The sequence below is a fragment of the Tyto alba genome, unplaced genomic scaffold (assembly GCF_018691265.1).
Source record: "Tyto alba isolate M040663 unplaced genomic scaffold, T.alba_DEE_v4.0 Super-Scaffold_5, whole genome shotgun sequence".
Taxonomy (NCBI): Eukaryota; Metazoa; Chordata; class Aves; order Strigiformes; family Tytonidae; genus Tyto; species Tyto alba.
Window position 1 is genome coordinate 15,260,886 of NW_024881326.1, and position 130,119 is coordinate 15,391,004.

The window sequence follows — 130,119 nt, forward strand, 5'->3', positions numbered from 1 at the left end:
TTATTTTTTTTTTTATTTAAGCTGTTTGGCCATACACAACTTTGAAACCCTGTACATACCTCTGCTGCCATTAACATTGTGATATAAGTACAAGCCTGCAGCCAGTGGCATTCCTCTTTGTTACCATCCATCCTCTTTTTTAGCTGAGCACTCAGAGCTCAGTAGATATGAGCTCCAAAATGATTAAACACTTCTTGGTTACAAATGTGCAAGTTTTCTGTGACTGAATGCAAGGAGCAGGCAGCAATATGCATCAGGTTTATGTTATGAGTGGGAGATATTTAGCAAGAGCAGTTGACTCTGAGTTTTGAATAAACAATTCTCTTCATCCTTACTTGCAAACTGATTGATTTAACAGATTTTTATATGCTTCTGTTGATTGGCAACAGATATAAAACATCCATAAGGAAGCAACATTTCCCTTTGAATGAAGAACCACAGTCAGACCTCAGCAGACAGTGCCAGCCTGCAACAAAGCAGCACCTTTCCATAATGCCCAGGCTACACTGACTTACCCCCCCCAGCAAACCCCAATGCCACCAGCAGCCTGCCCCCATTAGATCCAGTAAAACTATTCAAACACAGTGGTAAAAGCATGCACTACAGCAGAGTATTTCAAGGACCATTTACTACCTGTTACCAACATAGTGGTTGTTTTCAAGCATCCCCAAGTAATCAAGCCTCGCACATCAGAAGATGAGGAAGTGCAAGCAATCCAACAGCCCAACTGGTATATTTACACGAGCTAAGGATGAAAGCAAGAAACACTACAATACTTGAATTCAACAATAACAAAACAGCATTCAGGCATAACAGCCAGCATAAAAATCACCATTGTACTTTTAGTTTCCAATCATTTGAACTCTGAGCTACTAAAAAAATACAGTATATACTATTCTGTAACATTCAGCTATACTAAAGCCTACCTTCTCATTTCTGTTTTAATTCAAAGACATATTAATTGTTGTGAACTCACAGAGTATTACCTGGAATAACACTTGAAATGCAAATTAAGGGCTCTATAAAATTATTGTAATGCAAGAGTACCATGGTTTATTAACAGCAGATTTGCAAGGTTAATTTTCAATTATGTATTTCTTATTAGTTTCCTAGCTGTCTTGCTATTATTAAATTTAAAGAGGAAGACACTTTCAATGTGTCCAGCTTCTGTGGCATTATTACTGATAATTATTCCTATTTTCCAATTTGTGTTACTCTCTGTCTTGCAAAATTTGTAATTAATGAGCAAATAATTATAGCAGCACTTACTAGAGCTGCTTTAGTTAAAGCTGTGTCAGCTTTTGCATTAGGATCCCCATTTTTCAAGGGTTTATAACTCAAGCATAAAAATTCACTCTGGGCAGAAGCTTGTCACGAGAGCTGTCTGCTGAGCAAGATTTTTTTTGTTGTTTTTAAGTGTTTCTAAGCAGCATTATTTGGTTCCTTTTTAGAGTTACGGACATTTAAAAAAAAAAATCTTAAACTTCCAAGGGCATTAAGTTTACAGCTCTCCATTTTTCTATGCTCCAATGTCTCTGAAATAAAGACATTTTATTTTAAGGTGAAGGCATTCACCTTTAAAAATATGAAATAAGATGCCTCAGCATCTCCAAAGACTAGAACCAGGTTTTTAATGCCTGGTGGTCATTAGCTTTACAAAATAGACACAGAAGAGAGCTTGACATTCAAGGATGTTTATGCTGATCCCAACCAGCTAAGCATTCATACACATACTCAATTAAGGCACATGAGTGGTCCTTAGGAGTCAACAGGCCTGTCCACACTCCCCGAGATGCACTTGCATTCACTGCCCCAATTCAGCAAAACAAAGCATTTCTTTTGATGCAAGTTTTAGGCTGTCCCTATTCACAGCAAACTGTTGTCCACATGCTGAGGAAAACTGAGCATCACAGGGTTCAGTTCTTCAGGATGCTGAGGACCAGCGGCCCTTAAACCCACAGAGCTTAAAAGGCTCAGCACCTTCCTGGTGAGGTGCTCAGCATTGTGCAGTGTCCTGTCTGGTGGCAGAATAAAACATACCACAAAATTTTTGCTTCTCTTTTGTCTGGGAAAGGAAACCCAAAGGAGAAAAGCAACAGATCAAAAAACACAAGGCTTGCTATACACTCCATACGCTTAGCCACAAAATAAAGTTTGGTAGTGACAGCTCTAGAGCAAACAGATTCTTCAAAATTTAAGCAGTACAGAAGAAGCAGCTGCTTCCTCTAAACATCCTACATGGTTAGTCACCCAGAAAACATTGAATGCACCCCTTATCACTGCCTGGTCTTCTGTGTACCTCCTCTTGCAAAGAGCCTTGGAGCAGTCACCTAGATCCTGGGAAGCCACTCTTGGAGCTGTTTGACCTCCATACTGAGTTTAATTAAAACAAGACCACTGCAATTGAGTAAACAGGGGACAGCAGCAAACCAACGGTGCTGCCCATGTCAGCTTTAGTTAGTTTTATGTAAACTTTGAAGAGAAGGGTGGGTTAAGACACTTCCAGCACCAAACAAACAAGCATTATCGGAAAACATAGAGACAACACAAAAGCAGAGAACAATGAGACCTACCTGCATCAGTCACAGAAAACTCTAAAAAGCAAGGTTTGTCCTCTTGAAAATCCTGGCAAGTTATCCCTTAAGCCACCTCACCAGGAGAGAGGCAGGTGGACTTGGTGCACCTTTTATTTACTTTCCCTTTGACTACCATCAGCTGAGGCTCTTTACACCCTCATTTGGTATAATTATCTCCTCATGTTTGAGTTAATTTCTAATGAGGGAAACCCATTTCTTAATCTATTAGTCAATCCATAGCCATGGCACTGGAGCCTTTTACCACAATGACTAAGAGAGTGAAAATATACCTTCTCACGGGTGCCATCCTCATGACCAAGCTGCGTTTCATAAATTCATCCTATTGTTAGGAAACCCACCAATAATTTGCAAACCTTGTCATGTTACAGGAATGCTGATATCTTTATTTCTGCAAAGCACATATGCAGAGCCTGGCCCAACTACAGCTGATGTTTTTAATCTATAATAAACCCTTGCCATACAAACCAACTCTTCCTCCTCATTTTAGGTGCCTGTCTATCTTTCAGGTAAATATTTCCTCGTGCTGACTAGTCTCATGAGCTTCCCTAGTTAAGACTGGTTTGTTAAATCTGGTCAGAGGAATCTATATGTGCTGATATTGCCTAGTTGCTGATGGCCTCACATTTTGACTGTAACCATGGTGCTGCTGGATTTATCATGGCTGCATGGCACAATGTGTATCTCATTATTCTTTCCTGGCAGCTTTGTATAGCTTTTATTTAGCTGTAAAAATAATTTACATTTCTTGAGCATCTGAATTAAAGATAAAATAGAACTATGACATTGAGAGCTGGAGATTTTATGCAAATTTATTTATAAATATAAATCACATTTAGAATGTAAAATTACATAAATGTCTTCTACAAATCTCCCATCTCTTAAAGAAATTAATTCTTTACTTTTTTTTAAGAATAATGCCTTAATATCTTATCTACATAGTTGCAACATGAATGGAAACTTGGTAGAAAATCTAAACTGAAATTTGGGTACCCTGGGTTGCCGATAAGTTATGTGACAAGGTATTTTTTTGCACTTCTACATCACTGACTTGAAGTTGCTCAGGGTCACCAGCCCGTGGCACTCTCTGTCAGCTGCTCCTGCCCTGGGATGAAATTCCAGCTCCACTGAAGTCACTGACAAATTCTTGGATGGCATTACCGAGGCCGTGATGTTCAGCTGTGCTAAGTGATGTACAGGAAATGCAGCGACATCATGTACCCACCTCACAGTGCTCCCGCTCCCACGTGACACACATCGCCCAAGCATCTGGTCCAAAAGTTATGTTATTCAAGTATTCCAGAATAACATTTCTGGGGAAACCCAGCTACTTGCATCTAATTCCAATACACCCAAGCATCATAAGTCCAGGTGATTTTTATTGTCTTTAAGGATTTCAGAACGAAGAGATATAGAATATATTTCTTGAAGTAGGATACAAATGATGAGGGGGTTTCTGACTATAAAGCTACTTTCAGCAAATAATCTAACAGTAGTGAACTGTATAACAGTCAAAATTATCATAGATTTTTAATACAAATATGGGTTAATAACACTTCTTTTAAAACTTTTGACAGTTTCTCTCTAACCTCAGGCTTTTCCTTTCAGACTCTTCTGGTATTTTGTTGATTTAATATTGTCTCCTCTTACGCAAGATCTCTGCTTCATATTTATGGGAAAAAAAAAAACCACAGTGGTTATTTTCTTGACTTTCCAATAAAATAATCAATAAGAGGTCTCAGTTTTGATGAATAATTTGAGTATAACATCTCTTCTGCTCGGTGGAAGAGCATTCAAGCAACATCCAAGTTATCTCAGAAATCTTCATGCTTCCCATCCTTCTGCCACACTGAATTCTCTGCTGTGCAGTCCTATTCCCACTGTATCCCAAAAAAAGGGTTGGAGAAGTGTTTCCTAAAGGAAAGAAAAAAACAAAAAAAAAAGCATAAAAATATGAACTACTAAAGCCCTGCTCTTAATTTAGCTCTGCTTTCACTTTGAGGCCAAATACAACTCTTGAATCAAAAGTAACACAGAAAATGACTTCTTTAGTCAGAAAGCAGTTCTGCAGGGTGTTTGTCACACTGGACCTGTGTAATTCATAGGTTTACCACCCAAATTTCTGAGCCTCTGCTCATTATACTACATATAAAAGGAGCCAGCTGCATTTTGCTATGTCTTGCAGATCACCTGTAGACAAAGACTGTTATCATCTCAGACATATTAAAATAGTTATTTAAGCATTTCATACTAACTGACATGCAATTTAACTTTGCCTCTTGCCTGCCACTCAGATCTGCTTGGCTTTCTGTGCATACAGCAAAGGTGAACCACAGGAAAAAATCCTTCCCAATTTACATTTCTCCTGCCTGCATCTTGCCTGCCAGCTTGGGGGGAGCCCAGGCAGTGAAAGTCTGCCTACAGAGCACCTCAGGACCCCTTTGAGTTTCAAAGATTATTTTTAATCATAGATTTGGGCATTCAGCAGCTGACAGGATGATCTGGCTACCCACACCTCTAGGGACGAGGAAAGACGTAAGACTGAAAAACTCAAGTCCCCCCAGGGCTGTTATCACGTGTTACTTCTTTAGAGGCATCTCTACTTGCTTGTAAAAATGGTACTCAGTACCACAGCCAGTGATAGAGTTGGGACCACAAGGAACACAGGCTCAGATAAATTTTGTTTTTCAAATTCTAATAAATAACATATGTTTTAAATTTGTTTTTTTGAATTTCACCTTCTGAGGAACTGCACAGGGAAGAAACTCCATGATAACAATAGAAAATATTCATAAAATGATCCTCTGGAATTTACCAGGTTAAAAACTTTCTGTCAGTGTTTTTAACCATCCCACAAAGTTCCTTAAAAGAAACATAACTTTTGGTTAAGTCTCATGGAACAACCTAAAACACAAGTGAAATGGATATTCTGGTGGATTAACACTGAGGACATGTTTCTAATTTTATACATTTAATTTATCAGAAGTACAATACCTTTGCTAGCCAATTATTGCTTCATCAGCATACTCAGAAGGTGACACAGTATTGTGGGCAGAATGCAGTCACATGGCCCAGCACCATATTAATCTTGATATTTACAGAACAGAAACATCTGCTGTGAGAAGCAGAAGAGCAGTGGCTATGGATGTTCAGTTTTGCATCCTGGCTGGTACTGGACCAAATGATGAAGAAGAAATGAAGAAATGAAAAAAAAAAAAAAAAAAAGAAGGCATATGAATGAGAAATGTCATAATTAAGAAGAGCCAAGTTAACTGGAGACTGGTTTAACGAATATAGGATAGTTCTACATCTCAGGAGGGAATAATACTGTTACAACCTCAGACAGGGCCCGAGGCCCCAGTCACAAGGAGTTTATGTGCTTCAGTCCCATCGCAGACAATTGGATTTAAGCACATGTTTCAGTACGTGGCTGAGCAGGGATGGTTTGTGAGATCTCTATAAAAGCACAACCTTCCATTCTCCCAAACCATATGGGTTTGGCTTCCCATATGGAGTGACAAAATAAAAATATATTCTAAAAATAGCACTCAAAAATGCACTGGCTGAAGGCTGCTTCCTGTGCTACAATTTGATTAGCCTTGTGTTTTATTTCTTCAGCAGCGATTTCAATTTATCTCTGATTTGGAGCATGAAAAGCTGCTTTTATAGTTGTAAGCAGAGGAGAAAAAGGCATCCGGGAAGCAAATATAGAGAGCTCTTCTGGCTTTATAGTAGCTGCAGGAACAAGTAAAATGATTTTAGAGCAGTAGAAAACAAAGTGATGCTGGGAGATGATCTATCTTTGCAATCTGTATTTAAGTTCCCTGTCAGCCCCTCCACGAGTGGAGAACATTACAAATTCTGTGCAGCTCCAAAGTAATCTAAAGGAGCCAAAAATTGTCAGTGCAGAAATCCCCTCTGCGGAAGGGATCTCTGCCAGCATGGCTCCCGCCCTGCTTGGTGCAGTGGCCGCACGTGGCTCCTGACAGCTCCTTCTGTTTACTGCAACAAGAGAAGCTGGAGGAGCCGTTCCCTTGGTGTCACAGAGTTAATGGATAGTATCAAATGCAAACATTTCCATTTGGGATCAGCTGTAAGGTGCCTTCTTAAAAATCATAAACTTTTTTTTTTTTTTTTTTTAAGAAAAGAAACACTAGAAATTTTAAATTTCTTCCCACTTCTGCTGGGTCAAGGTGTAAACCATCACCCAAGCACCCAGGGAGCTACTGGTGGCATCTAAGACCTGAAACTGCTGGCTTTGGAGGAGCGGAAGGAGGGAAGATCCATCCTGGTAGGAGACTCCTACCACCAAGTTCTTACTCAAAGACTCAAGAAATCTTACATCTGGGCTTATCAGGAATTAATTTCCCTCCCTTGGCATTGGAGGAGAGCTGAGGAATGGCACCATGACACAAACACACCAACATCCCTCAACAGCAGCTAGATCTTGACTAGATGAAGGGATGATGAGCCCTGCATTGGCCACAGGTTTTTTGTGTGCTTGGTTTGAGACTGACACTACAAGGCATTTCATCAAGGATCCTTCCTCTGTGATCCACTATGAAACTCCTGTGACTCCAGAAGTTGCCCATGGATGCCTAAGCTTTGATGGTCCCTGGTTTAGGTTGCTGCCTTAGGCTGAAGATTGGGATTTAACATCCTCCCCTGCTGCAGTGGAAACATGAGCACAGGCAGCTGTCATTTATTTTTCTGGGATATACAGGTCTGCCCAAACCATACCCATCCTTGTCACCTCTGAGAACTCAAGGTGAGGTAGCTGCTCTGGGTAGAGGCATACATTTCTCATTATTTGTGTCTTTTGTCAAAATAAGTAAACAAATAGATGGATAGCAGATAGACATGTAAGTAAAAACATTCATGTTCAACTTTCCAGGATGATGGAGTAAGCCATGTCTTTCTTATCCAGCATTTCAGTTTTCCCACATCCATGAGTTCGCTTGGTTTTATGCAAATAATAAGCATGGATTTCCTGTAGGTCTCTGACACTGGTTTAATAATGCACACTCTGGGAGAGCTTTCTGTCTTGTTTCTGGGTTAATACTTGTTGCTGTGGTTGCAAAAGTGAAGTAAAACTGAGAAAAATTGTGTTTGCAAGAAAACCATGCCCCTCTCTTTGACACAGGAGTGGTTAGAGAGCACCAGTGGTGTAGGGTGGAGGGAGAAGAGAAGCTCCTGGCTCCCTTTCAGCCCAGGGGGAATGAACAACCAGCAAAAGGCCAACCCCTCTGCCAGCTGTTTGCACCAGCCAGGTATCTAGAGTGAGAAAAACCAGCCAGAGCGATAGCCAGGACCCCTGCTCTGGGCACTGGTCAGGCTCTCAGCACTTGTCTCCAAGCCACAGCCATAGCATGTACAACAATTCAAAATAAAGTTCTTTTATTTATTGTATTTTACTCTCTTTCCAGTTTATTAAAGCCTTGGGAATGACTTTTCCTATCTGAGCAAAAGCTCTAGATTTACCCTTAAAAGCTACCTTTGTAATATCTAAGAAATATTGAAACCTAAAAAGGGAAAATAAAAGATATCTAGAGTGGGGAGAAGCTGGACTGTAAAAGCTTTGGAAGATAAAGGATTAGAAGCCAGCTTTTCTCTAAAGAATTTATAGAAATTAAAACCAAAACACTTTGGAAACAATTATTTACAAAGTTTGAAGTGTTTAGTACCCTTTGCTTTGGTAAGATAAGGGGCAACAAATAACAACCATAGTCACAAGGAGTTAGCCCACTTATTTCTGTCAGCAAAACTAATTTTACAAAATATGTATTTCTTCTAGGAAGAATACTTCTCTTTCTTCAAATTCATTTTTACATTGCTAATAAGTCTCTTAGCAATAGACTATAAGTGCCTCTTAAGCCAGGAACAGGAGGATCGCCCTGAGCGCAGCCAGCGGTCTCTTCTCCAGAAAAAAATGATTGAAGCTGAGGAGAATTTTGCCTGAGGAGGTTCACTGCAGGTGTTTGGTCCTGTGTCTGTAACCTGCACCATTACAGAAACTGTTAATAATTATTATACACTGCCAATCTTCAGAAATATGATCTAGGTCTATTCTGACCTTTTTACCTCACCTTACATCTAGAAATGAGAGGGATTTTTCAGGGCTACATGCTCAGAGAGTAGAAAAGGGTCCACCTGCCTGACAACCTGTATAAGGCCTTCAGGCCTTAAAGATTCGTCCAAAATGACCTAAAAACTATCTGAAACAGCCTAAACCCGGCACCTGTTGAGCCAGGTAAACCCTTTAAGGCAATGTAAGTTTAGAAGAATTTAAGTTCAGTGAAAAAGCGGTGGATGAGAGATGCAAAGACAGCTCTCTCCAGCCAGCACTGATGGGTGTCGCTTTCCTGAGCTCTGAGATGTGGCCCATTTCCCGAGGAGATGCTGAAAAGCAGCTGTCTGTGCTCTCTGGAGGTGAACAAATGGGAGCCAGATTGAAGCAGAGAGGTGAGTAGTGGGTACGGGAGAAAAATGGAGAACTAAAGCTTTTTGGTACATCACCAGAATGATCTAAAAAAAAATTTACTGTCTCTCTGTGGATAAATACAGTTATATCAACTCTACTTGAAGGTGGTAAGAAGCCCCAGGCTGCCCTTGACACCTCAACTGCATGGTGCAGAAGCAGCTGTCCTCTCCAGCTGCATATCAGGACTGGACTGGGAATTCACCACTCAGACACCAAAGGAGCCTGTTGGTGCCCTCTCCTGTGACAGGATGGGCAGAAAGGGTAAAAAGCGATTTTAGAGCTAATAAGAATTACAACTGCTAACACCCATATGGAACAATAAACTGTTTTCAGGGAGATTATTGTCAAGAATTGCCTGCTCTGCAGTGCTTTGCATGGAAAAGCATAAGAAACAACACCTCAGGAAGCTGTCTGGAAAATAAATGCAGTAGCTTAATTCACACAGACAAATGCTCACTTGGGCAAAGAAAATATATAGATGCTGAAAAACGAGGACCAGCTCCCAGCTTTGAATATTCTGCGCAACTCTCTGATTTGTGTGTAGGCATTTCACTGAAGAACAGACATCATAGTTGTCTATGGCCAGTCTGGACATTCCAAGAAAGCATCTGACAATGTTACAAATCTAAATCCTGCACCCAGAAAAGGGGCTAGATTACTTAAAGCAAGTTATTCCATTTTAATTCCTCGTTTTCCTCAACTTTTTGTTCCAGAGGCTTTGTGGCAATTCATGTCAAAGAGCGAAGTAAATATTTTCTTGCACTGTGTAGAAGATGATGTCAGGCAGTGATGGAAGTGAAATACTGACTTTGTATAACTTTGTACCTTAGATAGAATTGACTCATTTTGTGAGATTATAGAAAATGCATTCTGTGATTATATATGCCCCTAGAGGCCTTGTGGAGGTGAGATTATGCATCTCACAATGTTACTTTACCAGGAAAAAAATGGACCAAATAAACAAAAAATCTGCAGGATGTGACTTCATCATGCACTGTTGACATCTGCTTATATGATTTAAAGGATGTTACTATGAATATCATAGTTGCTAATGTAAATGATGAAGAAATCGTAGGTCAATCATACAATAATAAATATTAGCATAGGTTTCCCAAGGCCAGAAACGGCTGAAATGGTAATTGGAATTATGATTTTATTCTTGAATTATGTGATACTGAAACCACTTTGGTCGCTGTTGCTTTCCTGGAACTGCTCCATTAAAGCCAAGAAGATACACTCGCCAATCTTTCTTATTCCAAGAAATAATGTCACCTTTTCATAAGGATTATTTTTCTTTCGTGTAGGCACCCACCTCAGCCATATGCTGCATTAAGTTGCCATGTCAGAGGGATGTATTGAGCTGCAGTTATGTGGTCCCTATCACTCAGGGTGCTGTTCTGAGGATGCAGCATGCCACCTCTGGAATCTGTGGTAGATACCTTGGGGTAAGGTAGAAAAAGAGGAAAAAAAACCTCATAACTGTGCTGTGGCCACAAAGCAAGCATCTAGCCTTGTCCTCAACCATGAGCCACTTCCGTCTTAAACACCAGAACAAAGTGCTCTCAAAACGCATTAATTCAATAGCCAATATATTAAATTTGATGAAAGACTGGTCCAAACAATATGGTTTAAATTGACAAAATACCTGAAACTCATGGCACTATTTATGACACCGCTGAATTACCCTGGACATACAGAAGGCACAAAAAAATGTAGCTTCAGCTTTAGTGTAATTCATTTAGGAGTTATCTGGCAACACCATCTGCAGCAAAAAATCACCCCCGCCAGCCTGGTGCTGCAGAGCAAATGCTTTCTTCCAAAGGGTGAGGGGACTGATAGTCACTTTAAAGCACTGTCATTCTTCACCTGCTTTCCCAGCTCTGTACATCCCTCTCTGCAATGAAGGTTGCATGACTTTGTACCAGAGCTGTCTGAAAGTCAGAAGCTGCTACAATAAAATATTTTAATAGGAGTTTCTGGGTGATTACTGTATTACTTGGGGATTCCTGCCAACCACTGCACACGGCGGGCTTTGGAAATGCTGCTAAATCATATTTTTACAGGAAAAAAACCAAACCCACAATCTAATCTTGTAATTCTATCTGAATATTGTTGGCCTGTTTTCCTTTAATGCTTGTAACTCCTTACTGATGGGAAGCTCATGGCTGAGCAGTCATGTTCTAGCTGGTGTCTAATACTGAAACACCCTGTACAAAGAAATCCAGATATGCCACAAGTATTTTAGAGCAGTTACACAAAAGTCTAAAATTAGGTCATAAATTATATAATCTTGCAAGGAAACAACAAATTTAATGACTATGCCAAACCAGAGATAAAAGCTGAGGAAGGAAATAGCATCTTGCTCATTAAATATTAAGGATCAGATCCTTCAAACATTTTCCAGTGATGAACTCTGTGGGAGTTTGGCATCTGTATTTGTGTGTATTCTATAGAATATGCTTATACATCATATACAAGTGCTGAATGTGATTTATGAAGCACACACACATAGCAAGTATATTTATAATGCATAAATATATTCCATCAAGAGCAAAGGTGATTAGTGACAGTTTCCTAAGAGGTTTAATCAGATATTTTGATGGCTTATTTCCAGTGTTGCTCCAAAAGTGTTTTTCATTACAGGGCACTGAGAAGGAGCAGGTAGGGGCATCTCTTTTTCACACTTACAGCAGCAGCAGATATCACAGTTTAAAGATCAGCTCTGTGCATCCTCGGTGGGATTGGAGAACCCTGTAAAAGAAGAAAGATTACCAAGTTATAACAATGGATTTTAAAATTCTCTGCAACCTTTGTATCTCTCCCTTAATGCTACCATGCCCTAGCCTTTCTTCTAGCCTCACACAAGACAAATCTGGTTTGATCTATTTAAAATAATGCAGTGGTGAGGTTTTGTGCATATTTGCTTAAAAGTTTTATGCAATTCTCCTGGGACTAGTGGCTAGTGCTGATGTCCTGAGTATGTTAATGAGAGGGAATGAGAATCTCTGATGGAATAAACCAGATAGCGCTGCTGTCCTTGCTGTCGTCAAAGCCTCTCTGATAACCATGTCCATTTTTTTCAAAGATTTGAGTCATTTGTGGATTGACTATATAATCCTTGTGCTGAAGCCTAGGAAAACTGCTGTTGATGCCCTTGGCAAATTCTTATCCTAAAAAAAGCATGAAAAAGAGTACCAAGTAATTTCAATTCCATAAAATATATTAAATGCAGCACACAGGTATGTAAATGGGAAACTCCATAACTGTAATTTGCCCATTTAGAGCCTGATCTAAAGGCTATAAAAGTTAATTTGAAATCTTTTCATTGATTTTAATGGCCTTTAGATCGGGCCCATATTATTCACTGCATATCAAGTTTGTTTCAGTGCAATAGTGTATTTATGTGAAACCTGAATTATGTGGATCATAGCACATGCAGATCCACTACTTATTGTCCAAAGGCAAAGCTTGTGAAATTTATTGACTTTAGCAACACACGTAAAATCTAAAAATCAAAAGAAAGTTCCAAATAATGACTACACTTTTTAAAAGTGAGATAAAAAATGAGGAGGCCTTCTTTTCATTATATACTAATACAATCTAAATGTATTTTAAGCATCATGAAATCCAAATGGAATTTCTCACAATTCCTCATTTCTGACTGCTGCAGTTCAACAAAAAATTACATGTAAATGATTCAAAACCTCTTGAAGAAACAGCATTTTTTTATAATTTGAGGAGAAGAAAAAAAAATGTTTCAACTCAAGCTCAGCAAGGGATAACAATATTACAGTTGTTGCATGGAGAATTTAGCCACTCATAATTCTAAATCCTTCTCAAACGCTTTATTGCTATAAGGTGGCTAATACCAGCCTCTACACAACAGGGCTCCCATAGCATTAACCATGAGAGACAGGCTTCCAGAAAGAAACTATAGCAAAGTAATTGTAAATCTCTAATGATGCATAAAACCAAGCTGAATTGGTCCTGAATTCTCAGCATAAAAGAAATGAACCATCAGAAGAACCAATTCTGGTGGCAGTATAACATACCCTAGTGTGGAGGCTGTTTATGGTGTTTGCTGCAGTGGAAATATTCCTACTAATATGCAAGCAATACAAATTCATTAAAAATGCCCGAATGCTGCAACTTCTCATGATACCATGTGTGACATTAAAAACAAATCGTTAGCCAAAAAGAAAACCTCATCTGTACCAAACCAATTCACCATCTTTCTCAGTCGTAGCCAGTTTTCCGTATGATAAATTCAGTGGGTTCTGCATGTTTTTAAAGCCATCTTGCAAGACTTTCAGGATGGTTTTGTGCACCATGGCAGGTACTGCCTCACCAGGCACTGCTGTGTTGGAGCTGTGCCCCACCAAGACTGCACGTCCCCAGGTGTTCAGCTGAACCTGACAGATTACATGGGCAGGAGGCCCCCCTGAAGCCTCATCCTCCTCCCCTGCTCTGCTCAAGAGAACTGTGCTGGAGCTGGACCTCCAGCAGTGTCCTCCAAGGTGCAGAGCTATGGCCAAATCATGGCAGGGCAGGGCTGTCCCTGCTGGTGTGACAACACAAACCCAAAGCCTCCCACTTTCTTAGAAAGTTTAGTCAATTCCCACTGGATAAGCATCCAATAAAACATTTAAATCCACAATTAACAATACCATTTAATTAACTAATGATGCAATCCACAAACTCTAACAATGAACCTAGCTCATTCAAGAAACCTCAATGCACAAACCTGGACATTCACCCATTAATCCATCCCTATCCGGGGGCAACTTGCTCCAGAAGCAGATTGGATTGATTATCTGAGAGACCAGAAATCACTTACTCATGCACAAAGGAGGCCCAGCACGCAGAGGTTGTGTATGCTTTCCCATGCAGCCTTACCCAGGAGCTTCAGCGTATCCTTAAACACAATTTCTTTTGAGATGAGAAGCTAGTCTTACTTGTGCATCTAGAAGATCTCTGGCTTTTTTTAGACACTGCCAAGAGGTATTGCATAGGATGGTGCTTTTCTAGCACCAGGGCATCTGTCCACTGAGAACTAGATTGACAAGGCTGAAATGGTTGGGTTTGTTTGTTTTATTATTTCACAACTCTAAGAGCCAGACATCTGAAAGCTCAGATACATCATTGCACAGTGTCAAAATCAGCAAAGGCACAGATTTGAAATCTGCATACATGGACTAAAATAAGACATATCTGAAATTAATGAAAATTTCTAGGCACCACCTAGAGAACAATATTTATCCATAATAAGCATGCATCAATGTATATCACATTTAGTACATGTTTTTAGTGAAGCTGCAGTTTTTAAGTCTTGTATGTAGGACTCTAAGGCTTAACAATGACTTTTCATTTTATAAAAGCATTTTAAAGAATTCTTTTATTAAAAAAAAACAAAAAAACAAAAAACAAAAACAAACAAAACCAAACAAACCCACGAAACAAATGTCACTTATTTAAAGTCAAACTAAAATGAAATTAAATGCAAGTGACCTACTGGGGCTTTCTAAGCCTGCAGTTGCAACTATCCGTACCACATACAACCTAGGCAGTATAAAACATACTATAACTATGTATAGGTGTTACAGTCTTTTCTATAATACCCATAGAAGTTATGGGGAAAAAATGTAAACAAATTTGTGAAGGATTTAAAAAAAAAAAAAAGAGCATTGATCTGACTCTGTTCCTACTGCAGTTAATGAAACTTTTAACACTGACAGCAGTAGAAAAAGTTAGGATAAGGACAAAAAGTGAAGAAATTAAGTTTCCTTATTAAATACTATCCTTGTACATATATATAACAACAAAGGAATGGAGAAAGTGATGAAAGAGGGGAAAACTGCTGCAGGCACCAGAGAGAAATGAACTAATTGATACTGTTACAAACTTCATTCACGTTGGCTAGGTGCTAGCACCATGAGCATCTTTTTTATTCACTTGTGAGTGAGTGGCCTTACCCTGTAAGTAATTTTTATGGTTGTTCATTCTGGAAAAAAGTCCAAACTACTTGACCCATTGCCCAGAGGATCTCATATCAGTAAGTGCTATCCAAGATACTCCATCTGACACCTCTATATTCAAAGGTGCCTCCATTTTTTACAATCAAATCAGAACAACACTAATTAAATTTAAACAAGAAGCTAAAGTGAGATGAATGGTTTATAGGTGCTTCATGCTTCCTTAGATTGATTAATAGATAAAGAATTCATACCTCCACCAAATTAGTTGACAAACCCTGCCGTAATTTATTCCTTGTACATGATGATCTGTAAGCACAGCGCACTCTAGTTGGGACTGAGCTCCAGCTCCTTATAAATATATTTTGTGCTGGTTGGTTGCACCCACCAGGTATTTACATTCCACAAATCTTGTCTTCGTATTCAAAGTTTCTCAATATGGTTTTCATTTTAAATTAAAGTAGCAGTGGTCATTCTTGCATAGAATGCCATTATTTGTGAATCGGGTTTGCAATGTGGGCAGTTGCATTGGATCGTGCTATTTCTCAGTTCCCAAAGAACTGCTTGGTCGAGTTTTATTTTTCTTTTTATTTTTTCCTGATGTTGTCCTGCATATTACCCTGCTCTGTAAGTGAGCAGCAAATGCAATTTTCTTTCACATATAGATGGAATTTTGCTAGAGCTGTGCATTTGCTACTTCAAAATCAGTCTCTTTAACCCCACAGCTGATCTGGAAGATGCCTGTCTACCTCTAAAGCAGAGCATTACAAGAAGATGACACACTGGGGCTGTGCCAGGGGCTGCCTGTCTGCCCCAGTCAGTAGAAAGCCCTGGCCACCATGGACCAGGCTGGAGCCATCCAGAGGTGGGCTCCAACTTTTGGAGATGGTACTGAGCTTATTCTTAAGGAGTTTACTTTTTAGAATAATGCAGTTCAAGTTAGGATGAGAACCAGAAGCTGGAAAGAAACGTATACAGGATTTAATCTGATTCACTGATTATTTTGCAGTTCGAATTTTGCAAGGTGCATCCAGACCTTGAGATGGATATCCCTGTGTCAGAAAAATGGAAATCAATAAATCTATTCAGAAAAACATAATTTCATTTTCCTTCTTAACCAGAAATTGAGATACACACATTTCTCCCTTCCCAGTCCTCCCTGACTCAAATATATCCTGTGTTATATAAGTAATTGCTTTGAACCCACTCTAGGACACAGTCAGAGACATGACTCCAATAACACATTATCAGTAAAACAAAGCAAAACAGTTTCATGTCCCTGCTGGGTTTGTATATACACTCTTAAATGAGCAGATTCTCTCATTATTCACCCTGATCTGGTCATTGTATGTTTAGTCACAGCTGTCACAACAGGTGCTCGAGCATCTTCCCCTTTCATGGCACTGTGTTTTCTCTAGAGTTTGTTGTCAAATTCCTCTGCTGCCTTTACTGTTCCTTCTCCAGCTCTTCCCCAATTCAACTTCATAATTACTTCCAAAATCATCCAAGGCTGGCTGATTCCAGATGCAACAACCCTTCATCTTAAACATCAGTTCTTCTTTACAAGTTGATGTTCTTCCTCCCATCACACAAAACCAATTTATCCAACTTTGGCCAAGCTTTTCTTGACTAGACCTTCTTCCACCTTTCTTGATACCTCCAGTGACCATTTCTCCTAACTGCAATGCAAAACAGTGTGCTGCAGAATATACATTGGGACCGTGCAGCTGGTTCCTCCACCAGAACAGATTATCTCCCCCTATGCCAAAATGACAGCAGGAGTCTCCAGTGAGTTGAGGATTTCCAGATTGGGTCTTGCCCAACATTACATTTAACATGAAAATTCTTTGAAATTAGCATTTATGCCCCAAAATATCATCTCTTCACTTTTGTTTCTCTCTAAGGTCCTTCAATGGCAGTTTGGAGTTCTCAAAATTGAGTGCAGAATTGCTCCCCTCCTGTTCCACTCGTCTCACTGCAGATTTATGTACTGCATTTTCCCACTGAGCTTAGCAGTCATTGGAGATCTTTTACTGCTGAAAATCCTGTGAGTTCTTAAATTATCAGCACTGTACTACTGTGCACTAACAAAGTTTATCTGATATATAACAGCATATCAAACATTTTTAGTTCTGTAACAAATGTTTTCTTAGCTGGAAGCAAGTCTCCTCTGATATTAAAGTACCTCCAAATAAAGAGACAATTTTTTTTTTTTTTTTTTTTTTTTTTTGCTATTGTCTTCAAGGAATATAGTTTAGGTTGAGGGCAAAATATACACAATTCAACCTCTTTTATGTTTTGTAGACATGAGAATTTAGGGCCTGATTTCTAAAGAGCTATAATCTATCAGTCCCACTGCATTGCAAAGGCTGGTGAGGGAGAAACTAGACTGAAAGCCAGCTATCTAACCTATATCAATCCCCTGAAGCACTGACAAGATTGAACCAAAACATTAAGGTAAAAGCTTTCTATAATTTTCCTTCAATAAAATTACAAAGGAGCAAGGAAAATACACAGCATTTGATTCACAGAACAAACAGATACAGTACTAATACCATGGTCATGGTTGGAGCTCAGAGGACAACTGAGCACCACATAGCCACTCACTTCACCTTCCCACCCAGTTCTGGGAAGGAGAAAATGAAGCAAAAGTCTCAGGAATTGAGATTAGAACAGGGAGGGATGGCTCACCCATTGCGGTCATAGGCGAAAGACAGACTCATTAAGGGAAGAAAAAAATACCATAAAATTAATACAGACACTAACAACAACAATTAACAGACAGAGTAGGACAGTGAGAAGCATTACCACATCTTAAAACCACCTTCCCCCCACCCCTCCCTTCCTCCCGGGCCCAGCTCTACTCCCCATCTCTACCTCCTCCCCCCAGCAGCGCAGGGGGTTAGGGGATGGGGGGCACAGTCAGTCCTGCCGCTTCTTTCTCCTTGGGGTGGCAGGAACTCTTCTCACTTTTCCCCTGTTCCAGAGTGGTCCCTCTCTCACAGGAGACACTCCTCTGAAAACTTTCTCCAACGTGAGTCCCTCTCACGGGCTGCAGCCCTTCCCGAGCTGCTCCGGCGTGGGACACCCCCACATGCTGCAATCCTCCCAGCAGCGGGGGCTGCTTCTCCCCACAGAGTCCCAGCTGACTTTGGGTGCGATCACCTGCTCCGGTGTGGGCTCCTCCGCAGGCTGCAGGCTGGCAACTGCTCCACCAGTGACCTCCGTGGGTGGCGGGCAGGGACAGCCCTGCTGTCTCACCATGGGCTGCAGGGGGGTGCACCTCCCCCCTTCTCCTCCTTTCTTCCACTGACCTCAGTGTTCGAACAGATGTCCTCCTCGCAAGTCCTCCTCACAACCACAACTCCTCCTCTCAGGTTCCCCTTCTTAAATACATTATCACAGAGGCACAACCACCATCTCTGACTGGCTCAGCCCTGGCCAGATGTGGGTCTGACTTGGAGCCGAGGGAGCTTTGAGAAGCTTCTCACAGCGGCCACCACTGTAGCCCCCTCCCCTGCTACCAAAAACACCACCATTCACACAAATCCAGCACAACCATTTAGTTTGTTTATTTTTTCCCTAGAAACCCATAGTTAGGGGTTAATACATGCATTTATGTCTCAAGTTTCGTCCATTTGGGCTTGAAATCTTTTTTTCCTAACTTACCCTTACAGTACCATCTTCCCTGTTCTACAACACAGTATAACATCACTACAGCAATTACAACCATTTGCAGTTAAGAGCAAAATATTACAAAAATCTTTATTGAATTGCATTTTTAATGCAATTTATTAGCTGACAACCAAAAGCAGAGTCAGTGTCATATATTAATCCAGATTTCTGTTGGTCATCTACAATTTAAAGAATTCATCCTCTATATTATTACACTTTACAGCTCTTCGGACATATTAATTAGCATGTTGATCTAAATTGACTTAAATTCTTGCTGTCATAAAACTGAATAGAGAATTTATTCCTCGCTTTCTTATTCTCCCTCTTTTCCCAGGTTACTTTAAAAGTAAAGTAATTATTGCTGGTGTGTGTGGCTTGACCCTTCCCAGGATGGGAAATCTCCCAGGCTTACATTTGATCCCTTGCTAAACTAGAATAGGAGCAGCTCATCTGCTCTGCTGTGGTGCAAGTCTGCCTGAATGAAGGTACATACTGATCTTAAAGAAAACATAAATCTACAAAAGATACAAGGAAATTAATAGAGGTGAACAGTGATTCAGGGAGGAACAAACCAGAACTGAAAGCTGGTGTACTGCAAAACCATCAGTGTGAAGAATGTCAAGGACATTAGCTTAGGCATAGGTTTGGGGGTTTGGGGTTTTTTTGTTGTTGTTTTGTTTTGTTGTTTTGGTTTGGTTTTTACCTTCTTCTAATTGCTTTAATTTATGGATTTATTTAACTTAATTTCTCCAAAAAATATTGGCCAGAATAAAAGAAAAGAAACCTTGATTGCTGTCTGCTGAGCTGCAGCTGACTGTCAGGCATCACTTCTCCAAAGGTAACAGGACGCAACCACTCCCGTGGGGCAGAAAGCCAGAGTTTTGAACTGACTCTCAGTTTTATACAGCATTTCTAGAGCTGTAAAAGCTCCATGTTCCTTATTATTAACCTCTTTCTATTCAAGGATCCAGAAAAGGTGACTGTGTCAGCTACCCAACCTGAAGTTCAAAACCTTTATGGTTGAGGTGACATTTTAGAGCATAATAACTACACAAAATCCTTATCAAAGATTGTCAGAGAGTTGGAATTACCAGTGGTTATCAGTCAATAATTGTTAGAGTAACTGATGGGTAAGTAGTAACCCTTCACATGCAATTCTTCTGTGGGAATGAGAAAAGCAGCTGGAAGGAATTCATAACAAGAACCTCGCAGAGCTCAGAGAAATGTGATGTATAAACAGATTATTATTTCCTGTGGATACTGATGATAAATGAACTGGATTTGGTATGTCTGGGAAATATCACCATACTCTAAGGCATCTGAATTCCCTGTGGCTCAAGGTAAAAACCTCTCTTGTAACTTCTGAGAACTCGGCATAAAGAAAGCACTAAATATCTGGGTCACTAGAAATACAAAAGTTGAACATTCCTCTTGCACACTTTTCATTTAATTAATCTTTCCTGCAGGTTTTCAGTGTAATGAGTCATTGATTATTGCAAGGAGTGCTTTATAGGGAAAATTAATTCATATAAGAGAAACAGTAAGAAGTACTAAGTAACCAGATGAATAAATAAAATACCAAGTGTGTTGGTCATCTGGCTGCAAGTCAGCCCCAGGGGACTCCCATACCTGTAAATCAGATACTCAGTAAATACTACCAATACCTGTGGTGTTCTTTCCTCATCTTTACCTATACCAGCAGCTTTTATAAAATATGAAAAACCACCATAGAAAAAGCAAAGATAACCAAAACTCTGTTCCCCTGTCATAAATTAGATAATCTATAACAATATAATAGCTAATTACATGAGAAAATACATGCAAAAGATGGCTTTTCCATTTAATTTGGAGAAAAAGTCTATTCAGTGCATAGTGACTCAGTTCAGTGTAATAAACAAAGTTTCTAAAAAGAAAACAAAGCAGAAGGAGTAGAATACCTACATTCATGGTTAAAAGCAGAAAAGGCTGAATTTTGGAGAAGCTGGTTGTACCTGTGAAATTAATCTTAAAATACTTTTATGGGCATTGGACAGGTCTAAATATATTACCTGGCTTTACACAGTGCTTCCAGTAAGATTAGATGCTAATGAAAAAGACACTGAAACAAGAAACACGTTCAATGCAAAGATGAAAAAGGAGCCATCTTCCTCCTTGGCACGTCTCTGGTTCTTCTTTAGCTGAAGTCATATCGGGTATATATCAGTATATTTATACAGAACATGGTTTACCAAGTCAGTCAGCAAAGAGTAAGTTTGCAGCTGCCCTTCAAGAATTACACACAAGGGAAAACTACACTAAAGAAACAATATAATTCCTCATGACTTTACCTTGAGACTAGTCACACTGCGAACTAGCTTGGATCACAAAAGATTTTGCACCACTAAAAATATTTAGGAGATGGTGGGGTTATAGCTTATGAAGGTCCCAAACTCCCTGCAGTGTTAAACTGTATAAATCCAGAGTAAATGTTGCCTCGTATTTTGACTGTACATGGAGCTACAGCATACATTCATATCTTAGCTCCTTTGATGGTTTTCAACATTGAGAAGGGTTCCCATCATGCTGTGAGGATATTTATTTGCATTGGTCTCATTTTATCTCTGCGCAACATGCCCTTTGCTGTCCACAGCCTTGGAAACTGAATTTTAGATGTTTGCCAGAAACATGCCACGAACATCCAAGCAAGGAAAGGTAACAACCACCTCAGTTTGCAAATATATATTTCTTCCATTTATACTAGATAGAAAGAGGAAAAAAAAAAAAAAAAATACCTTTATGCAGGAAAATATTCACAAAAATCACAATCTAAGCAAGGAGAAATGCTAAATTCAAGAAATAAATTAGCCATTTATAATATGCACTCAGATCTAGCCTGAAATGTGTTACTAACTCATTTTACACTGCAGACCTCTAGGGGCAAGAGCCACATCTTTCACTATGGGACTTGTACAGTAAAATTAAAGCACATTAATAGTACCCACCAAGCACAAGTGCTATAAGGTGGGCTTATCCAGCAACCTCCAAGCCCATGACACTGATGCTCTTAGATAGAATAACTTCAATTTGTGTGAGATTCTTCTCACAGTAATGAACAGTTATCAGGCTAAAGCTGAATTAGAAACCCCAATTTGAAATACAGTATTTAAGAAGTAGCACGGAGTGCTTTCCTTCCCTGGGGATCACTGGTTTCCCAAGCAAACGGGTGGATTATAACAAGCCATTGTGCATTATTTTCTGTTTGTCAATGACCTAGTTCCCATGCTGTTTGTGATACTGAAACGGGAAACTAAAGCTTGGGGGTAGATCTTCAGCTGGAGTAATTCAGCCCAGCTCACTGTGTCAGTACACAGCAGGCGGAGAGCATCTCCCAGTCCACACAAAACTCAGAAAGTTTCATTTCTTGGCTTGAATAAAATGGGAAGGAAAGATGACTTTCCAACATCAACAGGTAAGTAGGAACATATTTACAAGCCTGAATTTTGGGTGACTTCAGTGACAGAAATTTGCTTGTTTGACAACTCACAAAGTTGGGGTGCATTTCTGAGATGAATGCATATATTTTAATTTTTGACCTGCGACTGAATATATAATGAAGTTCGAATGGCTGTTGATATAGGGCTTTTTTCCATGTTTGTTTGATTATTACAATTAACATAAGCATGCAGTGAGAATATTCACAAAAGACCTGCATTCTGCCATCTTATTATCTTGGTAAAATATTTTTTATTTTTTTAAAATTGCATATGTTGCACACTGATGATCCTTGCAATGCCTTACAAATAATGCATTTATACATCGTTTAAATCATACATTATAATTTATAGGTTATTTTATTTTTGTGTCAATCAAAATCAGAAGCTGAAAGAGTTTAGATTAGGAGAAAGATTTTTCATGGTAAACTTTAATAAACTAATAAACTAATGATAATGATATAAGAGCTATCACAGAAAAACCTTGTCATAAACTTGTTCCTCTTTGTTTAAATGTTTCATCTTGAGCTTGTTTGTAAAAAGTTAATAATTAGAGCATAGTTAAACTTCTGTAAATCGGTGAGTCTGCTCTGGATAAAACCTCCAACCCTGAGCTGTAGCTCTAACTAATCAGTGAAGAGCGGATACCAAGATTTCAGCTTTTTTTATTGGAGCATAAAACATCCTTCTGAAGAGGTGTTTGAGGTTTGCCCAGATAATTCCTGTAGGATTGTCAGGGTGAAGACAACCACCCAAGCCCCATCCCAGTACAGCCACAGGGATGGTTTTGAAGCAGCGCTGCCTTTGCAGATGCTTCAGTACCGATGTTGCTGGGTCAACACAGACAACAGCACACACAGCAGCTGAATGGGAATGCAGAAAATCACTGTAAAGTAATTTCCTCCTCAGTCTGTCTTGCCCTTACCCCACCAGGCTGGAAGCTCCAGTGGCTTCCAGTGGTCCCCAGAGCACATGTGAGATGGTGGTGGTCCTGCTAGGCAGACACCAGCTCTCTTGTCATCCACAAGCTAAAATACACTAAAAATTCTTTTAATTAAACATTTTAATTTACTTTTCCTTTCCTGTATTTGCCACCAAGGTCTTATCAAACCCCAGAGGGTGAGAAATGAGCTGCTGTCAAGCAGCTATGTGGTCCCCATATAAAAGCTATTCTTGAGGAACTAACACTCCCAACATCGTGAACTCCAAAACGTAACCATGTGCTCCGAAACCCAGTGAACTATGGTCGTCCTGCCTGCTCCTCTTGAAAGCCTCCCAGCAGAGACTGGGGCAAAGCACATGTCCCTGGCTCCTGGTGACTGCAGAAACTCAACAGTTACTCCCTGCTTGCTGCCCATGCCACAGTGGTTAAACACTGACACCACTCACTGCCGCCCTCGCGCATGGCAAGCCTCTGCCAGCTGTTGACAAAGGCAGTTCCAGGATGGGCTGTGTTAGATAACAGATATTTGTGCTTGTAAAGCCACCTCCTGCTGTGACGCATCCAACCACGGCCATAGGGACCCGTGGGAGCACCGCTGGTTACACATGCAGGTGGCCCTTCGGTCACATTTGGCAGCAGCACTACCCTCCAGGCTGTGCAGTCCCTTCCATAAATCATGCGCTACCATGCATCTCTTCAGCAACCTGGGGGCTGTCCAGCTGAACCAGGGGCACAGACCATCCACCTCTTGACATTGCGGTGGTGGGCAATGGTAGTGACCCAGTTTGGGCAGCACAGGGTGCTAAATGCTCTCCATGGTAAAGGGATGCTCTCAGGGCAATGCAGGGCACCAGCTCAAATTATCTCAAGCCCTAAATGAGGCCTGGTCTTTCCACCACCCTTAGAGGAAGCATAGGGGAATGGGTCTATCTTGTCTGACATCAGCCTTTCTGCACAGAGAAACCCAGGTGCTTGGAAAACAAACTTTCCTCTTACAAAGGAAAAAACACCTCTCACACTTGCCCCTTCCAGCATTTTTGCTGCCTAGAGTAAATTGTTGTTGCTGCTTTCCTGCAGAAAGGAGTAGCTTAGTCTATACGATTTAGAAATATCATTTGCCTTCTTCCCCACAGATGGCAAACTCTTCGGTTTCTGCCACCACTAAACATACAAATAAATCATCAAGATATGATCTGCTAACATATTCAAAATGATGTTTGGCCTGAAATTTTTTTTTTTTTTTTAGCTTCAAACATCAATTTCATTTCGTAATGAATACATGCTTCATCTCATAACATTTCATTTTTCATACATTTAGCAAAATTGCTTAACTGATACATTTTTTTCCAAAACAGCTTTATTCCTACCCTAAAAACATACAAATCAAAGACTGACACGCTTATATAATGTGCAGAATTCCCTACTGCTGGTTCCATTGCTAAATTATAAAATATTCATAATATCTACATTTTTTTACAAAATGAGTTTGGTATCTCAACTTTTTTTATGCAAATCACATTAAGATACCCAGACAAAATTTTACAGGCCCTTCCATGCAGCTATTTCCATTTTTATGTGCTCCCCTCTCTGAAGGACAACCTCCCCAGCACCCACCCACGTGCTCTGCACACCGGCAGCCTTATCGGAAACACGGGCGAGGCACATCCAGTCCTCATTTCCTAAGCTTAATGCCCTTTGCAATACTTGTCTGAGCAGTTGTTCGCTGAAGACAAGAAGACTTATTTCTATTCATTCCCTGCATAATCCACCTTATGAATTTACACCTCACCTAGCCGCTCATTCAAGGACCCAGAAATACAAAATATTTCCTACTGTGTTTTAAACCCACATCCTCCTGGATACAAGATAAGAGCTTAATAGCTTTGACACTGCACTGTTTTCATATTCATGCATAAGTTATGGATACAGCAACAGATCAGCACTTCTTTGTGCTTCTCATTGGCTCTGGTTCGCTGCCTTAAACTGTCTGAGTCAAGGCCACGTTTTAATGCCATAGACGCTCTATTCAAATACCAGTATGACCACATTTTAAAAGCCACCCTGTACCACTTCATTGCCGCAGATGTCCTTTACATCTGGCAAGGGCCGTTTCTCTGCATGTCAACAGTAATTCAGTTTAACAGCTGTCTCTTTTGACAAGCTTAGTGTCAGACTCTAAAATGACAGGGTGACAGTTTTCCTTTTCTTTAACAGAACATAGTGCAAATTAACCATTTGAATGCAGGATCACTGAACGCCTCCCGAATACAGTTTTCAGAGTCAACTGAATAAGATTTAGGAATTGTTGGTATTAACAACCAAGGCTGAAAAGCTGTACAGTCTGACAAATCAAGGCACTTCTCCTGTAATTGAGATTCTTACCTGAAATCTAAGTGTTCAGCACCCAGAAAACCTTAAAATGAGTTGAAATAGATGTCGGAGGTAAACACTGGGAATTTGTAAACTGGCATAAGTACTTTTCCTGTATTGCATAAATACACTGGAGAATTTTCTGTATATTTAGCTAAAGTGCTTGTTAATACAGCAGCTAATGGTACCGTGTGTATCAGATTTTAAATGGCATGCCATGCACACACATTTTCCACAAATGCCAGATGTATAAAAGCACCTCAGCATAATTTCTCTAGGACTAAAACTATGCCTGAGATAATACTGTACATCATAATGATTGAAACCTTTAGCATGAAAACCAGCCTGTGGACAGTAACAAAGTGCCACTGTGATTTACGAACAACCAGTAAATGCTACAAAGACACCGCTATAATCTGGTGCAAGAGCAAGCTTTACGATGTTGGCTGTATTAGGCTCACATAAAAGTGAATTAAAAAAAAATATAAACATTACTCTACACATACTTAAACCGCATACTGATGTAAGTTGTACAGTGAGCCACTGTGTTGTGTTAATGTTATACTATGGCTGCCACAACAAGGAGGAAAGATGCCTCCCTGATTTGGTTCTTGTTCTATTGAAACCAATGGCAAGCCTCAAAATAACTGCAGTCGGACTAGACTCCAGCTCACACAATTTATGTTATTTTAAAGAACTATGAAAGTGTCTCTGCTGTTTGCTCCTGAGTAAACAGTTACATCTAAAGCACTACAAAAAAAAACCTGGGTTGGTACAGAGAGCATAACATTTAAATGCCTTTAGTAATTGCTTTTGTTTGCTTATTTATATTTTGCTGTAAGTATTTGTATGTGTTACCCATTTCCACAACATCTGGGCATCTCATAATATTTAGAAAGATTTACAGTCAAATGCCTAGCTGAAATGGACATTTCTCATTTTTCAGTTTCATAATACAGCCAACTCCTTCCTCTTTTATTCAGCTCTTTTTAACACAAAATTGGTCATGACTTGCAGAAGTCACTTATTCTCAACCACTCTATAGCCAGGTCTCTCATACAGTAAAACCTCCATGTCCCTGCTCTGCAGGAGCTGGGACAGAGATGTTGATGGTGCTGACCTCCCTACTGACTCCTTTCTTACCAACATACCCCGTCTGTTTGTTTCCACAGCCTAGGAATTCATACTTTCATAGCCAGAGGTGAGCCTCTGTAAAGGGAACATATTTCTAGTATTTTATTAATATATCATGAAGCCAAGTCAGCTGCAAACACATATTTTTAGCGCAACATCAGCCCCATGGGAGTGTGCAGGTTGCTGGGTTTGGAGGGTTAGGCTGTTATTAGTATTGCACACTTATAGCTCAGCTACACAAAGCATATACAATCATTTAAAATACTTAACCTTCCTAAAATCTATCACATGCCTGAAACACTAATAATTCTATAACTTAAGCTAAACAGAGTACTATTCAGCTGTAAATTTTATGGCTACTCTCTTCACCTCTTATGAAGTGTGAAAAGAGGCTTCATATCTGTCAGTCTTTTCTCAGAAATGACTTTCGCTGATTACTTAAACTTTCGTTAAATAAGCTTTCCACAAGCTGTAAAAACAGAACACAGTAGGGAAAAAATTGGCTCTCTTTTAAAAGTGCTGTAAAGTCTCTTTTTGAATGAGTAATTAGAAATGTGTAAACTCTTTTATGGATATGTGAGAAGCACACACAAAAAATTTGACATTCCATGCAAGTATTTCTGTGTGCTATCAAATTTCATTGTATTTCGCAGAGACCAAAACTATACAGACCCAAAATACACATACATTAGTGGACATGGGTTATTTGCCAAGAAGGAATTTACATACAGTACAAGTAAAACATCCTAATTTAAATCTACGACAATGGATACTCACATTCTTAAAGAGAAATCAGAGTTGTTTGTCTTTCCGCTCGTATTTATACAGATTGCAAAGCTGTTGACAGAGCATGATTTGAGCTGGGCCTTTCCAACTGCTTACTGTTATTTTTATTACCATTGTCAGCTATCTTTTCTGTATCAAGACTTGAGCTTAGATGAAGACGTTCTGATTTCCCAAACCCATACATGAACACAAATAGATTCCCTGTGACCCAGCAGTCAGGCAGGGTGCAGGCAGCGAGGAAACCAAAGTCCCGCTGCTGGCACTCGGCCTCTTGAAAACTCACAAAAACCCTTAGTTAAACCAATGTATTTTCTGTCTTCATTTCCCCCCGCACACCCAAGTAATCCATCCCCAAATCAGATTCTGCAGATGATCTGAAACCCCCTTGTACCTTCATTGCTTTGTGTTCCTCTCCCTCCCCTTAAAATGCATGTTATTTGTGCTAAAGACTCACTTTCACTTCAAACCTCATGATCAGCTCCACGGCAGGGGGACATCAAAAAATAACTGAAAGAAACCTAGAGACAAGGGTAGATGGGTGCTTACCCCTGTGTGATTTCCCGCCTCCCCAGGAGAGGGGACAGGGCATCTCGGGGACACCGAGATGGAAAGCCTCCCCCCTCCAAACTGGTAGGATGTTTGCTTGAAAAGCCGGTGGATGTCACGCTGTGTACACGTACTGTGCACTATAAATAGTAATGTCTTCTATGCTCCTCTCCGTGGAAAAATCTGCAGGAGGGGAAATAGTCTCAAATCTGTGTAGTTTTCAAGCCAAAGAGAGCCAGCCTCATTCTCTCCTCGGCGGGGAAGCCATAGATAGGGGGTATGCCCCTCCAACCCCAAGGAGTTGAAGGAGCCAGAGGAAAAAGCAGGTCCTAGCTAACGAGTCTGGGGGTGAAGAGCTGTCCCCCACCCACTCCCCAGCATCCCATCCCTAGCGGCTGCCACAGCCATTTGCCTTCCCCCCCATGAGCAAACCCAGCCCCTCTCCGAGGAAGGTTAAGCAGGCGGCATTAACTGCCACACGGCTCCTCGCCCCCCCGAGGCATCCCTGTTGGAGGGGAACGTGCCCCGAAGAGCAGCTGCTGCCAGACACTGCCCCCCCTCCGAAGCCCATGGATTTCCAGCACAGGAATGGTGCCGAGGACTCCTGAGGAGAGCAAAGAGCATCACACTGTGCTCTCCTTTCTCCCAGTAAAGATATTAGTGACATTATTTTGTTTTTGGTTTTGTTTTTTTATCCCCACGAGAGTGATTTGGACCCACCTGCAAAGTTCAGTACTCCTGTAGATAACAGGGAAATGCCATCACCCATGATCTCTACAATGCTGCTATGAGCAAGTTCTCTGGCAAAGCATTCACAGACGCAGTTTGGTGCCAAGTCTGTTATAAAACCAACCATGGTGCAAATGTTTTTGAGCAGAAGAGAAGTATGAGTAAGGGAAAAGTTTTGTACATCTTTAATGTGGAGAATGTATTTAGTAGTCCCAGAAGCTATTAGATGGGGTGATACAGGCAATTTATTGTTTTGTCAATACCTTTTATTTTGATTTAATAACTTACAAAACCTACGGTCTATCTGTAGCGCAGCCTCAACTTTCTTTACACAACCCCACTTAACTTTCAAACACTTTAACTTTCAGGTCAAATCTCTGTCATATTGATAAATGGGTCTATTTAAATTTTTATCGCTGAAGAATTCTCTCTGGTGTCTTTTTCACTATCAGATTTCATGCACAAAATAACAGGATACTTATTATTTTTTGTTATCCACCACACACAAAAAAAGAGTCATTACTGAAAGCACAGATGTCATGGTGAAATGAAACGTCTGTAATTTTTCTGCAGTAGTATCATTCCTACAGACATTTCATATGGAGAGAGGTACAATATATTCAGGAACAATGTGTAAAAACACAAGGCAGAAAAACCTACTATAGGATATATACCTTAACTGCAGTCTACCCCTGTCCTAACAAACAAACGAGTCAAAGTATTTTACACTCACCCTCACGAGGCATTACTATTCACGATATAGAGGCCCCAAGTGAAGTTTAATCTTATTTGGCTATCTGACTATTGCTTCATTAAGCAAACTAAGAAAAGCTGCTGAAAAGTCAACAAATTTTTAGATATTATTGTAAATAATCACCTGGTTTTCCTGCCAATAATCAGGACCAAAAATATAATCCTTATAGCTCTAAGTACGCTATATATGTTTAACCTTTACTTTAAAATGGTATTAAATGCTGAACACTGTGGCTACTGTAAAGATAGTAAAAACAGATACTGTAGGAATATAACAGTGTTTAATGACAAGTTACAAAGAGTTCTACTGAAAGAAAAGCAAGAGCAAGAAAGGTTAAATAAACAGAAATCACAGTCCTTCCCATGTTTCTTACATTAACTTTCAATAACTATAAAAGTAAAATTTCTGCTATATATGAGTTGATTTCCCAGATCTGTGCATTAAATATTTACTTCTAACTATAAACTTGAGACCCAAACAAAAACTAATTTGCATTATTAATGATGCAAGAAATGTGATGTTCAGTCCCTTAGGATTCATAATAAAGAGGAAAATGTTAGAGATTTACTTTCTTTTTCATTTTAAAAGGCATGTTAAAACGATAAAATTTATTTAATTAACAGAGACTCTATTTATGAATTAGTTGTTTCTGCCAGCAAGAATGTTTAAAAAAAAAAAAAAAAAAAAAAAAAAACTGTCTGAAATGAGGCTGAGACTACAAAGAGTCCATTTTCAGCTTGGGAGTCTCAAGGGAAAAATCAAAGGGTTTCTTTCTTTCAACAGTTTGGGTGAGATGATATTTTGAGATGTTGACAGCTGCCAAACTGCAGAACCAGTGAAGAACTACCAAATTGAAATCGTTTTTATCTTTTTGAATTTTTCTCAACGTTCAGTTCAACTTCCTTTTACAGCTCACGACTGGAATTTCTATTTGGTTAAAAGGTTTTTCCCCTCCTTCAATGTTCATGTCTTCCTCTTTGGGCCAAAAATGAACTCCCTCTCTGCTAAATTAACCATAAATAATAGAGAATCTGTATTACTACCTATTAGTAATGTTTCTACTATAGTAATATATTAATTGCCATCCTTTTCTTCCTTCTTATGTGCTCAGTGTGGAACCAAATTTCAATGGCTAATCATCTTAATCATCTCTATCACACTGAATGTTCTATGTTTACTTACAAGATATTAGTAAAACAGAATTAACAGTCTTTGCTCTAACAGAGATAAAAGTCAACATTTAAAACTTTTCTGACAGAAGCTATTTATAAGATTGAAAACAAGCCAGCCTTTAGTAAATAATAATGATGATGATAATAATAATGATAATAATAATAATAGTAACAACAAGGTTTTCCATACAGCTCATACTATTTTTCATTTTCCATTTTCTTGCTAAATCCTGTTTCCGCTGCTAAAGCCATCCCTCCTTTTCTAATTCCTACATCTCCACTTGTCCCATGACCAATCTTGTGGTGGCTTCTCATCTGCTTCAGACATCTGCCCCACGGTTCCTCTTAAAGCCTCTTCCCCCGCAGACAATCAGCCCATGCATTTCTATCTTCATCACATATTCATTAACCAAATCAAAGCCAAGCAAGCCCTTTCCTCTTATTGTTCAAGCTGTCAGCCTCAGCAACAACCTCTGGTTTGTCTTCCTCCACCAGCTTCTGCCTTCTTCCAAGCCTTCCTTCATGGCTTTCCTCTTGCTGTCACATTTGTGTCTTGAAGAAGACCTCTTTAATCTTCCTCCAAGCAACCATTTCTTTCTAAACTTGTTCTTTAAGACTCTGCCCCAAGCACCTCTCTGTTCTGTCCCCTGCTTAACCCCTGTGAACACTCGCCTGCCTGAATTCTGGTGGTACCCATCTCCTTTTGTTTTGCTCCCACCAAAACCAGCTCACACAACACCAGACTGAAGAAAGCCAAGAATTATCCTCCAGGGGGGGAAGGGCAGAGCCCTGCCAGGAGTGAGTCCCAACGCTGCTTTAGCAGATCCGATTTCTGCTGTGTTTTGCTGTTACAGCACTGAGCATGAATGAGCATCTTCTGAGCTTGTGACCCTCACCAATGTGATACAGAGGACCTTCTGGATTCCTGTAACAAGGCAACTCCACACTCTTCTTCATGAGACCTGATGCAAATATCATTTGGAAATAGCAAGACTGACTTCTGCTGGCACAAACTCCTCAGAATTTGGATTAACTGCACTTTGAGGCACTTCTTTATAAATAAAATCTTTATGTTTAATTAAAAAATAATTCAAAAACAGAGGTTCGAATATCAGCCATTGCAAGACATTGAATATCTTTAAGAAATACATTTTTCTTCTGAATTATCATGAGATCTTAATGGCCAGCAAAGATAATCATGTGAGAGAGATGATAATGTCCCCAACTATACTCACAGGCCTCGTATGATCAGTGATTCAAGGACTAACTCAAAGTTACATGATGAATTAGAATTGATTTATATAACTTTATTTATTTTTTTCAAGTTTGTAAGTGCAGAAGGCAGCACATAACTGTTTTGGGAGAGTTCCTGTCAACATTGAAAGGAAAAAATCTAAAACTCTCCCTTTTCAAGGAGACCTATCCGCATCCTTAAGTTCCTAAACTAGTAAGTCAAAATATTACAAAGACTTCCTTACCTCTGAAAATAAAACAGATATATATACAAAGATTACTAATTCAATAATTTTAAGATTAACAAAACATATGATGACACTCAAAATGATGCCTCTGATTCGGTAAACACAGATCTAACTGGGCAACCCACACAAGCAAAGCTGATGTTCAGAGAACACAGCCTTGCTCCCTCCACACACTGATTAAGAATTTTAATATCCTCAGAGGATGACCCTCCTACTAGCACAGATTTGATGCTGAGAACACTGCCTGCATCCTCTCCCCGGGGCCAGGAGAAACATTGCCATGGGCAGCAGCAGGGCAGATCATGGCCATCAGGTCCCAGTGATGCTGCTCCCCCAGAACCAACACTCAGTGTCAACAGGAGCCAAACAGGAGCTGTGTTTGCCTCCTGTAACTCCCCTGCTCTAACTCTAGACATTTACATTTGAAAATAATATCTGTCACTCCCACAGACCAGGTAGTTTTCTTTTCTGTTTGAACCTGAATGAAAAAAATCCAAATCCCTGGGTGTCTGACATCAAAGCATGGTAGAAGGAAACTATTGGGATGGTGTTCTGGCATTAACACAACACTAGAAAGGAAGAGCAGATGGGCAATGAGGAAGCAAATCCTGTTGAAATATGATTAAGTGACACTGAAGATAAGGAAAACCATGAAAACTAAAGTGCAGGTAAGGGGATTTTAAGTGCAATATAAAAGGGGATTTGTGGCACATGCAATTCTTCCCTTAAATGTTGATTAAACATAAATTGTTTTTTGCCTCTCAAATACAGTTACAGATCATTTTGGTTCTGTCTGTGCTCTCTGCAAGCATCAGTGAAAGCTGAAGGTGCTTGGCACTTTTGTATCTACTGTATGTTTATGTTTTATTCTCACTCACTAAGTACATTTACAACTAAAGATTAAAAAGAATGCATAAAGAGAAGAATGTGCCATAAATTATCTCCAGCATTCTAGGAAAAAAGCTCATGATTTTCTGGAAGATGATGGTTTCATTGTAACCATGTTCCATAGCAAGCTTTATCAATAGCCATTTATGACTAGGCAAGCCTAGCTTCTGATCATATTGTTTCTTACATGTCATTTGCCAAAGTAGAAAGTCTGTTTTAAGGATTATAGCATGGAGGACTTTGATTATTTTTTATTATTATTTGTGCTGATGCAATCAGTTGCGTATTTCAATAAATTACTGATTGTGAGTGAATCACCATTCTTAACATTAACAGAAATAGGTTTTAGTCTCACATTGCTGTACATGCCCACCTCCACCAAATCCAGCCCTCGCTATGCCATTTTTCTTTGAAGCACATTTACAGACCTAAGCAGACTAGAACAACCAGTCCTCCTGTTTCCTGATGGGAAAACCTCCTCAAGAGGTGGCTTTTCAAAGTGTTACATCTCATCATTTCTATTCTTTCCTCCGCTTCCCAGAGAAGAAGATCTAATTCAGTCTTTAGATTCAACAAGATCCCTGGTGGAGGGGGAAGACAGGGAGGGAGTGAGGGATGGATGAAGAGACAGAGGAAATACCTCTTGTCTCTTTTTGGGCCATTCTCATGCATTTGACTGAAATTTTTTGCAATCATAAGTTCAAAGGGTTCCTCAAACACTTCTCCAAGCTGTACTGCTCACTGTGCTCCAGCATGAATTTGGGACGGAGAGGGAGAAGGAAAGGCAGGTGTGTGCAGACAGGGCTGTTTGCCCCAGCACTCCAGAAGAGGAGACCTCCAGACTAACCCTGCAAAACTGACATTATACTCAGATAAATATGTACCATTCTCTGGATATCAAATCTGCATTTATTTTTCCTTCACATGGGAAATCCTGACTCATGCCTGTGGTTGGGATTGTGCATGTGTGATGTATGCTCATCTAGTATTGCTTTTGGCCAGTTAGAAAATTCATAAAATCCACCACAGGTTTAAAACATAATTTAAACCTGCCAAGTCTCATAACTTCCAAGAAAGCAAATTTACCATAAAGAGAATGGTTTCCACTTGCTAGGTTTTATATTCAGATCTCTGGCACACAAGCTTGCCACCAAAGAAATCTTTAGTGCAAGCACATAATCAACGGAAACCTTCATTTTCTCTGCGGTTAGATTTAATGTGATAATGAATATTCCAGTGTCAGCTCCAGGTAAACTGATGGGGTTTCACCTCAGATTCCCTCCTTTAAATATCTCATGCAGGCACACACTTGCTGAGTGGTAAATAATTTAGCAGCACCAGCAGAAGGACACCTGAGATGTGTTCAAAATGCAGGCAAACCTGCCTCGCTCATGTACCGTCCCGTGTTCCTGCTCTTGTAAACAGCAGCAGTAGTGCAGCAAAGAGTGTAAAGGCTTTATTACCGATTTATATCTACCCCTTGCAATGGAGAGCACATGGAAAAATGCACAGATTCAGTAGGCTTCCTGTGGCAAAATCCCCCCCGGGTGCACCATGGTCACCCATGAAGGTCCCGCTAAGCTCCCCACCGCTCAGCTGGTGCAGGTGGGACACAGAAGATCTGGGCAGGGAAGCTCCATGGTGCTGTCCCAGAGCAGCATCAGAGCTGTGAGAAATCCACATTCCCTAACTGGCAGCCTTTATTTTTGTTATAATTTGCAGAACTACAGATGATATTTCACATTCATTTGAGAGTCTCTCTGCAGTTTGCAAACATTTACCCGCCCCAGATGAGGTGAATTCTTTCATGCTCATTTTACGGACATGGAATGCAGCTGAATTAGTATTACTGTGAAAACCTTTGCTGCCAGATTTCCCCGCCTGTGTCACCATATTTTACCCTCATTACCTAGATAAGGCTGCCTGGGGGAGCAGCTTTCCAACATAATTGTTAGGGATCTGCTATTTCTTTGGGTTTTTCACCTATTTTGCAGTTATTGGCTGATGTTTTTCCTCTCCTTCTGCTTTTTGCCAGTTTCAGGTTTCCTCTCCGACACCAAATGCTTTCCTCTTTTTCTACCGCTGTTAACACTAGGCAGATCAAACAAACACAAAAGTGTTTTCTCAAAAAATAATCATTAAGCATATCATGTAGTTTAGCTCAAGTGACAGCTGAATATTTGTTTCATTAATAAGTAATTTGCAATTAATTCATGGAGTCATTTCTAAAAGAACATTGTGATGTTTCCATGGTTTTAAAGTGGCAAAACACTAGTCATTTCTTGACAAAATTTCAGTACAAATTACTCATATGCATCCACTGGAAGAATCCAACCTCTAATGAGGACTGTCCCTGTGATGTGGGAACATGGCTCCCATTAGTGTCAGTGGTGAGACACCTGCAACATACAATATGAAAATAGCTGCAGCATTTAGGATTGGAATTTCAGGTTCACAGGTGCTCATGCCGCTCCATTCAAATGATTAGTAATGAAATTACTAAAGTTAAGATTTTTTCCATTTAAGGCTCATAAACAGCTCTTCTCCATGCTGGAAGAATAGCAAAAAATCCAACTGTTCAATTGATCTATTTTCAGTCAAAAGGCTGGACAAACAAATTATTTTTATCCTGCCCTCTGAAATGAAGATGCTCCAGCTCCCAAAGGATCCTGAGGCTCTAAAATCATGCCAGGAGTTATGGATCACCCCTCCAACAGCTGACCATTTCTCCTTGGAGGTCCAAGGGTCTCCATCCTAAAACCTATGGAGATCACTTTCTGCCTAGGATGGAATAGGCACCATTTGCATTTATACTTTATTAAGAATTAAATTGCAGTTTACCACCTTTCACAATGTTCTTTCTAACCTTACTAACTGGCATGATTTGGGAATAAATAACACAGGAGAGTGTCTTTAATCGTGGATACCAGCACCACTTCCACTCTAAACCCCAGGACTTGATACCCGGCCAGCAAAGACTAAGGACATTTCTAAGCTACAGGAACAATTATAATTGTTTCCATATCACCTTCTCAATAACCTTCCCCCAAAATTATAGGTTAGAGAGTTGTCTGTAATCATTAACTGCCTGAAGGAGAGAGACACATTACCAAAGCAACAAACCTCTAATCAAGAGAGTGGGAGCAGTGCAGAAGAGAAAAATAACTCCTTAACAAGCAAGTTGCAATAATGTCAAAAAAAAAAAAAAAAATCTGGTTTGGCACATTTATTTAGCACCCCACAGTTGCAAAATTAAAATGTTGGGAAAAGTGAACATCATAAATTTGTGCCTCCTTGGGAATGTAATTTGCTAGAATTACACTTTTAGATGGAAGTGCTCACAGGTTTTCATATTCAGCAGCAAGAGGACCAATTATATTAACAAACTGACACAGCTCTAAAGTGACACAACAGAGAGCTGATAAAAAAAAGTTTTCAAATATCTGTTTTTCAATTTAAAATTAAAAAAAACATTTTTTTTAATATGGAAAAAATGCCCAATTTCAAATTAGCCTAATTGAGATGAATAGATAGTTAACTTGGTGTCTGGAAAAACAAAATTCTAGACCCTTTTATAAAAATCTCTAACAGAAAGGGGTTTTTAATTTGCCTGAAGGGTCAGGTTAAAATTAATACTTTAAAAATTGTTGTAATGCCATAAATTATGAGCTAAAAATTAATAAATTTGGATAAGAGAATCTATAAATTATCTAGCAAGAAAATCTGGAAACAATCAGCTATTTTGTATCTTCCATCAATACACCATGCTTTGCTACACAATGATTTCCATGATAACATGTGACTTTGCCTTGAACACAATTTGCAACCAATCAGCTTGATCCAGTTTCCACTGAAGTAAATGAAAAGATTACCATTGACTTCAATGAAAGCTGGATTAGACTCTGTTCGCATTCACAGTGGAGGAAAAAAAAATAATTAATGATTATTTATGCCAGAAATTCCAGTGTAAAAAGCAAAATTGGTGCAAATGTGTTAAAGAATTTGAAGAGAAAAATGAGCACAGAAAATATAAAATATGATTCCACTAAAAATTATAAGATTACTAATTACTCTGAACAAGTTTATAGAAATGCTATAGATGTAATTAAATGGCAGAAATATACTTCAAAATCCAATTATAGCAATGGAGCAATGATTATACAGTTGCATTAAGAGTTAAAATAAAATATTATACCAGATAAATGGGTATATTAGAATAGCATTATTCGATTTTCTTGCATTTATCCAGCATCAAGTGCCACCAACCCTTCAAGCTACGGACAAATAGAAGAAAACAGATAGAGGAGAAAGATTGAGTTCGCTTGCTAAATATAATCAGTAACAACTGAGGTATTTCTACAAAAAAAGATAAAAGGAGAGATACCATCTACCGATACATGACTTGTACAACAAATCAAAATACCGAGTCTTAGTCACAGTCCTACAGTTCCACTGGAATTAGCAACTTTTGTAAGTACCAGACCATAAAAGAAGTGAAACTTGAAAAGGATTTACTGCAGAAAGTTGAAACATTCCAGAGAAAACACAATATACCAATAAAGAGCCAATTATTGCAACCATCGATATTCAGCAGTGGACTATCAGAGGAAAAGATATGCAGATTCAATTAGGAAAAAATACAGTCATGCCTATCATTTGGCAGAAGAGCATTTCTTACAGATAGGAAAAGGGAAGCTCACTTTATTTCTATGTTTAAATAATAATTTGATACTTTACCCATTATGTCAAGAAATTAACATGTAGAAGAAACAAATGCATGCACAGTGTCATTGTGAATCCCTTTCTGATTTAAAAGTAAGTTATCTCTTGCTTTGTTCTCTCTTGTCCTTGAAATTCAAGTTGACTTAAAATACCTATATGTATAGCAAGTATCAGGTTTGCCAACTTTTGAAACCCAAGGGAAATATTCACCAATTGCCAGAATCTTACTTAAATCACTTAAGACCTTACCTGTTTTTAAAATTCAAACATAAACCAGGCACAACTTGTATGGGGCTTTTGTGAGAATTCCTCTGGTGAATTGGTAAGTACTTCTTTGGGAGGTGCCCCATTAATAAACACCTGCAGTTTATCACTGTTTTGCAGTCCCAGGGAGAGGGCTGGTAAGGGTTTCAGTTTAAAGGTCACACAGACTGTATCTGCCCCCCCAGGTACATGTTTGGCCATTAGCATAATAAAAATATTGGGGTGGGGGGAGGGGGGGGGGGAAGAATGGAAAAAAAAAAAAAAAAACCTGACCAAAAAAACTGACAAAAAAAAAAAACAAACACAAACACAAAAAACCCCCACCAAAAAACACTAAACTGAGTCTTTTATTCTGATTTTACTATAATATTATGAAGACAAACAGAAACATCCAAATGCTCAGCTATGCTTTGACTAAGCAAATCTCATAAATGTCTGAATTTCCCATTATGGCCATGATTTCTAGAGGGAGATGAAATCTTTACCTCTCTCTAAATTGATGGGAGTCTCCCTCCTCCCTTCAGATGCCAGAATATGGAAGTAGAAGACTATCCCTCTGAAGGCTATATTTTATAATACTCTGATGAGATGCCTTTTGATTTAGGGTTTGCACGAAGGAAGAAAAAAATCCATGTAGTCTGCCAGCTCATCTAACCCAACTTTAATCACTTACTGTGTAGACAGCTATAGCTGAGCTAGTCATCTAAATTCCCTTTAAAGTCAATGGTGAGAAATAGATGTTTTTAGGTTGCAATTAATTGATTGGAAGGAAGAGGGACCTATCATATATAGAAAAGAATTGTGGCCCAGAGGGTTCTGCTTTTCCTCATTTACTTTATAAGAAGTTCACATATCTACTTTGTAGTAGTCCTCCAAAATAGTATCACCAATCTCTATTAACCAATCTCCCTTTATTTTTGTAATCTCTTTTACTATTCCTCTTCCCTTCTTTTTCACCACCTAGTCTCTTCTGGGACATCAATTCAATTTTTTACATTATAAACCCATTAACCCCACAAGGAAAAGGGTTCATTCATCTGATGGTAATGAAAACTTTTGGATTATACATGACCACTCACCTGGGCCAGAAGAACTGATCCACCGGGTTTAAAAAACACATTAACAGATAGTTTCATGTCAATTGTCACAGAAATATTCAGAATAGGACAGATAAGAGAAAACTTCCTACCAATTTACCACTCTCCCAAGGACCCACGGGCCTGTCAGCTCTGAGGACTCTAGGTCACATCCAAAATATACCAGAAAATTATGCTGGTTACATATAGCCTAAGGAACTGGGCTGTGATGATTTTCATGGAGACAGAGAAAAATATTTCCCCTCAAGAAGACATAGAAAATCTGTTGACTTGGAAATATAGCAGACTTCAGGGGGAAGAAAAATTAATAAATTTGTCTTCATCGAGTAAGATCCAATGAAGTCAACTTGAAATAAGTTTTGCCAGACTTCAATATTGTGGAGACCCCCAAAAGCCTTACTTTTGCCTGATCTACCACCCAATGGATAGCCCTATGCAATTTTGTTCTGCTTTTACAAGCTGGTGAGCCAGCCTATTTCCTCTCACCCACCAAAGAGCAACCATTGTACTGAAGATCTTTGAGAAATCTGCTGCACACTCTGACATAAGGGAGTAAGTTTTGTTTCATGTTTTCCTTATGCTGGGGCATTCATCTTCAAAGTGCCTTGCACACAACCAGGGAGCCTTAGAAGCATATCAGGGGCAATTCAAAGAGCTTTGCATGGAGCAGGAGGGGGTTCCTGTTCAAAGCTACAGCCTTGCATCTGCCAGAGAAGAGCAGATTCAAAACCGAAGAGGTCACTTCACCTACCTGTAGTGGGATCTCATATTCAGAAGACTCCAGCTAAAAATAAGGGATATTTAGACAGTGTGATAACTGAAACCCTCTAGGCAATGCTCTTTCTCTCTCTCCCTCACACAGACACATATAGAGCAATGTCTCCTTTAGAAAAAAAAATAAAACTGTAGGAGACATAATGGCCTCCAGAAAACTTACTCACAGATTAGCTCCATCTATAGTATCCTCCTGGTTTGAGCACAAAAGTTTCCAATGAGCTGGACCACCACAGACCTCTGTTCAAACCATCTGAAACAAGGAAACTCAAATAAGCAGTTGTTTAATATATGATAGAGTGGTAAAAACACTGATTTCTTTCAATTACCCAACTTAATGCCACATAGAGGAAATATTCTGCTTGGTTCAGAAATTACAATTACTTGTTCTGTGGTCAGACCTGGAAGACCCTGGATAACATAAGGGCTCTACTAGGGTGGGAACTGTTTAAACACAGAGTAATACAGAGCTGCTTTCCCCAGAATTTATCATTTACACGGGAAATACAGAAAAATACAGAAGAATGTATTGTTGTCCTCATTTTATACACGAAGAACTGAGACAAGGAAAGATGCAGGTTCATGTACAAGCAGATCAACAGATGTTTAATGTCACTGATGATGTTAAGGAAATCAGAAGTAGATCTTTAAATGAAGCAGAAGTATAATAGTCTTGTAGATTATCTGTGGAAGCTTTGTATCAGGCACTTGACTTTTTAAAAAACAATTTAGATTAAATCTTTGTAACACCTGCTTTCTGATAAGATGTAAGTAGCTCTACATCTGCAAGGAAGTCTCATATTTGCTACTGAGAGAGAGGAGTTTCATCTATGGGATTTAATCCCACTGCCCCAAGTTAGCAGGCTCTATCCCTGCTCCCACTGCCACCCCACATCTGATGCTAGCCACCTCCCTCTTCCTTCAGACATTCACTGCTGCAGATACAAACCCCATCTCTGTATACAGTTGCTATTATCTGTAACAGTTCTTCAGCATTTACTGTCTTCAAGGAGTTATTTTTCCTTTTTTTAAATAGTAGATTAAACTGCACAGCATTCTACACTGCTTTCTCAGATTCCTCTTATTTATGTTGTAGTTGTCTTATTAAAAGCTGTAAAGCCTTTGGGACAGTCTTTGTCTGAATGGCACTTCACATATACAGTTACATTACTCCCTGTATCAATTTTTCTTTTTTTTTTTTTTCGTTAGAAGTACCCGGGTTTGTTTTAATTTTAAACTCAATTTAAACATTGCCTCCATTGCCACATGCTTCCTTTTGCTGCACTGCTGACTGCAGTATTTCAGCATGCTTACTCCAAGTTCAGTTTATAACAGCAGGCCAAGATGGATCATAAACTTTATGCCTGATCCAGCTTCTTATGTATCATTTGTGTTTTTTCAGATTTTCCTACTTAGCAAATGTATTATTCCTTTAAACCACTTAATCATATATACTAGGATCTGGGAGATAATTCCAAAATATAATTTAATTGTACAATTATACATTTACTACATATACTTACGTATATCATAATTTGCTACAAGACATCCTTCAAGAAGATCTAGCCATTTTTAGATCCATTCAGTGTGAGGCAGCTAGAATGCACACTATGCTGTACAACCTGCTTTCAGATGATTTCAAAGACTGTATTTGCAATGTGTTTCCTTTTTCCATATTTTATTCTCACTTTTGTTGCTCTTGCAGTGATCTCACCTGGAGCAATGAGGCTGCAAGCCCTCCATAGGTCTTCACAGAAAGACCAATTGGTTTATGCCCTGTATGTTTCCCAGGTTGTAAAACAGCATAAAAGTACAAATGAAGAGCCTTATACTATTTTTCTTCCTGCTGTGTGCAGTCAGGCCAGAAAGTATCCCTTACTCAGAAGGAACCTGCAAATTACCTCAGCGTATCTGACCCACCAGCAGTAATGCAACATTAGAACAGTTTTCTGCCACTCACTCACATCACCGGTGCAGCCCTGGCTCTTCTCCTGCTGAGCTCCTCCAGCAGATCTGTGATGATGCCTGTCTCCACAATGCCTGGTTTGAAGGAAAAATCCTGAATGTGAATGAAATACAAACCTTTGCCATCAAAATGTATGAATTATTTTTGAAGAAGTTTATATCACTTTAGGTATTGCAAAATTGACCCCATATATCTGGAAATCTGAAACTGAAGTAGATTTAGCCTCCCCTACGGGGCCAGGCTGAGAGAGTTGGGGGGGTTCAGCCTGGAGAAGAGAAGGCTCCGGGGAGACCTTCGAGCGGCCTCCCAGGGCTTAAAGGGGGGACTGGGAAGGTGGGGAGGGACTCTGGATCAGGGGGTGTGGGGATAGAGGTAACGTTTTTAAACTGAAAGAGTAAATTTAGATTAGATATAAGGAAGAAATTCTTCCCTGTGCGGGTGGTGAGGCGCTGGCCCAGGGTGCCCAGAGCAGCTGTGGCTGCCCCCTCCCTGGGAGGGTTCAAGGCCAGGTTGGACGGGGCTGGGAGCACCCTGGGCTGGGGGAAGAGGGCCCTGGCCTTGGCAGAGGGGTTGGGACTGGATGGTCTTTAAGGTGCCTTCCAGCCCAAACGAGTCTATGATTCTATGATTAATGCAGCTAAGAAATAATCATGGAAAAGCATTTCAGATCCAGCCATGTATGAAGTCAGGCAGTCTATTTTCTTCAAAGAAAGCTGAGACTACCTTTCATTACATTCAACTACATCAATTATATAGAGCTTTAATGGAAAAGGATTAAAAAGTACAAAGGTAAAACAAACAGCGTTACTGCAAGGTCCAGCAGAATGAAATGACTTCCTTACATGGTAGTTAAGATTACAAAATTACTAAAAAAAGGAAGAGGAATGGAAGGAAGGATTTCATGTACCTTGACTAGAATTACTGTGACAGTGACGTAAACCCAGGAGACTGCAGCACATACATTTTAGAAATTAGGCCCCACGCCCCCAACCTCATCATCAGAGCACAAATCTGAATTCTCTATTTCTGTATTTCCTATTTACTTCTGGACAGAGAAGTACATTATTTCATAAATGCAAATTTTTAAATAATGTTGTGTTTCTTTAAGTCTATTCAAATTGTGTTTGTACTGCTCCAGCTCATTGCAAACTATTTACTTCACTCTACTTTTACCTCCATTTTCATTTGCAGGATGTGTGTCATTCAGCTCTATATTCCTTAGAAGTTTGATATCAGGTTTCATATGCTTAATATGGGCTTAATTTGAGGATGGGGTAAATCATTACAACTTAGATGAAGTCAATAGGAACACAGCGACTTACATAAGCTTTGTGTCAGTAAACACTGACAAGATTGATCTCAAACTTTTTCAGAACAAAAGATTTTTGAAGATGGATTAAACAACATAAATGTTGAGCTGTTTTGCTAGACTGTAAATGGCATAACACATGCTTTGTGTGACATCTCTGAATTATCCCTTCGTGGTAATGTTGACATTACATGGTATTGACTCATGGAAGAAGCTTAAATACCCTTTTAAGTTTTCAAGACTCTTTGACAAAGCACTATTTCATTAACAAAATGTTAATGGAATCTAGGAAGTTTGAATATACAGTATAGCCTGCTGGTTTCAAGAATCTCTGTTCACTGATCGAGAGATGTGACTGGAACAGAGCAATTTAATTCTTCCCTTTAGGCCAACAGAAAAGGGAGCATCTCAAGCAGGGCACTCATTGGCTGAGAAAGGAAGACCCAAGGCTACTTCCACAGTGCTCCACTAAAGGGCTACCACACCTTCTGCTGGAGAAGGTCAAAATAGCACAGATGAGAAAATACATCATACAAGGCAAACTAGTAGAAACAGCAGGGTTGACATTCGCTTGGGGCTAAGGCTTCTTGCTTGTGAAAAGGAGGAAGACCTAGAGAGCATTGCCATGCAGAGAACATGCTCTGGGGTCATGTTTGGGGAAAAAAAAAGGGTAATTATGTGCCTACAGCTAAAATTGTTGGCTCTAAGTATCCTGCTAATGACACAAATGGCTCTCAAACAAGTACAGGGTTTTGTATTTCATGGGTTTACTGCTAGGAACAGATCTTGGTTTTCAGATTCTTGATTGACCCAGAGCAGGGACTTGATGGTGAGAGCAGGGCAGTGCGGGCAGAGAAGATGGCCTCACCAGATGTCCTGTGTTACTCGCCAGGATGATGGTGAGAAATGCCACCGCGGTGAGGCAGCGGCACATGAGGAATTGGTTCTCACCCCAGCCAGAAGCTTCCATCTGTGAACAGCAGAGAGCAGGTTCCCCTCCCAATGACGGGTGCTTGCTGTCTGCTAGGAGTGATTTTCATCACAGCACACAGCCCACAGCTGAGCAGTGAAGACCTGGTCACCACTGAGCAGTGTCCAGCCATCACAGATGAAAGTGTTGAACGTTGGAAAAAAAGACACCTTTTTTTCTTGTCTTTTCTGAGATCAACTTTTCTGAGTTGATAAAATCCACAGCAGTAATGTTGCCTGACTCCCCAGTAGAAAGCATGATGAGAAGTTGTCTGGGAAAGGGGGAAGTTCTCTGAGATACTTTTCTATGCATCCATGCAATATATTAAAAAATAAAAACAAACATACAAAAAACCCTAAAAAAAATTGCAGTGGTACAGCTGCATATACAAATAACAGAATCAATCAAAAATGGCAAAGCTGTGAAACATGTCTGTGCTCAGGTACCAATGACTGGATTAAAGGGTGAAGTAATTCAGGTGTTAACAAGACGAAAGTCAGGGAGCCTCATGGGACTGTGCTCCATGCCTGCCATCACCTACGCCATCAACAGTTTTGCTGCCAGCATGGATGGGAATGGGACCAAGGATTATAAAGTAAGAGGGAGATCCTCAGTTGTCATGTTTGACTGATGGACAAAGGGCTTGTTCTCTGGATGAACAGGCATTTTGGTGAAATAGCAAAGCTTCATACACATCTACCCAATTCCTACGTAACCAAGTGCAAAGTGATGCTGATGGTCACTACTGTCACATGTTTATTACTCTCCTTAACAGCATCTTACCCTCTTGTTTCTGCTTTGTTTTGTTTTTTAATTCAAGTCAAATTACCTTTGCCTCAAGAAGCATACAACAACTATAGTATTAACTGCAGTCAGATGCCCCAAAGATAAGAAAAATACTCCCATAGAAAGGTGCAAAAGATTTTGTGCCAGGCTGAACACAAAGCGATTCATCTTTCCAAACACCTCGCTTGCTCTCAAAAAGAGCAAAGCTGCACTGCCTGAAGAGCGCTTGGCTGCACTGTGCTGATGCAAAGGATCCCTCCAAATCCTCTGCTCAGGGTTTGTTCCAGCACAGGGCAATTCCACCTTTCAATTCACCACCAAAACACAAGAGGAAAGTGCTCAGAGCACATCCTTGGCAGGCAAAGTAGTCCCCCAGTCTGTCCTCCAGACAGGGCTGTTTGAGAGCACTCCTTCAGCTAAGAGTTTCCTCAAAATCCTGATGTAACTAAATTAAAATAAATGATTGAGGCTTTTAAAGAATAAGGAAATAAAGTCCTGAACGGTTGCTACGGTAATAATGGCCATACCAGAATCAGTGGAATTTAACCTCTGCACACAATAAATACAGCCTATGAGCAAAGGATCCAGGTGAGCTTTCAGGGCTCAGTATTCCTGCTCCTATGGAAATGCAATAACCTAATAAAAGAGAAAGGAAGAACACACAGTTTCTTGGAGAATACTGCAGTTTTTGGTATAAAATAATTTAAAGGACTTATAAAAAAATCAAATTCAAGGGAATTATAAGAAGAAAGACATTTCAATTTTGACTGCAAAATATTACACTCAGTCAAGGACACTGAACTTTGTGATCTAACTGGGGTCGCAAATTTTCCACATGAATTAACAGTTGTCCATTGAGCTGCAGTGACCAAGCAGAATTTTTATCCTGGCTGAAGATCTGCCCCACAGTGTTTGCATCCCATTTCCAGGAAAGCATCTCCCACCCTCCAGATAATATTGGTCAAATCTCTCTGTGAATAACCACTTTATAATGTGAGATACTTACTATGCAGTGGGTCACTGGTAGCAGGGTTGAAAAAGGGACATTCAGATCTAAAAATCACAAGCCTCTATAGTCAATGCTGAAAAAAAATTAACTCTCTCTCAAAGGCTCTTATAGACCTAGGAGGATCAACATGTTCAAAGAACAGATTGCTGAAGTATGTTAGCAAAGGTTAGGGAAAGCTGAAAACCTTAAGGTCTTGCAAATCAATCTGTGTATTGCACAAAAGTTTCTCCTCTTCCAAGCCTGAGACAAATGCAGATTGTACTCATCATACTTTTAGAAAAACCTTTTATCAAAATCTCTTACTCTCTTTTGAACAAGACTAAAACACTCCAGAGATACAAAGACAACTAGAAGGTAAAAGCTCTGCAGAAGGGGCATTTTACTTCTAAAACTCCATGTTCTCCCCTTTGTGATTACAGATTTCTAGTATCCTGTCAACTCAGTATAGTTACATCCATATTTTTCTTCAGCTGCCACATTTAGCCACAAGTGCTGTGACCATAAATTAAAAAAACACTTTTTAAAAAAAAATCCTCAACTACATCTGTAATTGCATTAATATAAAACTCACTAGATGCAATTGGCACTACATGGTAGGATTTTTCTTTCCCATTCAGAGGAAGGAGCTGAGTTGAGCTGAGCTGATCTGAGTTGTAGCCCATCCTCCTTCCTGTGCCTCTCTCACCAGCTGTTCCTCAAGGAGGACATTCATTACACCTGAAGAAAAACACCTGTGTAGTATCAGGCACTTCTTATTTTCTTGAGGTAAAAAGGTATTTACTACTGCTGTAGTACAATTATAGAAATCAGCCTTTTTTTTCTATTATTATTTATTTAATCTCTGGATGGGACTTTAAGGCAAAAGATTAAAGAACTGAGAAAAGACATACAAAAATTGATAATCTCAACACAGACACCTTCCAATCATAAATACTTGTAATTCTTAGGATAATATGCAATCCACAATATACTGTTCTGTTTCAGGCACATTTTGGTGCCCTATGGAAATTACTTTATATTGCTATTATTCACAAAGAACTTCAGATGAGTTTGAATCCATCATCATTCATTATGTCAACCACTCTATGGATAGTTACACACACTTTGCTTAGTTTTATCAAATAGCTAGCCCTAGGTTTTATTAATTTTTACTGGTTTGCAGAAATTACAGAGGTGTTAAGCTTATTTATAAATTATAACCTAACTTTTTCTGTTAATTATATCCTAATTCATTTTCTATGAAAACCAACCAGTGCTTTAAATATACATTAGGTCTTCTGGTGCTGGTACTTGCATAAGAAGGGCATTCCAAATCTTGCCTTGTTACTTGTAGCTTAGATTTCTCTGCTGTTTCTATTTGCTTGGATTTAAACTTAAGGAGAAGCATTTTTTTATTGTTGCTGATAACTACATTCCCAAAGGCAAACAATTGATTTGTATGGTGGGTCTTTCTCTTTAAGATGTTCAGCAGCCTGAGTTGACTTTAAACCTTTTACTCTTCAAACAATTTTATATCTGCGGGATTAGTAAGCATCCCTATGTAATCAAAGATAGAGAAAATCTGAAATTCCCTTGTCATGATAGAGGAGAGAAAACCAGTGGCCAGCGTATTGCTGTCACCATCCAGTGTGGGGTTCTTTTCCCTTTTCCATAAATCACAAAAATTTTTGAAGATCCAACAGAATTGGCCATTACAGAAAACAGCACACTCCAGAAAATCCGCTCAGCAGCAAACTATCCAAACTTGATCTGTAGGGTTGTTAGTGAACAGAAAATATGATGTTCACAGGAATTTGATTCCAAAACTTTACTCAAAGTGAGGTAGAGAAAATTACGGTATTTTAATAGGATAATGTAGCAGGTCAACAAAGTTTTAGCTATCACCACAGGCTGAATAGCTTTGTGCAGACAAATTAGTATTTGGTGGGAAGAGTATCAAAGGTCCAAGAAGACACATTAGAGCTCACGTACACGAGGTTTCTGAGAGGAACAGGCTAAAATTTTAAAGGGAGGATGGGTCCATGGGACATCTGATGTCAGCAAAAGACTTCCCGACAGCAGCCAGCAAGCACATCCCATCATGCAGTGTAGCTACAAAACTGAGCAAGAATCCCCAAAACATCTGCAGCCATATTCCTCTTCTCAACTAGGGAGAATTGTCTTTATCAGGGATATAATGGGCCTCTCCTGAGGGTTCGTAACAACCTCCTGGCACCATCAGGGCATGAAATAACTGTAATCCATGACAGTTTTCCAACATGCTCTCTTTTGCCATGAATTATGTTATGTACTATGTATATAATTATATATATGAAAGTATACAAAATATCCATTTATCTAGCATTCATAAATCACATTTTAAATATACATATGTAAGCACACATGTGTGAAAACATTATTTTAGTTTTTGTACTTTCAATGATAATCCCCCCCACATTGTCAAATTCACAACTGTTAATTTAACAGTTCTACTGCAAATAAAAAAAAAGGAAAAGTATAACAAATATTTAGCATATTTATTATATATTCAAAATATTGTATATGTTTCCTCTAAAATGTTACTCTATTAGATTTTATATAGCATTTCTCTCCTCCTTGATGACTTTTTGTTCTGTGAAAGCTGTGTAAGAGGCACAGTGTAAATCAGAGCAAGCCCTGCTGCAGGGAAGAAAGGCTCCCATTGCATTCAGAGCCCTGGCCATGCAGCACAGCCACCCCGAGGCCCCTCAAGCCCCATGTGGCATCCACGGCACTAGTCCCACAAGCCCACACTTCACATAAACAGCAAAATGGGGAAGCACCTGCTCAGGATGTGGACCCCACTGGGGTGGCTCGGGGTCTGCAGCTACTGCAAGCCTCCCTGCCACATGGCCACCCCCTGGCCCAGCTGGAGTGTTCCTGGAGCTGGAGCTCCTCTCCACCCTGGCGTGGGTACAGAGTCCTAGATGTGGTTCCCATCTTCAAACACTTCCCTTTGGAGCACTTCAGCCACCTGTTCATCATAGTAAAATATCCAATCCATTTAATGAGGCTTCCTGTAAAATAATTCCTTTGAAGTCCCTCAGACCATGACAGCAATTAACTCAAGACCCATCTTCACTTCTGTTGTTTTACCTACTCTTATTCAAGATCAACAACATCACTCATGGTGCAAATTATTTCCTTGCATAAGCAGTAAGGGAACGTGTCTCACATCCAGTGGTTACAGTCAGCTGGCAAAGTGACCTGACTGCAATTACAGCCACAATGTGTGGTTTCTTCAATGTCCCTGGGCTCATCTGGATTTTTTTAATAACCTCCATTTTGCAGACATAAAGCTGAAAGGCAATTTATTGTGTTTACTACTGCCAGCATTTAGATATCTAACCTACTGTATGTATAGATGAGGCAAGTAAGGATGGCATCACAGGAGAACAATATACACAAATGGGGTCAGGAACCATGGTGTCTCTTAATAAAACAGTTCCCATGCATATCCCACTTCAGTGTTACATACACATGTATATATCAAAAAACTTTTACCCAAATGTATGCAATGTATATTATTTGCATTGCAAATTGTTTATAACAATCCACACATAAAATATTATATCAAGCGGAGTATAAATAAATACAATTTTTAAAAAGCAAAAAAATCTAACTGAAATGTAAGTTTCTACATATTAGAAAATGAGAGAAATGAGAAACATGGAAGAAAGCAAGCAATAGATACACAGCCAGAGATTGTTAGTCTAAAAATGCCCTTGGAAGAAACTTTTTCAAGGTTTTCTGTTTTATTTCTGTTTCTGTTTTTTTATTTGTTTTTTTGTTTTGTTTTTAAAGTGAGCAAAAATAAGGATAAAAGGAAACTAATTCCCCACTAAAGGGCCTCCTACGGACCAAGCGGGATGGCCTGCTGACTCCAGCCACAACGCTATAACCTCGGTGAGGGGGAAGGCATGTAAGCACACACATCTCATTGCACGAGGTTCAAAACAACAATTCTCACTGATGGCAATACAGATGTCACAGGGAAAACAAAAGACAATCCAAATCCTTCTCCTTGTGTACGTCTGATGACACCACCTGCATCCTATACATTAATCTGTTGGCCAAGACTGCATCTCCAGACCCCTGGGGGCAAAACAACACACCACCCCGAAGTAAAAAAGACAGGAGAAATAGTTGCAACCTGAAATTTCTATTCTGTGAGAAATTCCAATATTTTTATGTGTGCAGAAGGGAAATAAAATCTTAAAAGATTACTGCAAAATTGAAATTATGAAAAGATTTTATGGAAATGTAACATTTTATTAATATGCAGTGGTAGTATTAAAATGTTAAAATTACCCAAATGTTACAAAATATAAGACAAAGCATACAGTAAACATAACAACTACACTATAAATAAAGTAAATAAAAGAAATTTAAAATTAAAAAAAAAAAAAAAACAGAAAACTAAATTAATTAAAACATTTCAGCATCATCAAAATAAAGCACTTCAACATTATACCAACAGAAATGAAAGTCAAATGATGCATTGCAACACACTGTCTCTCAAAACTGCCTATAATCAACAAAATTCCTGTAGAAAATTTCATTTTTATTCAAACTGGATTTTGAATTCAGAGCTGTTTGAACATGTTTTGACTACCTATGCCCAAGAAAATTGCTTCCATCTCAACCTCCTCTGCAAAGGTGATGCAGGCAAATGGAAGTGTGTTACTCATTCTTGCCGATGGAAAGCCTAAGACCTATGTTTTCTATAAAATTGGTAGTCTCGGCTTATTTCTCAGAAAAAATGCTTTAAGGAGAGGTAAAGCAAAGCTATTGTTACTAAGACTTTCTTACTGTAAGAAACCATACTACAGTGCATTTACTGGTATGCTATGAAATACCATAAATCATTCTGACAACATGATACTTGTCAAAATAAAGGCATAAAATACGTCTTGGAATAAAATATCCTCAATCTTATTTATTTGTTTGCTCACTCATGCCATTTGGCTTTTCTCAGTGGGTTTCCCAATCGTTAGGGTGAATTAGTGAGATTCTGCTGTAAAAACATAACCATGTGCATATTCACAGGCTTATACACACTGAATATCTGCATATAGCCCTGTACAGTCATTCATGAGAACTAAAAATAAAGCTTTCAAAGGACACTTCAGTTTTCCTGCAATATTTTTTCCCTTTTCCAGCATTTTTCCCCCTCCCCCCCAAAAAAATATTTCACTAATGCTCAACAGTGGCATGGTTTAAGGGAGTCCTGCATGGAAAGCTCCTTCAGCTGCTTAGCCCAATAGCATAAATTTGATCTCGTAATTAGTATTCAGCTCAGCATCTTGGATAGAAACCAATGTTACAGCCAAGAGGTGGTTTAAATCACATAAATCATAGATCAATGACAGAACTCTAAGCACTGGATAGATTACAAAAGTAAGCTTTAGTTAAAAATAGATTAACCATTTCCCTGCAGGAATTCCTTCAAAAAACCCCTGAATATAAAACAAATAAATTTAAATCTGATATTTTTTTTCTAATGTATGCATATACTAGATGAATTGTTCTTTCCCTTGACAGTTACACACTGATTAAAGAAATGTGTTAACATGCTATTTCAATGGAAAATATTGTAAATTGTGGAGACTTTAATTTTTTTAATGAGCCTTTAATAGCCAGAAAGAACGTACCAGCAATGTTCTGTACAACTAGGTTTATAGCAAATGTCACAGGAACTAACAGATACTTCTTTAGTGGCTGTTTTTATAAAAAGGGTAAAAATCCTTCCCAAGCCAAGAAAAATGTTTTTGAGGAGTGTTTTTAAAGTATTTTATGGTTTCAATTTTAGTTAATGAAGCACCCAGTCCTAAGAAGTATCACAAACCATCTGCTATCCTGATTTAAGTGCTCATGAGGGTACTGAGCATCTTGAAGAATTGTGCCCAAGATAACCAAATTGTTAAAAGTTCAGTGGAAGAGGAAATACAGGGCTGAATCTCTTCCCCTGGACTAAGGAAAGGAGGGTTTGGCTCCTGCAATCAAATTCTCCACAGGTGTAAACCAGGATTACACCAAATGGGCGTATGCCAATGGATGCAGATCATGTCAAATAGGAATCCAGCCTGTAAACTGAGAAGTGCAAAATACAGATTAAAAGTATGTGCTTGCTCCTGTGTATTTTACTGTATTTTCCTCCTGTGAGGTCAGACATTATTTAAAAAACAAACAAACAAACAAACAAAAAAAAAACACAAACAAACAAACAAACAAAAACAACAAAACAACAAAAAAAAACACATAAATCCAAAAACTTTTCAGCATCTGAAGGAAAAATTGCTTGTCTATTTTCTTAGTGGCAGAATTGAAAGTGCAAAATGCCTTAGCAGCACCTCAGCCATTCCTCAGGCCAGAGAATCACACAGTTCCAAGCCATCGCAGCTGGAATAATGCATTTGAATTCCTCCCAGTGACTGGCAGGCACACAGGAGGGAGACAGCCCTTTAAACCCACACAGTCTGAGGCAGCTCAAGTGACACCAAACAGATGAAAAGCATCCTGAGCATCAGGCAGCCAGTCCTGCCACCTCGTATGCCCTTTAGAGTCTTTAAATGCAGCTTAAAATTAGTTAGCAAATAATCAAACTAAGAGAAACACAAAACTTCCTATCCCTGAATCAATAAATTTTGATCAAACGGAGAACTGAAAATAAGGGAATACACCCCAATAAAAAGTTTCACAGTTCTTGAATTGGTAAATAACTCTTATAGCCACAGTATAGTGAAACCAAACTTCCTGAACACCAATACCTGGTTGCATATTTAACTTTCCACTGATCACAAAAAAGTGAATATAATTCTTGTTGCCATATCTAGAATTTTAAGAATAAATGATACCACTTTTCTGGGCATTTATATTTGTTTTCAAATACTCTAGCTCCATCAAAAAGAACATTTTAAAACTTTTAGTGCTTTATGGAAATTATTACTTTTTATTTCCAAGGACTTATTTCACCAAAAGGAGAAATAAAAAAGCAAGATGCTCAATGGTTATTTGAGAAACAACATTCAGATTTCAAAACTGGCACCCCATATGATAGAAGACTGCAATATATGCAAACAAGAGATAGATTCAAACAATAATAACTAGCACAGGCTCCAGGGCATAGCAGAATGTGTCATTTACTTCAGACCCAGTCCTTTAAACATTGGTCCTACGAGTAGTTCTGCAGAAAATAGGTGGGACTGCTCATGTAGATATAGACTGCTCATACAAGGAAGTTTTCAAAGGCTCTACATTTTCTAAGGTGCTGAAAAATGCATACCAAGTTTAGTAAAACTGGAAAAAAAAAAAAAAAAAAAAAAAAGAGGAAAAAAGAAAGGAATCTCTTGTAATAAGCCAAATTGTCAGAGAGATGTCAGGGTTAATTTTTAAAGGCACATTTCCCTCCAGCAACAATTCTCTTTAATTATTTCAATGTGAAACACATTATCAGACATGTTCATTCCCTGATCTCAGCTCACAGTGGCTGACACAAGATAGGTACAAGATGTTAAATCTTTTCCGTGGATGCTCACACACATAGGTGCTGGGTACCCTGGTCCTGGCTGGCTCCAGTGGTAGGAGAGGGTGCGCAGCATCTGCTGCACCTACAGCCTCCAGCTCCTTGTACCAGACTTCTGGGGCCACCACCTCGTAGTCATGACACCAAAACGCAGGAGTGTACGGTTGAGAAAAGGCTGCAGGATTTCAGAGTATGGCCCTTGACATGTGAACAGGCACCGAGCACAGCACAGCCTGCAGTCACGCTGGTTTAAGGGTTATCAGGCAACCATAACATACATGACAGCCTTCCAGCATATTTGCATGGGAATTTCTCCAGATATATTTTTTTTTTACTTTGAAGTTTAATAGTCATGTGGAATAGATAGCACAAATCAGGCAAAGTCCAGAGAGGAGGCTGCTGGTACACTGCAGCACACAGAGCTGCTGAGGGATATGGTCACATAGGATACTTCTTCAGTAGTTTATGAGAAACACTTTATGTTCCTCCCAAGTAGTAAGGGGCACTGTTCAGAGACAAAAAATAAAATATCAGCTCAAAAATGCAAGTGACAGTAGTTTCAAATTCAGATAAGTAGAATAAACCTTGATCCAATGATCGCTTCAGTATTGCAAAGCAGCATGACTGATCAAGTATTTCAGATGGTGAAGGTGGGTTTTTTATTTTCTAACATAATTTCAAACTTGGGAGACATGTATTTGAAGTTCTTAAATATGCCAGAAGTCACATCGATCTATTCAACCCTCATTTTGGTGCAAGGAAATTCTAATCCTTTCATTGAGAAGGAAGGCTGGAAGGGAAGAGGCTTTAGACCAACTCTACCAGATCAGCTGTAATCCAATGTTTTTTTTTTATACCACCTACAGTAAAACTCACTATATAGCTAGCCGTAAGATTAAAAGCTTTTCAAGTTGCTATCTTGGGAAATTTCTTTCAAGGAAATTACTACAAAGCCTTGTTTTAGTGTGTTCCCCTACTGTGCGTCCTACTGTGTTTTTTTAATAAGGAAAGCTATCCATCCATAGAGGTGTATCCTGTTCTCCATGCTTGAGTGTCTAACAGCAGGCACATACAGTAGACACTCTGATGTTTTGCCTCTTTAATTTTCACTCCATAATGTTGGTGCCTTGTTTTTCTGACTGTACCTTCAGAGTGGTTTAATTATGGGCGTGCAGAGAATTTTGAGAGGGGATTTTCAGCAACAAAATTCAGATGTTATGAACAAGTTTAATACATCAAGATATTCAGAATTTTTCACCATAAAATAAAATCCTACTATGCAGTTATCACAGGATGAAAAGTGTGATAAGATTACCAAGAGAAAAAATACAAATACATCATGACTAAAACAGAAAAGGGTATAGAGATGCTTCGTTTAGTCTTTAAAAGATGCTTCATATAGATATAAAGATGCTTCATACAGAAATATTTCATACAGATTTAGAGATGCTTCATTTTAGTCTTTAAAAAGACAACTGTATGATAAATATGAAAGTATGGCAAGTAGGCCACCATGCTTTCAGGCAAATAGGACAGAGTCATAGGTTTCTACACTCAAACTCCCAACCAAATAAAAATAGCTCATGACACTGAATTTATTAGCCAAGGAAATTTACCACTTATTTTGATGAAATTTTTAAAATTAAGCCAAGCAGCTCCCTGCTAAAATGTTACCGGACCACTCAAATATCAGAGTTGAAACATTTTTTTTTCATAATAATGGGCCAGGTATTGGGTTATAAATGAACACTGCTCCATTGACTTCAGACAGGGTATGAAAATTGATTCAATGGAGCACCATCAGTTCTCACCAGCTGAGTATCTGTCCCTCTAATCACAACTAAAAAGATTTTCTTAGTCAATTAAAGGCTTGAAGCCTTTACTCACTCACACAAAATCCCTGTTGAAGTCAGTGCTAACAATGCATTCATTTAAATCTTAACAAACTGCAGTACACACACTGCCTAGTGGCAGTTAGTGCTAGATATTGAAATACACGCTCCCACCATCCTAAGGCATTGATAGAGCAATACGTACCGTTCCATACTGTCTCACGTGGCCCAGAATAATACCTGACTACCCTCTGATTCTGACACGTTTCTTTAATAACTGACAAAAAAATTAGCACATTCATTATTTTTGCTAACAGGAGTATGAGCTATATGAAGAAAACATGTACCTATGCTGACAGAATGGGAGTACTTTAATTTCCAAATTACATACATAAATAAATCAAGCCATATAACCTGATAAATGAAAGATTATGAAAATAGTAATATCCTGCAAAATCTTGAAAGGCATCATAATTCCTCAAACAATTATCTTCTGTCATATTTGTGAGTAGCCCATGTAGTTCAAGAACAGAAAATACAAATGTGCTCCTTTAAAATTCATGAAACCACTCATTCTGTCATAAAAGCAGGCATCTTTCATGGCTACTTATTTCACACAGTCTCATAACTAATACTGACAGATACTTGGAATGCAAAGAAAAAATGAGCAATGGACAAAGAACATGAGCTGCTCAATTCTTACATTTTAATGCTTAAAACAGAAAATAAAATCATATATTATATACCCTTACAGAATTTCTGGTATAATTAAATTAAAATTTGTAGATAAAAATGAGATTGTACAAAGACTGGTGGTATACTGCTACCAGGATTGGGCTGTGCTGCATCCATGACAACAGGATGGAAGGTTGCTTTTAATACTATTATCTTACATACCCACAGCTGAATGCTAATGCAGCTATACTGAGGAAATCAAGTTTCAGATCTGTATCCACTGAACTTACATCCACTAGGCAGGGAGTTTAAAAGCCAGGCTAGCATACAAAGACTAATATTATAGCTCTGTCAACTCCCCAAAGGTCAGATATTTCAAAAGGTATACACAAATATTAATTGTCAGGTAGTTCTGTATTGAAGACAGAACTGAGGCAAAAATCAGGTTTTGTGGTCATAATTTTATTCCAATTTTATTTTGTAAAATGGAGGTGCAGACGAAAACAGAGAAGATTAACTCGGATCAGTTTATGTCCTGTACACTGTCACACGATGATGTTGTTTCTTATGAACACTGCCTCAGAAGGAATTTTACCTGTTTTCCTTCGTGAAGGAGACAGGTAGAAAACGTGTAGGAAAGCATCTGTGCAGCCTTATTTTCCAGTGGATACCAACAGTTCAGTTGGCCCACTCTTATCCTGGCTGGGGGACACAGCTCCCGCTCCCGGTCCCAGCCTGGCCTGTGCCTGCACAGGGAACCTCTGCTCTACCCTGAGGAACAGCAAGCTCCCCCAAGACAGCTCCGTATCCGCTCAAGCTCCTTCCACAGACATTGTCTCCAACTCCTCAATGCATTGTATTCTGGATTTTAAAATACCGTTTGCTATAAAATCATAAAAAATCCCAAAGTTACTATTTTGGGGGGGCAACTAGCTTAGTATTTCCCAAATAGAAGAATTCTGAGCTGTCCTGTAAAATCAATGCCTCTATTCCTTGTTGATGTCAACATCAAACGGTTCAGTAAGTCCCCAGGCAAAGAAGCCCTCTAAAGCCTTGTTCTCCCAGAAGTGATATTGTGTGACTGGCAACACTGATCCATCTTCCACAAGGTGAAAAAAGCCTCACAAACACTTCAGACTCTCCTTAGTGCACAGGTACTGTTCAGACATCTTATGCTATCCATTTTTGCTTCTCCAACCTCCTACACTTCTAGATGGGGAACTAAGAACTATTTGAGCTACTGACCACTTTCCTATGATAGGCTGTAACCCATTGTTACCTAAATCCAACTTATTTATAAAACATTCGGTCATATGCTGTCATACCCTGAACAATTCATTTTTCTGTACAGTATAAGGCTGGTGCAGGAAACTACTGCTCTGCCATGCTCTGGCTCTGTCTCCTGTCATAGTCAAGTGTGTGGACACTGTGGCAGGTAAAAGTGCCCCATTTTTTTATGAATGCATTCTTAGAGTTACTATATATGAAATAAACATCCTAAAATAAATAACATGTACATTAATATAATACAATAAATATAATAACATACTATGAACCAACAGAAGAAAAATAATGAGAATAGGCATTTCTGGTGAAGGCTTTTCAAGCCTATAAATTACACTTTCAGGAGACCAAGTCAGCTATCATGGAAACGAGGGTTCCCTAAAAAACTACTTCAGAAGTACAGTTCGCAAGGTTCATTTTCTTTTTTTTTTTTTCATGTGCAGAGTATCCTTTCTCTTCAAAAACATGGCTTCAGTGGGGCAGCAGAGAGAAGTTTCATTTAAGGAAAAGTAAAAGGTGGCAACAATGGTCACAACGATGAAAACATTTGGCCTCTAAGTGGCAGAAGGACAGAAAGTTGTAGCATTTTATGATACTGTAATTGAAAAAAAAGTATTAAGTTGTTAGTGAAAGTGTATTTAAGAAAAGCCCCACACGTGGATGTAATAGAAAATTAATCCTCAGAGCCCAGAAAGTCCCTGAGGATGTAGAATCCATCATGAAGTTACCTCCTGTCCCAGATTTTCTTGTTGCTTGGCTCTGCTGACAACAGTTGTCTTTTCATTAGAGTATTTGATATCAATTTACTCAGACACCAGGGGCAAAAAAGGATTTCACTTTCTTCATCTGAAAGACACTGATCCACAGAATTAGTACTTTGAACAGATGCCAGAGTAAAATAGTGACACATTTTCTAAACTAATAACCACAGGTGGCCACAGTAAATTGTCCAAAGCCTCTCACGGATGTCCAGGCAGCCACAATTCCCCTGAATTTCTGATGATTCTCATATAGCCAACATCCCTGATTGTAAAGGTATCTCCTTCCAGCCAGCTCTTGCTGTGGTTCATGTTTCTAAACTAACCCTATAAAGAAATGTCTCCATTTTTAATGCCCTCTTTCAGATAATACCCATCCTTCTGTAGCAAAGAATACAAGGGAATAACTGCTCGAAGGATATTTTCAGATTAAAATCTCTCAAAAAACGTTAGCCTCCATTTTGGCATGTATTAAGCACTAAATTTACTTCACGTGATAGAACAAATAACCTTGGGAAGGGTGTCTACCTTACCTAATTTGACAAAAGAGATGGCTACCTTGTGCTTCTGAGTGTTTTTAGTGTTGCGAGAACCAATAGTGCAAAACACCTGGAGAAGCAATGACCCAGCTGGCAGCAGGTTATCACATAGCTAATTCCCAACTGACTTGGCATCTGGTGAAACCTATGGTTCACCCCAAAGACAGTGTGAAACTTTGCCCGCTTAGAAATGCTTTCACTGGCTTTGGCTTATTTATTTTTTAAACCTTGATTATATTGAGGATTTATCACAGGAACTCTTACAAAAAAATGAACAGCCCTGAAATGACTGGTTCTGTACTCACAAGGGATCTGATTTAGGTGCTCAGGTCAGAGCCCAGTTGCCCAACAGAAGCCCTGGCAGGGGAACAGCCTTGACTGAGATGTCGCAGAGCTGTGCTCCTCACTGTGCTTTCTTGCACGCCCAGAGATAGGCTTCAGCAAGAAGCTGACTCTGCAATTGAAGAAACGTTTCTGGATTTGCAGCAAGCAGAGCTGGTGCTTTGCTACAGCCAGAAGCAACCTAAATTGGATATCTAAAATTAGACAGCATGAATTTTCTCCTAAGCATCACTGCATCTTGGTGAAAGAGTGGAAAATGCATGTGGAAACATGCAAGCAGCAGAAACAAACCCCTTGGTTTATCATCAGGACAGCTACACCACAGGTACAGGATCCTCTGTACTCAGTACATCATTGACCTACGATGATCCCTCACACGCAGCAAAGATCTGTCAGGGTTTGGACTCAATGAGGCTTCTAATAAGGTACAAAAAAAAATATTGTTTTTATCAGAAGACTTGGAGATCAAACTGAGACAACCAATTTATTCCAACAGAAACCAGTACATTACCTGAGAATACTTTCATAGGAGGTTTCTCTCCACAAACAGAGAGCAAAAAGAAATGCAAAAGCATGTTATTGCTGTTCCGCTATCGTTATTTATTATATTACTTATATGCTTAAATGAGCTTCCTGAATCTGAACCCCCCTCTCAGGGTGGGTGAGCTGTTAATCCAGGACAAGAGGCAAAAACCAGCCTACAAGACTGCAAGACATTGAGCAGAGCTTCCCCTCTGATCTTCAGCTACTTCATTGCCTTCGCCGCAGCTTCAGCCAAGACTGAACACAAAACCCCGCTCTCTGCCCACAGGGGAAACTGTAAACACTCATATTTTATCCCACAGTCATTTTGCAACATGGAAAACACCCAAAATCATTAATCCAGCTTCATTCAGAGGGAAAGCTCTTGTCCTCACAAGCAGTCCTGGGATGGGATCCAGGGGCAGGAGATGGAGCGATGATCCCAGTGGTCCTCCCAGCCCACCAGCACAGGATGCTCCCTGGGGTGTTCAGACCAGGGGTGTGGGGCTGAATCCATTCCCATCCCCCACTATTTTGACTGTCAACTCAGGCAGGAAAAATGCACATCAATTAAATGTGTTCGAACACCGCATTTGGGAGATTTCAGCCTCAGTTTCTTCCACTGACTGGTAGACTCAGTACTTTCTCCAGTCAACTCTGCTTTTTTTGGAAAAAAATTAAAGTCTAAAGAAATTCAGCCACTTTTAAAAAGAAACCTTTAAAGAAATTTACTAATTATGTTTTGGAAGCTGATCTGAATGGTTGGAACAAAAATGCTCAAACGAACTTAATACTTCCTGTATTTGAATAATTTGGGTATACGGGCATAATAGACTATTTTTATAGGATACTTTAAAAATAAATATATAATTATCTATGATTCTTTAGTATTTACTTTAGAAAAATTCTGAAGTCAAATCGTTGCTTATGAAAAAAAGATCACATTCTTTCAGTCCAATAGTTTTCCAGTTGTCAGAAGTTAATGTTGTCTTCAACTCAGGTATTCAGTTTGCAGTTAAAATGATCTCTCTCACATTTTACTCTTTTCCTTAAACAGATATTCCTATTTTGCCGAAGACACATCAAAAATTATTTATATTTCTATTACTAGTACAGAAGTTTTACAAGACAGGGAAGTTATGGGTGAGATAGTCAGCTGCTTGGGCTGATGCTGAGTATCTTTGAAAAATTCCCTCCATGAACACAACACTGACATTGTTACAGCATCATAAAATCACAGAGCCAAATCCTGTAAATGTGAAAATACTCAAGTTACTCATCTATCTGTGTCTGCAAAGTCAGTCACTTGTTGCTGTGTGGCACTATGCTCCAATTACCGGAGCTCAGCCTTCCCAGCCGTGTTTCTCTTCCCTTCCCTGCATGGCTGAGGAACCTTGGGGTAAACTCAACTCAACCTCCACCCAATGACTTTTGATACATCTTTTCCATTTTTGACCAATTTTCTGTTTTTCCAATAATTGCCTGGCAGGCTTTTTCCCAACGGCATTTGCAGGGTAGAACAGGGCTTTCCCTCCTCCTCCAGCTCCCTGGCAAACAGCCCATCTGGCACCCATGTGGCAGCGTTTGCTATGTGGGATCTGGCAGAAAAGTGCCACAATACCAGTAGCAGTCACAGCCATAAACAGCACAACGACACACAAAGAAATGACTTCCAGATTATTTTTTTTCTCCCCCAAGATGTAAAAGATGGTGTTTTGTTTTGTTTTGGTTTTTTTTTTACTGCAACTCACAGTGGTGATAATATAGCATGGGTCTGCAGTAATATGTTTTCTTTAAGCCACCCATTCCTCTCCAAAGGCTTAACACTGCAAGGTCTCGCCTAAGCTTGGCTCCCAGCTGCATTGCTGAAGGTACTTGATGCATAACGTTTCATAGCATATGATCTAAAGAGCAGGGAGAATACATTTGTTATAGCCAAGTTACCCCAGCTGAGAGCTGTTTGGGTTTAATATATATCCGTTAAGATTCTCTGCATTACAGGGGGAAGGGAACTATATAAACAGACTTGGAAAAAAAAGAAAATGCATTGCTCACATTTTTTAAAAGTTGCCTCAGGCAGTTATAAGTTACATAAAGTTGCTCCTGTTCCTGTTGTAGTTATGCCAAAGTTATCTAAGGTGACTAGCATAAAGTGACAACATGAAGCTTGGAAAATAAATGTTCCTAAATGGGGCCTTTTCACATACATAAAATCAGAATATAACCAACAGCCCACAAACTAAGACGTGACTTTAAAATTTCATTGTAATCATTAAGGTTGTTCTAAGATTTTTTTTAAAAAATATATAAAACATCTATACTTAAAACCAGAGTAATTACCTGTAGATTAGCAGAGTCTGAAAGAAACTATTCTTGTTTGCAGTAGTTGCATTCATGGACTTCATTTAGCCTGACACTTGTGTAATAATGTGAATATTTAGCTTTTCTGAGTATTTATTCCCTACACTCATGACTTCCAGAAATCCTTCAAAATCTATCACATTAGAAAGAGAAGATAAAATGAGAGATATTCTGGGGAAAATTACTCCCTATTCTTAACATTCTTCTTCCCCCCACACACAGATTCTCAATTTCCCACACACATTTTTAAGTCACTGCAATGCAAGCTTTCAGGATCTAAATCTATGAGAGAAATGTAAAAGAAATGATATTTTAAAATAATCAAGACAAAAATAAGAATCATCCCTAACTAAATAAAGTGGTAAAAAGTTGCACATCTTTTGTGTCTTTTATGAGAGAGGAATGATTAAAAATGTACCAAGAGCCATGAATGCCATTTTACTGTCATTTCCTTTGATTAACCTTCACCTGACCTCAATCCCTAAGGCAATTTCAGTTTCTTTTTGTTCTTCTATTTAAATTCTTCAGTGCACCAGGTGAGTACATCTCTGTCACTACAGAACATTCACGGAGAGCAGATTGGTTTTGGAGAGGATTTCATAGAAAAAGTTTTCTCTGGAGAATCATTTGCAAAAAACTTAATAGGGACAATAACAGGTCACATTTACTCCAAAACTGGGATTTTTACAATCCCTGTGGAATTCTATGATGACTTTTTCTAGGTATTAGTTGAAACATTGCTCAGCAAACCACACCGGAGCAGAACCTCGGTGCTGCTGGCCGGTACAGACTTACCAACCCTGTCATGTTGGCAGTTCTCACAAACATCTCCGCTCTGCATCTGTAACCATGTCTGCTTCCACATGTTATAAAATGTAACTTGCTCACTAGAATGGGAAAAAAGCCAGCATGAATAAAAGCTTAAAATATAGATTATAAACTCTCTGCAGAGGAATGGATCCAGCATTCAACATTTGCACAGAAAATCTTACGGTACGGTTCTTATTTTAAAACTCACTATTTTTCAGTGAGACTCACAATCTTGGGGGATGAGTAGAAATCATGAAATGTTGCATACTTAGACTCTGTTCTTCAAACTTCAAACCATAATTTAAAAAGGACAAGCCCGGAAAGGGGAAAAATGTATCTACAAAAATCATGTAAGATCTGTAAATTGTGCCTGATAATGAAATGTTAAGGAAGTCCAACCTATTTAATTCATCAGAGACTGACTTTAGGAATGATTCAATCCTCATCCATAAGAATTGATATGATGCTGATGCTTCTGATAGCACATTTTTAATCTATTAGGAAAAGATATGAGATTCAATAGTCAAATTAAACCTAGAATCAAGGTGCATAGTTTTAGCTCTTAGGAACCACCACGAGACACTACACCAGCTTGCTTTGGGATACTTCATCACACATGGCCTTTATTATAATTCAAAAAAATATTCTATTACATAAGCAGAAGCTACAGATTCGATGTAGGCTTTGCTCTTCATTGCTGTCAGCCAAATGTGTTATCTGGCTGGATTCATAATATCTCAGTTCCATATTATTTATCCTAGATGAATTTTCAGGATTAAAAAAGAAATAAATAAAATTTTAAAATTGTCCCAAGCTGTGACTTAAAGCATTAACATTTCTTTCAAACTGCCGCCCAAAAAAATTTCTGTTTGAAACGGGTGAAATTTATAGGCGTGAATAACTTTGAAATGTTTTATTGCTTCTGGACTTTTTCATTTTCATTTTCTTGCTATCTGTAGATTTTAAATAAAAATGAGATGGAACACAAACCTGCTGGGTTTAAAAATGCTAAAATCAACTACCATGGCAATTTCCAAACTCTACCATTGTAAAGGTGGTGATTCATTAACTCTGATCCTCCCCTGTCAGTAATTTTGTTCTCCACAGACTAGCACTTCCTGACATGAAGGAGTTGCAACAAAAAAGTCCTGACGATCTCAGTCATGATCCTTTTCTGATCTTAAGTATTTTATGATATTCATAAAACAATTAATATACACTCTTAAAATTCAGCTATCTTCAGCTTCATTTATGCAAGCTCTTCTTCCTTTACAGTTCTAGATACATCCAGCGAATGATACCAGCTCTGCACGTTAGACTGGGTTGCCTAGTCTGTGACAGATCCTGAATAACTTTCCCTTACAACATCTCCACCGAGTTCTCTAGTAAAATGGCCAGCTCTTGAATGACAGATGTACTCACCTGATAGAGTGCAATACTTAAATGGAGGAACAAAAGGATCTGAAACTGCCTTAGGGAGGGAGGTCAGGTGAAGGTTAATCAAAGGAAATGACAGTTCGATGGTATGCATGGCCCTTGAGATTACATATGTGTATTTTGTTGGGAAATATTTAACTGTTTTACCTCTATTTAAGAAGAAACCAAAATAAAGTGCATATATTAAAAAAACACAGAAGAATGCATAGATGCCTCTTAGCCCGATAGACCTCGCACTGGTGGGATGCAAACTTGCCAGCTGAGAGGAGAAGAAAGACAAAATATGACAACTCTTCATGTGGTTTCACTATTATAAAAAGTTTCACTATTATAAAAAGTTTCACTGTTATAAAATACAACACAGTAGCTGGGGAGCTAGGGAAATTCAATAAAGCCCTCATTTACATGCTCCCATATTTATCCCCAGCATTTAGTAGACTTCTCCCAAAATGGGTGCTGGAGTTAAGGGAAAACTACAGCTGGAAAATACTGCAGAAGCCTACAGAAACTCATTTGTGTCTTGTAATGAACTTGGTTTGGCCATTTTCCTGATTCATTTGCATTTCCTTTCCAACAATTTTCATGTACTTGGATTCTTACTTTCAATAGCACTTTCAAAAACGGATTTCAAGCTTGCATGCATGTAGAAAGGGATTTTTAAATACACTTTTATAAAACATGGAATCATGGAATTTATTCTAGTATTTGTCCTCAGTTAATTCGGGAATTAAACCAATACCATATGACTTATCAATTAGAAATAAGTAACACACCTTGAATTCTGATTTCTAGTTTTTATTAAAAAAAAAACCAGCTAGTCAATAGAACTCAAGAAAAATTTTGACAACTTTTTTTTTATTCTTCCCACAGAGTAAGAGGCAAAATTCACTGAATTAATAATTAATTATGAGTTATTCATCCAGCTCTACTAAAAACTTATCTGTTTCTTTTTTTAAGCATCAAAAAGGTCTTTCACATATAAGTTGCAATAATGAAATATGGCAGCAGATCTTGAAATGTGCTCTTACCCAGTCTGCAGATACATAAAAGGTTACAGTACCAGAGTTATTAATCCCCCATCACTCTGACAATTGATTTTGAACACAGTCTGTTGCAGTCTTTATAATGCAAGATCCTAGATGTTCAAAACTAATTTATTGCTCTTTGTTCCACCTGGCAAAAATATACTGTCAAATTGAGTTGTGCTGACGCAAAGATGCAGATGAGTATTTAAGTCTTACTCTTTTCCACATTTGTAAATTTGTTTGGAATACCTGTGTGTGGTTAGAAATATTCACAAGGGAACAAAGAAAGAGGAAGAGATTATGCTGTCTTTAATCAACAGGAAATATTTGCACAAATAACAATAGCTATTTATTTTAAAATTAATGGAGAAGAGTCATTATTTAAATTTGTCAGTACTGATATTTTTGGCTTGAGCTCTGCTCCCTGGTATCTGTCAGCTTTTCAAAAGTACACATGTAAAAGCACTTGTTCTATATGCATATTGACATACATACCAGGCAGGGATTATTCACAAACCAATGAGAGATATGCAAAAACTTTCATCCTACATGCCTTTTTTTTAATTAGTAATTTTGAAGCCTGAACCAATTCCATTCATACTGAAAATTCCTGAACTTGTATTTTCTGCATGCAGCAGTTGCCACCACTCCTGCCCATACCAGAGAGTACAAACCTCCAAAGAGGGACAAATGAGAAGAGGAGGGCAAAAAGGGAGAAAAGGATCCACTTTACACTGACGTAACACATCCATTTGTAAAAATGAGGGGTTGTTTTAAATGATCAAAAAGAATATATTACAAGGAAGTTTATTTTAAGAATTAAATCCTGTCCCATAGACCAAGCATTCCATAATGAATGAATTACAAGTTTTCTAAAGACTATTGCTGAAGCAGGGAACTGTAACACAAAAAATAGAGACAGGGAAGAAAGACAGAAGAGCGTTTCAACATCAAAAATTGCCTGTCCAGAAGTCTCAGTTTCTCACAGTCTCTGAAGTATTTTTTTTTCAGTAGAAAAATGAACCCGTAAAATTACCGTTCTTTTCAAAATAACCACATAATACTTCTTTAATAACACTTTTAAATCATACATATTTTACAGTTCAGGAATATAAACTTCGTCTTTCCATTATCTTGAGGCGGAATCATTTAATTGTCCTGGCAAGTTTACTCCTTTTGAATGATTATTTTTACCACGATTATGAAGTAGGAGAGCTATCTGACTGCCTGCTAGAACTGCTGCATTCATGACTTGTAGACATCTGTATGATATTGAAATTAATTTCCAGTATAAAACAGTTAACAGAATAACCCTAGATAAAGGCAAGTATAATATTAATTTCATTCTTTTTGTTGGCAATGTTGTAAAGTCCATTGCTCAAGTAAAGAGCACTTTTCTGAGCCAGATACAAATTAATTTTACCATTCTTCTTCAAATACGAATTTTAAAAGTCAACTAAAGCCTACAAGAGCTTTGAAACATTTCAGTGATTGTTTTAATTACCTATCATACAGCTGTGAGGCACTGCAAAAGGGAGGGGCTGAGAGAGAAGGGAGAACAACACCTGGTGCATTAGCAGTTGTCTCTTCCAACATAAAGAAGAAAAAATAGTTTCCAAGCACTCAGACCAACAAAAAGCTCAGCAAATTCAACACAGATTTCTTTTTTTTTTGTCAGTACACTAATATGGTATTTTTATTCTGGACTATGTGTTTTTATTCTGTCAGTAACTACTTTCACTGTTAAATAAAACCACCAAATCTCTAAACATTTAATATATGAATTCTGACAGCTTTTAAACCTTGCTCTTCAACCCAAAGTTGCCAAACATGCTACAATAAGTTGCTAAAGGCACACATGGGGCTCCTTTCTAGTGTCTCATTCTCTAACAAACAAGCTCGCTGTACTTTTACCACAACTACACAAAAAGGCATATTTTTTGTCATTCCGACCCTTAATAGAATTGGAATCTAGAGGCTATTAGGACTTCTGATGGCCTTTGACACCCTGGCTTCCAGCACCTCAGCAATCAGTCAGTGCTGGGGTAACAAAAGACCACTCAAATGTACAGTTGTCATCCCCACACTACATCTGTTGGCCATGCTGTTAGGAAGTGTTGACCCCATCATTTCACTGTAAACACTGCTGAAATCAACAACAACAAAAACAGAAATGAAAAAGGAAACTGGATGTCAGAAGTCAGGTCAGCACATTTTATTTGCACATGTGTCAGTAAAGATAGAAGGAATCACTGAATTAAATTAAATCAAAGCAAACCTGCTAATTAAAACAGCTAAAATTACGTTTGTGAAGATGTGTGACTGGTTTCCTGCTCATCTGCAAATAAGCTTCCCCATAATATAAACATGTTTCTATCTCCACTTCATTTATAATAAGTCTATAGGCAGATTGTAATTAGTATTTTGAGTTCCTGATAGAAGATCTATTGCGTTACTGGAGAAATGTTTTTCCTGACCATCAAAATACTTATTATTTCAGTTTCACTCTCAAGGATTCTCACCTGTTCTTCTCATGCTGGTCAACATCTTGTATCCAATTTATCTGAATCAAATTGTTTGGGTATGTCTCTGAATACCATCATCTTCATAACATATTGCTTGTAGTTAACCACAAATGCAGCCATTATATTCAACTCCACCTACAAGCCAAACCAGAATTTATTACCAGTTTTGCTTGGATTTTATTCTGTAGTTTGCTTTTTGTTCAGTGTTCAAAGAACGATCAAAATGATCATGTTAGGGAGTAGAAGAATGAGGTCAAAACAGAAGTTTTGCACGGGAATGATACTATTTACAAAAATCAAGTTTTTGGTTTTGTTTTACTTATTCCCAAGTTTACAATGCATAATTTTATAGAAACCCAATTACATAGCTCAGTGATTTACTGGCAAAGCTGGCCAGAAGAAATTATCTGGCTTTAGCTAGTGTGTATGCCTGTTTACAATCAAAACAAATCCATAGAAAATTGCAAAATGGCCACCAAAAAAAAAAAAAAAAAAAAAAAAAAGTCAAGTCAGAAGTGCACCAGAAGTGATACAGTATGCAAGCCAAAAAAAGTTCACCTTATATTATGATTTTACTGGATAACCAATAAACCATGGTTACAAGTATGGATTCAGTCTTTCAAATCATGCACTATTTATTTATTCCAGTATTTTATTTTAAGCATGTATGGAGTTTCATTGGGTTGGAAAGCATGGTGTTTTCTTTTTACCCTTTTCATAATTTTTTTAAGGATTAGTTTGCGCAGTTAACAGATGCATGGACTGACTTCAACGGGCTTATTCTGATGTTTACAGTTACCCATGGGTTTGAACGTTTTTTTTAGATTCAGGGCTATAAGGCATTAGGCCAGAGCTGCATGTGCATCACATTAAAAAACAGCAACGCAAATGGAATATGATTTGATACTGGTATCGTGAACATGAAAATTATAACCAGTAACACTGCAGTAATGTCTGTGGATTACTTATGTTGACAAATATCTTTTGTTTTAGTTGAAACATTTCTGAAACAATACAGAATGCCTCTGGAGGAGCATAGGCTCTTTTTGTAGTTTGTGTAAAGTGAAATTTCTAAGTCAAAAATATAAACAAAACATTTATGATTTTTTTAATTGCACAACAAATAACTTCAGATTATTGTATATATTTTCCTTGGATAAGCACAGGACATAACTCTCAGTCAGAGATTTTCTTGGACGTGGACCAGAGTTCATTTACTCACTTACCTCAGAACAACCGCTTCCTAAAAATACATCAAATTACAAATATGCTAAACCCCAAATTTTGCTGTAATTGCATGTGCCAGCACTAAGTCCTACATCAATACGAAACCCCACTGATGTCAGCATGGTTTGTGATAACATAAGTTTTCTCTCCCCTCAGTACAGCTATAAAACTGGATCCTTGGTGACTATATTTGAATTATGTGGATTATATACGATTAAACAGATTTGGATTAAATCATGGCAATAGACCGTCTTATCAAAAACATACTGTCAGGACCACACTGATGCACAGTAATCAAGGTGACCTTGTATACTTATTACAACCCAAAGCAAACTGTGATCAACTTCAGTGGGCGAGGATTTGGTTTTTTACTCTGCAAAGATCAGGCTGCAAGATGTAAGGAGTTAAAATGCTGCTTTCCTGATGAATAGTTTTCATGCCTTCAGATTATGATTCAGGCAACAGAGAGCAATCTTTCTTGCAGGGGAAGCAGTCGCAGCTAAACTCCTTGAGATCTGTTTCATTCATCAGGATGGAAAATATGTCTGGCTGTGCCTGGTTCTAGCATGCAAGAAAATCTAAATAAAGGAAAGCAATATTTGAATAAAGAAATTCACCAAAATCCCACCCAATCCAAGTTTTCCCTTCATTACATCACAACATTATCTCAACTAACTTTTAAAAAAATACTCTGAATATTGCTATGAAACCTTACTTTTTATTACTATGGTTAATCTTCATTTAACCCACAAATATAGACTATCATTTATTGTATAAGTGTACAGTAGGGTTAACCATAAACGACAGAAACAAATTTCTTCCCCACTGGAGTAGCAAGGATACAGCTGAGAAAAGAATTTGGTGACATGATGCTACAATAACTTTCAGATAACCAAACCTAAAGTGTTAACTCCAAAAGCTTCAGTCAATTCACAGGCTGCTGCTCCAGTAGAAGAGATTTAACAGCTCAGGACCATGTGTCTTGTGGATGCTGATACATATCCTCATATTTAATATGGGTAACATTTGGCAGCCATTGCTACAAAGGTCATTCTAAGGGTAGGGAGGAAAAAGACCTAACAGATATAAAAAGGCAAAAAAGGCCCAGGCTGCCAAACTCTGGGGGTTTGGCAGAGTAACAGAGATAAACTAGTCAGCAGCACAGCTTTCCTGCACTGAGGCTTTCAGATTTCCATGCAGAACCCTGTGCCTCTCTCCTTTCGATTAAGCAGCCCAGAAGTTCCTGGATCCATATATAACATTGAAGAGAAAGAGGGAGAAAAGGAGGAAGTAACGGTAACAGGAATACTTTCCTGAAGTTTACTGCAAGTTGTACATCAGCTCAAAAAGATTTTTAGCCCAAGATACTGTATAAAAATTTCAAAAGGCTTGCTGGGGGAGGAAAGCTGTTACATAATCTATTAACACTTCAAATAGTTTGTGCTGCATTATATTCCTTACAGACATGTGTAGTAAACATTATGCTCTGAACCTCTGGATTCACATTTGCATTGAAGGACCTGTGTTGTGCAGACAAGTTGTGGTGAATCCCACAGGTCTGGAAACTTCCTCCCCTTTAACATCCATCCTCTAAATGAGTCCCCCACCCTGTCCCCTCCTTCACCAAGGACATTTTTAGTAAGATCGCTGTGCAACTAATTACATTACCATGGCATCCAAGTACCACACAGTCATGAGACCTACTTCTTTTAACACCCCTTGGGTTTGTAAAGAGGAGTTAGAGAAACATCCTTACATTTGGAAAGCTGAGGCACAAGGTCAAGTTGTTTGTCCAACATTACTGCAGATGCGCTGGGCAGGAAATTGCTCAGTGCAGAGTAGCTGCTAGAATGGACTAGGTGCCAAAGCAGCTGCCTGACCACCCACTTAACCAACCACCATGTCCTCAGAGCTGCTCTCAGGAGACCGTGCTGGCACGCCAAGAGGAAATCTTGAGCAAATAGAGCGAAATACCTGCTTGCCACCTGCACTCTGCAGTTTCCAGCTACGCCATCAGCCCTCGCAGTAGCATCAGGCCGAACGGGTGGCCCCAGGGCCTTGCCAGCTTCCCAGAGTCCTTCCTTGTATCCTTCTAGTGCCTTTTTCTGCAAAGGTGAATGAGATGTTCGGGCAGCCTGCCCCTAGATGAGCTTGGCCCTGTAGATGGGAGAGGTGCAGATACCCATGCCGAGCATCACAGACCGTGTGTCCATTCGCTCCACAACAAACAAATGTCTGTGGCAAACATCAGGGACAACTTCATCATCCCTCTTGTCCAATCTTGGGGCTGGACCTGTACTGCGTGTTATTCAGGCTGTATTCCCTGACTATGAGCTTCCTATAGATGATGCTCTGAAATGAGCTACCACTTGCATGGATTTTCCATGTGTCCTAACTCACGTGACCTTGTCTGAAACTTGACTTGTCCAAGACAGCTACTCTTATCCTTTTCAGCTCTTCAAGAGTAGAGCACTAACTTGAAGAGCTATTTTCTCCATGCTATTCCTCCACGCAGAACAGAATTACTCTTTATTTCTAATTCCTCTTACTGAATTCTCTCATCTATTTCCATTTGCTTCCTCTAACAGACTCTTTAGTCATGTCTGTGCTACTGGAAGAGTTTGGTCATTACTTACTCCAGCCTGTTGTTTATTTGCCTACTACTGTTATTAGGTCAGTTTAAACCCTGACGAATTGTGTGTTATCTTTGGTGTTGACATCGCTCACTGTTCTGATGCTGAAACCTTTCTTCCTAAATACTTGTGCAGCATTTACACCAAATGATTATTAAAAAGCAACCACAGCAAAACTTGGACTGGAGGGCTTAAGCCCCTCTTGTGGAAAGCTCACCCTGCCCAGTCCCATTTTCAATCACGCCGCCAGATCAACAAGCTTTATGATGGAAACAGGTTCAACTGCAGCTGTTTGACAGGCTCATAATTTATGAGATTAACATAAACTTACAATACTGCTTCCTGAACCTGTCATCCAGGTGAACTAAGACAACCAGCTGAATACTAAGATATATTCTGCCTCTGAAGTATCTTGCTGTATTAAGATGAGGTCTGTTAAAATTGAGAGGGGACTTCAAACAGTCAGGAGTGAAGGACTTTGGCCAAAGGTGTAACCCATTACAGAGCTCGCTTCCATGATAAAACTTGTTCAAATCTTTGCCAAAAAAACATGGACATCATGTTGCCAGTCTACTCTAGGTTGCTCAACATGCAATACTTGTGGTAGCAGACAGATTAATTAATATAGATAACAGAAACAATGGCATACAATCATAAAAGAGAAAGGTGAAACCACAAAGGACTACAGTTTCAATATGGCACAGAGTTGGGTTTTTTAAGTTTCCAGTCCCTTTTCAACATTATTTTTAGAGGAATAGCAGTTGGACAGATACAGCCATGGATAGCCAGTCATGGAGAGAGGGAGAGAGTAAAGAAAATCCTACTCCTGACAATCAGCATCTACACTTCAAGCTGCAGAAGAAACAGCTGACTAGCTATTCATTAAATAGGAGATTTGCCAAACACACTCCCTGATGCTGTTATGCAAGGTAGCACTACGTGTATTCTCTCCTTCCACAGAAATGTAGTCTAAAAGCATTTGTATTTAGTTCTCCCATCCCCCTAAATCTTCTTCACAAAGGACACTGTCACCACCAAAGCTCTGCAACAAGGATCGTTTATATATCTGACAACCTTTAAACCCCCAAAGAAAGGGAAAGGGAAGCAGTAAAGCTCTCTGAAGAGCTCTTTGGTGGAACAAGCAGAATTATGAGCAGCAGGAGAAATATGAGTAATTAAGACAACAGTATATCTATATCTTACAGCTGACAGAGTGAAGCTGCAAGTTAGCTCTGGGCAAGATGTTAGCAGAGGAAAGAACTGAGCAGACTGTTTCTAACGTTCTTGTTGAAAAGCCAGCCCAGGAAAGGCTAAAGGGACAATTTCATTAAAAAGAAGGAAGTAGGTTGGCTTGAGAGAGCGGTTAGATGCAGACTTGTAACATTAAAGGAACAGGTCAACAGCTATCTGTAACAAGACAAGCAATCGTTTGGGGAGTCAGCCAATGTGGCACTCTTCTTCTTCTTAAAAGAAAATGCTCTTAAATTATCGGTGGGTTATACAGAAACTTAAAGCTACAGAACTGCACCGTGGCACAAAACAAAGCACTGGGGTGGATCAAGGCTGCAGGAGAGCAAGCCACAATGTTTTCCAATGGGCAGTCCAAAACAGTGTCTGGTTTTAGGCAGTCAGTGTTCATCCAGAGCCAGCATGGTGGCCAGGGCACGGTGTTCGCTCCAGCCCATGATCTGACCCACACGACCCAGCACCAGCTCGTGTGCAAGGACCCCAGCTTGCAGGACTGTGTTGTCGGGGCTGTAACCACTGCGTGGAGGGGCCAGATCCGATCCCACACAGCAGCTCCTCTGACAAGTGCAAAAACTTGATTTTACTCCTTCCTCCAGTCCCGGCACTCGGCATGCTCCAGCGATTCCTCAGCTGGCAGGACAGCCCTTTGTGGCTACAGCAGCATGGTTTATAGCAGCCCTGAGGCTGTGTTTTCCATCTAGTATATATAAGTGAATTAGTGGAAAATTTGAGCTTACACAAATCACAGAGCTAGCGCACAGTTTGTCAGGGCCATGCAGCCTTTTCTCAGGGCTGGAGCCACAGTAATGAGGTGCATTAAAGAAACGGTGGGCTGCATCCATGGTTCCTGTATTATAGCTGGGTTTAGAGCTGGGAAGGGAAGCGCTGTTAGGTGAGAGGAAAAAAAAGACCTACAGCAGCTCCCATATCTACATAGATAGAATGTATGGCTGGTGCAGTCACCTGGGGCTTGCAGCCAAAAAGATCGATGCACGGATATTCCAAAAGAGCAGCCTTCCTCCCTCACCTCCCAGGCTCCATCTGCATGAAGGAGGAGATGTGAATTACACTGAGTGCAATATTTGCATTGGAAAAATGGTAGAGGGATTGCTCCAAATTTACACTATTGTAAACAAGAACAGCATTTGTCCAAATGATAAGAGCTGTAGCAAAGGCAGAGCCAGAGGACACCGAGTGAGGGTCACCAGCTGCAACTGCTGTTGCCACCCAAGAAGAAGAGCTACATGGCTGCAGCAGGTTGGGAGGTGCCAAAATTTCTCGCTACAATTTTCAAGTGATTGCCCCAGTATGCCTCTCACATTTAGTATATCCAAGCTTCTAGCCATGCTCTGGCCAAGTGCCCCAGCAGCTACTCATTCCTGCTATGCCTTTCTTTATTTGCACCTACAAGTTCCAGGCCTTCACAAGCATTTGTGTGGCCCTATCAACAGCGACAACACTAATTTACATTAAAAATACACCTGGAATACATGCTTTACAGTGAAGCACGGCACAGGTACTCCCAATTTCTTTTTCTTTTCCTACTTCCTCAGTCAGTGCCGCAGTGAGTGATGGATCATGCCATTCCTGACCAGTCCATCACTTATTTGGTGTAGAGAGTCTGACGCAAAGGGTTTTCTTGCTACACACTATTCTCTGCCATTTTCTCTACTATAAAGAAGTACGTGTGCCTGTATGAGGAGCCTGCGTTGCCTTTTCCTGCACAAGGCTGAGAGGAAGCCTGCTCTCTGCACATTTAAAATCACAAACTCTAATGGCTCCTTAAAATACACACTTATATTCAGCCCATACATCAAAATAGATAGTCAAATCCTACTTATAGATCTAAATTCTTCTTATACCCACGTGTAGCTCCATTATGTACCTAAGGTATCACACTGCCTATATATTTCTGCATCCAACTTCAGCCACATCCTAGCACTGATTGAGAGCACCAGAATGCATAGCCCCTAAAAACTCAAAGATTTCTCACTTTCCCAAGCACTAAAATGCATCTAAAATTAGGAAAAATGGCCTCCTGACATTTTGTTGATTTGTCAATGAATTTATTTACTCACTCATCTCACAGAGCAACTGTTTCATGGAAATGCAAAAATGCTTAATATTCCACTGCAACATCAGGCAGAGGTACCTGAGCCTCACCCCTGTGCCAAGCAAAGACAATCACAAGGCTGAAACAGCTCATCAGCTGCTTTTCATATAAAGGTGAGCATCTTTACAATTCTTCGGGATATATATTGTTAGAAAGTGAGCTCAGAACTTCATATTATTATCATATTATAGGCAGCATTCCTTTGATAAAGGGTCAAAGATCAGGAAGACAAGAAAAATAAGGAAATAAAACCCAGCAACAGTCAGATCTTTAGCTGGCATAATTGGACACCGAAGTCCATGGAATTGTGTCCATTAGCAGGAGTGGGTGATCTGACCCATATGCTTACCACTTTCAAGTATAAAGATTAAAACAACACGCCTAACAGCAGAAATGGGTTATATTACATTTCAGAGAGGCTTGGCTTGCCTAAAATTCTGGAGAAATTTTCAGCTTGCTATCATAAAGACTTCAAGACTGTTTACCCAAACTTCTCAATAGCTTCTTCTAAAATAGGATGATGAGCAACCATGTTCAGTAACACAGATTTTTAATGTAATCTGTTTATAGTTTTAGAACAATTTCCAGAATAGAACATTTTAAAATGTCCTGAGCCTTTAGCATTCTCACTTTGATCATCTCCCATCACGTTATGGTTCAGAACAGAACATGATGGAGCCAGGCTAACGAATCTGCCAGAAATTACATCAGAAAGCCAACTGACCTGAAAAAAAAAAAAAAAAAAAAAAAAAAAAAAAAAGTGCTCTATTTAAGCACTACGCTCTTCTTGAACATTTTCCTTTTTATTTTTTTTATACATTTTAATTAATGTTTTACTTTCACTGGATTTATTTTGCTTGCATGAAAGCTCCGAGCTTATTCTTAGAAAAAAACCCTATTGAAAACAAAAGGAGCCTTATTTGACCAAGGGAAGACTGTAGGAGGTCCTCAGATAACAATAGCTAACAATTCTTTTTGGGGTTGAACAGTTTAAATAGCAAACACTTTCTTAAGAGGTTAACTCTAAACAATAATTGCAGATTTTGTAGCCAGTGGAAGAGAGAGATTGGTCTTTGACAGAGTTTATATTACTAACCTGATGCAAGCAGACAACTGCAAAAATGAAGTGATATTAGTGAGAAAAATATTCTTTCTACGTTTAGGCATGAGGAATTGCATAGTAGCAAAGGGCAAATCCTGCTGGCCTCCATGCGAGCAAGCAGTCCTTACACATGAAGACAGGGACTAGACATGGCACTACTGCTCAGTGGACATACTGATGTAGTATGTAATTACTTTAAATATTGTTTAATGCTTCACTTTAAATTTCACATATTTAGCTTACATTCCTTTTAAAAACTTTACCTACACAATATCATTTATTGTCTTTTTAATTCAAGCCATGTTAGAACTGGCAAATAACTTGGTTAAAAAAAATGTGGTAATGATAGCCCCCTTTCCCCTTCTATCTGATGTAGAAATAGATAATTTCTAGTACTAAAAGTGATTAAATTTGGTGCATTTCCAACTTGTATTTTAACAATGCATTACCTCCTGAATTGCTGCATAAATATTAATAGACAGCCTGATATGGAACTTTTGCCCGTAATGCCCTTGGAAAACCATAATCACAGCGAGTGGAGCAAAAGAGATGAGAGAGCGCACTGAAGATGGCGGCTCTATCCCCCAGCTTCACAGAGCTACCCTAGGTCAGGCACTTTCCATGCACTATCACAGATGAGCAATATCTCAAAGCCTAGACTTTGTCTAGTAGATGAAAATCCTACAGACATTAATCTGCCTGATACTCACCTGAAATACACCAAAAAAATTTCCATTGATACCAAGAAAAGCTACACTGATTTGTTCCCAAATTAGACAGACTTAATTTTTGACATAATATACTTTTAAATTTCATCTGCAGATGTTCGCTACTCTAATCACCTCCAAAATTATTATATAATATTTATCTACCTGAATTTCATCCCTCTGATACAATCTCATTAAAAGTCACAATGGCTGTGGCTACCATTTGAAAGAGGCCAAGTGCCTACAGATCCCCTGAAGTCATGCTCAGCCTTCTTGAAAATTGGCCAATTATTTAGATCCCTAAATGTGGACTTTGGGGGCTGAAATTCAGGAAAGCCTTTCGGAAAACCTTTTTGGGCAGCCTTTCTGTTCTGCCATAAACCACGTTTCTGCTTTCTGAGAAGACGACACTATTGATTTTTGTCACTCTAATGCAAGAACCTCACTTGAAACTTCAAAATACTGGCAGTAAAAAGTGCAAGGAGAAAAGATTTCCATTTGCAAACACTTATTGCACAGCTGTATTTTGGACACCAGTGGACTATGCTAAGGGTTAAGTTAATTTAACTTTCACCAACTTAGAAAGCTATGAAAGTATAATCACAAATGAACTCCAGTGGGCAGTTTGGTAGCTCACAGACAAATGTTCTCATTTTTATTCTTTATAGGCAGTGCTCAAATCATCATAAACCATATTTAAGGAGGGAGAAATTTCATGAGAGGAGGGAGCTGTTTTATATGATAGAGGAAGAGAGAAAGGCAACTTACTGTTTTAAAATTTAAATCTAACAAAATTACCAGAAATGCTGCTGGAAACAGAATGCTGAGAATTCATTATTTTGTTTCAAAGTTAGTTTATCATAAATCTGCCCTCTGACACGTAATAACTAGTAACGTTTCGAAGGTTATTTGATAGTAAGTTCAACAGTGTAGGTGACTGAACATGTGAGCTGCATGATAATGAGTCCCAGGGGAAATCAGGCTTTAGGATGCAGGGTGAAGCATCCCTAGGCTTGTATTCAAATGGAAAAAACATATTCAAAAGTTTATTGTTTATCTCCTAAGAACATCAAATAATACACAGTCCTTCAAATCAAATGCATAAAGCACGCTAGAGAACTATTTGCTGGGGGAAAAATGCTTGATTTGAGCCAAATTCAAAAGAAAACTAATAGCTTGTACACTGAAACGCATAGAGTGATTTTGATATAAAAAGTGGAGGGGAGTTTGTTCTTTTACAGAACTAAAAGGCACAGCAAGTCAATTTGCTCTTGCATCAGGCTCTAGAAAGAGGAGCTAGAGAGCATTAAAACTAGTTGTTTTCAAATCCTCGGTGTTTCAGTACAATGGAGTTCTTTAAGTGTGACAAATACAAATTGCACTACTCATCCTGAATTTCATCTCCAAAGTACGTTGCCTGTAATTGATAAATTCGTAGTGTACAAACTAATTTAAAGCCAATAATGAAAGCAAAAGATTTTATTTTTCAGCTAAGAGGTGTGGTACACACACCCCACTCCAGCACCAGAATAGAGCCCCACCTCTCAGCTCGTTAAGCTCTTAAACAGCAAGTCTGATTCTGCCCTTACCAAAGTCAATAGCAGTTTTGTCATTAGCTGCGCCGGAAAAACATGTAAGACAGAACTTTTTTTATATAAACTCTCTGTATCGCAAATGCCGAGGGCAGCGGCATTCCAGGCCCGTAACTACCCGGCCGCTGGCATCCTGCCACCCCACCGCGGAGCGGAGATGGAGGGGACGGGAGCGGGGTCACCCACTGCTCCTGCCCCCCCGGCACGGCCCGTCCGCAGCTGCAGTAGTGCTGCTCATCTCCAGCCTGCGCGGCTCCTGTACGCCGAGCTCTGCGGAAGAGGCACTACGTTTTAGGATTGTTGTTGAGTTTGGATATATCATGGAGAACTGTGCTGCCAACTTTCCATCTTTAGAGACACATCTGAGCTATTAAAAGTGATCAAATGTGACTCATGCTGCTTAGGTGTACAACCATACCTGTCAAGCACGCTAGTTTCCTTCTTTTAACATAGTTACACAGCCCTCTCCGTATCAAGAGGCTGTTATTTCATAATGCATTTTGGACAGTGAGAACAAAATTAGACTTTATTTTCAAGGTATCTTTCAATAACCAAAATCCATTTTCTGTGCATCTTTTTATATTGTCCTCCTTTTTTAATTCGTTACTTAAATTGTTACATACCCTATGCTTGAGTGGTAAAAAGTTATGCAGCATGTATCTTACTTAACATCACTCTATCAGTCCTAACTCTTAATATTATGATGGCTTTTTTCAGAAATGTAGCTGGCAGAGGTTTACTGACACACAACAAATCCTAATTATCATTAAAACACTAAATTCTATATTGACAAAAATCAGAGGTTGAAACGCTCTTAACTTGACAAGCTCTAAAATATCCGATGAATGTTTGTTTATTTGCTTCTATATTAGTATATATTTCCAACATGGCTATTTTCCATACCTTAACTTTGGGTAAACAACAGCATTTAAATATGCACCAAAGGCAAAGATAAATAAAACCAAGGAAACAGGCAATAATGCTGTCTAAAATGCTTTTTACTATTCTTAATAAGGAATTACTACATAGAAGATGACTGAAGCCAAAAACTAGCACAATCTCGTAGAAAATGTATTTAGAATAGATGCCAAACTTTCCGGATTCATCTCTTGAAATATTATGTTACCCATTGTTCAGATTTTGTTAATGTTTACACATGGAAATTGTACTGAGAAAATTAGAGCTACATTAAAACATGAAAGACATGAAAAATGGCCACGGAGCTATTAATACAAATATTAATAAGAATGGTCTAAACCAGATCAGTCTTGAACTTTTATTATTATTCCAGCAAATAGTTAAAAATGTACGTTGCTAGATGAAGTTAGTCCTGCCCAGTGCAGCGATATTAAAACGTGCATAAATCAGTGTGCTCATTTTCCTATCAAGCACAAAGCTCCTGGCTGCCGGTTATCGGAGGTATTCGCAGATCCGCACCAAGCGACTCGACTCGGGGTCCTTCCTCTGTGTGGTCTTTCAGAACTGTCGTTATCAGCTTTCTGTTTATTATTGTGCTCAGTTTAAAGGGAATTTGCCAAGTGATCCCTGGACTCCAATCTTTAGGCCTGTTGTCAGGACAAATTAATTTCTGTGGAAACCCACTGTGCCTCAGATACCATCTAGGAAATGTAGGATTAATGGAGTCCCTGTACAACAAGCTTTGTAGTGCGGCTGCTGGGGGAGGGGAGCGACTCTTGGAAGAGAGAAATAACAAAAATAAAGCCCCTGCACTTTGGGTTAGTTGTGGGGGACTTTACAATTTTTTATTAGGCCAACTCACATCAATAATATTTAAAATACAGTGTAGTAAATGAATACAAACAGGCAACTTTTTAACAAAAAGAACAGTGAATAGAAACTATATTACCAAAGATGAGGGATTTGAGGTCTAATTATCAATGTTTTATATTTTATACGCTCAAACCAATCTCGTCAGTAGGTAAAAACAGGATATTAAAAGAAACAGCCTCCCGTGAATCTTAGTAGAAAATAATGAAACCCAATACATGATCTTTTGGAAAAGAGGTATTAAAGCTGGATTTCCTACAGGGCCAGGTCATTACTATGTTAGCTGACATTTGAAGCTCTTTTTTGAAAATGCATATTATTTCACTGTTAAAAATGTTCAACTGTCACTGTTCTTTGCCATAAGTATACTTAAAAAAGACTTTCCTGCCTAGAAAGAATAAGCAATTATTTTTCTTAGTGTTGCTAAACTAGAGCTGAATTTAGAGCTGTAACAGGTAAAGTAATATTTTCCCCTTACGTTTTTCCTTTGTCCACAGTATAACAAGCAAAGCAAAGTGAAGCAAAGCGAAGCAAAGAGAAGCAAAGCGAAGAGCACACTAATACATTTTTATCGATCCTTTCTCACTTTCAGGAGGATGACTGCCCATGGTTAGATACACAGGTTTAATATCTTACTACCTTACAAAGGGGGAATTCTTACCCTTATTCTTTCCTCTCCAAAGATAAATCAGTTGATAATATACAGAACAAAGCTGGTAGATACACAGGTCCACATTCTGTATTGTATTACATCTTGTGACTCCCCTGCGGAATCTGTGAGTTGTAAATCAGCCCTGAAGTTAGCCTAAAGTGGCACTAAAACGCTTAATGGATCACAGAAAACAACAACAACACACAAACAACAACCCACACTCCTTTAAGGTCAAATGCTATAAGCAGAATTTGGCTTTCTAACATGGTGTTGTTACGATATTAAACCGTTAATAGCAGTGCTAATTTTGCCACAGTGCATTTCTATCACACTTCTAATACCTTATAAACTTGGCAGATGCAGATGCTGAAACTGCAGCAGAAAGCTCCTTTAACATATCTCTCCAGTTTGCAAATACCTCTGTGCACGCTGATTTTCCTTCAGAGGACAAGAACAGGGGCATTGCAAAACTTCATGTTTTTTGTGTGGTACCACATTTTGTTTGGAACAGCATTTATGAAGAAGATTCATTTTGGGAGATTATTTTATTAGTCTAACAATCACCTGCATATGAGAACTACTTTCTTTATATTAAATATTCCAAATGAGCGTATTCTTCCCTAACTAAAACATTTAATCTTGAGAGACTTTTTATATGCCAGTTTTTACTACTATGGAAATTCAATTAACTCCATAATTATGAACACAATTACCACTGAGTGTTACATGTGATTTGGTGGTAGCAGCTACATGGCACCCACATACACTCTGTTTTACGATTTAAAACTTGTAGTAATAATAGGCAAAATTTCCCAAAGATCATTCTTATTCTTTGGGTTGCATGCACTGTTTTATGTATACAAACAATTTTTAAATATGCTGTTCACATTTTGGCAATTAAGTGTTTAATTGCAGTAAGCATGTGATTTGCAACCAGTGGGCTGGATTCCCAGCTGATAGACAGTCACCCAAACTGTGACAATTTACCTTAAGTGTCAGCCTGGCCCCATTAACTCATTCCATGCCAAACCTCATACCCAGAGCAAAGGCAGTAAATGGAGCCCTTGTGATTTATGCATGGAGAAGGAAAAATAAGCTTAAAAAAAAAAAAAAAAAAAAAAAAACAAAAACAAACATATATAGTGGAGGAAGAGAAACTCTATAAAGTCTTTTAAAACTTCACATACGGGCACGGCCAAGAAAAGAGCCTCTAGGCAGGGGAAGGCTGTGGAGGATTGCCACGACAGAGCCCTGCAAGCCCTCTGCACCCAGCGGGATGAGCGGGTGTTTCGGGGTGAAGCCAGCGGGTCAAGAGGCAGGATCCAGCGGGGTGGGCCGAGGCGCTGCCCGGCAGGAACGGCCACGCAAGCCGGCTGCAGGTTGCTCCCGTAGCGAGCAAGGGGCTGCGGGCTGGGCCGCTGCCAGGCTGAGCCCGTGAGCTTCTGTAGAAATCATTACAGCACGCCGGTTGTTACGCCATGCCAGGAAGCACCAGGCTGGGGTCAGCAAGGGGTCTAAGGACTTTACATTTGGGGGTTTTAGGACTGAGATGTCTAAAAGCAAAGTTTAGGAGTGCAGTCATGACACAGATTATACAGAGAGTTCAAGGTGGAATTCAGTGCTCTCCGTACACATACGCCTTTCTACAGAACTTGGAGAAATACCTCGGGTAATGGTCACCACACAAAAAATCACTCTTCACTTCCTGCTGTCACACCGGCTGAATATCTGTGGCATCTCCTACGTCACAGGCATCTGTCAACTCCCCACTGATAATCTGTTCATGCCCTCATCGCATTAGGTACACTACACCCCCTGCACATTGGAGGTCAGATAGCATCATTACCATGCTACACTGCAAAGAAGGCAAATTATCTTATATGGGCTTATACTATTTCAGACATCATGCAGAATAATTCTGATACCACTCTTGCAACCTTTTGTCTAGACCATGCAAACCTCCAGCTCATGTAACTCAGCCTAGCTCCCTGAATGGCAGCACCACTGTGCCCATTTATGTCAGCTGAAGGTCTGGCCCCACATGCTCTTCTTAATCTAATAAGAACCCATTTCTGCTGACACAGTAATATCTACAGTGACCTCCACCTTTACCTACTCTTCTTTGTATAAGAGGTTTTTTCCACCTACAGGTAAGTGCACAGGTGGGCAAGTCTCCTTCAACACAGCAACCAGGCGATCAACAGTCTTTTACTATAATCACTCTTCAACTAACTGAAAATCAGAATTACCCATGTGACTTCTCTAAATAAAAAGTGATCTGCAATCTACAAATCTGAATTCAGAACATGTTCACAATCAAAATACAAAATGCAGTTACAGTTCAGTTCTCGGTAGATGCTAGTCACTACTGTAAAATTATTGCATGCATTATTTTAAAAGAAAAAGCTGAAGGGTATAACAAGAACAGGGGTCAAAGCATTTCCAGACTTGCCAAGGGTTAGGTCTTACCAACAGAGTAAAACATTTAGGCTTTAATGGAAAATTACAAATATATATAAAATGAACCATAAATAGGCTTCTTATGGAAACTCATGTCTCATAACAGGAAAGGTACAAATATTTCATAACATATCAAGCCCACTGTATGTGTACATTCATGCTTCTCTCATTCCTGGCACTATAACCACAAAAAAAAAAAAAAAAAAAAAAAAAAAAAAGGCAATTTAACAGCACTGGTAACAGGAGTTTTCCAGTCCTGGGGTATGGAATCTCTATCTCCAGAACCTGGTTAAACCTGCAATCCCAGTCAATAAATGAAAACAACAGGAAAAACAAGAAGACAACATCAGAGGACGCAGACCAGCAAGATCCCAACCCAGCAGCCCTTAGTCTTAGCCATCCTTTAAAAACACACCAGATATGCCACTGCAAATCAAGCTGCCATGTGATTTGTTTTCTAAAACAACATCTCACTCTGCTGTGGAAGAAATTGAGTCCTTATTCCTCTTTAATATTCATAAAGTATGGAGCTACATTAACAGCTAAGTTTTAATTTCAGAAACATTCTGACATTTACAAAGAACAGATTCTAGTCCTGGTTTCACAGTAGGTTTTTTTCCCATTATCACTGTTATTACTAGTATTAGTATCACTGTAGAAGTGATTAAAAGGTCCTGGGCATTTTATTAAAATAGTCCAGATCTACTCCCCTCTTCAGAATCAAGGTACATTCTGTTCTTTTATAAACAGGAATAATCTTTCTGGAAATTAAATTTGAAGTACTGCCTATTCCTCTCTCCCTTCTGAAATAGAGGTACTTTTGCTGTTAAAATTGTATGTAAGAATTATTCTGAGTATTTGAAGCAGAAGCAAAAATATTTACTATTTAATGCTGAATGCTTCCCAAATCTGCTCATAAAACATGAAAATAATAAAAGTGCAGTAACAAGCCAAATCTTCAAAATTCTCAGGGAAGTCAAGGAGAGAGATCCCTCACAGAAGCCAACAGCTTTAGTCCCTACGTCTATTTTCAGGTGATCATTTGCAGAAGCGCAGGCACACAAGGTTTGTGATTTTACAGAAAGGACTCTTTTAGCTGCAATTTTGGAAAAATGCATTTTTGTTTACTGAGATAGCCTAGCAGTAACTAAGTATGTTTGTGCATCTTTTTCTATATTCCTCACTAAATAGAAATTCAAGAGTCTTAGGCGTACATTAAATGCTTTCAAAAATCAATTCTAGGCTGGCATAGAAGTTAACCAGTCTGACCTCGTGATTACAAACTAAACACTTCCTTAGGAAACAAGGTGGAGGAATATTTTATGTTTCGATGATTATTTGAGAAAGTACCATCACATATAAAGATGAGAAACCATGGCAATACTTAAGGAAGTTTATCTACAGATAATTGCATGAGGCATTAAAATAGGGCTCATGATTCATTCAGAGTGTTGGGACATTGTACTATTAAAATACATAAACAAAAGGCAGTATCCAGCATACAACTCATCCAAACTGTAACAATCACTTTGAATTTCATGTATCATTGGAAAAAGAGAATCATATTACCTAGTTCCTACCTGATTACTCCGATTTTTTTACCTCTGGAACCTTAATATCAAGACATACAACAGCCAAGAAAGCAGTAGTGAGATATGCATTTATTCTAATGGCTAAAGAGCATCTTCCAAACTACCTTGGGAAGGATGCAAAACAGTAACAAAATATACTTCTGCAGTTCCATGTTCCTGAGGACTAGGTGCATATTTAATGCCCAAGTACTAATGTGCCTTGCAACAGCATTTTCTTCATTCTTACTAGTGTCAATAGCAGTGTAACCCCAGAGCTTTCAAATAAACGTTTGCATTAGTTTGATCATATAAATGCTCTACCCAGTAATTAAATCCAGTTCGTATTTTTAAAGTGTGCACTGAGCAATATTCTGCACAGAGCCAAACCGCATTGTATTTGTATACACCATCTCTCAGTTCTGGGAAATCCATAAATTCATTTGTCAAAGGTAAAAATACTTACGCAAAATTCCTGCTAAATCTTTTGAAATGATTTGTTCAAACTCTTGACATAGCATTTTGCTCTAAACAAATTTCTAGACAACCCTGTGATTTTCCATCTCTGAAAATATACTGTTACCCCTCCATGAAACTAGAACAGAGGGTCTGAGAGAAAGGAAATTATTAAGCATTCTAGTGGGTTTTTTCCAACAAAAACTAAGATAGAGGTCAATGAATAAGTATGTGCAGGCTGGAACTTAAATCCTCTGGGGTGACTGTAGGCTAATTAATAATTAATGCCAGAGACATGGTGTTTGAAATGCAGATGTGATAACTGGAGGCCTGGCAAAGCTGTTCAGAGGAAGCAGATTTGGATGCTATAGGGAATAGGCACTCCCTTGCCGGCTGGCTCTGAAAGCAGACCTGGGTGCAAAGCAGGGCCTATGGTTTAGATTATATTCCCCTCAGCTGTTAATTACCTGAACCTACTTTGAAGTTTTTCTCTTTTTATCCTCTGCATGAAAAGAGATTGGTTCAGCCAAGGGACTTGAAAAAATGATCAAATACATGGAGTAGAGGAGGGGAATAGAACTTCAGATATAAAAAAAGATAAGGAAGAAAAACACTCAGGGAAACATACAGGAACATATTAGGAAATGCATGAGTGTGGCTCAATGTTTCAAGCGAGTTGTGCTGCTCTAAGTTATTTCAGCCGTTAAGTAAACCCCCACGCATTTTATGAATAGATTTGTTAAAAGGAATCTCTTACTATATGTATATAGTTTACATTAATTATTTGATGAAAGTACCATAGGTGATTTCCTATGCTATTTTTAATTCAATAAAGTCATTTAAACCTCCTTATGTTTGGGGCTATTTAATGAGGTGTGCAACATTAACAGAATCACCAATGAGCTGTTACCACAAGTATTAAGATTCTGCAAAAAACCCCACTCATTTTCACGAAGGAGAGAGATGGACACAGCCTGGGTTCCTCACTGCCGCTGAAAGGAATGGCGGGGGGGGGGGGGGGGGGGGGGGGGGTGGGAAGCGGGTGCCTTCCAGCACCTCAGCTCCTTTCTCCTCGGGGGGGTGGGGGCACCCAAGGGCAAACGCACCGTTTCCACAGCAAGTGGGGAGCGGGGTGCCACGCCGGGCCGCGGCGCGGGCAGGGCTGGGGGGTGCCGCCCGCACCCTGTCGGCGGCCGGGAGGCGTTTGGGGACCACACAAGCACCCTCCGAGCGCAAGGCAACACCCCATTGCCAAAAGCGGGGAGAAGGGAGGGGGGGGAGGGTACCTCTTGCCACACCGCCGTCACAGCGAAAGGCGTCCCCACGGCGAGAGGGGCCGGCGGGGCGGGGCGGGCCCCCGGGGGCGGCGGGCGGCAACCAGCTCCGCTCGCCCGGAGCCGGCCGGGTCCCTGCGGCAAGAGGGGGCCGCTGAACTCGCCTCCCCCTTTTTTCGCTTTGCAGTGACAGATCGCTCCCTTTTCAAAGAGTCTCCAGAGCCTCTTTTTTTTTTTTTTCTTTTTTTTTTTTTTTTTTTTTTTTGACGCTCTTCCCCACTCGTTAGAGCCTGTCCGTTCAAAGGCTTCCCCGGCTAAACTTCCCAGCAACTTCACTAAAACCCTTTGAAACATGGGGAAAGGGGGGGATTTATATTGAGGGTTTGGGTTCTTTTTTTTTTTTTTTTTTTTTTTTTTTCTGGAGTACAGTAGGTGAAGCAATCTCTCACGAACTCAGGGCTGGTTGTGTTTAAAAATTAATTTGAAAATGTCTGTCTTCAGGGCGCAAGCGTTTTGCATTTAAGCCTATCACCCTGGCATCTCGTCACAGCTTGCTGATGTGGCGAGCCTTTGCATCCCGTCTCGTCCGAAACCAAATATTTCTGCACAATTTCTCTATTCAAGCACCGTCTTTCACCGTGACGTAAGGGAACCACGCAGCTGTATGACAGCCTAATGCCTAGGTACACACCTGTGTGATGCTCTCCCTCCGTTGTGGAGGTAATTCCCAGTGTCGCTGGGTTATCCACTCGTGTATTATTTACCTGCAGCTAAATTAAGCTTCGAGGTGAAGATGATGACTCCGTCCCGGGGCGGAGACCGCCTCGATCTCCGCCAAAACGGGCGTGGGAAACGCATCGGTGTTCGCGTCACGGGCGTGGGGTGGCCCAGGGAGAGCCACGCCTGGGAGGGAGAGGGGCTTTTAATGAAATCATAACATTCAAAGAGTTTTCTGTTAAATCCTGCTAATTTTCTAGGTGAAGGCTGTGAAGTGAATGTGAGGAAGCATTAAAAGGAATTGAATTTGCATTCCTTATGCTACAGGCACATGTTTACATGACCTTTAAAACAGAATTAAAGCTGTATCATCAGCAGCTGTAGGCAATTCACATTACTAAGGCAATCAAATCAGAAGGCTAAACTAACTATAAAACATAAATTAAACTGATAGAGAATCATCCTAATTCACTAGGTTTACTTGCAATTTACTTATCCGCTACTAGTAATTTCTAAACAGTTTGGAGAAGAAGCAAGTAGCAAATACTTGAATGTGGCACTTCAGAAATGTGTTGTCCGAGGGTGAGAGCTGGCTCTCCCGGGGGCTCTTCATTAGCGGGTCCGGGCACGGTCCCCGCCGCCCGCCCAGGGGTCCACGAAGGGCCCAGAAACTGGTACCTGCAACTGCTGTATCTCTAAGCCCCCAACTTTACTGGGTTGGCTCAAGCCCCCCGGAGTCCCCTGGCTCTCTGGAGGACTCTCAGGCACGCCGTTTATTTTCTAAAATGTTAAATAACTCCTTGTCCAATAGAGTTCGCGTTGCACCGCTCCCTTCTGTCTTCCTCCCGCAAACCCAAGAGGGACAATTTCCAATGAACAATTAAAAAAAAAAATAATAATCATCATTATTAAAAAATTTAAAATCGATACCTCCGATGATTTCATTAGAAGTTTGCATTGTGCATTCCCCGGCTCTGCTCTGGGCGGCCCACATCGGGCAGCCCCAGCCCCGCTGCCCCGGCAAGGCCCGGCCACAGCCCCCCCCGAGCCCCCCGACTTTGATTTATTCTTATTTATTTCTTGCAGGCGGCGCAGCCGAGGGTCTGCCGCTCCCCCTTTGATGGCCACTCTCCCGTGTGCGCTCCCATTTGTCCTGGGGACTGGGCTGATTTATCGCCCGCCCGCCTGCCGAGGAGCTTCTCCCCCGCTCCCCACGCAGTTCCCGCGGTGCCCGGGACTCCCCGAGGACGGCAAAGAGGGGAAGGGAGGGGGAAGGGGTGCTGAGGCTTTTCCTGGACGGGGAAGGGGGGGAGAAAAGGTACAAGGGGCTGCCAGGGCACCTCGCACGCTGGGGGAGAAGCAGCTGGAGAGGGCTCAGCCCCAGCCCTTTCTGCAGGGCCTGGGGTCACTGCTGCGGGGGGGGGGGGGGGGCAGCGAAGGGGAAGCAGATCGCAGTGCAGAGAGGGGAGTAGCGGGGGGGGCCCCCTCCGGCATCACCCGGCCGCCCCAGGCGTGCCGGGGCCCCCTGAGTCTCGTCCCGGTGGGGTGGAGGTGGGGGGCGGCGTGAGGCACCCCCAAGCTGCGGGGGGGGGATGTTAGGGGGGTGTCGGGCTTCCCAGCTCTGCTGTGGGCAAAGCCTTTGTCTGCTGCGTGGGCCCCGCCGAGACGCCCTGTGCGCAGCCAGGCTCAAGTTCTGCCACCCGCGGCCCCACGCGAGAACCCGGCAGCGAGCAGAGGGGGCTGTCGCAAAGCATCCACCTGCACCGGCACGGTCCCGGGTGACACGGCGAAACCCAAACTGCCCACGGCCCTTCACACTTTCTCGCATAGCCCAAGCGCGATTCACGAAGGAAACATCTTTTAGCAACACAGCCCGGCCTGAAAGTTCAGATTTTTGTAACAGCTTTGATTGGCGAGACCCGAATGAAACGGGAAGTAAACTTTCCACCAAGCCGTAAACATTTCGTCTGTGAGAAAACCAGGAATTAGCTGTACCATCTACGTATTTATAAATGTAAATCTAGCAATGACGAGGAGCTTCAAAATGCAGGAGACGTTTAGATCCTTTTGCAGGATCAGGAGCATCTCTGGCTGCTTTGCACGCGGAGTGATAAAGCTGGAAAAACGTAGAGTTTGTTTGTTTTGTTTTGTTTTGTTTTTTTAAAAAAGAAACCCCCCAAAAACCAACCAAACAAACAAAAACCACACTGAAATTGTTCAATAAGCTGACAAACAACAATGCAGGTATTTGTCATCCAAGGAATAGAGCTATTTGTCTTCAATATCTCATTAGTCAACAGAGGTTAAATAGCATGCCATTTAGTGCGTCCTCAAATCCAACCTACTTTCCTTTAAATATATCTGTGCAGAAATCTGTCCGTTCAGGAATTGTATTTGGATTATTTCTAAAATACAGGCGAGATGGCCTCTGATTCGGGAAGGGACCTGGGTCCCGTCCCCCCGCGCACAGTGGGGACATCACTAACACCATCGCCCCTCTTTGCTGGGAGAGGCTGCCCTGGTGGGGAACACGGTTGGTGGAGAAAAAAAAAAAAAAAAAGAAAGAAGGATAAAAAAAAAAAAAAAACAAAAAAAAAAAACAACACCCGGAATTTCGGTCCAGGATGAAACAAGCTCATTCTTGTCATCACGCCTGTTTGAATGGCACGGTGAGGAAAGTGCCTACGTAAAAGGGAAGTGATCCGCATTGTTGTGCAGATCTATTAACTCCCGGCGTGACCCCGGGAGCGGCGGCACTCGGCAGCCGCGCGGGAGAGGCACCGGCCGCCGGCGGGACCCTGCGCCGCAGCCCCCCCGCCCCGGCGCCCGCTCGCCATCCGTATTCTTCGATTAAGCACAACAAAACCCCGACGTTTCAATACGTGGATTTAATAAACGGCAAGACCGGTCCCACGGTAAAAACGTACACTTTGGAGAGACTTCCCGGAATATTTATTTTTTTGCTCTCGACTGCAAATCAACCAAATGCTCGAGACAATATCTGCTACAAACCAACCCAGCTAAAAAAATAACAGTGACCTGAACATGACGTGGTAGCGCACAAATGAACGACATTTTTTTTTTTTTCCCCCAGCAAGTACATTTTTCAAACATTAACAACGTGGGAAAAAAAATATTATTAACAACAATAATAATAATAATAAATAGGCGATTAGAGCAGAGGAGCGAGGAGTCGCCCAACACGCTTTGGAAACCGCAGCAGTTAGAATACAAATGCTATTTACCTTGTGATTTTCTCTGCCCGGGACTGGCTTTATTGTCCCTCCCTAGCCTTTCTCCGGGCGCAGGACCAGCCCAGCCGCAGCAACGCTCCCTCCGTGCCGGGCTTATTACTAACGGACGGGTGCTCGGAGAGATTTGGGGGGGCTGCATTCATTCTTACATTAGGACTATTTTAATTTGCAATCTGTCAGTCCATCTCTCCTGGCTGTGGCTCTGAGATGGCAGTGTGGCTGTGGCTCTCCCTCCTCTCTCTCCCTGCACAGCATTCACTCACGTTCAAGAGCAGCCAACAGAGACCAAAAAAAAAAAAAAAAAAAAAAAAAAAAAAAAAAAAAAGAACTAATTGAGCTTGTGTCGGTATTGGCTAATTTCTGCTAATACACTGTAAATTCCTCTTTTCCTCCTAACCTTCCCCCATGCAGGTTAGGTTTTCACAAAGCATCTCCGGAGATCCAAGAGCCAGGTTCTCAGCCCTGCTGCTGAGCTGATGGGTGCCTGGGCTTCAGTGTTAGTACCAGCGCCTCGATGTACACAATGAAAACCTTAACTCCTGGCTTCAGAAACGGTTAAATTGCCCTTTCCCAACCCCCACCCCCGTTATGATTGACTCTGTTTTTAAATTTGCACTTGTTCCCACCAAGCGCAATCTAACTCGTCCTGTCTCTAAAGTGAACTTGTGTTGAAGGTGAAGTTTTCAATATAGAGGTCATGACACCGAGCCACAGCTTACCGCTCCGAGCTTCATGCTGTATTAAACACAATCAAAACGAACCCCTTTTAGACCTATTTTTTTCTTTCTTTCTTTTTTCTTTTTTTCCCCTCCCGCAGATGAACAATGAGGAAAAAAAAAAAAATCTCTAAAATAGAATAAAATCAGCTCTGCCACGATAACCAACCCGTTCCTCCCGCTTCTGGGCTCGCTCTCCCCGAGGTCCCTACCTATAGAGAGGCGCCTACAGAGCCGGTTAGAAACACAAACACACACACACGCGTTTTAGTTATAGCTCTTCGGGGGCGATCTGGGGGTTGGGTGCCGGGGACAGCCCTCCCTGCCCCGCCGGAGAAGCGCCCGCCGCCCCGCGGGCTCCACTCGTGGGTGCCGCTGCCGCTCCCGCCGCCTGCCCGCTGCCCACGAAAGGGAAGGGACGAGTGAGCCACGCACCCGGGTGACCCCCAGAAACTCTCGGTCCCGCCTGTGCCTCCGCCGGGCGAGGGGGACTCGACACAATTACAGCTCCTCCACTTCAAAGCGGGGTTTTTCTCTATAGCGACTTCTAGCTGCCCCAAGACGGTAGGCTGCCTTCAGCTATTGTGCGATCTTTTTCATGCGAAAGATTTAGCAGGGAAAAAAAAAAAAAAAAAAAAAAAAAAAAAAGATATTAAAGCGCGTTATTTGTTGGGGAAACGCGGGTCCCTCCAGTGCGAAGGCACCCAGAGTCATGGGGTTGGAGCGCCCAGTCCAAACCCAGAAACTTTTTTTTTTTTTTTTTAACTTTAATGGATTTCAGTCTATGAAAAATAAGTTACAAATTCTTGCAACAGTAGCTTTGCATGTACTTATTTTTCTCCCATGTCCAGACGGGGTCGTCTATTGAATAAGGCTCTTTTATTCTGCATGGGGCAGGGGATTTGTGGCCATGGTCCCCCTTTTATTCCTCTCTCTATGGAAACCCAGATCATGGGGAGAAATATGCGAGGCTGAATAAAGAAAAGCAGCAGAAAGGACCGCTTGAGAGCGGCATCTGTTACACTTGGGAAGTTAGACTGACAGGAAAGAGCTAAAGAAACCCTCTCCAGCAGATTAGTTAGAACAGCAAGAAGATTTAACTATATGCAGATAAAAACACTCTAAAATACACCATACTCTCCTATAGGCGAGATGAGAGGCTACTCTCGTCAGGAGCGGAGTGCCGCGGAGCCGGGCTCTGCCTTAGATACATTTACAACAAATATTAAAATGGGACGTTCGGGGTTTTATTTCCCTGCTAGAGACTCTGCCTTAATTAAACGGCGGATCTGAACATCTATTTTCACGGGCAATGGGATTTGAAAAATCGTTTCGGAAGTTAAAGTGCAAATTCATTTTAAATAATTTAGTTACGTTTTTATACAGTGAAGCTTTTTTTATTTTTTTTTTTTTTACTTCCGCCGGCTCCGGTGATATTTATTTCGGGCAACTTGTGAAGGAGGAGAGGGGGGGGGGGAAGGGGGGGGAGAAGAGGAAAGAAAGGGGAAGAAAAAAAAAAAAAAAAAGAAGAAGAAGCAAGCGGGCTGCTAATATAACTCTTTCTCGGCCCTCCCCGCCTTCCCCCGCGCCTCCGGCGGGCTCGGCCGCGCTGCCCAGTGCCGCTGCTCCGCCCGCAGAGCCCGCCGCCAGAACCGGGGCTCCCCCCGAGGCATCTGTCACCTCCTGACCCCCCCCACTCCCACCGCCGCTCGCACCCCCCCCCCCTTGCTTCCCCACTACCTGCAAACTTTAGTTTTTATTTATTTCCCAAGTTGCCTCCCCCCCACCCCCGCCCCAGCCTCCCGGGGATGCGGCCGGCGCGGAGCCGGCGCGGGTGCGCAGCGCAGCGGCCGCCCGCCGGGGACCCGCAGCCTCCGCGATATATCGCGATTTGCCTCCAGCCACGCAGCCCGCTCTGCATTTTAACGGCCAGCCCTGCCTTTGCCCCCTCTCACACGCTGCGCCCTGCCCGAGCCCCGGCGAGAAATTATTGTGATGATTATTATTATAATGAGGAAAGAGATGCTACCCGGCTATAAAGGAATGAGAGGAGCGCTCACCTTATTTATATCTATTTTCTCATTTTCTTGAATTTTCTTCAGATCTGTCTTCTCAGAGAAACTAATGCCTTAATGACTTTCTGGTAGCTGCAAGCCTTCTTTTATTTCTGCTAAATATATGAAAATGTATGCAAATTTAAATCAAGCTTAACCTAGGAGCTCTTGCAATATATTTAATGGAATTTCAAACCAATAAGGGAACTCTGATGCAGTCTTCTGTAAGTGCAAATATAATTACGCAGCTAGGTTACCTCCAAAATTATGCAGGGAAAGGTCATTTTTTAACTCGGGAGCGGTTCGGAGGTACCAGGGGTTTGGCTCTCCCCGCCGGAGCGTCCCGACCCCCGCCGAGGGACCCCGCTGCCGCCCCGGCGGGGCTCCGCGGGTGCGGGGCGGCTCCGCGGGTGCGGAGCGGCAGCGGCGGGGCTCTGCCAGACGGGCCAGAGCCGGCCGGGGGACACAGAGCTGCTCCCCCCGACCCCTCGGTGGGGCCTGGGGACCGCGGGCGCTTTTTCCCCCTTTATTTTTCCTTTCTCCCGTTTTCTTTTTTTTTTTTTTTTTGATTTTTTATTTATTTTATTTTCCCCCTGCAGACCGCACGCCGGGCGCGCACCGGTCCCGCATCGCGCCCGTTGCGTTTCGCCTCGCAAACTTTAAGGACGCACCACCGGGATTTACTGACGGCGAGGTCGGAAAGCGCCTTTTGGGGGCTTTTTTTTATTATTATTATTTAGGGGGGGGGGGGGTGGTGGTGTTTTTTTTGTTGTTTTTTGTTGGTTTGGTTTTTTTTTTAAGTTTTCGCTCCCCAGCGAGCACCGCGGGAGCGCACGGCCCGGGGCGGGCGGGAGACGCGCTGTTCTGAGCGGAGCGGGGCGGGCGGCGGGCCCGGAGCGGCGCGGGCCCCGGGGGCGCGGCGGGGGCCGGGCGGCTCCGCGCCGGGGTGGTCCCGCCGGGCTGCCGCCGGGGCGCCGCCGTTTAACCTCTGCCGCGCGCTCCTCCGGCGCTAATCGCTCCCCATTTAAGCCGTGCCCCGCGTCTCCCCCCCCCCCCCCCCCCCAACACCTCCCTCCCCGCCGGGCGCGGAGCGCGGCGCGGAAGGAGTTAAGCGACGGGGGGCCGCCTCGCGCCCGGCCCCCGGTGCCGGCGGAGTGATTCACTTCCTGCCTCCGGCCCGCGCGGCTCCCGGCGCCCTCGCCCCGCCCTCCCCGCCGCCGCCGCCGGCCTCCTCGTCCCTCCCATTGGCCCGCGCGGCGCGGCCCCGCCGGCGGCGCGCCCCCATTGGGCGGCGCGGCTGCCAGTCGGCGGTCGGCCGCTGCCCGGGCCGCCGTGCCGGTGGATGTCAAAGGCTGAAGCGGCGGCGCCGCCACAGTATAACTCGTGGGGGCTGCGCGGCGGCCATGGCCACAGCCGCCTCCAACCCCTACAGCCTGCTCGGCTCCACCTCGCTCGCCCATGCGGACGGCGCGGGCATGCAGCAGGGGAGCCCCTTCCGCAACCCGCAGAAGCTGCTGCAGAGCGAGTACCTGCAGGGCGTCCCCGGCAATGGGCACCCGCTGGGGCACCACTGGGTCACCAGCCTGAGCGACGGCGGGCCCTGGCCCTCGGCGCTGGCCGGTGGCCCGCTGGAGCAGCCCGACGTCAAGCCGGGCCGCGAGGACCTGCAGCTGGGCGCCATCATCCACCACCGCTCGCCCCACGTCTCCCACCACTCGCCCCACGCCAACCACCCCAGCGCCTGGGGGGCCAGCCCGGCCCACAGCGCCTCGCTGGGCCCCCCCTCCGCCGCCGCAGCCGCCGGGCAGCCCCTCAACGTCTACTCGCAGGCCGGTTTCGCGGTGGGCGGCATGCTGGAGCACGGCGGGCTGACCCCGCCGCCCGCCGCCGCCGCCGCCGCCGCGCAGGGCTTGCACCCGGGGCTGCGGGGCGAGGGCGGCGGGGAGCACGGCGAGCTGGGCGGGCACCACTGCCAGGACCACTCGGATGAGGAGACGCCGACCTCGGACGAGCTGGAGCAGTTCGCCAAGCAGTTCAAGCAGCGGCGCATCAAGCTGGGCTTCACCCAGGCCGACGTGGGCTTGGCCCTGGGGACCCTCTACGGCAACGTCTTCTCGCAGACCACCATCTGCCGCTTCGAGGCCCTGCAGCTCAGCTTCAAGAACATGTGCAAGCTGAAGCCGCTGCTGAACAAGTGGCTGGAGGAGGCCGACTCCTCCACCGGCAGCCCCACCAGCATCGACAAGATCGCGGCGCAGGGGAGGAAGAGGAAGAAGCGGACCTCCATCGAGGTGAGTGTCAAGGGCGTGCTGGAAACGCACTTTCTCAAGTGTCCCAAGCCGGCCGCCCAGGAGATCTCCTCGCTGGCAGACAGCCTGCAGCTGGAGAAGGAGGTGGTGCGGGTCTGGTTCTGCAACCGGCGGCAGAAGGAGAAGCGCATGACCCCGCCGGGCGAGCAGCCGCAGCACGAGGTCTACTCCCACGGCGTGAAAACGGACACGGCCTGCCACGACCTCTGACCGGGGCTTGGTCGCGCAGGCAGGACTGCGGGCAGCGCGGATTTTCCGCCGGGGCTTTAACTTATGGTTTCCGAGAGGCGGGAGACGTGGAGCCGGGGCTCCCCGCTCGCCGCCGCCGCCTGGGCAATATTTTTTCTCTCTCCGACCTTTCCGCTGATCAGTACGCGGTGTTTACTCGCAGACAAGGTTTGTTTTCGGTCTCCGCTAGGACGAAGGAAAAAAAAAAAAAAAAGGAAAAAAAAAAAAAAAAAGAAAACCCACGGGAAAAAGAAAAAAAAAAAAAAAAAGAAAAAAACGACAGAAAAGGAAAGACAGATGTGTGCCTATGAATAACCTTCCAGCGCCTTGGTTATATCAGCTGTATTTCAGGTGAATCTGTTTTACAATAGACTAGTTTTGCATTTTTAAAGACTTATATAGCGTTTTTAAATGTCTGAGGTGTTTTACTACAAACTGTACACAATATTTGTGACCTAATTTGTATCGAATTGATCAGTCAAAACGGTTCTCCCTTCCCCACGCACCGGCAATGTCACCCAGCAGGGACGGGGCAGGGCGGCCGCGGCCCTTACCCGGCCCTAGCCCCCCCCCCCCCCCCCGAGGAGACGGGGTTCCCCTCCGCGCCCGCGGAGCCCCGCGCACCCGGCTGCCGCACGCACGGTTGTGAACAATGGGCTTATTTGTTGCAGCTTTTCTCTTCCTTTTCAAGAACTTCCCAACACCGTAAAACGGTCGGGTTACAATCCTGACCTCACCCCTCTTCTCCCAAGGAAGAAAAAAAAAAAAGAAAAAAAATTCTAAGAGATTTGTCCGAAATTAAGCTTCACAAACAAAACCGTGGCATTGGCCAGTCTTTTTCTTTCCGAAGATGAGTTGGGCTTTTTGATCAGCGCCAGACTGAGAGGTCTGTAGTAAAACACCTTTATACTTCTGCGCTTCGGCTTCGGAAATCAGTTTCTCTGTATTTTGTTTCGATAGTGAAGAGGAATGAGGGGTCTCATGAATTTGGGGGGGGGGGGGGGGGGGCGGGAAGGGGACAGAAAACGCCCGCATTTGGTTCACGCTGAGCTTATTTCTGCGTCACAGGGAGATGCTGGATTTGTTGAAAAGCTTTTATATAAAAAAGAAAACCAAAACGAACAGGGAGAAAAACAAAACGAACAAAGAAAAAGTCACTAAAATGCTAAAACCATAACCATTTTTTCGGCACAGGGAAGTGCTGAGCTGTAACCGCCCCCTCTCCTCCGCCCGTCCGTGGATGTGTTGTACACAAGGACGGCGTGTGCAACGCCCACGCAGCCGCTCACGAAGGGACATCGCTGCGTGTGCGTGTGCGTGTACACGGCCAAGTTCACTCGCTGCCCCCGCGGCCGGGCGGGCTCGGGGCCGCCGGGCAGGGCCGGGCCGGGCTCCCCCCGGGCTCCCCCCGCGCTCCGGGGCCCCCCCCAGGGCCGGGCCGGCCCTGCTCCGCGGCTGCGGCCCCGCTCCGTGGCTCCCCGCACAGCCCCTCTCCCTCCCCGGCATTCAGATTTTTTCCTTTCGACATTTATATTTTTCAAGTATTTTTCAGTAAGCGCTAAAAAAAATTAAAAAATAAAAAAAAAATAATAAATAAAAAAAAATAAACAAAACTCGACACTGAGGACCTGCCTATTTCTGCCAACTTTATAACTGTACAGTTTTGTATATTAAACGTTTTTTGGAAGTTATTAATTTAAAGAAAGATCATTTAGTTTATTCATTTAGTAACTGATGTATAATAAACGCTATTTTCATTAAAGGTTGCTTTTTTCAACTATTTTATCCAAAATTGCCTATTGCAGTTGCCAACAATTATTTATTTTCAATAAATTCCGCATTATGTTTAAAAAAAAAAAAGGAAAAAAAAAACGTTTCAGAAAGAAAGAAAAAAAAAAAAAGCCTAAATGGGTGTCGAAAAAAAAAATAATAACGAAACACACGAGTCACTGTAACGTTTGATTGTCGACCAGTTTTAGTCAAGGGGTTTATATTGACGCAATATTTTATTGTTGTAAAAGGAGAAAAAAAATTAAAAAAGGTTTAAATAAACATTTTTACAAAAAAAAAAAAAAAAAAAAAAAAAAAAAGAGATATTAAAAATTACGTTGCGTTGTTTGTGCGCTGGCCGAACCGGGGGTGCGGGCAATGGGGGCTCCGCGGCCAGGCCTGGCCGGGCCCCCCCTCCCCGGGCAGCGCCGGGTCCCGCCGGGGGGATTGGGGGGGCCGGGCCCGGCCGGGTTACACCTGCCGCAGGGCCGCGGAAAATGCACTTTTTGGGGTGGAAAAGGAGGTTCGGCGGCTTTTTCGGGGGCGAGCGGGCCGCGCTGGGCAGGACGCGCCGCTACGTATAGCTATAGTAAAATATTGGGGGGTGTGTGTATATATATCTATCTGTGTGTGTATATATAGAATGTGTATCAGTGTGCGGTGCAGGCGGCAGCAGCGCTGCCTCCGCCTCGCCTCCAGCGCTCCGCGGATCTGCGCACCCGCGCTGCAGCCGCCTCCGTCCCTCCCTCCCGGCTTCCCCGCAGCCGCCGGGGACCCGGCTTGGGGTTCCCCCCCCGCCCCCGCTCCACCCCGAGCAGCAGGAATCGGGGCACGGAGGAAGTTTCTTTTGTTCCATCCTTCCCTCCGCGGGCTGCCGCCACCGGGAGCGGAGGGGCCGCGGGGGCCGGGCCGGGCCGTGGCTCCTTCGCCCCGACCCCCCCGCCCCGGGCCGCCCCCCGCTCCTCCTGGGCGGGAAGTGGCGCGTTGGGGAGGAACAATACCAGTTAATCACATCTAATGGGGTGAAACGGGGGAAGCTCCAGCCCCGGCAGCCGGGCTGGGCGAAAGGAGGAGGATGGGTGCTGGGGGCGGGGGGGGGGGTAGGCAGAAAGGAGCAAACTTCACGGCATCACCGGCGAAATGGCCTTTTATTTTTCTCTTTCCCCGATTCTGAAGCTGAACCTTGGATAAAACAATAACCAACCCTCCTGTAAATGGTTTAGGGGTGGGGAAAATTACCTTTAGGAGTCCTGAGAAGCAACCCGAGCAAGGAGCGAGCTCTCTTGTCTTTAATAACCCAGCAGGAGCACAAGTGGACAGGCACCTTCCTGCGCTGGCTACAACAAACAAGCAGTCCTGTACCTGTTAGAGAGAGGGATTTGGGATGTAAATAGCAGGCGATGCTTTGTTTCTTAACCATACATCTGATTTATCTTTTTGTAAATCTTTGCAAGCGCAGAGACCACGGTCCTGGGGGCAACGGGCCTGTGTCAGCCCCTGTGCTGGGCCGGCAAAGCCCGGCTGCCTCCACAGCGGGACGACAACCTGCAGCTGTTTTGGGAAGGACTACAACAGAAGGAGAGAGAAATATTCCCCCCCACCAATCACTTTTCTCAGCCTGCTCCAGAAACAAAATAAATGTGCACCAAATAGTGTGGGTACCAAACCAGGAGTAAATGGCCGTGGTTTGTAAACAGCTCCAACTGAGGACACGGAGGAAAAGCTTCACGTTAAAACATACCCTACGTGGTCACACTGGCTTTTAACATTTGGGGTCCTGAGAAGTAAAGCTCTTAAAAGCAGCATTGGTTTAGAGGAAGGACAGAAAGCGTTTCACTGTTTTAGAGCCCTTTGGCTGTTCTGTAAATACAACTACAGCAAGGGCTGGGTTATGTGTTATTTTAAAACAAATCATGTTAAGAGACAAAAGAGATGCAATGAAAGAAGAAATCAAGTGAGTTTCTAAACAGAAGTACTTCAAAGACTACTTGAAAGTTGGAAAAAATAGGGAAGGAGAATTTCATTTAAAGAAAAGAAAATCTCTGCTTGCTATTGCCCATATATTTCAGTATTCCTGTGAGCAAAAGAAAACTCTTTTGTGCCACCTAATGTTAAGTACAGATCACTGTTGTCTTCTTTGCTGCCCATCATACATCATGTGCCTGGGGACACCTCGGGGTGCTGAGCTCATCTGGGCAGAGTGGTGTGGCTGGGGATGCTCAGCATCCAAAAGTCCCACCAAACCAAGGGCAGGAAAAGAAACTTCAGCTTCACAGTTATGGACCAGGTTATTTTCTGAATTTAGGAAATTATTTAAAAAAGAACTCAAGAGGGAGTGGAAAGAAGCATGGGGTATAATCATAAGAATGAGAGAATCCAAATTTGGTCCTTGTTATAATAAAATAAATCCAGAACAAGGATATCCAGGCTTTACATGAGCTGCTCACCATCAAGCATCTATCTTGGCAGCCTCTGCAAACCTCTGGAGAGCTTCTCCCACCACTCTTCTTAGAGGGCCGAAGTGGCCTTGCCTTTGCACACACACGTGTCTCCCAGAATGAAGAATTTATGGTGTGTACTTAGCAGCCGTTCACACTAATGGAAGATACTAATTCAGTACTGAAATATCTCACACAGTCCTTTAAAGAAGAAGGGGTTGAAAGAAAGCATTTCTCTGATAACAATGAATTACACCACTTTTGTTATTTTAATGGAGAGTGTTAAACACCTTTAACAATTTTTGAGGCTGAATTTCCTTTGATTTTTATGTTATATGAAACCTGATGCTTCCTTCATATTTAAATTTCAAATATTCTCAAGCTGTGCTCTCCTCCCCTCTAGAGAGGGCCAGGATCACAGGAGGGGGTTCACTTGAAACCAAAATTTACTACAAGTAATCAGAGATACTGTCTTGCTTCATATCGATCATTCAGAATACGAACCAGTCAATCTGCACCTGGGCCACATTTGACCAAAATGCTTTTAAAATCCCTCAAAACTAAGTATTTTGAGTTTTTCTTTCTTTGCTTTCAAGTAGCAATTCCATAGGTTCAGACAGAGCACCTGGTCCTATTGGGGCTGCATTGATGTGCCAAAATAGCCACTGATTTTTAGGGTAGCTCCACATGTAGATGGAGGCACATTTAAAACCTAAATCCTTCTCCCAATAGCTGGAGAGCATGCAGGGCTGTGGGGGGAATGCCCTTCAGACAAGGGTCCAATCCCAAAACCCAGACACAATTCATCATTTTACTCACCCGAGCAGTTTCTATGTAATTCACTGAGCTCCTCCATGCAAATGAAATTATTATTTTGTGCCCCTGCGTGATCCCATTCAAGGCTCCATCCTAGAAGAAATGTATATACAAGATTTTAGGCAAGTGATGGGTCCCGCTGAGTATCCCCAAAAACGCTCACAGAGATCAGGGCCTACACTCGTACTCACTTTCCCCGTTTTCTAGCATCCTGTAACCAATAGACTGGAAAGGCTCCGCAGCAATTACATATTTAGGATATGTGATAGCTGCAGTTAAGATCTTTATGACTGATTGCAGGATAAAATTTACTTCAAATGTGCAAGAGCCCCTTTCTAAACCCCAGTTTTTCAGCTGCTTTCCATTATATATATTTTGAAGAATCAAAAGCAATTAGAGCATACAAAGTCTAAATGGTAAATAATTTCCAAATCAAAACCTTTATTAAAGCAATAAGCATCTATTTTTGTTAATGCTGTAAGATATGGAAAGGGCCAAACTAAATAACTTTTGTTTTAACATATTGAGAAGCAAACCAGACTTCTATGCTGAGGACCTTATGAAATCTCACCCCAAGTTGATTTTTGGTTGAGTTTTTAAGATTCAGGAAAGCAGGTCAAACAACAGGATTTAAAACTACCATTTTACATGGTGGTGATGTGAATGGTGCCGTGGTTTACACACGTTTGTGAAGGGATTTGTCTGTGGATCTGTGGCTTGCTGATTCACAGCGATCACTGCGTGCTATACTGGCTTGTAAATATTTGTAGAATCACGTCCTTAATTAAAATGGTAAAACAGTATTAAATCTTGGAAGGGGAGAGAAAGAGGAGTGCGAGGAAGAGCTGTCATTGGTAAGAGCCTGTCAACAATAAGTTAAAAAGCTAATGGTAAATATAATTTCTGCCGGCTCCAGTTTTGCGGTGCTATCGATCGTTGGGTCCTGGCTCTGAAGCTCCATGCGGCTCCTGATCAATGTTGTGCCAGCACCGAGCAGTGCTGAAACGACACCAAGGAGGCTGCTGCTGCAAAAGTATTTTTTAAAATGTGAATATTTCAAACAGTGACTGTGAGAAGCTGGGCAGCAGCCCTTCTCACCCCTAGCACTATTAAGGAACCGCAAATGCTCTTCCATTATTCTGCCAATGGATTTAATTTTATTTTTTTAAAATTATGCCAGTCCTTGATTTCTGTGCCTCAAGTACAAATAATATTTACCCAACTTAGAAACGCCATTTCTGAACCAAAGTTATTTTATTTTTTGGCCAAAGCATGAAGTTTTGTTTTGCATATTTATCTTTAGACTTTGGGAAGGAAATAAATAATATAAAATAATATAACATAAAATAACATAAAAAAAAAAAAAAATAAAAATAATAAAATAAAATAAAATAAAATAAAATAAAATAAAATAAAATAAAATAAAATAAAATAAAATAAAATAAAATAAAATAAAATAAAATAAAATAAAATAAAATAAAAAATAAAATGTCTGCAGATCTTACTCACCAGAAAGTGGCGCTGGGGGGAATGACAATGTCTGAACTCCTCCTGCCATGTCGGCTGGAGTGCAAATGGAGGTAACATGAGCTGCTCCTCGTTCAGGGTTTGTACTTCTGTCTAGATTATGGGATTAATCTCTGTTACATCTATCTACAGCTAGGAACTTGTGATCCAGTTAAAGCAGCTTGAAAGGCGCCCAGCAGGTGCTGGGGGTCTGACTCTGCAGCACAAATTCTGTGCAGCTCCTGGGGAAAAGCAGGGGCTGGCCTTGTGCAGGGCTTTCTGAGGCTCTGTGCTGGAGGGGGAAAAAGGAAAAAAATCAAAATCCTGCCAGAAAACACTTGCAGACAGGGAAAAATAGCCACAGGGTTTTTTGGTGTTGTTTTGGGTTTGTTTTTATTTTTTGCTAGATCCTGAAAATGGAGTTGCTAACACACAAATGCAAACAGTCAAACATGCTTTTGTGATACTTTGCTGCTCCTTGCTTCACAGACATGGTATGGACGTAGTGGATCTCTTAGACCTAAGAAATTATAATTCAGCACGGGAATTTTGAGCTTTCAGAAATTGTCCTGTAAATACCACAGGGGACTGCTAAATCTACAGGAAGATTATAGCTCTGCATAGGTTTAGATTATTGATTTAAAACTTTATTACCTTTGATATAGATTCTTCATGAAGGAAACAATTCAGCAGTGGGAATCCCGTCCAAGTAAAGATATTGCAGGGTTGAATCCTTCTGTACAATCCTGCTTTTCAATATAGCAGTCAAAGGTCTCTGTAGGTGATGCTACACAAACCCAATATGAGTGCAGGAACAGCACAGCATCTTATAAACCATTAAATCCTGCTCTGCTCAGTGAAAACTTCTCATAACCGCAGCAGAGAGAGGATGCAACACACCCAAAATTATACAGCCCTGGTAGATTTTAAATGGAAAAAGTAATGGTATAGGTTTTACTATCGTATGTTCTTCATAGTATATATAGTAAAGCTGTAATACAGACCAAGAAAATCTGCCTTTGTAACACGATCTATAACAAAATGAATACATGGTAATGTGACTGGCAACGGTTTTCTCAGAAAAATATGCAGTAGCATAGTAAGATAGTTATAACAGGATTAGGTTTCAAGTACAAAGCTGAAGTTCAAAGATTTTTCAGGATGGTGTACGAGAAAATTATAAACCATGATTTTTGAGCTTTCAGTTCCCTATGGTGGAGGACCCTTGTGACTAAGCATCACTTGGTCCTGTCTCAGCTGAACCTGGGAAGACGGTGGCCCCTGTTCTGCTGCAGCCATCCCAAGATGGGATTCAGATGAGTACAGCATGCAATCGGGTCGGGTCCTGGGTTCCCTTCCCTGCAATCTGTACTCCTGCATCTGACTCCACGGAGCTGGTCATTCAGGTCACAACACTCCACTCCAGAATCTGCACATCTAATATCTGGTGTTGGCCCTCAACCCTTTGTGCAGGGGCTTTTTTTTTTTTTTCATAGATTCAGAAGAAGAGACCACCTGTAACAGTACTTCCATCCTAAATCCAGATTAAAAACTAAAGTCTGCATTGTTTTACGTTCATTTACTATGCTGCACATTGATTTCAGATGATCTCCAACTATTCCACATCTGAAGCATCAAACTCACTCTGAACATTTCCTGCTCTATAACATTCTTCAACCTCGACTATAAAATACATTTTGCTGGTTTATACAAAATAAAACACATCAAATGAAATAAACCCAAACAATTATTTTAACAGAAAAGTTTTGAGGGGGGTGGGGAGGTTCCTAATCTCCTAAAGAAAACACATGCACAATTTGTTTCAAGTTGCTGCTACCTCTTGTGTATGTTGAAGGTAGGAAAAGCCAGGAGATATGGAAGAGGAGGGCAGACACCCAGCATGGCTGTAGGAAGAGTTAAAAAGGATGAGTTCAGTGGGTGCTTGTTTCCACCCCCATCACAAGGACTAGTCTTCAGAAGAGATTTATGTCATGCCATTTCTTCCTCTTACCCCAACCTAAGCCACAAAAATGCAGTATCGCAATTGTAACGCCTCATATATTCTAAGGAAGATAATAGTAAACTGTGCTGCTTTGACCTTTTCGGGATTTCTGCTGTTTGATTCCCTCGCTGCGGCCATCCCTCGTGTTCGCAGCAGTAACCTGTGAGGATGCAGTGCAGCGGGGGCCAATCCAGCTACAGAATATTGAAAAGGTTAAAGTCTATGTTTATGAGTCTATTAAATGTTTATAGTCTCTCACAAGCTATACCGGACATTAAAATTATGATATCTCATTCTCATAACAAACACTGTAACGAGAACAGAAAATGTTAAAGCATGAGTCCGTTCTGAAGGCAACGTTTGTAATGAGAGTACAAAACCAGCACAGTATTCATTTGCTCCTTTGAAATACTCAAAAAGGAAAAGATTACACCATGAACCTAAAACACGTGTAGCATGACATAGCAACAGATCATCCAATCAGTAGGTACAAGCAACCCATCCCACCCAACCTCCCTTCTCCAACACTGACCAGCAACTGATGCTCCAGTGGAAATCAGGAAACCTAAACAGACACTAAATGTTTCCATCAGTCTGCAGTGTTTTCAAGCTAAAATATAACTTTTTGGAGACTACTGTCACAGAGCCATGCTGTGGGGGATACCACTCCTGTTCCCATAAGCTCCTTGAAGCCTGCTCAGAACACCGTAAGCTATTTACTTTGCTTTTACACGTAACAGTGGGTTTTATAGGCCAATTAAACACTGCGCATATTTTTTTTTTCTTTTTATTTTTTCTAAATATATCACATGTTAATTTCACTGTGTGTCATAAGATGGCTACAATACATTAACAAGTACCCATGAACATGGACAATTTACACCTTCTTCAGCCAGGCTCCAAGCACACCCCACCATCCCCCAGCTCTGGTTGCATTATTAATCTCATAGGTAAATCCAATCCTATGAATACTTGGGAAGACCCTAACATGAGCAGAGTTTTGGTAACCCAAAAAGGAGCAGGTGTACCATGGTCTTCATTATTCCTGAGCAATTTTACATGAGAAGTGATGAAGCATGACTTACTCATTAGTCCTCCAGTCCCACATCTTAAACTCTCAACCAGGGCAACACAGTAGACACAAGTCCCAGAAGCTTAGTCCCCTGGGTGTTCCTCCTGCACAAGGGAGAAATTTAAAGAGAAATCTGAAGATGAACGCTGCTGCTAATAATGGGGAATTTCTCCCCAGCATGAGGGACAACGCAGGAGAAAGCAATGGAGAACAAAGTTTCTTTGAACCACAATCGATGGTGATATCAAATCATAAATAGGCAGACAGGGACCAGTAAACACACGGAGGATCAAAGGAGCCAGCATAAGTGCAGGCAGCAAGCTCGCAGCTGGAAAGGGCTTGGAGGCTGTCTAGCCAGAGCTCATAGTGGTTCGAAATGTCTCCCTAAAAGTAGGATACCAGCAGGCTTTAGTTCAATATACCCCACAAATTACCAGGTTTTGATGGCCAGGGAGTAGTCAGAAACCTTAATGGAGAGAAGAAAAGAAAAGAAAAAGAATTCTTCTTGCTCTGCTAGCAGCGTCTACATTTCAATGTTTCTCTAAGCAGAAGAAAGGCTATAAGGGCTACTGAGAAATAACAGTGGGTATTATTGCAAAGTCCCTCAAATCAGTAAAAGCCACAAACTTTGTGGCTCCTAGGGCTGCTGTGGACAGCCCATTCTTCTCCTAGAAGTCTGCATTATGGTATGACCAGCTATGAAACACAAAGATCAACTTCCCCAATACCCTTGTAATTTATCTACATGTACCATAATGCCTTTAACCACCACCACTCATTTGGGGAACTATTCTTATTTTGCATACAAAGCTGTCTACAAAAAGAATCCGTTCTGATGACTCAGGGTCCCCTGCTACTGCCAACTTGCATTTTAAAACAAATGCAAGACCAAGATTAAAACACAGACAAAAGCCAACATACACTAGCTTTACCTGGAAAACCCTAATATTTGCAAGGTTACACCAAGAAATAAGAGCACCAGATGACTGTAGACCTCCTGATGATTTCTGAGGCCTGGAAAGTTGAGGGGAACTGGGTAAAAAGAGACTGACAGTGGGGTTTTGTCTAGGGACCTGCAGGTTCTGTGCCCCATCGTGTGGAACTCAACACAGCAGCCTTCCCACTTCCGAGTTTTCCTCCAATGCAACAGGACCCATGATTAAGCAGGGCATGTTGCTTCTCATCATATGGTAATTTACTATATGGTGGGGCCTCTTCAACACCTCTTCCTCTGGTGGCATTTTGAAATCTTTGCCTTCTGACCAATTTGTGGTTACTTCCAATATTCCTGGGCAGCTAGGGCTCCCTCTTCGAGCCTGTTGTGTGATCAGTGCAACCCACTTATTCCATGGGCCATCAGTTGCATGATGTGTAAGGGTGACCCTCTTTTGACCTTCCAGCCCAGCACCAGCAGTCGGTTTGCCAGGAGGAGCTGTGCTTCTGAGGCAGCTCAAACTCCTTCATATGCTGCCAATATCTTTTTCAGCTGAGGTATATTGGGCTTCAGACCCTCTATATCCATGATTCCAAAACCCCAGGGGTTGATGCTGGGTCTCCCCTGCTGCTCTCGGCCAGAGACCCCAGGAGGCCCCTTCTCCCCGGCTGCAGTGTAGAGCACATTTTTAACATCTTGTCCTGCCCAAACGGGCCCAAGGGCTACTGCATGAACTATTATTTCCTGTTTAGCTTGTTCAAAGGCTTGCCATTGCTCAGGGCCCCACATAAAATCATTCTTCAGGTCACTTGATAGAGAGGGCTTACAATCTGACTGTAATTTGGAATATGCATTCTCCAGAAACCCACAACGTCTCAGAAAGCTTGCATTTCCTTTTTGCTAGTCAGTGGAGACAGAGCTGTTATTTTATTAATCACATCCATTGGAATCTGATGATCCCCATCTTGCCATTTTATTCCCAAGAACTGAATCTCCTGTGCAGGCACCTTATCTTGCTTTACAGCAAAACTGGCTCTCAGAAGGATTTGGATTATTTTCTCAAAAGCTTCTGTTGTGTTAGCCCGTATGATGATGTCATCAGCGTATTGCAGGTGTTCCAACTGGCCAATAAGTTACAGGGAAACATCTTTAGGATGGGCCCAAAAAGGAATATTCAGCTAACACATCCCTGCATTAAGAGCACAGTATGCCTGGTGAATGCAAAAAAAAAGATTAAACCCCCCTACTGTCACTCCTCATTCAGATAAGCTCACAAACATTGACCATGTTACAGAACAAACAGTAACAACCCCAGTAGTGCCCTGAATCAATATATGGAATGAAGGGAGAGGGATTTATTCACAAACTAATGGGCCTTGCAAAACCCAAGTAGTATTTTTATTTAAGGAAACCATCAGCATGAACCAATCCCATCAGGTCAGACCAGCACTCCACTAGGCCTCATCTTCAAGAGTTGCCTGTGTCACCTTTTTTGAAAGATGCAAGAAAATCAAAGTCACTGAGGAATAACTTCTCTGAGGATGCATCTTCTTCATTCCTTGATTATTATTGAATTTATATGATATATTTTTAAATCCTACCCTAAATAATACCCAGAAGTGGGTTTGTAATGAACCACCAAGGTCTATTCCAAATTATGGACTGGTTGAAAGTTTCCTCTGTATTTTCTTATCAGAGATGATACCTGATTTACACCAATAACACTGTGTCTGGGGAATTTTGGATCTTTTGTTCTTTCTAAGCACTTTTGTAACATCATGACACACTAACATAAATGTCAAGAGCCACCAAGAACTGTGCTCCAACTCTGTAGCTGATAGATTTGTGCAAAAATTAAATTTCATCGAACAGTTTTGAAGACTTAGCAAGTTCCCCTTTATAATCATATCAGTTTATAGGCAGCTATAATATCCTATTTTACTAACTTAGGTTTACTGATTAAAGTATAAGTAAACTTATGGTTCTATATCATACATATCAAAATAATATATAGATGAATTAATAGAAATGCAAGAGTCACATCTTCTAAAATCCAACTTTCTCCTTGCTGAGCACCATGTTTAATAGACCCCTGGCTAGTGTCCAGCTTTGTGGTGGTGATACCTGTGAATAAAGAACAGCTCATCATTATTGATGAACTTATAAGAAAAGATTTGAGTGCATTCAGAAATTAAAAAAAAAACTTCGAAAAGCAATATTTCACTGAGTAAGAACCAATCCTGTCAGCTTTTCACTAAAGCTAAAGTACTGCAGCAGAGCAGGGTCTTGCTGCCTAGGGACCTGCAGATCCAAACAGCCTTAGAGGTCTCAATCTACCACTGTAAAACTTCCGATTGCCACCAAAAATCACTGCATTTACACATAAATTCTCCTGGCAAAAGAATAAACATAACACTCCATTCTGATGGCTGTAAATTATTAAGATATCCATTCAGGAAGGAAAAACTGCCAAACAAACAGCAGCCTTGTGCTCTTGTGAGCTATGGAAAGCCTGAACTTGAAGTAACTTCTGTTTAAAAAGAGCTGTGAAAATAAAACATGCAAAATCAGTAAATGTATTTTTTCCTACTATTACCTCAAACAAATCACTCGAGAAAATGACAATATTTTTTCATTTTAAAATCACTTCTGATTTGATGGTTGGTAATGAAAATAACAGGTCATTAAAATGTCAGTTATTACAAGTATATGAAAAGTAAAAACAAGATATCAAATATAATGATGTCATTGATAATTATTTATTTTACTTTCTACCATATCACTAACGTGCCCTTTTATTTACTTTTTAATAGAGTATTGAAAAAGTATTATATGTTGCAAAGAATTAAAAACATAGTGCAGACAGCAAATTAGGATTAGTATCACTTAAATAGAAATACATGATTTAAAGTTAACTAAGATGAATACCCAGCAGGGTCTGAGATACCTTGACACAGGAGAAGAGGATAAGAAGAATTGGGCTGTTAGGTGAGGAAAGGCGCGCGGTTAAATCAGCTTATGTCCTGAGTGCCTTATGAAAACCAGACTTTTTAAAAAACAAAACAAAACAACCCAGAAAGTCTCACATGGTTTCACAGCCATTTAAACTCGGTCACAGGAATTCAAGGTTCTTTCTTGGACCATGTCTGTCATTTACCTCCCGTGTTGAAATATTGTGAAATTCCCAATTAGGGCCAGTCTTCCCTAGGGTGGCCGCCCTGCGTGAGGCAGCTCTGCGTGTAGCATCCCAGCCCCACGATGACAAGCTCCCATTGCCCCCCCAGGCAGGGAAAGTTCCTTCTGCTCTACAAAACTGAGGGAGGAGGAAGAGGGGAACGAGAGGGATGGAAACGAGAGCACCAGAAAGGTTGTCTTCTGGGAGATGGGAGGGTTTCAATCTCCCCTGCACCCAGCCAGGCATGCTTCCACTCAGCTCGCTCTGTGGGATGGAAAAAAAGTGAGAAAACCTTCAGTTGGGGTGTGGGCTAAAGTGTGGTGGGATGCTTTACTGCCTACGCCAGTGCTGGTTTTAGGCAGCAACTTTTGGGGGCTGTTACTGAGCTGCTGCAGGTAATGTGGGCAGTTCCTGAGCTTCTGTGGTTCTAACGCAGGTCTTTGCGCTCCGGCACCACCAGCATAGTAAATTCATCATTGCTGAATGTACTTTGAGGAGTAATTTTGTATTACAGAAAAACAGCCTTTACAAATTCAATTAATTTATAAAAAGAAAAGAAACTCCCATAATAGAGTATTTGTCATCCAAAAAAAATATCACTTCTTCCCACATCCAAAGCAGAATATTTGGTCTAGAACACAAAGATTTTTTTTTATAAATTTTTTGGGGGGGTCTCTCTGAGATCTTCCACAAAGGCATGGAGAAATGCAGAATGACCATTAATTTTTGCCATCCCACTTGAATGTGAAAGTATTAATGCAATGTGTTTCTGTAGCAAACCAGCAAATATACTGGTATGAACCAAGGTGATGAAGAGAATACAGCAGGGTACTGAAGATGTAGGTTGTTGAGCTGAGCAGACAAGCTTATGATTAGACAAAAATTGTACTTTTTTAACTGTGCTTAACATCTATGCGATGTATCCAAGCAATATATTGTGCAAACATCTGGTGTTCCAGTGGTGAGAGGGATCACATGGACAGATGATCAAATACAGTGAGTCTCATCACTTTTCCGTTGGAGATGCATGGTCACGCAGTGAAGGCGCATCTTTCTACTTGCTCTGGCTGCTGATCTATTGATTTTGAACCGCTCTGATTCCCCCTGTGTCTGGCTGTAGATGCAGAAGAGATGAAGCAACTGGGAAATCAGCAAAGCAGCAAGCTGAGCAGTACAAATTGGTAAAAATTATTTAATACTGGGAAGCTGATCTAGTCACCCCCTGGTAATACTGTCAATTAATTGTATGAAATTAATATTAATTATCAACAATGAATTGTTTGCAAGTGTAATAATGAATAGAGAGAATAAGAAGAAACACAGCACATTTAAGATGCAAAAATGTTGGCTGTCTCTGAATATTTCCTCTGAAATCTGTTTTGGTTCCATTAAGAAGTACATTCATAAATATATTTTCTTAGTATTTGAGTTGCAAATCAGCCTAGACAGATTAGAAAGTGCCACGAAGCAAATGTATACACTGAAATTCTGTCTGATCCAAGAAGTTATATTCATTTAAAAAAAAAAAAATACATTAGAAAAAACCCCACAGAGATGCTCAGCAAGAGCAGTCATCTTTGAAAAAGAGGAAACTAGCAGCACTTGGAAATGTTTTAACAAGAGAAGCACACACTGGAATATCATTCCCAGCCCATGCTGATGCGCTGATGCCTATCAACACATTGCAATAACTTCTCATGTTGGAGAAAAAAAAAAAAAAAAGGCAAAAGAAAATGGTGAACCTATTCTATAGGCAAAGAAATCTTAATCTCTGATATGCAATTCATAATTAGTTTTAACTAATGATTTTAATCCATTTCTGGATTAAAAGTGCACTTTGCTCTGTACCTGCAAGGAAGATATGGCAGGGGAAGAGAAAGACACAAAGTGGAATGTGAGAGACCACTGAGCTCACGGAACCCAAGGGAGGACAAGCTGGTGGCAAACGCTGGCTTCATCTGCCTCCCCTCTCCTGTGCACTGCTTTTTCTTCTGTTCTAGTAATTAACACTGCCTTGCTCTCTAACTTTACATTTAAAAGGATGGAAACCTTAAAATACATGAGAAACATTTTCTGCTGCATATAGATGGAGTTTGGGAGAAAGTTCTCAATGTCAGATATTTTTTTGTGATGGTACAATAGCACAACTACTTAAACAGGAGTGCAATTCTTGTGTGCCCATTCCCCCTGGCATGGCATCTGCCGGAGCAATCTTCTCCTTTGCCATTAAGGTTAGCTATGCTCTCAGAGATGCAGGAGAGGCCTTGATTATAACACCACTATCAAGGGCATCAGATTACATAGTGTATCACAGTGAGATTTGATCAAAATAAATCTTTAGAGAATTATTTCCCTCTAGAACTATCTTCCTCCACCGCCAAAAGTTTTCACAATACTCCCACCTGACTTACGGTGCAAGCATAGTTAAGTCCAAAGGCACAATAATTGTTTACCATGTTGGGTTTTTTTAAAACTTGTTTATAGGATCAGAAATTAATTTTTCTATATTTGGGATCATTCTCTGGTGCTTATTTATCAGAATTGAAAGGTCACTTTATAGGTTAAGAAAGTGTTTGTTATGGGAATTCTAGCTAACTTGTGTGGGTTTCCCAAGTCTGGGATCTAGAAGAGCAAAATCCAGCACAAGGGGGTAATAGGGTACAGCAAGAGGGACAGTATTGGAAAAAAGGATGCAAGCAGTTGGTCTTCCCAGTTGGCTGGGTTTTCCAGTCTATGTGCAATAAGTGAAGAACAATGAAAACTGGTGAAAGCAATAGTTTTCTCATGGTGTTTGCCACCAGCTAGGAGAAAATGAAAAGTTTAATTTCTACTGGAGTAAGAACACAGTCTCTGCTGGCATGGCGAGTCCCCAGCACATGCGGCCATCAGAAATCAGGGAATAAAATAGCTTGTGACTCTAAACCAAAACCAACCCCAGGTTCAAAACTGCTATTTAGAAACATCAGACAGTTAACGCTAAGTTCCCAATTCCAGAATCTACACTTAGAGCAAAGAAAAATTAAGCTGCTAATATTAATTTAGTTAATTTCCTACCAAATGTCGATGATTGTTTTCCTGGCAGGACTCCCGTGGACATGGGGCTGGGCAGTGCAGCGTGCCCGAGGAAGCCGCAACCTCAGGCCAGCTTTGGTCGGTGTTGCAGGAGGTGTTTTGGCACCACAGCTGGTGCAGAGCTCAGGAACAGCTGCATGAGGTGAGCAAAATGCCATTGTGCATCACGAAAATCGAGTTGTATGTGCACCAGTTTGCTCATACAAGTCTCTGTACAAACATGTGGTTGCTTTCTTGGAGGATCTGCACACTAATCGGAGAGATGATGAGCTTCAGAAACCTGTAGTACCATAAGCAGTATTAATCCTTTTTTAGAGCTATGTATAAAATGATGGATCAGTTATGCTGCTTGAAGGGCATAAATATCATTTATTAAGACAATCATGGTTAGTTCTTTGCAATTATTTTTTAATAGAAACATGAATCTCAGTTAAAGCCAGATTTATGCTCACCCTCACCTAACCCAGTGCCGGGATCTGTGATCCCAAATTATTTAGGAAGTGGAAAACTCTCTCCTGCATGGGGTGTTTCTGCTTGAAATGCACAATAAACAGCAAAAAGGGTAAGATCTGTGGGGGTTAAATCTTTCAGCATCCTCAGTGCACATCATGGACTTAGTTGAGCCATGAAGTTACATTTGATAATTGGCACACTCTGGAGGAAGCTCCTATACCCCAAACAAAGGAGTTGTTTACAATGGGAGAAGAACTCTTAACTCAAGGAAATGAAAATGGCATAGAGAAAACAGCTCTTTAGCTTCATAATGTTGATTTATACTAATCTAAGTAGCTATTATTATGAGCTGATCTGTGGCATTTCTGCCCTTCCTCTAATCTGTTACAAAAGCAAGACATTTAGCATTATTTTTTTCTGGATGAGTAAGTGAAGAGTAGAACCCAGATGAGGTGTTCATTCCTACAAACTACTCCTTTGCTGTTGTTTAAGGAAAGCAGCAATGCAAACTGTATTATCTCAAACTCATATGATGCATACAGTAAAGAAATAAATGCAAATTACTTACCCAGATTCTTCCCACAGGCCTTCTGGGTTTTTTTGCATAAAATAATCTGTTACTGAAATGCATTTGTAGGTGCAACATACAATTATTTTAAAAGCACTCAGCAAAATGACTTAAAAGTTTACAGCAGAAATTGAATAAAAATGACATTTCCAGTTCAAATGGCAAGAGAAACTGAAACAGTGATAATGTCACGTTGGGATTTCCACAGGACCACTCTGGCAAACAGCGCTTCCAATGGGGAAACACCCACTATCACCTTTAGTAATGAACACCAGTGAGAGCCCTGAACCTCTCCCAGAGTCAGAAACAGACACTGGGAAAAGTCCCCACTCACAGACTGCTGCAGGCAGCCCCCCCTGCATCTCCATCCCGCTGCCACCAGCTCTCTCCTGCTCCGACTTCTCCCTCTGCCTGCAGATGGTCGGGCTCCCCAGGCTGACACCCCTCCATGTGTTGCAGACACTAGGGTTTTTTTTTCCTTTTTTTTTTTTTTGTATTATTTTTTTTGCAGTGATTTCTATCTCTCCTCCCCATCCTGTCTTGCAGCATCACAAGAGAACCCGCTTGCGTCTGTTCTAATTAGAAGAAACGATTTCCAAGTTCAGCTTGTCGAGACGTGCACCAGCCGCAGAGGTGCGGGTGTGGGAAAGGCCGTGACCCGCCGGGCGCGGGGCTTTGGGCAGCCAGCCCGATCCCGGCGAGGCGGAGCACGGACCCCCGCGCCCGCGGGAGGCAGCCCTGCTCCCACCACCCTTCACAGACTCTCTTGCATTCAGACAGCTTGTATTTTTAACACAGGTCAGATTCACTCTTGTAATAAGACTATTTCAGATCATCAAAAGGCAAGAGAATATTAAAATTGAAGTTCGTAGGAAAAGCTTTAATTTATACTGGAAAAATAGGGATAACAAACTATTCGGGATACAACATCCCTCCAACTGGATGTACATGCTGGTTAGCACTGGATCAGCTTCAGGAACCAGAAATCAGTTTGCACATTAAAAGCAGCTTCAATCCTTTGAAATTTATGGGAGACGGAGGGAAAATAATTCTGAATAATACAGGTCCTTTGACATTAACTTAAAATAATTTTTTAAATAAATTGAATGTAGTTTTATTTATAAATCCAAGACTTCTGCAGCTCAGAGCACTGCTCAAGGGGGAGGAAAGACAACCTTCAACTGCTGTAAACTGATGGAGCTGGAATTTAAAGGAATTGGGACCATTTATGCTTCGTAAAGGTCTGCTCCGGAGTACTGCTCAGCATCGTATAAATCCCTTCTTCTCTTTCAGGAGAAGGGCTGTCTGAATGTCACTCACATTGCCCTTTATTTTTATCCATTAGACAAACAAAATGAATGATCACATTTATGCCGCGGACAGAAAGCAGACCCCACAGGCTATATGTTGTGAAAAGAACTCTTTCTACCGAGCAAGATAATGGTTGAAAAGGTGAATGAAAAGATTTTAGTAAAGAGGAAAATGTCCCTGTAGGACCCTTCCTAATTCTGAGCTCTTCAGTAACGTCAGCCTCGCTAATCCATACCTAGCTGTGAGTTCAAATGAAAAATTCATTAACTTTGTGTCCTTTAATTTATTAGGTGTAGCAACACTCCTCATCAGGGGAAGGGCTGAAAGGAGGGGACAATCAGGGTGCTTTTATTCTTTTTGCAAACCTACAGGCTCACAAAGGGAGAGGACCAGTTTGTGAGAAATTACACTCGCCTAATTAGAAGAGCCGCTGTTTGCTCTCGCAGGCATGCCGAAGCCGACCAAAGGAAAAATGTAAAATCTGCCATCAAAGACTTGAAATGTCCACAGCTAAAACCATGCCAGGACCAGACAAGAGTGGAGGCACCTCCGTGACCATTTCATTCCACAGTGGTATACAAAAAAGAAACACATTAGGAACAAGAATAACAAAGTCTTTTATATAGTGAATTAAAGCTGAAATCTGGACTGCCTACACTGCACCAGGACCAGATGCTGCTTTATATCCACTATACCAACTGCTAGATACCTCTTATACCCATGTTATGGGCACTTTGTAGAGATTTTCCCAGCAAACTACCTATGAAAGCTGAGTTTGGGTGCATGAACCAAGAGTAGGAAACATAGAGGAATTTTTTGTCTGAAGGCTGTCTCACTCCAGGGGCTCAGGGATCCCATCACAACCCCTTTCTGCTCAGCTGAACCTGGGGATAACAAACCACTCCTGTCTTATTCATTGGGCTGGTAGAAGGATTTAGTTTTATTCACAGTAACACAATATTTTGTCCTTACATGACCCTTCCCGGTGTCCCCTCCCTCCCTCTTTGGAAAGGAATAAATAATTATCCTTATTTTCTGCCAGGAAACACAGATAGCGAGTGGGGTGAAATGGACTGCAGCCAGGGCAGAGCCAGCAGCAGAGCCGTGTCTCCAGCCTGCCAGTCCCAGGACCTATTAACATTAATGTTTAATTAGTGTTTACATTTTCCAAGCAAAATGTAAACATGTATCTACACCAGCCAATACCAGCTGTGACAGAAGAGTGATGTTATCCAAAAGCAATTTCCTCTCCTTTCAAAGGGGCATCTCCAGTAGGTAGGACCATAAAGCAGCAACACCTTGTATTGTGCATTTACAAAGCACAGCAGTGGGGTCGTATCACCAGTCATGAGGTAAGATCAGCGACTATTTAGACTGACAAGAAAGGCCAAGTAAAGTAGTAAGAAAACAAAAAAATTCAAAAACCCCCAACTCCATTGAGGATGCTGCAGCAGTCATATATGATTTCAATTATGGAAATACAAACTGTCTTGATAGCCATATGGATATATTCTTTGAAGCAACAACTTATTTATACCAAAATTAATTGTTCTTTGGAACAGCAGAAAACTCTGAACAGCTGTAAAAAATGTTCACAATGAAATCTGAGTCTTGTGGAGGTTAATCTGGGTTTAAATTTCTTTACAGATATTAAAATGTTCAGCTGAGCCAGAAGTCCATAAGATCAGCTTGTTTCTTATGCCCATATCTTGCTCACAAAAACAACACAGACGCTCTGCCTGTTGGCCCTCCACCCCTCAAAACTGATGCCCCATTTACCCAAACATGTAGCATGTCCCTCTGTCACCAGCAGTACCTTTCCGAGGCTGGCTGGCCAAGCGCCTCCTTCCTTGTCGTCCAAGATGTCCCACTCCAGGGATCACGTAGACAAACAGTTGGAGAAGAGAGTCACACATGTGAGGATTTTCTGTTGCAATTACTGAAAAAATAAATTGTCAAATACTCTCTTTCACCAATGTTTCTAAAACCTCTGTCACATGGCTGTTAGAATCACAGTCACAGTTTCATGGGGGATGGGTAAAATGGGGAAAGAATAGCTTATGTTTATCTATCATCAAGTGCTTTTCTCAAATACTGGAAATTAGGAAAGTGCTACATCACCTTCTGTAGGCCTTAAAAGTCAAAAAAAAAAATCAGTTGGTCTCCCTTTTCTGTAGGACGCTCCTTGAAAGAAGCGTTCTGAGTAAGAAGGTGAGCAAGTTTCTTGAGCAGCAGAGCTGAAGCAAGATCATTTTTTTTCTGGAGGAGGAGTGCACATTCACTTATTTTTCACTAACCAGGTGCCATGCTGAAAATCAAATGTGAATGTTGATTTTGCAGCCATAAACTGAGTCTCTCTGGAGTGGTGGAAAATTATCATTGAGAACAACTGGAGATGACACAAAAAAATTTACAACCGTTAGCTATATGTAAATGGCCATCAGTGCTTACACACAACATCTATACAAGGATAGTTGAGATATATAAGATGCTAATGCAGTTACTTAAAGGAGGCAGACTTAAAAATAAGTATGACATGGAACCATCTCCAAGGTTGAAGACAACTATCCCATAGTGTTATCTAAATGATGCATAATCTAAAACTATAAGAACTAATCTGGTTACATGACAAGAACAAGAGGTTATTTGGGCTCAGGTGAGCAGAAGAGGGAAAGACCTGGCAAGACAGTACAAGCTATACTAAGTAAGAATAGTAAATAACAGAGTAATATCTTTATTCCATCTTATCTTATGGTAGAGTTCAAGTTTTGGTACTGTGACAAGGAAACATCCGAAAGCAAAGGCACCTGGGAACACAGACACTGTCACCGTAGCTTACATAGTCAGTTGTAGTGACATTTCTTCAAATACAGTCATATATATATTTACTGTAAAGGAATTCCTCATGCAATTATGAACATATTCATGACCAGAGGATCCCCAAAAGCAGGACACGTGAGAGAGTGAGGGTGCAGGACTGTCCCCACAGCAAGCAAGGCCAGCATTATCACAGACTCATATGTGGGTATGTGCCACGGTCCTCAGTAAAGCATAAATCAGAGGAATTACTATGCAAATATATGAAATATGATTTTTTTCAAGTTGTATTTGTATTCTTCTTGAAAAGCTTAAATTGGGATTAAGTTTTGTGATTGCCCTCCATGGAAGGATGACTTTAGCATAGAACAGCTTGTAATTTGCCACTAAGACACTAGAATAACCAGGGTAACCACAAACCACAAATAGAAAATTGCAGAAACTGCCTTGGTAAAACACAAAAAAAGTAACATCCCCTAGAAGAACAAAATAATGGGCAAAAGTTGTCATCTCACACCTGTGAGGAAAGCTTCTGAAAACATGCATAGCTGTAGCAATGCTTTTTGGAGGTTTATTGTTTGCAGATCTCATGCAATCAGATGATTGTGGATGCAATGTCAGTCTTGTTTGCCTAGAGAAATTTGATCTCCTGCCTGACTTTCTCAAATATATTTTTTTTTTCCCAGTGTCCCACAGACCTGAGGTTAGGTGATAAGCACATTTCACAAAGTAGGTCTCACCTGGAGTTGTACACCATGCTGTTTGCAGATGACAACCACAGAAGCAACTCAGTAACCTGAGTATCTCCCATTAACTCTTAAACATTTGGAAATAACAGCTTCAAGTCACAGTAGAGCAGTACAGTGTGAAGCATTTATTTGCATGCCACATCAAGCTAGAAAGGTGGATTTTGTGTATGTGAAGGCACAAAGGTTGAAAATTATTTATTATGAAATGTAACTTTGCAAAGATTTAGCTAGACACCTTTAATGTTTCTGAAGAGCACCATCTGAACTCATTTTTGGAATAAAGTAGCTAGCTCAATGATATCTTAATTTCTTGAAGACAGTTGTTCAGTCTCTTTTCTATACTGTATGTTCCACATTAAGTCATTATCTATGCTGTTCACTCCATTAATTCTGCTAGTTTTATTAGCAAAGTTCTGCTGCCTGGTCCTGTAGCAGTGACAAGCATTTCTAAAAGCTAATCTGACAGATAATGACTCCATTAAGTGTTGAATACTAATTGGTTTACATCAGGGGCCTGAAATTAATTGATGTAAATAAATTAGCACCTGAGCATGCATCACCCTAGCTTTGGATTTTCCTAAATACCAATGATTTTTAAAGCTTGTATCTTCAGCAAAACGCAACGGAATATAAACAGACAGGATGAGTAATTAAAATGTGGCAACAAAATAAGACTATCAAGATGAGCTTAACAAAGATTGTTTACCTAATGATGGAAAGGGTAGTGCCTGCCTGTACAGTCTGTTTACACTGCTCTGACTCATACAAAAGATACTTTTCTGACATCTTCCGGAAGATATAATTATCATTACTATTAATAACAGTGACACTGACCCCCACACCATTACTGAGATTTACTAAAGTTATGTGATACACAGGGAATGCATGCTATTAATCACAACAAACACCTGCCCCCCCTTAAAAGTCAAGCCTTCAATTATTAATTCAAGGAATTAATAAAAGTTATTCTGTTTTAAAAGGATAAAACCTCATTATAGTGGAGATTTGTCACTGGAATGACACAAATAATGACTAATTTCTAAAGCTTGGGAGAGTGAGAGTGTGTGTAGTTTGGGCATGTCAAGAGCAGTCGATAGGTTAGAAGACATCAACAAATACAGTCTATTTTTATACACAGATTTACTACATTCACTTTCACCTTTATAAGGAAAATAAAATATAATATAAAGCAATAAAAACCTGAGAAGAATCCGCATGTCTTGGGAAAGCAGATATCATTTGGAGCGGTAAAGCAAATTCAGCCTAGAACAATATCAGATCATAGAATCATTTAGGTTGGAAAAGACCATCAAGTCCAACCGAGGATCATTGAGTCCAACTGTTACCTAACGGTGCCAAGTCCACCACTAAACCACATCCCTAAGTGCCACATCTACATGTCTTTTAAATACCTCCAGGGATGGTGACTCAACCACTTCCCTGGACAGCCTGTTCCAGTGCTTGACAACCCTTTAGGTGAAGAACATATAGACAGTACGAGGCAACGTATGGGTGCACAGTTCCATCACCACCAGAGAGCTCACCCATATTGCTGGAGGGGTGGTGGGAAGCTTCAGGAAAACCACTGAGGTTGATCGAAAGATACCCGTTAACATCAGTCTACTTCATATCAACTTTCTAATTACTCCCGTTTAGTTCAGATCGGATACATGGATTATTTTTATATGCACCAAACACTTTGTTTTGACAGAGTTATCACCACTGTGAAAACATTAAACGACTTGAAATTATCCTGCAAAAGACATAATCAAAATTTCCGGAGGCTGACATCATCTTCCTGAGGGAATTTGGAAACATGAGATTATCAGGAAGAAATTTGTTGAGAAAATTTGTAAGGAACCTGTTGCAGTTCTCTTGAGATACACAAAAGTTTCTTCTATGAAAATTATTTTGAGTATGGATTTCATTTTAGTGAATATTATAAAAACTTCTGTAACCTCTCAATCAAGACAATTTCAACCATACACTATAATTTTCCAGTATTTGATTAATAATGCTACTCCGTGTGTCTATATATATATATATACACACACACACACACACAAACATGTAACATTTGCAAAGCCAATGAGGGATGAAATCACAGACTGGTTTGGGTTGGAAGGGACCTTAAAGCCCATCCAGTGCCACCCCCTGCCCCGGGCAGGGCCCCCTTCCCCCAGCCCAGGGTGCTCCCAGCCCCGTCCAACCTGGCCTTGAACCCTTCCAGGGAGGGGGCAGCCACAGCTGCTCTGGGCACCCTGGGCCAGCGCCTCCCCCCCGCACAGGGAAGAATTTCTTTCTTATATTTAATCTGAATCTACACTCTTTCAGTTTAAAGCCGTTATCCCTTGTCTTATCATTAAATGCCCTTGTAAAAAGTCCCTCTGCCGTTTTCTTGTAGGCCCCCTTTAGGAAGGCTGCTATAAGGTATAATATAAGGTATAATTCCATGGAACATGCTCTTACAATTGCAGGGAGAGCCAGGGACCTGTTCTCCACTCCCAGCAGGACACCTGTACCTCGCGAGGGCCCTGACCTCCAGCAGCAGTGTCGAAGCAGGAACCCAGTGCTCAGTGCCTGCGTGCTTGAAATGCTCCTCTGTAACAGCCGTTTTTATCTTTCCTGCTGTGCTCCTTTAATAACCCTCTTTGATCTAAAGCCAAAGTGGCAAGTCATCGCAAACAAGCGGCTGGAGCCCGCGCTGCAGTCATAAATAACACAAGTGTTCCTTGTTTCACCCCTCGCTCCTTTTGGGGCTGAGATCACGAGGGACATTTCATCCCACATTTCAGAGAAATTGTAGTTCCTAGATGGTGCATTTATTACCACCCTGACTCCAATTCCGAGCTTATCAGCTGCTTTTCAGTCCCTGAACCACCAGTGATTTACCTTAATCAGCATGGATCCCAATTCCTGTGCGGAGGAACCTCTGCCCCATCCCTGAGCTCAGGTCTTCTCCTACACCAACAAACCATTTCTGACAGTTGCATCATCGAGACATCAAGAGCTGGGGATTTCACTGGGGCTGTCATCCCCCACAGAGCAGCTGACAGACAAAATCCTCCTATACATTCCTCATGCACTACCAAAGCTGAACCTCAAGAAACAGTGGAAAAAAGTCCTCTGGAAAGTAGCTGTAATAGAACCAGCCATTTATTGGCTCTAACACCACAAAAGATTCCTTATTTCAGAGCTATTAGCCAATTTTAGTAATAAAGGTAAAAGATGAAAATATTAATAACTGTGAAGAAATATAGGAATGAATAACCCTTTTGCCACTTACAATAACGCAACTAAAATACAGCTCTGAGTGACTAAGCAGCTTTGAAACATTGCCTTAAACTAAATAATAAGCAGGAAGCATTTAGTAATATCATGTTTTCCGACACAGGCTTATTTTAATAGCATTCATCCAAGAGTGGTGGAAAACCGGCAAAATATTACCTCTTGGATAACAGTAGACAGTTCCATCATCATTTGGCTACTGAGCCAAAACCAGTCGACACCATTTAAATGGGTAACAAGCTTTTCCCCTTATAATAAAACAGCAGAGCCGCTTGATTCTAAAGCAATATCCTTGAGGTAGAGAGAAGGCTGCTGTTGCAGGGAGATGTAATTGTGGTCCACCCTCTTCTCAAACTTCAAAACATTTTTAGAGCAGCTTCTCTCTAACCTCTCTGGTACAATGATTTTGATCCAGTCACCACCAGTACAGTACTGGAAAGTCATCAGGAGTTAACCAGTGAAAATTAATTACAGGTATGAAACTTCCATGAGTTTCTCTTATCATCAGTATCTAAGTATAATGGGTATTTATTAGGCAGTGTAATGGACACTAGAACTTAAAGGGTGAAGTTTTCTAGTAGTCACCGTACATATGCTTAATGAGAATCCAAGAGACATAATGAATTAGGATTCCCCTGTTGGGAACTGAATATTTCTTCATTAAATTCTAATGAACTGGGAAGAGTGTCAGGTTTGCTCATGCAGTGTATTTTTCCTCTTTTTTATGGTTATGTTTAGATGCATTTAGTTAATCCTCATCATCCTTACGACAAAGAAGTGCTGAAAAACCATGTTTGTTATGAATAGAAGCAATATAAATATGTAAAGTCAGAAAAGTCAGCAGCACAAATTATGTGAAATAATAGCCAAAGAAATTTTGCTGTACTATACAGAACTCATATCACCCAAAACAGCTATTTGTTTTTCTCTTCAGAAATAATAGGATGAGATGAAATCTCATCTAGCAATAAGGTTATGGCAAATGATGATGTGATCTCACTTGACTACTACTTTTAGAAAAAAAAGGGACTAATTCCTGAAAACAGACCCAGCATATAACAGCAGCCTCTCCCCATCCCTAAATGAGAAGGGTCAATGCAGATAAATCCAAATTGCTTGTCACAGAACCAATGGCAATTGTGTAACACTGCCAAAAATAGCACATAGGAAAAACACCCATCTTATTGAATAACTACTTCAAGCGTGACCATGATGCCACCTGAATAGTACCCTGGGACAAGAGAGGTGGCTGGACCATGCACACCTGCACCAGGCAGCTCCAGCTAAAAAAACCCAGAAGTTATTGGTTATATCTGGGTTTGGGGGCTCTTCTAATCGGCATTAAGCAGTGGACAGGAATGGGAGCTCCTGAGGCTTTGGGAACTGATACCTCTACAGCCCCTTACTGTAAGTAATTTTCTACAAGTACAAGGTTATTACAAAGAGTAAGCAAGAAAAAAAAAAATCTGTACTGGCATTAAGTAAAAAAATATTTTCAAAAGGGTGGTAAGAGGGTGAAAGGGTTTGAAAGAGAGCATGCAAGCAGCTGCAATAAAACCATGACTTCTCCATACTACTTCCAGAATTATGGCAAAGTGGAAATTAATTTGCAAACCATTTGTTGTCACTGTATCCGCACTTTGGGCAAAGCCGCTGCACCACTGGTTTCTCCTCTCAAACACCACAAAGCTGCCCCCAGCCACGTTCCTCTGTGGTGGCAGCCGTTCAAAGGACAGCGGGTCACCTCGTTGGGGAACGGGCCAGCTCCCAGCGCGGTGACACTGCCCGCGCAGACCCTGGCACCCCAGCACGTCCCTTTATCACTGCCTCCCACGTCGAAATGCAGGGGATTATAACACTTCATCTTCTCACTGGCTGTTGGCAAGACAAGCAAAGCAATTAGGCAGTTATGGCAATTTTATGGTGCTTATAAAATTCATTAGTGGCCTATTAATTAAATTTTGTCATCAATAATATTATTATTATCTTTTCTTCTAATTCTTTCTCTGCTCTGGCTCTATTTGCCAGTCTTTTTCCTTTGTGCTTTGTTTTGTTTTGTTCTTCTTCTTGCTTTGCCTTGCTTGTTTGCTTCCTGAGACAGACACAGCCCAACTTTGTTCTCCAGCCATATGGAGGCCCTGGAGGGGGAGAGCCGGCTTTCCCGGCTCGGCTTTGCTATTCAGGATGAGCCCAGAGTAGCAAAGCCGGGCCGTGCTCCGAAGGAGACCTGCGACAGCAGAAAGAGCAGCACTGGTCCGGAGAACAGACACAGCCCCGGCAGAACATGTGCAGGCTTTGCCAGGGGAAGCCTTTGCATAAATTGGTGATTTAGGTCAAGGGACAAGTTCTCTTTTTTTGGAGACCTGGTATGTCTCTTTTTTTTTTTTTTTAAACAGAGGGTACAGACAAAGCCTGGTGATGTGGAACCTTCCTGAAGAGGTAATTTTTGGAGGAGATTGTCCTTTAGAGTTAGGAACCAGAGCACTTGCTCTTCATGGACACTATCCAGAGTAGTTTTTTTGTTTGCGTGTTTGTTTTATAATTCCACATTGGGAATAACCTCTGAGAGACAGTTTCATAATATTTTACATTCATTTAAGACTGAAGTGTATTTTATTTGTAGACTTGCCAGGATTTTGAAGTCTCCCTCCCAGGCTCCTGTCCTCTTTTAAAATGTCTCCAGAGACCCCTTTGATGCTCCTAGCATAAGAGATCCCACCACCCCACAACACAAGAGACTGTCTGATTTGGAAACTTTCCCAGAACAAGTTTTCTGGTTAAAGGGCTCTATTTGAGATGAAATACAACTCAGTCCACAGGGTCTTACCTTTATTACTCTCAAACTGTTGTCTCAGGCAATGTTAACCAGTACCACGCTTGATGCATTCCTCTGTCCTGTAAGAGACACCAAAAGACTTTGTTATTTTTAATAAAATTCCTACTGGGGTGTGGTGTGGCTTTGCTTGTTTTGTCCCAGGTTTTCATGGAGTTTGCAGCCCCATATTTAAGACCAGACAGCACCACGGACTGTGCCCTGGACATATCCTGCAAGAACATGAATCTCATGCCTGGCACCGCTCTGTGTGGCTCTGAGGTCATCTCCCGCTATTTCGGCCCTGCCCTGCCCTGGACAGGAGAAGACACAGACTGAAAGGTAAGCAGCAGCATCACAGTTACACTGTCAGTAAAAATACATGGGCACGGAGTTACACCAGCATTGCTCCTCCTCCGTTGCACTGCACCACCAGCGAAAGCAATGCCCCTTCTCCCTGGAGCTCGGGGTCACTGCTGTGACCAAACCAGGATGAATATCCAAACCCCCACGTGCCCCCAGTGCTCCCCACCCAGCAGCAGTGTGGGGGCCAGTAACCACCCTCATGTCTCTATATAAGCAATTAGGAGTGGAGCCCTCTGTGAGCAAGCAGCTATGGCCGGAGTGGGCAGTGGGACCCACTGACGGTGCTGGGGTGCAGGATGCTGGGGTGTACCGGTGGTGCTGGGGCGCACTGGTGGTACTGGGGTGCACTGGTGGTGCTGGGGTGCAGGATAATGGGGTGTACCGGTGGTGCTGGGGCACACTGGTGGTGCTGGGGTGCAGGATGCTGGGGTGTACTGGTGGTGCTGGGGCGCACTGGTGGTGCTGGGGTGCAGTATAATGGGGTGTACCGGTGGTGCTGGGGCACACCGGTGGTGCTGGGGTGCAGGATGCTGGGGTGTACCAGTGGTGCTGGAGCACACTGGTGGTGCTGGGGTGCAGGATGCTGGGGTGCACCGGTGGTGCTGGGGCGCACTGGTGGTGCTGGGGTGCAGCGGCTCCGCGCAGTGCCTGTGGAGCATTGCCATCTACAGCACTGAGAGCAGCACTGCACAGCGGCGGCACGGCCCGCTCCCTCCACACCGTGCCATTACTCCATTCCCAGCCACGGACAAAAAAATAAAGATTATAAATCTGTTTGGTGCAGGCACAGGGACACCTCACACAAACTCTGAGTCAGGTCCCCAGATACACTTAATATTATTTTGGTTGAGTTCTGAGCTTTATAATTCACTCCTTTCTCAGAGAAAACTTTCAACAACCTTGGAAGTTTGACTTAGTTTTTATTTATCTGAAGGTGAATAATCAGATGCCTGGCACTTCAGGCAGGCCTGTCGCCACCGCACAGTGGCACTTGCTATAAATTCAGACCATATCCCTCAGCATCAATTTCTATTGAACAGTATAATCCATTTTGTTTGCTGCTTGCTGAAATGCAGCACGGAGCAGCGCAGAAACCCACTGGGATTTTCCCCAGGCTGAGGAGAGGGAACCTCCAGACTAACTTTCCTGCAAGCCCTCACCACCAAACAAGCCAATTATAAGTTTGTTTTGGAAGCACGTTCCCAGGATCTGTGGTGCTACATGTCACCTGTGCTGCAGCCATCGTGTCGCTGAAGCTGATGAACTCAAAACAACCTTGTATTGTGTCAGGAAAAAAGCATAAATTCAAACATTAAAACATACTGGTTGGCACAATCATGTTAAAAAAAACATTTGGACCCTATTGTATTATAATTCAATATTGTTGTTGGAAACAGTTGATAAATTGCTGATATATGTCATTTTAAGGGTGAGTTAAGGGACTGTGAGGCTGTTAAAAGCATTAAAGCACCTAACTGTTGCTGCTTAACAACAAAGTCATCCTTTCAACTGAAGTCATTCTAATATAATACATTGTTAACTTGAAAAATCATTTGTCTTTGCAAGTGATGACCTTTCTTTTCAGTTAGAGTCTTTATTGTTTCTAACTTTCTTTATTCGAGACTAAAGCTTCATTGTACTTAAATAATAGACCAAAACCTGCCCAAACATTATTGCCTTCACATTTGGCTCTGTTAGGTGACTAATAACATTTCTACCTATCATGCATACATGTTAGGACTTTACTGCTCTATGTTACTTGAAAAATGAAATTTTAGGAGCCCAAACTGAGACGTGGGTCATGCTAGCTTTCCCCAGTGCTGGTGCAGTGATCACACCGGGAAGTTCATCGAAGGGAACACCAAGCCAGCTGCTGGCACCGTGTCCTGGGGACAGCCCCAGTGCCACCACCCAGACACCCTGCGCCAGGAACCACCCAAGCCAGGCTTACCTTAAGGGAATGCACCAGCTGCAATCGCCTTCATCCTTCATTTTGCAACCAAAGGTAGTAATACAATAAGCCTTCACTGTTATAGTGGAAAAATTAAATTTGCCATTATTATGCCTTCACACAAATCCTTGTGGAAGAGTTAGCTTCTATTTGCATTAAGCAACTGTATTTCATATTGCATTGGTTAATACCAATGTCTTTAGAGGTCATCAAACTCAACAGTTAAAAAAATTAATCTGAGCATTTACAGCAGTTAAATACAGCTAAATAATTAATGATGAGGAAATTGAACTTCCCATTGAGATTGGATTAGAAGCCAATGTGGGACACTACTGCTGTAGAGCATGTTTCCCTGGGGAACCTCCCAGCAAAAATCAGTCTCTTTATTGCTTTCCATATCACTAATAAAATATGAAAGCGGAGAATACAATAATATTTTCATATCATATTAATGACCTTCAGAATGCAATCAGACTAGCAGCTCTCACTGAGCAATTTGCTAACATAATATAAAACTGTTAATATGATATGAAGGTCACTAAGACAGTGTAAAAATTAGTGTAATGACAGCAACTAACCTAGGCCTTTCAGCAACAAGAACAATTAACTTGCAACTTCGTTTTTGCAACCTGTACCTCATATGCACGTGTCAGGCACAGTACCAACAAAAAGCCATGCCGTGTCGGTAGGTTTGAAGGGCTTCACCTCTGCCTGCTTTGCGATCCCGCCAACTGTGCCGGCTCAAACCTGGTGTAGGAAGAGGCACCTCACCCTGGACGTCTGCTAACTCAGTGTCAGGGGGCAAAGACAAAATGAAAAAGGAGGAAATAAATGCAAAATTTGAGATCACAATTTAAAAGACAAAACAGAACAAAAGGGAAAGGAAAGGAGGAATACAAAGAAAAGAAGAGGAGCACCTTCAGAGCTAGTTAGAAAACTCACCAAGCTGGGAAGCAGGGCATAGTCTGACATGCAAGTGTAGAAATCATTCAGCTTTGGAAACCATGATAGAAGGAGAAGACAGCACAAAAAAGGAGCCAGCAGCCAGCGGCTGAGGTTTGGTCCAGCATGGTAAGGTGCTGCTAGATCCCAGGCAAGTTATTCACAGGTTTTTAGTTCACATTTCTCCTCTGCAAAACTAGAAAAATACTTCTCAGAGGTCTTGCCATGCTGACCAGGTGCCTTGAGCTCCTTGGAGGGGCATCACTTTCTAAAGGAATAGATGGACATCGTTAAAAGACTCATTATTGAGAAAAGCTTTGATTCAAGAGGATTTGTGGGAAATAAAAGAAGAATAGCATTTTTAATGGAACAATAAATAAATTAAATACATTTTTATGTATTTATAATGAAAATATTTCAAAGCTATATTAATCATTTGCTTCCCAAGTAAAACTGACATATTTAGAATCTAATTTTGGTAGTTTAAACATAAGAATGTCCAACAATAAGGTTCTGAACACCTTTAAAATTAAGGATTTTAAAATATTTTTTTAAAAAATAAACACTCCACTTTTAAAGCCCTACTCTGAAGTAGAATAACTTTGCTTTTCACCATGTAAGCAACCTTGCTGAAGTACTGCAGAGCATAGAGATCAGTGAGCATCTTAAAGTCATTCTTCTAAAGTCTGAAGAAGTAGATCTAGTCAGAAGAGAAACTCTGCCCTTCATTCACTGTGTAACCTTTAAGATTTAGGCCTCTTTTGTCATCTCCCGTTCAGCTTCATATTAAAGGCCACCAGTGCAGGAACACAAACACCAGGCATATTTCTGAAATTTCAGCATTAACATCTAGGTTTTCACTGCTACCACCAGTGAAACAGAGACAGCTTTATGCCAGAGGAATGACTGGAGAGGGTCAGACCAACATCTCACTGAGTCCCAAAACATTCCCTCATGGGGCTGGGAAGGAACACAGGAGGGGGACAATCACATGAGGCTTCTCTTACATTGGACTCCTCTTCCAAACCCTCCAAAACTCCTCTTCTTCCTGGAGCTCACTTAAATTTCAGCATACACAATATCCTACAATAAGGCCATTTATAGTTTAACAACTTGTTTCATGACAAGTCATCTCATTTTAACAACTTTGGACATTCTGGTTTCATTTGACACCTCACATGGCATTGACTTTGTCAGGGACACTGACAAAAAAATCTTTGGAAAAAAATTAACCACAGCCCTTCAGAGTTATTCTTTCCTCAATTAGAGTTTTGTCTAATTATAGCAACATCACCTTTACAAAATGAGGATCTGATTGAAATCAATGGAACAGTCTCTGTGAAATCTCTTCTGAACGGCGGGAGTAGGTCAGACCATGGCTTTGTTTCCATAAACAGAGATTTTATACAGGTACTTTAGTATTCTGAATGGCAAATACGGTGGAGAAAAGTGTGTGGGAACTCATTCTTCAGCTGCACAGTATGCAAGAGGGGTATCTCCTCCTGGAAACTCATTTTACTGTCTGAGTCAAAGCCCTTTTATATGTATTTTATACAGGAATTGATTGGTATTTAATTAACCTACACTTTATGCCATAGTCAATCTTTAATTAAATGCATCCTTAAGCATAGAATTTAGAGCGTTACCAGAATGACTTTAAGTGCAGAAAGCATTTTTATGTTTTCCTCATAAACGAGAAACAATGAAGGAAGTAAATAGCTGCTCAAAAGAAGAAGTCTCCTCAGTCGAACTCAAAAGTGTTTGCAGGGAACCATCTACATACAGAAGGAGATATCTGAACATTTCCCTTTGGGTATGGGCATTTATGGATGGTGAACCTAAAGCAGTAGCAAGGCTCTAAAGGAAGGAGACCCTTCAGCTCCTATGAGCTCTTTGAAGCCTTAAAGCCTTGTGCAGCCTTTGAAAAACAAACTCCAGAAAAAAATAAAAGGTATTACAAGAAACTTTTTAATATAAACTGCAGTGATTAATTTTAATATCTTAAGTAGCCAAATGCTGTTTAAATAAGAATACCTAGCCATGAATAGAACATCTTCATTATTTTATAATTTGCAACAGGAGGCTCTTTCCATGCAAGTCTACATCTGCTTCCCTTGCAAAATTCTGAGCCTTCTTATACAAAAATGCTGATCACAGAAAAGTTTAGAGATTCAACTTATTTTCCATTACCTTGTAATAATCATCCCTCTTCTGTTTACCTTAACTTTACTCCCTAAATACATGCAAGCATAATATTTGCTACAAATGTAAACATGCGACTACTTGCCCGTACCTTTACCTTCCTGAATGTCAGTCCATCACTTGCTGTGGCTTAGCTCTGCCACTCAGCAGCAGTGCTGTGCAGAAGCTCAGAGATTGCCCATCAGCCCCATTATGTCTTGCTCAGAGGATCACGCTGAGCACCAGCACCGCA

At 41.1% G+C, this 130,119-nt stretch overlaps 1 protein-coding gene and 1 long non-coding RNA gene across 8 annotated transcripts; one reads left to right on the plus strand and one right to left on the minus strand.

Moving 5' to 3' along the window:
* Window positions 1-3,471: 3,471 nt before the first annotated feature.
* Window positions 3,472-93,879, minus strand: LOC116963788. 7 transcript variants are annotated; one of them, XR_006166974.1, is made up of 8 exons: window positions 93,364-93,879; window positions 93,113-93,222; window positions 67,543-67,680; window positions 41,813-41,892; window positions 40,020-40,105; window positions 11,764-11,826; window positions 10,388-10,514; window positions 3,472-4,508 (listed from the first exon to the last, which is right to left on the minus strand). It is a non-coding gene; the product is annotated as an uncharacterized LOC116963788 (long non-coding RNA). The 7 variants fall into 7 exon arrangements; XR_006166973.1 differs by having other exon boundaries at window positions 41,817-41,892; window positions 93,113-93,879; XR_006166975.1 differs by lacking the exon at window positions 10,388-10,514 and adding an exon at window positions 5,589-5,766 and having other exon boundaries at window positions 93,113-93,879.
* Window positions 93,880-94,362: 483 nt separating this feature from the next.
* On the plus strand, window positions 94,363-97,519 carry POU3F4 (POU class 3 homeobox 4). Its single transcript, XM_042807318.1, has one exon. It carries the CDS (start codon window positions 94,510-94,512, stop codon window positions 95,623-95,625), a length of 1,116 nt encoding a protein of 371 aa, XP_042663252.1. The 5' UTR covers window positions 94,363-94,509; the 3' UTR covers window positions 95,626-97,519.
* The last annotated feature ends 32,600 nt before the right edge of the window (window positions 97,520-130,119 follow it).

Excerpts from the sequence above, each read along its gene's own strand:
- POU3F4 (XM_042807318.1), top strand. The coding sequence starts at position 94,510 with ATGGCCACAGCCGCCTCCAACCCCTACAGCCTGCTCGGCTCCACCTCG.